We start from the raw sequence: 144,179 nt of genomic DNA on the forward strand, positions 1-144,179 counted from the left end.
ATTTGTCCCGGGTGGTAGAACCGGGACAAAATGTCCCTCGCGCTAAAAAATCTTTGCGCCCTGCGGGATTCGAACCCAAGACCTATTGCCTAGCACATGGCTTCCTTGCCAACTCACCTAAGTAGTATATGTGACTCAGTAAAGAATAACTCCATTTTGAACTATCACGTGGAGGGGTCTTTTGTCCGGGTTGGTAACACCAACCGGGACAAAAGGGTCCTTTTGTCCGGGTTGATGCCACCAACCGGGATAAAAAGGGTCACCCTTTTGTCCGGGTTAGTGTTACCAACCGGGATAAAAGAGTTGGGCCTTTTTTGTCCCGGGTGGAGCCACCAACCGGGACAAAAGGGGGACCTTTTGTCCGGGTTGGTACCTCCTACCGGGACAAAAGTCCCCTGTCCCCCCCGCTGGCCCGGCTAACCTTTGGACCCGGGACAAAAGCCACCTATTGTCCCGGGCCCAAAGGCAACCGGGACAAATGGCCTGAAACAAAGGTCTATTCTGTAGTAGTGTAAGCATTTGGTTGCCAAGCTTCGAACCCCTATATAGCCTCCCAGTCCCCTCGCATAATCTCCTACACCATTCCATCTATTTGTTACTGACAACAAGTAGGGAGTTTAGTTGCAGAGGCCGACCTAGCGGTGAGGCGGGTGAGTCTGAAGGCCCCTTACCACTGCTCTGACATTGGAGCTCCCCTAAGCCCCTCCATGAGTTTTTAGGAAGAAGAAAGAAGAAGAGAAGGGAGGGAACAAGAAGGAGCCACTCCTTAACTCACAGGATACATCTGCCGATGTTAAGTTGGGATTCAAAACACCTAAAAAATTTTAAAGTATCATTCAAAAGATAAAACATACTCCCTCTCTTCCAAATTGTAGGTCGTTTTAGTTTCAGTGAATGGATATTACAATACTCCAAACCCTAGGAGGGTTGGTTTAGATAGAGTACATGGGCCCTAAATGGGCTTGATACATGGGCCATACTCCAACACCCCCCCCCCCCCGCAGTCTGAACTTCCGGCGCAGCGGAGTTTGAGACTGGCCAAGAAAGAAAACACGCACAGGGCTCGTAACCCCCCCCCCCCCCCCCCCCCCGCAGTCACAACACTAGCCATGGCTGATGTTGAGGCTGGAACGGAACTCAGAGAAGGTCGATAAGGGGAGGCCCTTGGTGAAGATGTCAGCGAACTGAGAGATTGTCGGGACGTGGAGAACCCGAACAACACCAATGGCGATGCGGTCGCGGACGAAGTGTAAGTCGATCTCCACTTGCTTGGTCCGCTGGTGTTAAACCGGGTTGGTGGAGAGGTACACTGCACTGATGCTGTCGTAGTAGACGAGAGTACTCCTGGCGAGGGGGCTGTGAAGCTCAGCCAAGAGCTGTCAAAGCCAAGAGGCCTCCGCCACGCCGTTGGCGACGGCCCGGTACTCAGCCTCGGCACTAGAGCGGGAGACCACCGGCTGCCGCTTGGATGACTAGGAGACGAGGTTGCCGCCCAGGAAGACGGCGTAGCCAGACGTGGACCGGCGAGTGTCCGGGCAGCCAGCCCAGTCATCGTCGGTGTAGACAATGAGGTCAGCGGAGGAAGACCAGTGGAGGAGCAGACCGAAGTCGACCGTGCCACGGAGGTAGTGGAGGAGCCGCTTCAGAGCAGTGAGATGTGGCTCCCGGGGATCATGCATGTGGAGACAGACCTGCTGAATGGCGTAGGTGATGTCCGGCCTGGTGAAGGTAAGGTACTGCAATGCACCAGTTAGACTCCTGTAGGCTGTAGAATCACCAACCGGGGGGCCCTTATCCTCAGACAGCTTGCCCTGGGTGTCAACAGGGGTGGAACAGGGGTTGCAGTCAGTCATCCCTGCTCGCTCCAGGATATCAAGAGTATACTGCCGCTGGTGGAGGAAAAATAGAGAGGTGTCTGATTTGGCCTCAGTGAAACCCAAGGACACCAGGAAAGTAGTAAACCGAGAGTACCACGCCCGAGGAGTCTGCTTCAAGCCATAGAGAGACTTGTTGAGCCGGCAGACCAGCTCAGGGCGAGCAGGATCCACAAACCCCGCCGACTGACTGCAGTAGACTGTCTCAGTCAAGGTGCCGTGAAGAAACACATTCTTCACATCCAGCTGGTGCACAGGCCAGGAACGGGAGAGAGCCAGCAAGAGGACTGTGCGCACTATAGCAGGCTTCACCACTGGGCTGAAAGTCTCATCATAGTCCACGCCGGGGCACTGTGTGAAGTCTCGGAGAACCCAGCGAGCCTTGTAGAGATCCAGAGTGCCATCAGCCCGCCGCTTATGTGTCCAGATCCACTTGCCAGTGACCACATTGCCACCCGACGGACGCGGCACTAGATCCCAGGTCTTGTTAGCAAGAAGAGCCGCGTACTCCTCTTCCAACGCACGGCGCCAGTAAGGGTCCGACTGGGCCGCGCGGACGGAAGAAGGCACAGGAGAGATCCCCGGCTCCGCAGCAGCAGCGGAGAGAGCCGGGGACTAAGGACACCCGCCGCCTACCGCGTCACCATGGGATGGACGTGACGAGGATCCCGATGGAGGACGGGCGGGTGGTACACCGCCGGTGCCACACGAGGGCGGGTCGGGGCACGGTGAGGCGGCGCCGGCAGAGGAGGCACCGGTGCAGAGGGCGGCACCAAGTGGGGCACCAAAGGCGGTGCCGGCTCCGGAGACACCACCGATCAGCGCTGGTACACCCGCACAGGCTGGGCGTAGCGCGTGGGGGCGCCGGAGCCGTACGTGGCACGGCAAGAGGCGGCGGTGCCGCGCGTGGCACAGCAGGAGACTCCGGGGCTGCGCGAGGCGCGGGAGAAGCCGCGGGAAATGGCGTCGGTGTCTCAGGGAGACACGCCGGCGGAGAAACTATAGACAAGGGTGGCTGGACAGGCTGGGCGTAGCACGTGGGGGGCGTCGGAGCCGCACATAGCATGGCAGGAGGCGGCGGTGCCGCGCGTGGCACAGCAGGAGACTCCGGGGCCGTGCGAGGCACGGGAGAAGCCGCGGGAAGCGGCGTCGGCGTATCAGGGAGACACGCCGGTGGAGAACCTGCAGACAAGGGTGGCTGGACCACCGGGTCAGTCGGAAACAGAGACTCGCACTCGAGGTCGGAGGTGGGGGTGGAAGCGGTGGAGAAAGGGAAATCCGACTCGTCAAACATGACGTGCTGGGAGATAAGGATCCGGCGAGAAGTGAGGTCAAAGCAACGGTACTCCTTATGGTCAGGTGAGTAACCGAGAAACACACACCGGGTCGAATGGGGCGCCAGCTTATGGGGAGCAGTGGCGGAGGTGTTAGGGTAACTCACACACCCGAAGACACGGAGGTGGTCGTACCGAGGAGGGGTACCGAAGAGAGCGTGGTGTGGAGTGGGAGCGGGGGAAGCTGTGGAAGGTAGGCGGTTAAGTAAGTAGGTGGCAGTGTGGAGACTCTCAGCCCAGAAGCGAGCAGGAAGGGAGGCCTGGAACAGAAGGGTGCGCATGACATTGTTGGTAGTGTGAATCATGCGCTCAGCCTTGCCATTCTGAGCGGAAGTGTATGGACAAGACATGCACAACTGAACACCGCGAGATAGGAAGAAAGAATGGGGGGTGTTGTTATCAAACTCACGCCCGTTGTCGCACTGGACGGCCTTAATGGTGAGGCCAAACTGAGTGGACACCTAGGCAAAGAAATGGGAGATCGTGGGAAACGCCTCAGACTTAGCGCGCAAAGGAAAAGTCCAAGAATAATGAGAGAAATCATCAACCACCACCAGATAGTAGTTATATCCGGAGATACTAAGTACAGGAGAAGTCCACAGATCACAGTGAACAAAGTCAAAAATCCGAGCCGTATGTGACACAGAAGAGGAAAAAGGAAGTCTAACATGACGGCCCAACTGGCATGCATGACAAAGATGCTCATCAGCAGTTCGAGTACAAGTGATATCTTCACTACAACTATGCCGAGCCAAACTGTCGCGGCTGGGGTGACCCAGACGGTGGTGCCAGGTAGTGGAAGTAGTGGTGGTGGCAAAAGCAGCTGACGAAGAAGCAGAAGACGATGCAGTGGAAGAAGGAAGCCGAAGAGTGTAAAGGGGCCCCGCGCTGTCACATCGGAGAAGTGGACGCCGGGAAACCGAATCCTTCATAGTAAGACCACAGGAATTGTCAGCTATAAATTTGCGAATGGAAAAAAGGTTGTGAACCATATTGGGGGCAACAAGAACATTGGGAAGACGAAAAGAACCATGGGTGCCCGCATCACCCACAGAAGTGACAGGAAGACAAGAACCATCTCCGACCATGATGGAAGAAAGGCAGGAAGGATGGGGAGGTCGAAGAGAAGAAAGAATACCAGTGTCCGGCGTGGTGTGGTAGGAGGCGCCGGAGTCAGCGATCCAGTCAGTACTGCTTGGCGGTGTCAGCGCCATGGTGCTGAACGACTGCGCCAAAGCGGCCTGGTCCCACCCAAGAGGCCAGGGCGGAGGAGGACAATGCTGGACAGGAGGAGCCCAGACTGGCGCAGTGGGGTGCACTGCCAACAGAGAGGGGGCAGTAGCAGCGAACATGACAGCCGGCTGCTGTGGAGGACTAGGGCCCCCTCTTGCTCATGGACTGGAACGGCCACATCGAGATGCGCCCGGACCATGGGTTGTTGAAGGATGGCCAGGGCGCATCCCCAGCAGGAGCAGCAGCGGTGGGAGGTGGAGTCGCCGTGCTCCCGCGACCACCACCGGCCCGCCCCCCGTGACGACGATGTCCACCGCGGCCCCCTCCACCACCGCTTGGACCAGGGGGAGGAGCACCGAGGAGCGAGGCAGCCGGGGGGACGGTGGGGCTCGGTAGAGGAGGTCGAGTGGACCCCGCTGCGACGAGGGCCGTAGTAGAGGATGACCCGGACAGGTGGCCCTTGGTGATCTCCTCCAGGACAAGGTCGTCTCGAACCTGGAGGAAGGTGGGGAAGGACCGCTGCCGAGTGATCCAGGTCCGCAGGTGGCCGTAGTTGTCGTTGAGGCCTTAGAGGACGTTGAGGACCAGGATCCGGTCCTCCACCAGCCAGCCGAGGTCGCGAAGAGTATCGGCCATGCCCTTCATCCGCCGGCAGTACTCGCCAACGGAGAGGTCACCCTGCTCGAAGTGGAGGAATGTCGCATCGAGCTGGAGAGCCCGAGCCTCGGCGTTCCCAAGGAACTTCCCCTCAAGCGCCAGCCAGACCTGACGTGCAGTGCCGCCGGGAACCCGGACGATGTCCTGGAGCTCGAGGGAGAGGGTCCCCAGGAGCCAGGACTGGGCAACGCTGTCGAGATGCTGCCAAGCCGGGGTTCGATCGTCGACCGCCGTGTCGAGGAGGACGTGGTCGTCCAGGGTGTAGCGGCGAAGGGTGAGGAGGGACAAGTCACGCCAGCGCCCGTAGGAGGAGGACGTATTGTCGAGGACGACCGGGACCAGGGCCCTGATGTTCTGGACACCAGCGGCCTGGAGGTGGAGCTGGATGACCATCGGATCAGCCGGATCCGGCCGGGAGACCGGCGAAGGGGACGGGACTGTAACAGCCCGGGTGTTTAAAATACTAAACATAAGATATTAGACCTAGCATCATGCATAATCATCAAGATTTAATTAAATAATGCATTTCTTGTATGTATACAAATGCATGTGTATGTATGTTTGTGTGCAAAGTGTGTAAAATAGAGTGCTCATGTACCTTTCACACTCACCATGAAATGACAAACAAATTGAATCACTATACACTCTAAGTGATGTTTATAATTTTGCACGAAGAATCAAATTCAAAGAAAAGGTGGACACTTGGAATAAGGAATAAACTCAAATTAAAGAAAACATGATTTGAAAATAACTTTTAAATTCTTGATCAAATCAACTTTTGCCCAAAACAAGAGTTGTAGAGTTTTAAATGCGAAACAACTTTCATGTTCAAAGTTTTTCAAGCTGCTACACAAAAACGTAAGAAAATTTTGAATTTGGATTCAAATAGAGCAATAATGCACATTTGTCAAGAATTTAAATTTAACTCTTTAACTAGGCTTCAAATGAGTTTGTGCCTGAAATGAAAGTTGTAGGATTTTGAATTTTGAACAACTTTCGTATTCAAACTTTTTCGAGCTTCCATTGAAAATTTTGAGAAAAATCAAAGTCAACTCTCTCTCTCTCTCTCTCCCTCCTCTGCTCTGCTTCCCTGCTTCCCGAGAGCAGAGCCCATCATGCCACAGCCCTACACACTACCACGGCCAGGCAGCGCAGCCATGCTGCGTCGTCTCTGCTGCCACCACCGCTGCGTTGCTGACGCCCCGCTCCAACTGAGCATGCCGCACCCCGACGCCCGCAACGCGACGCGCGCTCACCGCCGCTGCCTGACCGTCTTGCTGCGACGCCGCCCGGCCATAAGTGCCTCCCTACGCCACGCCTGCAAACCCCCAGGCCCCCTCCCCTCGAGTCAGAACGCTCGCTTCCCTCCCCTCTCCACTCCTCTCGCCCAAAAACCAAGCCTCAGCCTCCCCTGTGCCCAGAAAAGCTCACGGCCGCCACCATTACCGCCGCCGAACTCGCCCTCCACGCTGAGCCGCCATCCGGGCTCGCCCCGACCTACTACGACCACCCAGACACGTTCGTTCGTCGCCTTCCACTCCATCTACCCGAGCCGCCACTCAGCCGCTCCCACCACTGCCCTCACCGGAACGCGAGCGCCACCACCGGTGCCCGCCATTGCCGCCGCCATGCCCGACCTCGCAGCGGAGCCCCCATCTCTAGCCTCCCTCCGCCCCAATGGAGCCTGGGAACGGGATCTCCACCTCCCACCGGTGCTCGACGACCCGACCTCCACCGCCCAAAGCCGTCGGAGCGCTGCCGCCGCCACGTCCGCCCGCCGCCCACCCCTACTCACCGTGGCCGGCGCGCCACAGGCCGCCTCCGCGTACACCGAGACCACCTACGGGTTCTCCTTGAGCCCCTGGTGCTAATCCCCCACTTCCCCCTCGCCGCCGGCGAGCGACCTCGCCGGATTTCGGCCCCCAAGGTCCGCCCCTCCCCTTTTAAGTCCGGCGAGGACCTATTTGCAAGTCCCCAAAACATTCCAGGGGTATATATGCGAGAGTCGGTTTTGTTTTTCTTTTTGTTTCCAAAAACAGCGAACTTGTAAAATCGATATAAATTTGTAGAAAAATCAGAAAAATGCAAAATCAACTGTTATGGAATACTTGTGACTAGATCCACAACTTTTGTTATATGAACTTTTTATTTTGCTTAACATTTTTTGCTCTATTTAAAATACAAAGAAAATATAGCTTTTATTGTATCTCAAGTTGTATCCACTGAATGTCTACCATTTTTGGTCAGTATGTTGCATGTTAGAAGGTTAGACTTGTGTAAAAGTTTGGTGGCCAGTTGACACTCCTAGATATAGGTTTTAGTTAGGACTTGATGTATGCCTAGGATAAATAGTTTTATTTATACAAGTTGTTATGATATGATTCATGGGTTCAAACTTTTACAGTACCTTTATTTTGGTTCCCATATTCTACATAAAAAGTTTGAGAATTTTTAGTTAAACCCAACTGGACCAAATGATTTTTGGTAAGGAGAAATACATTAAATCAAGGAATATAGTTCCTATGCCTGTAAAAACATGATATTTTGACCATAGGTCTATTATGTTCACCTAATAACTCTGCAAAAATTTGAGGCTCAGTATTTCAGTATAATCGTTAGTATAAATTAATCTTGATCTATGCCACTATATATTGCTTTATTTTTCATGCCTTGTATGTTTTTCTTTTAAAGCTGAAAAATTTATAGTAGGTTCATAATCAGATCCTCAACACTTAGTTAAAGTTGCATTACGAGTACTCGCATGGTTTCGCATGTACAATTTAATCTTGATTCTAGTAGTAGCAGCTTACGCTATTTTTTAGTGATTAATCTTCTTGACGAAAATATCTAAAATTTTTTACAGTAGGTTTGTGTTTCAGCAAAGTAATCTGTATAAAAATCTCAGCACTGGAAACTATCTTTAACAATAGTTAGGAATAATTCGTGTTTGTTCATGAAAATAGCTTTTATAAAAAGGCAAAACCCTCACTTACTTAATGTGAAATAGTTAATCTAGTTAATATTCTATAAACGATTGCCCAAGTAGATATAAATGAAATATTTTACAACTTTATAGTGAAGTAATAAAAAATTGTTACGGTCACACAACTCATGCATGCGCATTTCATATAGATACGCCTACTCTCGCTGACGGTACGTACGAGCTGGTGCCGGAGTCTGAGAGTGACCAGCGTGAAGCCCAAGCTAATCTAACTGAAGCCGCCGAAGACCCGAACAAAAGTTCGGAAGAGCCCAAGGCTAACTTTGCTTAGCAAGGCAAGCCCCGGAGCATGTCCTATATATTTTAAATTTATGCAACTTATTATTGTTTCTATCTACTTGCGCATTTAAGTTTACAGGAGTTGCTTGGAACCTTAGCTGCATAATCCTAGGTACCTATACTTGAACACTAGTATGTGTAGGTCGCTAGTTGGCTAGGCTAATGGTTCGGTAGAAGTCGAGTGATTTCCTGCAGACCAATGGAGTTGAATGTTTACTCCATACTGCAACTATAAGGTTCACGGGCGGGTTGTGGTACTTGTGATACCCCGTCTGTTTCGTGAAAATGGATAAGGCCGCAGTGTGTGGTAGTGGTGGTTAAGCTTTTGAACATACTAACCACATGCCGAGAAATATGGTAATCGGTAAGCTTAAGTACTGGATTGCACCGAGGCCGGAACATACTCCCCACCGTCTTTGAACGTTGTTCTCATGCGGCCACATGCGGGTGCAAGAAGGCTCACGACCCGGCGTCGTACCGTGGCGGGGATTCTTGTAGTCAAGGGCGGTGGGCCTGTTCCGTGCAGCGGGAATTGAAGGGAAAAGTCGCGTGGGCGAAGCGAGACGTCGATTCCCATGCGTGTGTGTTAGGTCTGCCTGGCCAGGTTAACAAATTTGATTCGAATCATCCGTTTCTCACGGTTTGGGACTGCTTAACCCTTTTGCCACATAGAGTAAGAAGTGAAAGATGATGATGATGATGAATATGGTTGTTTGGATGATGAAATATAATTGTTTCCCACCATGTATGCTATTGGATAGATGCTCACCTAGAATGGTTAATTGAACTAGAATTTGGAAGCTAAAATCTGAAATTAAGGATCTACTCTTTACTACTTTTCGGCAAAACAAACCCCTCAGACCAAAAGTCTTGCATGTCTAGTTTAAGGGCTAAATATACCCTTAGTCGGGTAAGCCTTGCTGAGTATTAGTATATTCAGCCTTGCTTGTGGTTTTGTTTTTTAGGTGGTACATCGGAGGTTACGGTAGACGTCATGTACGGGCTTCATCATGACGTCTGGTTTCGACGCTAGACTATCGTTCGTTTTTCGTCAAACTTGAACTCTATTGTACTTTTATATATTCAAACTCGGTTGGTAATAATAACAATCAGTTTTCATACTCTGTACTGTAAAATTTGTGGAATGTTGCATTCTCCGGACTGCTTTGTCGATCCTGTTTCAAGTGGTTTAATCGGGATTTTATCTGACAGCACTGCCGGATTACTCCGTTTTAAGTGCGTGTTAACCCTAGTTACCATTTCGGTGATGGTTAGCGCACTTAAGCTGGATTAATTTAGACGGGACTGCCATAGGGACCTGGTGAGAGGAGGCCCCAGCGTCAATGTAGTCAAGGTAGGGCGGTGGCGGGTGGAGACAGAGAGGTAGTGCTCCGCCTCAGCGACCTGGCGAGTGAGCGCATCAGCCGCTGTGCGCTAACGCTCCCAGAGAAGAGCAGCTGAGCGAGCCCGCTCCAGAGCCGCCGCGGCCGTACTCCTGGCGGCGAGGAGGGCCTGAGCGAGAGCAGCCGTGGCGTCGCAAGTAGGAGGAGGAGGCCCGACGACGGGAGCAGCGGCGGCGGCGCGGATGGCAACCGCAGCGGCCGCGGCGGCCACAAGAGCGGTCGGGGCGGCTCTGGGGGCAGGTGGAGGAGGAGCTGCGGCGGCCACAAGGGAGGGCGGCACACCAGCAGCCGTGCTGGCGGCGGCAGGAGCCGCGGAGGCGTTGGGAACGCCTGGAGGAGGAGGTGGGAGCTCGGCGAGCGCAAGGGCGGCGGGCGGCGCGCCGGCGAGCAAAAGGCCGGGCGGCCGGTCGGCCGGCCCACGGCCCGCTCGCGAGCGCAGCCGCGGCCGCGGCAGCGCTGGTGGCAGAGCCGCCCGACGCAGAAGAGGAGGGGGGAGGGAAGGAAGAAGGGGAGGGGGCGGGTGCAAGCCGACCATGGCGCGCGGCAGCGGGCCGGCGGCGGCGCGCGACCAGGAGGAGCAAAGCATAGGAGCAGGCGCGACCGGGCGGCGGCGGCGCTGGCAGCTATCGGGAGAGCAGAGGAGGCGCTTGGTTCTGGTACCAAGTTTCAGTGAATGGATATTACATTACTCCAAACCCTAGGAGGGTTGGTTTAGATAGAGTACATAGGCCCTAAATGGGCTTGATACATGGGCCATACTCCAAAAGTTTTGACATTTCAAGGTTCACAATTTTTATTATAGATATATATTTATGTCTAGATACATAATAACAACTATGAATATAGATTTGTCAAAAAAAATGTACAATTTGAAACGGGAGGAGTATATAATAAGAAAAAACACAATAATTCTTGCCCCGCCAAGTCTCAGTCGTTGCTCTATCCGCTTTATGCTGTACGAGCAGTATGTTTTCGAGGAAGAAGACAATCTTAAAGAGCTATTGTTGTCAAAAAATAAAACCTTAAAGAGCTATTTTTAATTATTCCCTTTTAGATATTTTAATATTAAATACCTTGGTTTTTTAATATACTACTTTCGTATTAAGATATTTGCTGTTGTTGGTTTCAATCACAAAATTTGATCACTCGTCTTATTAAAAAATATATATATACATTATTTATTTTGTTTGTGGTTCACTTTGTCATCAAAGGTATTTTAGCAATGATTAAAATTTTCATATGTTTGCAATAAATTTTTGAATAGATGTGTTGACATTTTTTCTGACCAACACACGAAAGCACTAGAGCGTGCGGGTCGCGAACAGACCGAAGAGCAAAGATGCCGCACAGACCGGTCAGGCAACCCGGTCAAACCGGTGTCCTAGGGTTGGCTCGTGTCAATCGTTCGGAAGGATAACTGCCACACTTACGTGATGGAGGACGACTAGATTTATGAGCAAACCAGCAAAGAGATAACCAATGTACTTACGTGGCGAAGAACGACTAGTTTACGAGCAAACTAGCAAAAGACCGTTGAAGCTCTCGCCCGCGAGGGACCCCGTAAGGGCATGGACATCGCCGGCGTGCCCTAGGTTGACCAGCGAGCCTTAGGGCACCATCTCTGGTCGTGGAGATCAGCGGATGAACAACATGGATGTTTAAGAGTATTAGTGTTTAGAGGATAAAAAGTAAATGCATAGTTTGTTTCATTCGATTGTGATGCCCTCAATCGGCCGTGACCCTTCATAAATATAGGGTGGAGAGGTCTTGCCCCAGTAGGAGTCAAAGCCTATACAAATTCCGTGTCAAAATACAACTCTTAACTCGGATTTGACTGGGCGCACCGGTCAGACCGTTCATCCCTACCGGTCAGACCAGTCACATAGAGATGAGTCTGGCTAGAGTCATAACTCTCTCATCTGGACTCCGAATTGGACGTTCCACATATGCATTTTGATCGTCTTGATGAAATCTATGCAATGGTGTAGTCTAATTTGCATTTTGAGCACTTTGGTCAAACCGGTCTGACCGGTTGAGGTGACAGGTCTGACCGGTCAGCACTACTGAATCGGCCACAGGGCCAATAACTGATTAGATCAGTTGGCCTCGTCATATCAGCCAGATCAGCCACTTTTGACTTGATTATATGATTTAAATGTCTATCTTGGTCATCTTGGCAAAGGTTTCATCTTGGTAATTTGAACTCATGACTTGACCTCATATTAGCGTTGCTCCAAGTGCTTCTTTGTCCCTTCAAATGAAATCACATCCAGAATATTCAAGATGAACCCCTTGTCCTGTAAAATGCATATCCAAGTCAAACTTGCAAAACATCAAGAGTTAATACTAAATTGGCAATTTTAGCATTAACCTCACATATCTTGCACCGTGCTATTTTTGCGTGCGAACAAGATGAATGGTCAAACGTTATGAGAAAAAATTAACAGCCACAAATATTTGGATACATAGAGAGTATATTAGGATATCGTTAAAAAAAAAGATAGACTTCACAATTGACCACTTGAGCATGGTAAAAAATAAAAAAGGCCATCGCTGTACATGGTGTGCAAAATGAAATATTTTTGAAAATGTATGGTGAAATTGATGTATTTTGGTAAAGTTCGTTGAAAGCGCACCAGGCACCAAGTTGGGCACTAAAACATGTGGTTCGAAATGAATTATGGCCTTGTAAAAATTTTAATTTTCAAATCCAGTCCTCCCAACTAGGCACCTACTTGACAACCGCATACTCTCCATTGGAAAAAAAAAAGAGAGGCAAACGGCAAAAAGAAAAAGAAAAGGTGGTGAGGCGGGGGGTGGGAGTGAGGTGGCGGCGGGCGGCGGCGGTGGCGGAGAGGGTTTAGGGGTGGCGACGGCGCAGGGGCGGGCCCAGGATTTCAAACCTGGGTATTCAAAATCTTGAAGAGCAATTTTTCTACATCCTAAATTCTAGTTTTTTTTGCGAAAAAGGATACAACCATGTATTAGATGAAAGTAAGCATAGTACACCTCTTTCTTGTGGAAAGGACCCTGATGAAACACAAAATTACAACAAGGCCCAACCAACTGCTACTGTTCTTCTTCTTCGTCGAAACTGGGAGCAGTCGGTCTTCCGAACGCAGCGAAGCGCACCACAGCAACCAACCACCATCCGCAGCCATCCAGAACGAGGAACGGACACCAAATAAAAGACTGCAAGATATCCTCGATAGTAGCCCATCAACCGTCGGAACCATCGAACTGGAGCAACCCCTCGCCTCCTCGTGCCCAGTCGCCGCAGACCGCCGCACCAGCAACACAGAAGTGCCCGAAAGCAAACCCAACAAAGACAAAGACAGAAGAACCAAAACCACCACCGACAATGGCTAGTGGTGAACTCCTGTACAAGGCGAACTCCCAGACCCGACGCCAGCACCAGAGCACACACCGATGAAGGAGAGAGAAGTCTGGAGTACCTTATTCCACAGAAGCGACGCCAGCTCCCTTATCCAAGCGCCGCCGGGAAACACTAGCTCCGCCACCATCGCCGGTGACGAGCGAACCCTAGGACTAGAAACTAGCTATCCTATACTAGTCTGCACGTCGATTCCCCCGTCCCCCTTCCTCTCCGACGGCGTAAGCCACCGGAGAGGAGGAGGGACGGCGGAACCGCGCCGGAAGAAGCTCCGCCTCGCGCTTCGCCTTTGTCGCCCGCACAACACTGTTGGGGAGATAAGGACGGACGCGAGAGGAATGCTGCCCTCATTGGTAACCTAAATTCTAGTTTTTAGCATGTCAAATTGATTATAGCATAGCTTATGCAACTGACATACAAGTTAGGTTAAGAAGCATAACTAAATTTTTGAACAACCACAAACTCAGAGCATCTCTCCAGCAGTCCCCCAATAATCCTTTCCCGATAACTGGTATCGGGAGATGTCCCTATACAAGTTTTAAGATTATTGAGGGACTTGTTTTTGCAGTCTCCCAATAACTTTCTCCCAATCCAACTATTTTATTGGGAGAGTCACAACTCTCTCTTTATTTAGGGAGAGTTGGGGTGAATTATTGAGTTGTTCCAATAATTATTGGAAAAAGAGAAAGATTTTGGGAGACTGCTGGAGAACTATTTTCTTATCTAGTCTCCTAATATGGTAGTTGGATTGAGGATTGAAAGACTACTGGAGATGCTATTAGAAAAAGAAGGAAGAAGAGCAAACCACTGGCTGATGCCCTGTCGTTGTGCGCTTGTCGATGAGCTGCTGCTCACCGCCGCAGAGGCGCAGCGCCCCTGCAGGCCCTCGCCCTGCACGCTGCACGCACACGTGCTGGCGCGCTCAGCCGCCACCGGACATTGTGGAGGCACGGCGCACATGCAGGCCCAACGTGTGCACGCGCGGCTACCGCCGGCCGCCGCGGAGGCGGACTTGGCCTCCGCTGGCTGCCATTCACTGCTCGGTAATGCCCGCCGCCGCCGTGTATTCAACGATGCGAGCTGGGGGCAGGGGCATGGCCGCATGGGGAGCAGCTAGGCTCTTGGTGGACCTGGTGCAAAATTGGGCCATTCTGGGCAGTTGTGTAGGAGAGGAGGGAGATGGAGACAGTACTATTTTAGGGCCGGAAGAGAGGAGGTTGACAATCTGTTATGTATCTTTTTCATATTTTGAATACCTAGAAAGGTATATACTATCTATATATAAAAAATTGCTCAAAATAAAGGGTATTCAACTGAATACCCTTGAATTAAGGTAGGCCCGCCCCTGCGACGGCGGGTGAGAAAAGGGCGGTGCTGGCGGGGATTTCAAGGCACCCTTTTCGCTGCAGCGCGAGCAGGAGGCGGTGGTCGCCGACTCGCCTACGGCGGCGGCGGCCGGGCAGCGCTTGCTGCAGCGCGGATGGAGAATCGAGCCGGGCGGGATGGCCGGCGCGCAAGGCGTAGCGGTGAGCCGACCCACCGTGGAGGCACCAGAGGTCATGGAGGAAGGCCACACGACTGCGGCGAGCCCCGCGTTGGAGACCCAGCTGGCGACCCGCCAGGAGCGCCGCCGCTCAACGGCTAGGAAAGGAACGGTCGCGGAGGAAAGCACAACGGCTGCGCTGAGCAAAGCTCCCCCCTTGTAGGCGCAGCTGACAAGGAAGGACTGACCGCCAGTGGCGGCGACCCACCCGGCGAACTGCAAGTGCCGCCGCACCCACGTGACGGCAAGAAAGGGAACGCCGGCGGCTGCGGAGATAGAATGGAGAAACACTATACACCCAAAGTGGGGGTGACCTCTCTATATATACCATGTATACAAGTACATATCTAATATAACCTCAAGTATACAAGGCAAGGCTATTTCTATACATATCTAATACATACCAAATTGAGTTTTCATCTATCGCCACTTAGGATCTACTTGTTGTCATGAATGCGCTGTTTCATGAAATATCCTATCAACCATGAATTAGTTCCTTATATAGCAAGTACATGTGACTTTTTTTTTTTGTAGATGTGATGAAACCCACTGGGAAGGTCAAAATCTGTATTGTGTGCTTATCCAAGGATGATTGTAATGCAGTTGGGAACCTGTTAAGTTTCAAAAATGAAATACATGATAGGATTCATCTGGAAGTCAAATCCATTGACAACTTACAAGAAGAATCTTTTGATGTGATAATTCTATCATTGTTAGTTGAAGATGATACTGAGCTTAAGCGTGTAAAGGATAACAATTTAAATGTTGCCCTTACAAGTTCAAGGTATGTATCTGTACATCTTTTTTATCATGAATTTTGCTCCTGTTAATTATATGTCTATAACAATTTTATTTTTCCTCTAGACATTGTCTCTGGATGGTTGGAGAGCATGATATATTAGTCGGTAGTGGAGGTATATGGAGAAATTTGGTTTCTGATGCAGAGAGGCATGTCTGTATTCAAAAGGTGGATACGAACAAACTTACTGATGTCATTAAACAACTTGAAATGAATGATGAGCATCACTGCTCTGATTCTAATTCTGCGATTTCGAGGAAAATAAGGCACATGGTAAGTTTAAATATAAATATGAGATATTACTTGACGTAACCTTGACTTTGGACTCATTCTTTTTTCTTGTGAATTTAAAGATGACAAACTAAAAAAAAAAGATCTTTCTTTTTATGACGTGTCTAAAATTTTTAAGTACCACCCTTTGATGATTTATTGCTGAACAATAAGAAAAAGTGTTTATGATCTGCATGAAGTTATGATGGAGGAAATTTTCTGAGCGCATTTGCTCTCTCAGTGCACTTATATTTTAGTACTGTTATGTCTGTTCATTGTTAATAGATAGAACAGTGAATAAGTGATGTCAAAATTCTGCAGCCAGGGCAGGAGTTTACTTGGGCTGGAAGACCCTACAGGACTAAAAAGATTTTAGCTGATGTCCGGAACCAACAAGGCCAACCCGGTATGTTAAACTTTATCCATTGCAATTGCTATGTCAGCACTTTGTAAATTTTCTGGTGGAAGCATGTATTGTTAAGTTTTTTTTTAAAAAACTTACCTTCATTTATTTTTCTTGTATGCAAACACATGCTCTTTTCAGTCAATCTCGGGAGCAGTGGAGTCCTTGTTCAAAATTCGGAATGCTGAATTGGTTCCTTCACAGGAGTTCAAGTGGAAATTTGTATTGGATGACTGGGAATTTCAGTACCCAACTATTGCATCTAATCCCTTTGGATCAGAGGATGAGACTGACAGAGGGGAAAAGCGAATCCAAACTTCATTTGGCCTGTTCAAAACTAATGGTGTTATGGCCAGTGATGAATATGGGGGCAAGGTGTGATCTTATTTAATTAGTTCATTAGTTTGCTATGGAAAGTTCTGGTTAGCCAATGATTTGTTGCATAGTTATGGTTTTGATTCTGCAAATAACATCTAGCATTGTCTTACACTTTCTTTCTATCATTTCACTATTGATGAATTTAGGTTGGTAGGTCCATTTTGGGTAAAAACTGTTCCTTCATATATATGTTATTGCTTTAGATTACCTATATTCTGAAGTTTTTTTCTGTTCAGTTGGTCAATTTTTCAATAATTATTGTTGATCATCCTGGGTGGTGATCGGAAGGGAGCTTCATGCTTTTAAGGCTTTAGCACTGTTGAACTGCTGCAAGTCAATACGTTTTTTTTTCTCATTTCTAGTTCCATACTGTGATTTCTGATTATATAGATGATTAAGAAGCGAATGGGTACTATATTAGTGGTCGGGACTGTCCACAAAATGGTCGTAAATGAACCGCATGTCACAAAGCTCTACTATTGATTATTGAGCTGCTTAATCTGTGACATGAATTTGCCTGTTATCAATCTTCCATGCCATTGACAGGCTTAGCCAATACGTAGAAGAAAGCTTGCAGAATCTGACTTTCTTCAATCTTGTCAAGTTAGCATGCTGATTTTTTTTATTATTATACAGAACATTGCGTGTTCTCTTATGTTGTATGTTCATATACTAAATTTTTTATGTAGCTAATAGTTTTTGTTTGTGGCACACACACAGTTCCGGCGCTTCAAAATCAAAGCATACGGGAGCATGAACAAGGACGATACAGAGGCTGTCAAGGCGCATCTGGAGAAGGGAGGTATAATGGTAGGCAGCTTCAGAATATCCCACAACTACTTCAGCCTAAGTCCTGGGCAAGTGTACGTCTACGACACTGACAAGGCAATCACGCACGACAAGTCGGGCCTGCCGGCGTCGCACGTGGCGATGATGATTGGCATCGGCCACCGGCTGACAGCGTCCAATCGCTTCAGCCGGCACATGGTGATGCAGAACAGTGAGGGCAAGCTGTTCGGGACCAACGGCATTGGTAGGATTGGGAAGAGGCAGACGCTCAGGAAACTCTACTGGATCGAGGTTGAGGGGGTGGAGCCGAGAGCAGCGCCTACCACCACCCCACGCAAGCTCCGACGCCACCGCTGCTACTACCGCCGCCGGGCAAGGAAGGAGAGTGATGCGCAGAGCGAAGCATCGTCTGCTGGTATCTGTGATGTGATGCAGTGGGCGTAGAGACGCCGATGGAGAGACTTGTTAGCTGTGCTGCTGACATTTGCAGTAGCATAGTTTTTGTAGAGCATGCTGTGTAGAGATTGTTGCTGCGTTTTGGCCTTTTGGGAGTTGGTGAGAGAGAGAAATGCTGCAGCGCTCGCAGACATAGTCGCAGAACAAAACTCTCGGCTTCAGCCATGTTGGTGCAGGTTATTCATTTCTGAACATGATAGATGTCCAAAACGCCTTTAACTCTTCTTTTTTTTCCCCTGGTGAGATGAGCAGCAAAGACATTGATAGAGCATTTACATATTTAGTTGCCAACTTTTGAGGCGCCATCTTTGAGAAAATGTTCATGATGATGATTATGGGTACTATGAGTACGTATATTTTGTTGTTTTTTTATCTGTGTTGATGTTTGATATCTATGTTTAATAGTAAGAAGCTTGACCTGCCTTGACTGATGTGGTGCATGATTGAAGGATTGTTGACAGGCAACAAGTAATGCTAGGATCAGGATTACATAAGCCATGAGACAAGAATCAACAACTAATGCAGATTTTTTTTTGAGAACCAACATCTAATGCAGATGGACGAACCCTGAGCAGCAGACAGAGCGAGCCGTCGTAGTACCTGCTGAAGGCCCAAGCAGGCTCCAAATTAGGCCCAGTACACGAAGGATATTTAGACGCCGCGGCATCGGTTTGAACTGATGATTTCCCGCCAGCACCATCAAAGAGGTGAGGGGATTAAAAAAAGGTTTTTTTTGCGTTTTTGCCCTCAGTTTCAAATGATTTTACCCTCCTTTTTCAACTTTGTGATTTTACCCTTACTTTTTGAAATTGAAGCTCAAGTTTACCCCAATTCTGTTAAGTGTACCTCACGGTGTCAAATGTACTATAAGATGACGAATATACCTTTTTAGAGTTGCCTCTACTTTTGACGTATAAGCATCTTCAAAAGATGGGGCTTAGAACACCAAGTTCAAGCCTAAAATCACCATTAGACTTCACGGTAGGGGCAAAATCATCGATCTCCCTACAATTAACTGAACTGACAATGCGGTTTTTTTAGAACAGAGTGATCGTTCCGTAGAGTAATAATACAGTTTTATGCAGCATTGGATTATTAGCTAACGAACACACAGGGAATGATCAGACCGCGAAATTAACGAGTTCACAGCATCATCATTGCTCATCTTGCTCTCCACTGGTTCAAGGCAGATTGTATTGGAACACATAAATATATTTTTTTAACAAAGGAGTTAAAGAGAAATTAATGTGACAAATTTCAGGCACCCCATGCATGTGCTGTATCCGTGATAACACATAAATAGGAGTATACGTGACTGACTGCATGCTTGCCAGACCGGACGCGGCACCGTCTTTTGGCTGTAGTACAGGGTAGTGCCATACCATCAACTTTTGCACAGGATACACAAGACTAGAGAGGATAGGGATGTAGGCATGCAGCTGAATAGAGCTAGCTGATCTGTGCACCGAGTTAACGATCATCTCGATGAGGCCAATTACATCTAATAATAACTTAATTATTGGGACACAAACTATACGAAAATAATGATAAAATCCGTAATGTCTTTTTTAATGTAAATTATGGTGTCCACTGTCACCGTGCAAAATTGAAATGTGACCAGGGAGAAATCATTTTTAGAGACGGCTTTTGACCGTTGATGTGTGGTTTGGCTGCCCATGTGACACTGACCACTCATCGCATACTCGCATCATTCTTAGCATGTTAACAAAATTAAATAATAAAGAAAGAAGAATGAGAACGGAATGAACAGTATAGCTAGGATTATTTACTGTAGGTAGGGTAGCCCATATCTTCATGGGTTGGGCCGTGTTTAGTTGCGCTTCATAAAGTTTTTGAAAAGGCATCTTTCTACATTTAAAGTACTAAACATAGACTAATCACAAAAATAATTACAGAACTCGTCTGTAAATCGCAAGACGAATCTAATGAGCATAATTAATCCGCCATTAGAGATTATTTACTGTAGCATTACTGTAGCAATTAAGCGTCTGATTACAGCCTAATTAGGTTCATTAGATTCGTCTCGCGATTTACAGGCAGCAGTCGCAATGCGTTTTTTATTTCGTCTAGATTTAAGTCTCCATGCAGGTGCCGGAAATGTTTTTTGGAATTTTGATTTTTGCATCTAAACACGGGCTTGGTGTGGAGCAAGAATCACTTGCTCAGAGTAGCTTGCTACTAGTAGGGATGCAGGAGCTGTAAAGCCTAGAGAGACAGATATGACCAGCTATGCAATTTGCTTGCAGCCTTGGCACCTTTGCATTTCCTTTTTGCTTTCGACCAGCATTGGTAGAGAGAGAAGAGATGGAAATATGCAGAGCTCGCTTTCGACCAGCAGGAGACAGGTGTACTCTCTCCGTCTCAAAATAAGTGTCATTCTCACTTCCCGAGAAGTCAAACAATTTTAACTTTGACCAATTATAGATAAGAAAATATTAATATTTATAGTACATAATTAATATCATTGGATAGATTGTTGAATCTATTTTTATAATAAACTTATTTAGAGATACAAATATTACTAATATTTTCTACAAATGTAGTCAAAGTTGAGAATGTTTGACCGGCACGAATATCATAGTGACACTTATTTTGAGACGGAGAGAGTACATCACTACTCCTACTCCTGTAGACGATGTGTGATAGAGAGAGAAGTTTTGAAAAACAAGGCGAACCAAGCTACAGGTGGTGTAATGTACCAAACTTAAATCACAGCTGATTGCCATTTCTTTAAGTGATTTCTGCTCATGCATGAATATGAATATATGATGCATGTTTCAAACGCATTAGGAGACGGATCATCGCGCTCTGAAGAATGCAGAAGAGTTAGCTAGCTGGTTTGCTGAAGACCGCTCGAGTAGAAAGAATACACTACTTAATTTTATTTCGAAAGAAAGAGTAGACAATAAGTACATACTGCAAAAGAGACGGACGGTCACATGCATGCACCGAGAGTGACCACGCAATATCCAATGGATCTACCTATCGAGGGTTCAAGGCAAAGGCTCATCATAGTGGGCTTGTATTCCCCGGATGGATGGAAAGGGCAGTTGCTTTTTAACGGTTGACTACCTGTTTTGTTGGATGAGAAGTGGTGAAATTTTTGCATTGGGTCACGTGCACAGAGAGAAGAAATGAACTGACACGATTCTCTAGGTGAAAACTTTTGGTGAAACTTTTGGAACTAAACAGGGGAAAGGCCACGGACAGCGCTACACGTTGTGCTCGAGGAGATACTGTGGCCCTGTTTGGCAGGGCTTCGGCAGCGGCTCCAGAACCAGCTCCACCCGGAGCCTTGCCAAACGGGTGCAAATGAAGCAGCTCCATCCCAGGAGCCGCACCTGAAGCCCATTTCGGCTTCCACAGAGGAGGCAGAGCCACGAAAACGTGGCTCCATCCGGCTCCGCCTCACCCTTTACTGCCTTGCCCCCGGCGGCAGGCGAGGCATGCAGGGGCGGTCGGGCGCCCTGCTCTCCGGTGGTGCGAGGCAGAGAGGACCGGCGCCTCCCTCTCCGGCCGATCTTTCCACTTCGACTGCCCCCTCCTCCGATGGCCGCCCTCTCTCCCAACCTCCGCCCGTTCCTCTCCCCGCCGGCGGAGATCTCTATCGCCGGCCGCCGCTCGGCCCTCCGTCTCCCAACCTCCGGTTCTTCCGGATCTCGCAGCGTCTCCCTCCGATGCCTCTCGTGGTGGCAGTCAGATCCGAGGCGAGGAGCTGCGGCGGCGGCGGTCGGATCCGGCGCCAGCGAGCCCCCAGCCCGGCCGCGAGGATCAGCGACTGAGCGTCCGTCGGTGCGGAGTGAAGCAGCGGGTCCGGAGACGGCGCCGACCGGCCACGGCAGGAGGCCAGGAGCCCGAGCGAGGCGCGCTTGGGTAGGGCGGGAGGAGCTCGAAGCTCGGGCGGCATGGGGAGAAGGCCCGGTCGGGGGTGCCGGCGGCGTGGGGAGGATGCGCGGTTGGGGCCCGTTGGCCTGGAAAGGAAAAAAATAAGAGGAGAAAAAGAAAAAAGAAAAGGAATAAAGGAAGGGCAGTATAGTCATTTTACTTTTTTTTATCCATTTTCAACGTCAAGGAGAAACCGTTTTGCCAAACGTTTTTCTAACCAGAGAAGTCGGAGCTGGAAAAGCCGCTCCACCGAAGGAGCCAGAGCCGGAGCCCTGTCAAACAGGCCCTGTATGTTTTATAGAGAGAGAGACCAAATTAAGTCGTTAACTTAGTTGCCCTAAAAAAGTCGTTAACTTAGTGCAGTTTATTCGGTGAGCTGTGCTCTACTACGAATCTATTTATATTTGTATCAAATGTTTAGGCCCCGAACTTAAAAATTTATTTTCTGTCACATTGAATGGTTAGATACTAAATAGAAGTATATTAAATATATGTTAAAATATAAAACTAGTTGCATAAAGGAGGGATAATTTCCAAGACAAATCTATTAAGTTTAATAATTAGTTCATGATTTGACATTATGATGCAACAATAACCATGTACTAATTAGGCTTAATAGATTATCTCGAGAATAGACGCAATTTCTGTAAAAACTTTTACAATTAGCTCATGTATGTTTAGTTCTCATTACTATACGAACATCCGATGTGACAAGTACTAAACTTTAGTCAAAGGATCTAAACATCTCTTTAATCTTTGAGGAATCCTGAGATAACTCGGGTAAAAGAGAAACATCCAAACAATTTTGGTTGAGCTCTTGCGAAGTTTTTTAATGTAAAAAATGGTCTGTTGCGACTCAAAGCATAGTGTCCCCCCAAAAAAAAAGACTCAAAGCATAGCAGGGACTAAAGTATATTACGATCTAAAATAGCCATAATTTGCTCCAAGTTGTAATCCGGCGTACTGTATATTTGACCGGTGAATAGGAACGAGATCCTCTGCCGTGGTGAATAGGAACGAGATCCTCTGCCGTTGGGTTCTCAGCGGCAGAGAGACGTTCGGCTGATCTGGAACGTGGGATGCGCATCCAATGGCAAGAATCACGCAGCAGAAATAGAATGGACTTGTTGGCCCATGAGGACGATGCAGCCCAGTCCAGATGCCATGGGGAGGAGGAAAAACAGTGCCGCCGCCGGCGAGCTGCGGCCGCCAGAGCTGCCCTTGGACCGCTCGAGTTCCACTCCCGGTCCTGATGCACGTCAGATCGCGCGTTCGCGCCCCCGCCGCCCACGCCACTGCCGACTGCGCTCGTCAGTACCATCGCCGAGGATGCCGCGTGCGAGCTCGTGGACTGCGGAGTCGCCGCCACGTCTGGGAGCTCCTTCTCCTTCGCATCCGCGACCACGTCGCAGCTTATCATGGAACATTGGAACGGATCCTCGCGCAAGTCTTATTTTGACCTCTTGTTCATCCTCCCTCCTCTCGATCTTGTTGTTCTTTCCGCCTCCAAATCGCTCTTCGTTTTGAAAAAAAAAATTGAATCTTTTTTCAATCACTACCAGGGATCTCCCTTCTGTTCTTGATAAAATCCGGACACCTCTTGTGCAGTTGTCGCTCATCCTCTGCGGTGGTTCATGCTTGGCAGCACCGGTGCCCTCCCCATGGTGGTGCGCCCCTTGCCCCTCAATGGCGGCGACCAGCACAGCCCGATCAGAACCACTCCGCGATGACCGAGGTGATGGGATTGAGGACGAGCACGGCATAGCATCCCGACGTCGATGGGCAGTGAAGAGCGAGGCGAGGCACCCGGCGGTGCTGGACGGCGATGAGAGAGCTGCAGGACCTGGCGACGCGTTGGCGGCGGCGACGAGATGCCTGCTGCCGACGGTCCCTTTTTCCGCGGCCAGAAGAAGGAATTGCGTTCGGTCCTCGTGAGTGCAGGCAATTGGGCTGTTTAGTTGCTCATAATGGTCTGATATATGGGCCGTATAGTCAGGAACTTACTTAGTGTTTGTGTGCATCGTCGGATGCTCATCCCGCGTTCCAGATCAGCCGAATGTCTGTCTGCCGCTGAGAACCCAAAGGCTGAGGATCTCGTTCCAGTGAGTGATGGGAATCAAGGTAGAGTAACACTAGTGGTTCCAAAAATGGCGGCAATGACGCAAGTATCCACGGCAGAGTTTTTTTTAAGTCGGTATCAGTGGAGTTTCATGAAGATGAAGAGTTCATGACATTAAATTTATTGACATGACGAAGAAAGAGAATATGAGAGTTTTATGGGATGTGAGGAGAGTTTCATCCCCATGAAACTCCACTGGCACAGTTATTTAGTTTTCAGTCTAGGTAACTGTGCCCATGAAACTTGCACTGAGTCAAAAAGCTTCCTCTGTCCCACAAAGACCGTTCGTTTAGAAAAATTTAAGACATGTTAGTAGTTGTAAACAAATGACCTTGTTGCCCCTAATTAATCATACATTGAAACTTGAAAAGAGACATCAAATAAACATTTCATTGGCTCTATGCGCTTCTCAATGCAATATTTCCTTGGTATTCGGTGTTAGTTTAAAGAGAAGAACATTTACTACAAGCTAAATGAACACTCTTTGTGGGACAAATTTTGAAAGCTAAATGAACAGTCTTTGTTTAGGTGTCGAATGTTGCACTGCAAATCCATCACATCAAACTATTCACTCATCACATCGAGTCACATCTCCTCTCATAGCACGTGCTCCAATGCACACTTTTTACACAAGTTTACATCCTAATGCACTTGCCCTGTTTGGATAGTCTAATTGTGCTAGAGGTTAGAGTTAGTTTCTAACTCATGACTAACTCTAAACTAACTCTAGCTAAAGAAATGTTTGGATGACAGGGTTAGATTGATATTAAATGCACTTTCTCAATCATTTGTTTCATTTAAATCATCTTTCCAGCAGGATTTGGTGTGGCCGGCTTTTGTGTGGCCGGCGCCAACATGGAACGCGGTGTTGGTGCGCGGGCTACGATGACCGAGTGCCGCGGCGGCTGAGTTCGCGCGCTGCAGAACGCCGCCGCCTGCTCCTGACGATGAGCCACCGAGCAACACGCCACCGTTTCCTCCTCCGCGACCGGTAGCCGCCAACGAGGAGCCTCCGAAGTTCAGTTGCCAGGCGTAGGGTTGCGCCAGAGTCGCCCTTCCATCTTCAGCTCCGGCACGTGGTAGGTGATAGGGAGGAAGCCCGGAGCCCCTGACGCGGCCAGGGAGGGAGCGACTGTGGGAGGCCGTGGTGGTGGAGTGTCTACGGCGAGCGGATAGGGGCGGAGGGCGAGAGACTGGGGACTGAGGGCGAGCATCGAAGGACACGCCTGGGGGCCAACAGCGGGGAGGAGTCCCGCCTCGATCCGTTTCGCGATGGGAACGGGAGGAGTCGCCTTGCGCGATCAGTTTGCGATGGGGAACGGGAGGAAGGGATCCCGTGCGGGTGAATGGAGAGAGAAAATCACTTTTTCAGTAGGCCCCACGAGAACTAGCTCCAATTAGCACCTCTTGGGTGGAATGGTTTTTTTGGGTGAATTAGATGCAACTAACTCCAATCTAACCCTCCTATTTGGATACTTTAAAGCTAGTTAGAACCAATTAGCTCAAACTAAATCTAACCAACGGATTCAAACAGAACCGCTATTCATTCGTGCAAATTTACGTGTCGTCTAAACAATGTTGGGAATAAACCCATCGCCGTGACATGATCATGGCGACAGGGTGTGCGTGTGTTTGTGACTGGCAGCGTGTGTGCACACCAGGGCGTGGTGTGTGTGCGCCGAGCGCGTGGATTGTGCGCGCGGGCGTCGTGTGTGTCCAGTGCGTGTGCGTGCGTCGAGCACGGAGGGCTGTGCACGAGCCAGTCCGTGGCGCGCGTGTGATCGCGGGTGAGCACGTGTGTGCGCGTGAACTGTGGTGGAGCTGATCGTTAGGCGATCGGGCGGCGGCGTGATCGGGAGCCGATCACGTGGATCGTTGAAGACCAGGTCGTGCGGGCGATCAGGATGGTGGAAGATGGCGGCCGTTGAAGACCCGCATTGGGCGCGGCATCTCCTGTTCGTGGGCGTGCGCGTTGGAGCGCGTCGGACGCGGTCATGGCGGAGCCAGTGCGCCCGTGCCGGTGTTCTAGGCTAGGTGGTGGGTCGTGGGTGCGTCCATTGGGCTATAAATGCCCGTTGTACTCTGGTGATGAAGCTTGCGAGTTGAATTGGAGAGCGGTGTGCGGCACCGTGCGTTAGAGCGCAAAATTCCTCTCGCGTCACTGTTCATCTTCTTCCTCCCGCCACTCAAATTCCGTCGCGTCCGTGCGTTGTTTCGTGGAGTGCGCTGTGCGGTGAGCTCGCGGGTGGGGAGGTGTACCTGGTGCGCGCCAAGTTCTCGGGTGAAAGCAGTCGGAGGGGTGACTTCACCGTCGCCCCCCCCCCCGGCGGCGCTCCTGCCGTCCTCGCCCCAAAACGTTGCCGTCCTCGCGCCAAAACGTTTCTGCCGCGCGCGATTCTCCTGGCCGCCGTCCCTGGAAGCCGGTACACAAAGCAAGTATAGCGGTATTTTTTTTAAGCTCCATGCAGCGACCCTCCCAGGTGAAGACCGCCGCTTGGGCATGAGGAGATCAACTCGATGGGCGTGCGGAGATCAACTCGCGGATTGGAAAAAAGATTGCAGATCAACTCGCAGGTGAAGACCGGCAAAACGAAGCGGTGTCGTCGATGCTGTGGCGCGCGCGGGAAGGGACTGGCGGCGCACTGCAAAATCGCGATGCGGAGCGCGGCGGCGGAGCTGGAAAATCGCGACGATGCGGAGTCCGGGACCGCGCGCATATATCTGCGTGGGGGGAAGGATTTTGCGAAGTTGCCAAAGATGGGGAGGAGAGATCCAAAACTTTTGGATAGTGTTTTTTATGAATTTGCCAAAAAAATCAGAATGGGGAGGAGAGATACCAAACTGTTCGAGTTGCTCTAATCGTAATTGAACTCGTAGAAGTAATTTCAGATACACTACGCGTTTAATTTTGTGTGGGGTCAGTACTATGCGTGTGCATCCTTTTTACCGATATACACGCGTACTCCGATCGAACTGGTACTACTTTTATTTGTGTCTCCATCGGGGTCGCCCTCTGAGTTTCCAGCGGAGCAATTTGCATCCACCAATTGCTGCGATCGAGCTTGTGCTCGGAGGACGACCACGACGACGACGCGTCTCGCCGCCGCTGTCGAACCGATGGGCCGTACATCAGAATCCAACGACCCACGGTAAGCAGGCTGGATCATCAGCTGCCTTTTAATTTTTATGGTTTTATTTGAATATATATGTGTGTTCTCTTTTTATCTAGATTTGCATTGTTATTTTATTCGCCAAAAAAAGAAAGATTGGTGTTGTTATTTTCCCCAGAACATACATGAATCGATCAGTATTTATAAAATTCAGTAGAAATAGAAAACGGATGTATCATCGCAAATCTAGTTTACCCATGTTTTTCTCTCTTACTTAATAATACCACCAAGGCTTAATTTGCATGCTTGGCCCTGTAATTTGTTCTGAGCTCGAGCTAGCATAGCCAAGCTCTTAAAGATATTACAAGAGTAGTGCTGCTTAATTAATTTTTGTGAGCTGATGTTGAGTTTCCACAAACTCATTGTAAAAATTTGGACATTATATTAGGTTCATTTTAGGGAAAACAATATATATACTCGTCGAAAGTATGTTTAATGTCGAAAGTATATATATCTGAAAGTACTTTATATTCGTCGAACTATCGGGGTTGGGCAGCTTGATTTGGCTAGAGAGCCAATTTAGGCAAAGATTCTTAGGGCCTATTTGTTTACCTCCTTGATTATATAAGTTTGATGACAATTACGTGTGCCCTGTTCGGTTGGCTGGTGGTTGTTGCTGATTTGATATGGGAGAAAATACCGTACTGCTGTCTGGTGGATGATAATCCAGTCGAACATGACGATCGTCACGGAACCATTACGGGCTCACAAAATAATCTAAAATAAGTTAAGAGTCCATTGGAATGATAGACCTACTTGTCTTACCATTGTTCTACTGGAATAATTTTTAGCCTCAATCCAATCTAGACCAATCGAACCAGATTGTTTCTCATTCGTGGTCCCAGTGTGATCCTACAATGTTCTTTTGTCACAGTGCTCATAAAACCATAATGCAATTTATTGATTATAATCTCAAACAAACGACGTTTGCTTGGATAATGCTATTTGTCCAAATAAAAACTTGACCTGCGGGGGGTGAGACCGCCCCCACGGCATTGTTTGAGAGGTAGAATGACATTCTCACAGCAGGCCAAGAAAACCCCCGAACCCTTGCCCCACCCGTACACGGGGGCCGTCGCCTTGTGAGTTAGGCCGGGCTCCACAGTGCTTTGGACGTGGGACAAGCGAGGGAGTTTTTTTAACCTCAGAGCTGAAATTCGCCCACGAGGGAGATCGAACCCAGGACCTCTGGGGAGTGCCTCCAGCGATGCTACCACTACGATAGCAGGCCTCTGGGGAGGACCTCTGGTTAAAGTATTTGTCCAAATACTTTCTAAGCATTATTGTCTCTCCTCTCGTGAAGGCTCTGTTTAGATCAACCCAACTAAAAATTAGTTAGCTAAAGTTTAGAAACTTTTTTAGCTAGCTAAAGTTTAAGTAGCTAAAATTTACCTAGGGTATTTGGATCTTCTAGCTAAACATGCCCATCCCTTATTCACACTTTAAATACCTTTTTGGAGAAGGTGGATGGTAATTTAGTCTTTTATCACTTTATCTGGTTTAATTGGGTTCAACTAGCTAAATGAATCTTTAACCAGCTAAAATGTAGCAGGGTCATGTTTAGATTATTCATAGCAGTTAAATTTAACCAACTAAAGTTGGTCCGCTATGTGTAACAAAAATGTAGGATATATTGCAAAATGGCAAAATCTACATAGAATTAATTTTTTTTGAAAATCGATGTGGTCGTCGGTTCGTCATCAAAAAATATAGGATATATTGCAAAATGGCAAAATCTACATGTAATTAAATAAAATATTTTTAATTTAAAAATCGATGTGGTCGTCGGTTTGGCGCCCTACCGTATAGTACCATCAGCGCACTGTCTTGCAGGGGCAATAACATAATAATCCATGCAAGAGACAGAGTGAGAGCGAGAGAGGGAGGGAGGGGAAAGTTGAGCAGTCGGTAGCTGTTCACAAAAAAAAAACAGTCGGTAGCTTGTGAGCGACGCCACCACACCCAAACCCACCACCGTAAGCTGCAGCCATGGAGGAGTCGGGGGACGGCAACCGCCGCCGCCGGCCGCCCACACCCATGGAGGAGGCTCCTGTGCGGCGGGGCCCGATCACCCAAGACGAATCCCATTTTGGGGCCGGTGAGAGCGGCCTCAGCCGCCGCCGCCGCCGGCGGCGGCGGCGGCCTCGGCGATCAGGGACCCACTCCGAGTCCCAGGCATCCTCCTCCGTTGCGCCGCCGGTGGACGGCGGTGCCGCCGATCCGGACTCTCCTACCGGTCCTCGTGTTGTTTTTAGCGACGGGAGGATCCACGGTGTGTACACCAGGGAGTTCCTCAAGGAGTACCTCAGCAGCCAAAGTCGTCAGCGGCCTGAAACCCGCTCTCAGGCGCCATCCTCCTCGTCTGCACCCCGCTCCGAGTGAGTTTGTTTCTTCCAATTCCGTTGCCCTAGGCCATCTCGTCTGAATCTACCAAGAACAATGTAGAATTTCTTGTAATTTCACAACAAATCGGTGCTGCAATGGAGATTACAAATTGAGCAGGGACGCTGGATGCAAATCACCATTTCTTGCCACACAGATATCTCCTAGACTGTAAAATTGCCTGAGCATTTAGGTTCCCTTGCCCAGTTATGATGTTGGAAAATATCCTGCTAGATTTTGTTACCAAAAAGATCACTTTTTTTTTTGTTGATGAGCGGATTGTTCCTCTTTGTAATCGGTTTCTGTTACAAGAAGTAGAGAACCATTTCACACTCTAATTCAAAAACTAGCAGATTGGCTCGAACTGCAAGAAACAGCATGTATTGTGCACTGTACTACAACAAACACATAACATAGCAAATACAACGCATATCTTTTTTTGAGAAGAAATACAACGCATATCTATTCTCCTTATGTCTGCGCACGTGACAACCTTTCCCTAGAACCTTAAAACTTGCTAAACAGCAGCCTGGGAATTTTTAGAGGATTAAAATGCTTCATGTCTCTTTTTGAGGGATTCTAGGACTTTTCTGTGTGGTGTAAGGTTCATAATTGCTGGCAAATGTTGTGCAATGAGCGTCTTTCTGTCTTAATTGTGAGGAACAGAGGAAGTGTTGGTTTCTTGAAGTGTTTGGTTGGAAAGCTTTTTGTTGTCCCCTTCAAATTAATGCTTTATCTTTGAAAAAAACTGAACAGACAATAATGAGCATTCCATGGACAATGATCAACATGGTTTGTTGTTGTTAGTAATCTTAACAAAAAGTGCCAATTCCTACATGAACAGTCATCCTGGAGCTGAAGGGGGAACCCGTGTTCGACAGAGTGTTCTCTATTCAGACCGGCCAAGGCGGTCTCGACCCAGAAGACAGACGCCGTAAGGGTCATAATTATTATTCTTTTACCTTTATTTATTTATTTATTTATTATCTGGCTTTTATAATTATTTTTGTAGAATCCTTTCTTCTGCCTATTCTTTTGGCTGAGCAGTTTTGTTTTGTAAAATGATTTGCTCAGGGCTGAAGAGCATCCTGGCATCGTGAGTAGCAGTGAGCTTGGCAGGCTAGTTACAGATTCACCAACATTTGAGGCGTTGTCGTTGATTGACTCACCACCATTAACCCCTCAAACAACTGATGCTGAAGAGTCTGATAATGATGAAGCGTATGTATAATTGTTGTATTTGTTTACCTCCACTGATATTTGTTATCTAAATTTAATGATAAGAAGTTACAAAGTCTCGAAGATGACCTTTACATGTAGATGCTCTAATTAATAGTTTGAAAAAATAATAGACCAACATATGGTTAGTGCGACACCATAAAATCAAGAACTGGACCTCACATGATTTTTTCTGTAATTTATTTTGCTAATGTCTTGAGACAAATGTTTAGTCCTTTTGTTGTATTACAGATTTTATCACAAAAATGTGAACAAAGGATTGTGTCTTATCTTTAAAGAAAATAGATTGGAAAATAGATGAGATTAGTACATTGCACCTAAACATCTTGTCATGTTTATAGGCCCCCTGAACATGTAAGATCTGGATTTGGATTTCGAACATGTTCAGCCCGTCCACCCCGCCCGAAGTGGTCCGGAGGTGTACGCGGGCAGGGAAAGTGGTCCGGAGGTGTACGCGGGCAGGGAATGTAACTGTTCAGACTTATTTCCCCTTTTTTTAATAAAGTTTTTGCTTGTATTGTAGTAACTAGTTATTTTATTTATGTTGTCATAATGTGGTAATATATTTTGATCAGGCTTGAGAAGCATGCCGGTGATGCAAACAATAGCGAGCTTGTTCAATCGATTACTGATTTGTCAAGATCTGAGGCACTGTCATTGACTGTCTCATCTTTTTCAACATCTGAGAAGCCCACAGAAGATTCAGATGACGAGTAAGTACCATCTTTAATGCTTTGAAGTTGTATACTACTATTTTGTTATTTGTTTTTTGAAGTTTTAAATGTAGTATTACTAGCAAGAAGCCTTCAAGAACTAGAATTTAACCAAACATGCATGCGCTGCATAACATAAAAAACAATTAGGTGGCATGCGATTACTGTAGCATAAAAAGTTCAAGCAGTGTAAATCATTTGGCATTAAAATTTGTATACCAAATGGTATTACTAAGTGTATCTGGTTAGAACCAAGTTCAAAACATTTTCTAGTGTAATACTAGAAGGCATATAGCATTGAAGTAGTAGAGTAGTTTTACTGCTAATCAGGGTGCATAATAACACAAGGGGCTATAATAGCAAACATTATCACATTGTCAGGTCACTGTTCACTCCTCTCTATCTACTAGTGTATAATATGTAACTCTCCTGAGTATTCAAGAACAAAAATTAAAGCACCCATGTCTTCTTTTGCTTTCATGAAATTAGAAATGAATTCACTTGCTTCATTTCTTCACTTGATAGTTTCATAACTTTTTGGTCTAATTTTTTAACACTAATATTTTGCTTACTTGTAACCTTATGAGCATGTTTTTCTTCAGTACGGAAGAGGAGTTGCGCTTGCTTGAGGAATACTTTGATGCGCATCCTCCTACCAGCATCAGTCAAGCTTTTGATGAACTTGAAGCTGCAAATCATGCTGCGCTTACTTCCCTAGCTGCCGAGTGGGGTATTGAGCCACCACCGCCATTATCACCACCAAGGAGGCAATTCCTAGCTGATCAAGAACAACAAAAGATGTCTACTGCAGTTGCTCATCATAACCCCCAATGCTTTCTCGTGCTTATAGTTGGTAACTTGGTATTAATTTGATTTGATCTAAGCATTTTCATTTTTATTGTTAAAGTTTTAATATAATGGTTTATTGATATATCTACAGGCTAACACCTGCAGGGGTACTAAAGCCTGTGGTTTTACTTTGTTTTGTCAGTTGGAAGTATAATGTTTGGGAGGGAAACAGGATATGTGTAGGGCTGTAAACTGTCCAAAAACCCCTTATGGTACACATTGATATATTGTACCCTATATTTTTCTTGGGAATTATTGAGATGATGCTGATAGTATCAATACATAGGTGTCATTTGCTCTACACCCATGGGGTCCCCCCCCCAGTGCCTCTTTCTATGATGATGAAATGTATTGCAAGACTTGCCAAATGGTAGTTTTTAATGGAGTTGTATATTTGCCAACATTTGAACTTCACTGTGCAATGGGTGTACTTAGTGTTTTCAAACATCACATTGATTTTTTTCATACGTCCAGTGCAGCTTACTGATTTGTACGCTGTTACAAACATTTTTTGGTTGACAAAATATTTATTTTTGTATACATCTTATCATGATATGTCTTGTAAGGAAATGTCGATCACAAATTTGTTGTGAAATTCAGGCAGGAAGCTTCAGATGAAGAAATTGTTGAGAACGCAAAGAAATGGATGCGTGACGAGGTAGCACTGGTTTTCGAAGACTACATTGGAAGAAGAGACGATCTCAAGGTACACATTGCTATAAATAATCTGATTCTTTTCCAAACTGCAAGAAGTATGTTCTGCTAACTATATATTGATTTGTTTCAGATAGTTGACTACCACCTCGACGAACTTTGCTACCAGTGTGTCAGTGTTGAGGATTACCATAACATTTTCCACCACTATAACTTTACGGTGAAGTTGAAGAAGGTTAACTCAGATGATTGGGTCGGTGCATTGTACTTTGCAGAAGTGAAGCAGATGTTTGGGAGAAAATCCTATTTCTGTTGCCGGTTGGAGCCGAATGAAAATGGTGTGTATGCAGAAACAATTAGGAAGCAAAATGTGATTAAATTGTTATAATACATTTTACTTATGGTGTTCTAATACAATTTGTTGGTTATTGTTCTCACCAGGTCATTGCAATGCATGTCAAAATCAAGGAGTGAATGACCTGAGGCACCCAGCTACTCGTGGCTTTACTGGTGTTGGGTACGGTTTATGGTATCCAGATGAATTTTGACAAAGCTGGAAGCTGTTTAGCCAGACGGTTTCAGATGTTATCTGTTAGCTTGTTGGAATTTGTATGTTGCAATCGTCAAGGCTGTACATTTATGGTCCTTTTTTTATTTTTGTTCATAACCAGTATTTGATGCCTATAGTAGGCAATCGTTTCCTTTTGGGTTAGTTATATGCATGCCATTGTAAGTGGTTAGATTGGGTGAAATACCACTACTATGTCCACCTATTTGCAACCATACTGGTATAATTCTATCTTTATTTGAGATGTCATTTTGTACGCTGCGGTGTTGGTCCCACTATTATTTACCTACAAATTTCTCAACCACTTTTCAATCTCGCTTCAACTCACTACCGGAATTGGCTATTTTGCCGTGTGCACCAAGCACATGGCAAAGGCTTAGTAGGCACACGGTGAAGTTTTCGCCGTCGGTGGCCGACGGCGAACCCCCGACGGCAGCGCTAGACATGGCAAATGCCTAGTTTGCCGTGTGCCATTTCGCCGTGTGTATCCAAGGGTACACGGTAAAAAAGGCATTGACGTCGCGAGGACGGCCTAACGGCGTGATAGAAGACTTCACCGTGTGCCAGGAAGTAGGCACACGGCGAACTTGGTCAGGCGGGGCCCAGCAGCACAGCTCTTCGCCGTGTGCCTAGAGCTTTGGCACACGGCAAAGTGTTTAGGTTCGTCGTGTGCCTCTTCCCTGGCACACGGCGAACAATGGTCAGTTCGCCGTGTGCCAAGACCGGGCACACGGCGAACTTGTTGTTCATGGCTGCCTAGTCCCTAGCACACGGCAAAGTGACCAAACAAATCCTAGTTTTTTTGGTTTTTCACGTATAAAGGACCCCATATCACAACATATATATCACAGGCATTACATATCACATATATATCACAACAAACATCACAGGCACTATGTATCACAACTAGCCTCAAATAACTTCAAACACATCCAAACGTACAATGCAAAGTCCTACAAGTTCACAACATAGCCAGAAGTTCATAAATCCATATCCATAAGTTCACAAGTCCATAAATATTGAAATAAACAAGTTTATGGCTGCGATGGGCCATCGAACGGTGGTGGGCCGCCGAACTGAGGTGGGAACAACTGCTGTGGGAGCGTCGGTGAGATGGCCGGCGACAAGTCTGGCGTATTCGATGCCGCCGATAGATTCTGCAAAAAATGTAAGACAGTAAATTGCAGGTAAGACAAAAACCAAGTTCTCAAGTTATAATCTAAACAAGTCTAAATATGTAGGTCCCCTAAATCGTAAAGTGAGTAATATAAGTCACAATCTCTAAGTCTAAAGTTCTCTAAGTATCTAATACTTATAAAGAAACTAAAGGGTTTTCAAGATACTCACCGGAGGAGTAGTAGGAGCAGGAGCCACAGGGAAGGCGGGGATGGGATTACCCATTTGGACAGAAAGACTTTGAATGTAGTTGTACATCTGGGCCATCTCGGCCGCCTGCTTCTGCTCGTTCTCTTGTCGTATCCTCCTCTCTTCGGCCAACGCCGCCTCGTACACCGCCTGTTGCGCTTGCATTTGGTGCTACAATAGTTCATGGCAATGTTACAATGCAAAGCAAATATATGTACAAAACGAAAGAACTATGAATAAATAAGAAATAACCTGAAGTTCCTGCACTTGGAGCTGCGACGCGGACAGCCGTGGGCGTATGGCCGGGCTATTGGCCGTGCTCCTCGCTCAAATCTGGGAGAGGGTGGGAGTGCTGGCCGTGTCTACAAGGCCATCGCTAATGTAGTAGCGCCCATGTTTCTTGCCTCCTCCCACCCTCATAATGACTTCTCCATCAAGGGGCTGCGAGATCGGATCCCAGTCTGGCCCATGGACCTGTCTTCCCATCTCTATGTACGCCTGGATACGACTGTGGACGGACGGATTGCTGTACGCCGAGGGCGGGTCGTCAGGGTTGTAGGTGACGTTGGATGTCGCCTTGCCCTTGCGGGCCAGAGCCCATCCCACGAACGGGTTGCACTCCTGGCCTTCATGTGAGGACGACTGCGAAAAAGGAAGAAGTTGATTACAAATTATGCTGAATTGAACATTAGATTAGAGAAATGAGTCTATGTAGTGTGTACTCATCTGGCCCTATACTCGTCGTTGTTGAGGCTGCCTTGATGGTGCGCTGGACCTGGCATCAGCAATCGCCGCTGCCGGCCAGCGTCGTGCAAAGCCTGCCACTCGGGGGGTCGAACCACTTGTCCACTATGCGCTCCCAGCACACGGTGTCATTACGACACCACCACGCAGGAACCTACACGTGATCAAATGCTTAACATGTAAGAAGAGAGACATTTAACGATGTTTTTCATCTTACAATAAATTTGAACTTACCTGTAAATATTGCTCTCGGGTCAGCCTCAAATCCCTCGCCTCAGTCTTCCCGATCTTCTGCTTTAGGAAATGTGCACAATAGTTAATGACACACTGGACTTGCGCCTCATAATGCATGTCCTTCACGAGTTTAACGCATTGATTGTGAGCCACAATCGCTGCCCGCTCCTCGTATCCCTCGTCACACCTGTAAAAATCCTGCATATAAAGATGATGGATCATGTCATTATTAACAATATGTTCAATGAATGTGATGTATTGACCATTTTTTGCCGGGGTAAACTTATCCAGAGCTCGGCCTTTACCCGCTCTGCCTTGTTCTCAAAGACTCTGCCGCTCCGATCGAACTGATCGTTGTTGGCGGCGATGTAGTGGTCCCATGGCCAGGCCGGCTCGTACCGTCCTTGATAGTGGACCAGTCCTGGGAAGTGGTCCCTGCACAAAAGACCCAAAATGCCGTTGACCTTGCGTTTGTGAGCACCGCCACTGAGGACAGTCCAACTCCTGCAAAAGTCATTAAGAGAAAATATTAGTTTGTACCGTGATTTTCGAGTTAGGAAATGAAAAAGTAGTAAAAACATGTCAAATTACTTACATATCCCCGCTCGGTCGAATCAGCGGGCGCAAGGCAACAGGTATCGGCCTATCTGGGAGTCGCGAAAAGGACCTCGCAACCAGACAGCCGGCGTAGAGGTATCCTCGGCCGTGTCCTCCTCAGACGACTCCCCCTCCTCCTCCTACGCGTCCGCCTGCCACTCCTCCTCCTCCCGCTCCTGCTCCTGGTCCTGGGCAGGCTCCTCCTCCTCCTAAGACGGCGGTACAGGCGAAGGCTCTCGACGCCTCCTGCCTCCACCCTTCCCTCGACCCCTCTTGGGTCCACCCTTCCCTTGACCCTTGCCTCGCCCCAACCCGGAACTCCTATCGGAGCCCTCACCAGCATCCGAGTGTGGCTTCATTCTTCTGTACAGTGAGGCGACTGATCGTTGAAGTCCGCCGCCCGACATCTTTCTTCAATCACCTGCAATTAAAAATAGTAAACCAATCAGCACATATATACAAAATGATCTTATAAAGAGAAAGAAAATAAATGCGACATAATTAGAAAGTAACATTAATAAATCAATTAGTACGGATCATACATGTATTAGAAATAATAATCTTCATCGGGATTAGCTGGATCATATGTCTCATCATCACTATCACGCAAGTCGAGAAGTTCAAGCCTGTGCTCTAACGGTGGAATTTCATCCTCATTGTCATTGCCTAATTGTAATCGCTCAAGTAATTCTAGGTCCTTCGCATTACGAACCTCCTCACCAGTGTCCTCGTCATCAACCATTTCATCATCGTGTACTTTCATTTCAATCACTCCGGTTAAGTCTATCTCAAAATGTCCTTCAAGCCCATCTTCTTGAAAGAATTCCCCGTCATATGTGTTTGGGTCTATGTTGTAATCCTCATTATTTGAAATAGGTACTTTACCGTGTGGTGATACCTTGTACACAATGTCCCAACCCATAAGGCGATTGTCAGTTTTGCACGGATATGAGAGATAATAAACTTGCATGGCTTGTGGAGCCACAATATACACATCGTCTCCTGGATACACTGATGACTGGCGAATTTCGACTAGGCCGAGATGAGGGGTCCGTCGCACTTCGTTAGGATCAAACCAATGGCATTTGAATATGACAGGCTTAAGAGGTTTGCAACCATGAAATGTGAGTTCATAGATTTCTTCAATTATGCCATAATACTCGACCCCATCAAGGGCTGTCGTACAAACTCCGGAATTTGTTGTTCTTCGATTGGGACGACTCTGCTCGTGGCTTCTTGTGTGAAAGCGATATCCATTAATGTCATAACCGGAATATGACAAGACCCTATAGGCACAACCGTTGGCAACCTGTCTCAATTCGGGACACATAGACCCGTCATTTTGGGCCTGCAGGTAGAAGCATGATGATTTGTCATACTATTCGCACGGATAAGAAACTTCAAATGTCTAACAAGCATGATGGTTTGTTATACCTTGTGCTTGAACCAAGAAATGAAATCGGGGGCCCTTTGTCCTGCACCAAATTTAAGAAGGACGTCAACTTCCTGCGGGGTTGGATCTCTTCGGTGACGCCAGAATTGTTGAGTAAATTTCCTATATAAACGAGAGGTAAAAGGGGTTGGATGCCGAATAGTTAATACTCGAGGAAATAGTTTGTTGAGAACTTACTGTATGTACGGCTTGACTTCCACTAGGTTCGTCAACACATACATCATGATAGTGTGCAACTCTTCATTGAGCAAGGCCTTAGGAGTCGCACCACTTGCACTTCCAAGTTGCCCTTTGAATAGGCCAAGGTTCGTTTCATTTTCAGCTTCATTGTAACGAGTGAGTGGATTGTGCACGCTTGGAAGGGTTTCACTATAGTATTTTGTTGTGTAGTTCGAGACCTCATCCAGAATGTATGCTTCTGCAATGGAAGCTTCTATTTTGCATTTATTTTTGCATTTGGTTCGAAGGATTTTTTGTTGTCTCTCAATCGAGTAGCACCAACGTCCCTGAACAGCCCCCCCCCATCCGTGCCTCATACGGGAGGTGCAAAATCATATGCTGCATCGGATTGAAGAAGCTGGGTGGAAAGATTTTCTCCAACATACAAAGCAACACAGGGGCCAATTTTTCCATTTGTTCAACTACAGCCCGAGACAACTCCTTAGCACATAGCTGGCGGAAGAAATTGCTTAACTCCGCCAGCACTTGCCAGACATGGTCAGGGAGATAGCCTCGAACCATCACCGGAAGAAGCCACTCAATCCATATGTGGTAGTCATGACTCTTCAGCCCATTGATTCGCATAGTAGATAAGTTCACCCCTCTCCTTAGATTCGCTGCATACCCATCGGGGAACATTAAAGTCTGGAACCATTCTAGTACTTCTTTCCTTTGGTGCTTCTTCAGGACGAATTCAGCTGCAGGCTTTTTCCATTTCTTACCATCTTTGGGTGGCAGAATATTCAGTTTTGGTCTATCGCATAAACTAGCTTGATCCACTCGGGCCTTAACATTGTCCTTTGTTTTATCAATAATGTCCATGATTGTACCCCAGAGTGCCTCAACAATATTTTTTTTTTCCGAGTGCATCATATCAATGTTATGAGGAAGAAGAAGATCATCAATGTAGGAGAGCCACCACAGGCCCGACTTCTGAGTCCAGGCATGTTCTTCGCCATAACCCACAAAACCACCACCTTCTTTAACCCTCAGCGACTGTAACCATTCACGGACCGCGACACCTGACATCATCTGCGGTGGAGGTTCATCAACCACGACACCTTTCGTAAAGTTCTTGATGTCATGTCGGAATGGATGGTCAATAGGGAGGAATTGTCGGTGCTTGTCGAACGAAGAATACTTGCCACCCTTCGCCAACCAGATGAACCTCATAGCTGCCTTGCATACTGGGCAAGGGAACTTCTCGTGCACACACCAGCCGCAGAATATCGCATACGCTGGCAAGTCATGCAGGGAGTACATGTACCACACTCGCATTTTGAAGTTTGTCTTTGTAGCTCGGTCATATGTCCATACACCTTCCTCCCAAGCATGGAGCAAATCATCAATAAGAGGCTCCATATACACACTCATATTATCCCCCGGATATCCAAGAATTATCAACGACAAGAATATGTTCTGCCGTTGAAAGATAACTCCAGGGGGGAGGTTGAGGGGGTTAACAAACACGGGCCAACAACTGTACGGGGCAGCCGTCATTCCATAAGGATTGAATCCATCCGTTGCCAACTCAACACGTACATTTCGAGCCTCCAGAGCTTTCATTGTGTGACGCCTGTCAAAATGTTTCCATGCTTCACCATCGGATAGATGTATCATCTTCTCAGGACGGTAGCGTTTGCCGTTTTTGTGCCATCTCATCTGTTGTGCTGAATCCTCTGTCATGAACAGACGTTGGATTCTCGGTATGAATGGAAGGTACTGTACGATTTTCACAGGGATTTTGAGCTGTTTCTTTTGACCATCACCAGAATCTACCTCCAGCCACCGAGATGATTTACATTTTGTACAGTAATTTGCGTCTGCATGTTCTTTCCTAGACAATATGCATCCCTTCGGACAAGCATGTATCTTCTCATATGGCATCTTAAGACTACGAAGAAGTTTTTGTGCCTCGTACAAGCTCTTTGGAAGAATGTGTCCTTCCGGAAGCAGACTACCAAAAACCGTCAACATTTTGTCGAAGCCATCTCAACTAATGCCACACTCAGACTTTAGGGCCAGTACGCGTGCAATAGCATCGAACTGAGAAACATTGGTATGCTGGTGAAATAGTTTCTGTGCCGCAGACAACATGTCGTAATACTGCTTTGCCGTAGGCTCTGGCGGTTCCTCTCTAGGTCCTTCTTCGAAGTGTGCTTCATGAAAGTATGCTAACATGTCTGCGCAACCGGCATCAGCATCATAATCATCGATGCATTGTCTGACTACCTCTTCTCTCACACGATGGGCTTCACCATGGCAGATCCACCGGGTATAGTTTTCCACAAACCCATTTTTGATAATATGTTTACCCATAGTGAGTTGTGATTGATGTATCCTATTTTGACACTTGGTGTATGGACACGGCATTCTACTCTGTCCTCTATCAAATGCCTTTTCCAAAAAGTCATTGACCTTTAGAGCAAACTCAATATACTCTTGTTTGCTCTGCCAGCCCTTGTACATCCACTCACGGTCATCCATCCTTTAACATACGAGCGAGAAATTTAAAAATCGATTTCATATACACGATATCTAACAAACTCTAATAGGTGAAGATAGGTCCTAATCCCACCCGATGATGCATAGATATGGTTGGTTTCCATGATCCACTCCTAGCTGAGACAGAAATTCGGCAGCACCTCCCTGCTGCTCTCCAAATACACGTCCTGTCAAGGAGATTGTGTATCCGGAGAACAACAGGGAGGTGATGCCGAAACTCTGGCACGGATCGGAGTTGACCATGAAAACTAACCATATCTACACACCCTTGGCTGTCCAAATGACGTGGACAATTCGAAACACATACGGTTCCATATATGCAAAGAGCTGCATATTTCGAACCGTATCTCTTTCGAACGGGAGACGTCTAGGTTACGTGAAGCACAAACAAGATAAGTAAATGAAAGTCTGTGATGACTCACCTAACTGTCCTGCAAAGTGACGAGTCAAGAACGGTGACACAACCTCTCCTAACAAAAAACAACTACATAGTATCAATAATTGAACATTTCAGTTTCAAATTCTGCAAAAATAAAACAGAACAGTGGTCGACAACCAACAAACATGCCTCAGATATGTTCCCATTCATTTGACCTTGAACTTGAAGCATAAGAAACCTAAAAGAAATTCATGACCGCCATTAAACCATGTGACACATCCAGCCCAATCTTAACATCATCGCATCCAAGTTGTTGCTTGGGCATGGATGTGTCACATGGTTTCATGACAACCATGATAAGCATATCCATAGAACAGAAATAACACACTTCGACTAACACTCATGCTCAAGGTCAATATATATAGCATATATCATCACAGGCAATACAATTTTCTATCCAAAATACTCTCCAACGGTGGCGAGAGCAGCAAAGTGAGATACAACTACCTACCAACCTACCAGCGGGCGGGGGTCCGGCGGCGTGCGGACCAGGCGGCGCAGGGGCGTGGGCGGGCGAGCGCGGGGTGGGCCCTTGCGTCGGGGTGGGCGCCTAGCGGGCGGGGGTCCTACGGCGTGCCAACCTTGCGGCGCAGGGGCGTGGGCGGGCGAGCGTGGGGTGGGCCGCGGCGTCGGGGTGGGCGCGGCGCGGGCGGGGGTCCGGCGGCGGCGTGGGCGGGAGTCCGACGGCGTGCGGACCAGGCGGCGCAGGGGCGTGGGCGGGCGAGCGCGGGGTGGGCTGCGGCGTCGGGGTGGGCGCGGCGCGGGCGGGGGTCCGGCGGCGTGCGGACCGGGCGGCGCAGGGGCGTGGGCGGGCGAGCGCGGGGTGGGCCGCGGCGTCGGGGTGGGCGCGGCGCGGGCGGGGGTCCGGCGGCGGCGTGGGCGGGGGTCCGGCGGCGTGCGGACCGGGCGGCGCAGGGGCGTGGGCGCGGGTCGGGAGTGGGTGAGGAGTGAGGAGTGGATGCGGGAGAGGGAGTTCAAAATGGTGAGGGAGTGGGTGGTTCGCCGTGTGCCAGATCCAGGGCACACGGCGAAGTAATGAGTTCGCCGTGTGCCAGATGCCAGGCACACGGCGAACACAGCATTTCTATATTTCATGTAAATGAAACTTGTATTTTTTTAAATTTTTCAATATCATTTTCGAAATTTGTTTTGAAATTGAAAACAAGACCTTAAAGTTCACTAAAGAACATGAATATAATTTTTTCACTCATGTTAAATCATTATTTCATGTACTAATAGTTCAAATTCAATTTATATCAATTAAAGTTGTATAAATACAGTTAATATGTTAAAATTATCAAACGGATCAAAAAAAATGCAAAAAATTAACATGAAGTCATTTTTGTTCTCTATTGCCTATATAAAAAGTGTAGAAACCAAATTCAAATTTGAACGTGTTTGCCCCAACTAACTTAACCGCGTCTTTCACCGTTACCCAGATCTTCTTCGGGAATGTTTGAGTTTATAAGCAGCGTACGTGACAAACACGTGCGGAACTCCCTCAATTTTTTACCATAGATTCTATGTATGATAGCATAAGAAATCGACAAATCTCATAATTTTCAGACTTCGTTTGAATTTTTTAAAATTTTACAACTATTCGATTCTACATTCACGAGAACTTTTTGTGAACACCATTTTCGAAATGACAATGTCAACTACGACGTGAGGTCTTACTGTGCACTCAGAAACACGAATATCATTTTTCCAAAAAATTTCTTCTATTATTTTATGTACTTGCAGTTCAAAATTTGACTCATCCGAAAAATTCGTTTAACAGATACACAATTTTTATATATAGTGAACATTACGACAAAAATACCAAACTTTAATACAGAGTACCAAGCAATGTCTCTGCAGTGTAGAAAAAGTTTCGAGTTTGAAAATTCAAAATTTTCAAACTGTTTGCTGTGTGCCAAAAAAACCCACACGGCGAAGTGTCTTGTTTGTCGTGTGCCAAGCTGTAGCACACGGCGAAGTGTCTTGTTGGCCGTGTGCCAAGCTGTAGCACACGGCGAAGTGGCCTGTTTGCCGTGTGCCCCATGCGGCACACGGCAAAGTTGAGCGCTGTCAAACTCCGTCGCCCGTCCGTCCACCTCCGTTCGCCACCTCCGCACGTGAGTGGCACATGCACGAGGTTTGCAGTGTGTTTTGAGGGCGGCATACGGCAAAGATAGTAATATGCCGTGTGTTTGGTTTTTGCCGTGTGTTCCTGGGGCGCCGGCAAAGTGGCAATTTTGCCGTGTGCATGGTGTTTGCCGTGTGTTTTATTTTGGGCACACGGCAAAGTGGCTGTTTGCCGTGTGCCCGTCTTTTAGCACACGACAAACTATTTGGCACACGTCATATTAGCCGTTTCTGGTAGTGACTCCATTATCCAGAGCTTTAAATCACATGCAAAATTTCAACTTCATTTCATACAAATGCTGCTTCGTCTCACGTATCTGTAGCTTCATCTTACCACTGTTAGTCACCAACCTGCTCATCCATCTCACGGTCTCACTTATCTGAACACAACTGAATTGCATGCGCTGCTTCATTTTGCATTGAAAGTTGTGGATGCTACAAACCTATATATTTATCATATTCATCTTCCAACTAAAAATATCCACAAGTCTTGTCATTTTTGCAGCATGACCCACCAAATCACCCCAATGCAATCCTCAAATAAAGCAACAAACTTGAAGCAATCCAACTAACCTTTAAGTTGTCAGGTCACTTGTAAAAGAGATCACATAGAGTGATAGGGACTTCGATCGCATGCTCTAGAAGCTTGACCACATAGAGACCACATCTCAAACAATCAATCCGAGAGCTACCTCTACGCATGACATCGGCATGCTGCTCCCCGAAGTGGTGCGTCAATCACCAAGTGCCATTGGAGAAGTTGAGAAGGTAGGGGTGGCGGTCCTAGGCGAAAGAGAATAGCAGCGATTGAAGAAGAAAGAGAGAGCCAACACTTTGAGTCCTATTGTAAAAATGGAAAAGTTTAGGCAACACGAAAGTGCATAGGCTAGCACATGAGCCTGCCGACATGGGTGTAAGAAAGTGCTCTATCTCAAATAAAGAGTGAAATTGTAGCATTATGGTTGAAAAAAATAGATGAATCAGCATATTATTCTTTGAATCTAGCCAACTATAATAACATGAACCAAATTATATCTTATTAAACATCTCATTCATTGGATGCAGAAAAATTATTTCTAAAAATTGAACCTTTTCAAAAGCAGTTTTCAAAGAAAAAAATGGTTTATCGTAAAAAATGGTTTAGAAAAGGGCCATATGCAAAAACACACACCCCCGCTGTCCGCTGCGACATTACTAGTTCGCGTCTCCCGCACCGCCGCCGCGTCTCCCTGCCCCCAAGCAGCCTTGCGCTGGTGGTTGCGGGACGAGAGCACGCCGGTGGTTGCTGGGCAGCTCTACCTGCAGCCTAGCAATGGAGAATCGAGAAGGTCCGAATGGTCGTCGGGGCGGAGAGTGCCACGGCGAGGCGGCCCGCGGTGGAGGTCGAGGCGGTCGTCGTGTGGGACCGAAACCGGCGACCAGAGGGGGGTGAATGAGAGCCGATCAAAATTTCTTCGAAATTCGAATCGTCGGCCTATGTCCCAAAATCGCCCAAGCCCTCAAGCGTTCTGACCAAATTTTGGAGTAGCTATTGAAAAGCTAACCCAACACAAAAGACCTTGAGCGAGCGAGCGAAACCACGAAGCAAAACGGAAGCGAATCGGAAAAACTACAGAACTGATCTGCCTGGACCGGTCTGACCGGTGCGCTGGACCGGTCTTACCGGTCTTGCCTACCGGTCTGACCGGTGGCACCCAGAAAACCCCCGAAAACTTAGATTCAAACGGTGAATCTCGACCAAACGACCACGAAAAACGATGAAACTTAGGGGATTGCTTCGCCCCTACCCCGTGAACATATCCCCAAAAGATCTCGTCCTAAAGATCAACGAATCGTGAGAATTATGGGGGAGATCAAAAGGGATTGGGGTTTTCTCAAGAACTAAAGAACATCAATTCGAGCGCACTCGCGATTCCAGGGGATTTAGCACTTGGCTAGAGAGATCAGAATCGCCACAAAGAGTCCAGCAAACCACGAATCAAAGAACTTGTCTCCTCCAAACACTAAACACACCAAAAGAGGAGAATTCAAGTACAAAGCGCGAAAGAGGAGGGGGAGGACGAGAACTCAGCACACAAGAGTGAACTCATCGGAATCAAAAGCCCTGAGGGCACGAGTAGGATAGGGCCTCCTTTCCCAAACAAATCCAATCCAAGATCTCAACAAACCATGATCAAAACCTACTCTAAAGAGAGGAACAGAGGGAGGGAGACACAGGGGCGGCGGCCTGGAGAGTAAATGAGTCCACGAACAGAATACAAAAGCCGCAATTAACCTAACACAAGTGAAGGGGTATTTATACCCGCGGGGCCGGTCAGACCGGTACGCTGGACCGGTCAGACCGGTTGATTAGACCGGTCAGACCGGTGCTAGGGACCGGTCAGACCGGTTGGCCTGCAGCACCCCCTGTACACGATTTCATCCGACGGCCGAGGTTCTTTCTTCGGAATGAAGTCTTCTCCACGATGCCGCCGTCTTGATGAAGATCCAGTCCGCGGTTTTGGAGGGTCCGCGAAACCTTGGTAGTTGGCCGGTTTTGAGAAAACCGCCAAAACCTCACGCGCGGGAAGATTCCCGACTCCACGCCGTGGCCCTAGACGCCGTTCCCGCCTCGGCTTCCTGACGGCCCTAGACGCCGCCCGACTCCCGTCACCTCCTCGCCCGCAGCGAGGCCCTAGACGCCGTCGACGTCCGTCGCCTCCGTCAGTCCCGAGACCGACGCCCGTGCCTCCACGACTTGGCGTCTTCAACCGCCGTCCGCCTCCTTGGTTTTGTGGCGCAAACCAAGAAACCCGCCTTCCGTCGCCGCTTGCGCCCTCGATCCAGGAGTGGACGCCACAGCTGCCGCCCGGTCCGAGCTCCGGTCCCGGCTGTGCTTCACCGCCGTCCACCGCACGGTCCATCGGCCACAGCACCTCCACGGCAGCTCCCCGTCGACACTCGACGCCCGTGTAACTGCAATCCAAAGACCAAGCGCACGATCACACCGCACGATTGACATTTCACTCATCACAAGTAGTATAGAGTACTCAACATTCCTCACGCCGAGGAGGCAAGCACAACTACGAGCAAGAAAGGGGGCCCGGGTCGTGCCGCAGCCGGCGACCCGCAAGGAAGGCCTCGCAACGGCGAGGAAGGCTGGGGCGGTGGCCGAGGGAGGCACAACGGCGACGAAAGCCCCCGCCTTGGGGTCACAGCTGGCGAGGGAGACGGCGATGAAGGCTGGGGCGGTGGCCGAGGGACGCATAACGGCGTCGAAAGCCCCCGCCTTGGGGTCCCAGCTGGCGAGGGAGACGGCGAGGAAGCAAATGCCAGCGGCGGTGGAAGCGCTGGAGGCAACGCCGAGCAAGCAAGACTCCGCCTTGGAGGCCCGGGCAATCAGTCCGTGTAGCAAGCGACGAGCCGCCAGCGGGATGGTGCCGCAGGGGATGATGCAGGCTTTCCCCAGCAGGATGGAGTCAGGCCGACGGCCGACGGCCGGTGGCAAGTCAGGCCGGACTGCAAGGAAGGAAATGCCAGCGCTGGAGTAGACCTGGGCGGCGCGTCGGCGGCAAGAAAGCATCCAGCCGCCTGCTCGACAGTGGAGTCTGGGGAGAAGAAACGGGCGCTGCCGCCGCCTACCTCTGCACCGTTGCTGCCATTGAGCAATTTTTTATCAGAGGCTTTGCTTTCGTGGACAATCAACGATCTGCTCAACGATGATCTCTACATTGGCAAGGTACTCCTGTCTTTGCTTTTCTTTTTGAACTAAGAGCAGGAACACTGCTAATTTCGTTTGAGAGGAGGAAGCAATTCAGAGTTACAGACTTATAGTAGATTGCGATTACATATAAATTGATATCACTCAAGCATACCGAGCTGACCGGAAAGCCTGATAGCAAGCAGTTTAGAAATGATCTTTGCGATGCTGCTAGTCAGGCTGATCGGTCTGAAATCCGACAAACTCTTAGCTACCGGTGATTTGGGTATTAGGACAATATTTGTTGAATTGAACAGATTGAAATGCTGGCCATTTGGTTGTAGAAAAATTGGAATGCAAGCATGAGATCCTCCTTGATGATCTGCCAGCGAGATTTCAAAAAACTTCCCAATTAACCCATCCGGCCCTGGTGCCTTTCTGGTTGTATATCCATGAACACCTCTCTAACTTCCTCCTCTAATAACTTGTCTTCCAGACTGTCAAGGTCGTGCCTCTGAATATGCAGATTATCCCAATTCAGAGTTACTTCTCGGCTCCTTGTATTACCTAGCAATGGTCTGGAATGTTAATGCACTGCCCTCTAGTCCTCTTGTAGATGCATCGTGCCATGTTCAGTTTCAAGACTCTGAATGAAGTTCTTTCTTCTGATTCCATTTACACCCAGGAAGGAAAACTTGAAATTTACATCCCCAGCCTTAATGTAAGAGATTGTAGATTGATGTCTTGCTTGCAGTTTTTCAATGGCAGTCATAGCGAGGAATCTGTTCTTGAGTTCCCTCTTAATTAAGATGAGTCTCTTCTGGGCTTAACTGTCTGCACTCTTGCACAACGTCAAATATCCAGATCAATTACTTCACAGCTGTCAGCAGAAACCTTGTTGTTACCAACAGCTGCTGGAGCTATGTTAAGGCCAACCTGGGCCATAGCGGTGCAATGCTTATACTGCTAGTATATATGCAAGATCTAATATGCCTAATGTCAATTCTTTTGTCGATTCTTCTCCAGACCTTGACATGTTTGCAGTGATTGCTTTTTCACTCTAGTTATATAAAAGCTACATAGCACGAGTGAAATTTTATTTTTTAGCTTTATATAATATTTCACTTGTGCTATGTAGCTCTTATATTAGGATGAAATTGGCCCCTGGCTTTAATCCTAGCTCTGCCACCTGTTACTGATCAAAGATTTTGCCCAAATTCATAGTCACTCTGCTGTACCATGAAGCTTTGTGTGCAATCTTAAGAATGGGTTATGTAGGGACACCGGGTGGTTCCAAGTTTTGCTCACCACGTTCTGAAAACCCTGAATTTGCAGCCAAACGGTTCAAATCTAAACCCCTTGTAGCTAGCAGTATCACCCACTAAGAGCAACAGGCAGTGATCTGACACAAGAGATGATTAAGCCTGGAGCATACAATTAGATAATATAACTTTGTTGCTGTTAGTCAGTAATTTTCTAGAGGAACTACTGAACTCCAATTATAGCCCCTACGGGATGTAAAATATAGCAGAATTTGTTCTTTTTGCATGAGAAATTAACTGAATTGTTTTCTCTTATTAGGTGAATCATATTCCTTCCAAATTTGATTCGCCCAATCACTTCGTTGATGTGTATTCTGGGATCTTAATTGAAGAAACAAGATCGGCAACATGTGCAGCAATACAAAATCTTGCAGTAAGTCAATACTGTCAGCTGCTCTCAATTGGAGAATGCAATTCTCCATCTCTTTTCTATCTCGATGTGGACCTTCCAATGACAAGATCAGATGAAATTCAGTGCCATCACATGGCCAGAGATTTTGATGTATGCCTGCTAAGTTCTAGATGTCCCAGAGATTCTAATATTGACATCATGTCCTGTTCTATAGGACTAGTAGTAGGAATAGGTAGAGATGAAGATGCATCATTCCAGAAAAGTTTTCGAGTGTTAGTTCCACATTCTGAAATGCTCCAGCTAGATAAAATAAAATTTGTTATCTTTTTGACGAACATCAAATATAACATGGAGATAGTCAACATTCTCTCTCTTCAAGACAAGGGGAATCAAATTGCCATTCAAGCGCTTCTTGAGTTATCCAATAATGTATGTATTCATTCTCATCATTTGTTTGAATTCTATTATTAGAATGTGCTTTCCAGCCACCTTAACATTGTTTGCAATATAGGTTGAAAAAAGGTGTAAGATTTGTGTAGAATCACACAACTACAAAGATGATATGCTCTCAATGAACAAGAAACAGGGAGATGATGTGATTTCAAATCTTACATCAAGTGTAAAATGCATACATGAATGCCATACTGAGGTAGTCTGGGCTCCACCACGGAGTATGAAAGGATGCATTTCTACCCTCATGAAAAATTTCTTGAATTTGAGTTCAAGAGTGCTAATTTGTCTGCAACGCCGCGCAATGTTCTAGTCAGACATAAAAACAGCTCTTTCCCACTTCCATATAATAATTCACACCACAATCAGGGTACATCAAGTTAGCATCAACAATAGAACGTATACAACAGAAGTCATCAGCAACACAAGTTCACCAGGACTACACTTCAGTTGAGAGGAGGATAAAACTGTCTGAAATTTATCAAGCTTTGGATCAGAGTATGCATGCCATTTGTGCTCTTCTTCAAAGCTTCAAGCTCTTCTGTTTGAGACTTCAATGTTGTCTCTTGTTCTTCAGCCTTCAATCTCAGTTCGCTCATCTCGGCCTCCTGTTCAACAATCTTCTGGAGCAGTTGTGCCCCCCCCCCCCCCCCCCCCCCTTGCTTCTCATTGTCAAGTCCAGCTCGTATTTCCTGAACCTGAAGTGCAGTAGCAACCGTCCTTTTCTTGGAGGGCAGGCAAATGCCAGCAACCTCCCGAAAAGTCCTAGATTGGACAACTTCTGCCACTGCTTCAGCAGCAGTCTTTGCTGGTTGGTCGCCTTGAGGTTCGGCGACAATTTGTTCCATGCGAGCCTAAAAAAAGAAATAAAATGAATGGTTTCAAAAATAATACTCACAAATATTTCTAGTGTTGTTGCAAAGAAGAATGCAAAAGCAGACAAGTACTTACAATGGCTGCCTGTACTGGAGCGGTGAAGCCATTCTTGCTACAGTGGAAGGACTTGAAATAATCAAGTGGAGTTAGCTCTTCTTCTTGAGCATGCTTCTGCCTCTATAAATATGTTTGGAAAATAGGCATAATTAAACTGCTAGCATTGAAAAATGGTTCATGAAATGAACTACAGAGCAAAATCATGACTTGTTCAGCTGCTTACCACAAGATGAGCTTGTACAACGTAGCTTCGAGATCCTGTGCACTGATGATACTTAGACCTTTTCTCGATTACCGGTGTTTATAGTACACCTCGCCTTTACAATAATAAGAACACGTGTAAGAAACATGAATAAGAGGAACATATCAGTCACAGTCCATGGAAATGTGGTAGTGGCAAGTTGAAGTTCTATCATACCCTGTACTCAGGGGTACACCACATGTTAACCAGTGCCTTCCATTGTGCGCCAGTCACATTGGTCGCAGGAGATTTGGTTAGGACTGCATTTGCTGGAACATCATTGAAGTACTTTTGCTTCAGCCAATACCTCGCCTGTCTCGGTATCGACTTCAGCATGTCCCTGCATGCCGCCATGACAGGTTCACTGGTGGTGTCATTGTCAAATTGCCCCTAGCACAACACAATTATGTAGTCAGAAAAAGAGATGACAAGAATGGATGCAAAGAACTATGGTAGTAGATGAGTGGATATATGCACACCGCTAGTTTGCCCATGTAGTTCTTGAGATGGTCTTCAGTCCTTTCACCATCATGTTGATTCTTCTTCGGCTTGTAGTCCTTTCAGGAAGTAAGGATCGGTACGTGCCCACGCACTATGATCCCACCTTCTGATGCAAACTTTGCAGCTTGCATTGGTACCTCTGGGCATTTGAGCCCTTCTTGAATGTGTATTGGGATCTTGCCATTTAAGCCTCCGCTAATCCGGTCCAGATCTCTGCCCAATCTTCTTGAATCCCGTGGCTGCCGTTGTGCTCTGGAAGGGCGTGAATCGCCTAACAAGTTTGTTATAGTCATACAAGTTAATAATTATTCAGTTGGGAATTAAGACATTCCAAAATGAGATCAAATGACTTGCCTTCTGGTATATAATAGGCTGAGCTTCGCCAAATTTTAAACGGGAAGCCAACCGTGACCGAGGACGATCTAGTCCAGATGAAGTACCTGAAGCTTATTGTCAAGGAGACGCTAAGACTACACCCACCTGGGCCACTCTTTCTCCCCAGGGAGTCCACAGCATCGTGCAAGATCCTTGGGAACGATGTGCCGAAGGGCTCCATAGTGCTCGTGAACGCATGGGCCATTGGCAGGGATCCAAAATACTGGGAGGACGACGCTGAAGCATTCAGGCCGGAGCGGTTCGAGTGCAGCGCCATTGATTTCAAGGGGAGCAACTTCGAGTACATACCATTTGGTGCAGGGACGCTTGCCCAACGGAACGTGGAACTCACACTTGCCGCGCGCTTCTCTACAACTTTGATTGGAAGCTGCCAAACTTGATGAAGGCAAGTGAGTTGGACATGACAGACGAGATGGGCCTCACCATACGGAGGAAGAACGACCTGAAGTTGCATGCTGTTATTTGTGTGCCACACCAATCCGCAAAATATATACTGTAGCGATCAGTATATTACATCATGCGTTTGTTTGGTTGGCTGGTGGCCGGTGGCCGGTGCTGATTTGTTGTGAGAGAAAAATATTATTGGCTGTTTGATGACTGTTGGCTTGAATCTTTCGTCCGGCTTATAAAAAAATTTGTAATTGTAATTGTTTTATGATTTAAATATGGGAAATATTCAAGGTAAATATTGACTACATTTGATTGGCAGGCATCTCTATATATATGCACGTACGTATATCTAGTTTGTCTGTTAGTTGTATTAGCTAAATATCCTATAACGATAGATTCTTTTATGATTTAAATATTCGAGGGAGATTAAGAGCAATAGATTAGTTGCGTTACACATGACCGGTAGGACAGGATAGTTGGACTATTTTTTTATTTTATTTAAAGCAAAAATATTTATGTTTAGATTTATTTTTAGTGGCATTTGTGGGTAATTTAGACATAAATATAGGGGGTTATTTTTTAATTCTTCATAATGACATAGGTGGATAATTTTAGAAAGAAATTTGATTTTTTTTAGAATTTTTAGAATCTCTCTCTTTTTAGAGTGTCCACCTAGGATTCCTAGATGGCTTCATGTGGAGGTTTCCATGAGTTTTCTCTCTTGTTAGAGCGTCTATCTAGAATTCTTCGGTGGCTTCATGTAGAGGCTTCAAAAGGAGCCTCCAATTAGTCATAGGCTCCCTTTGGTTAGGCTTTTTTTGGTTGTGGCTTTTCCAAAAAGCTAAAAACCCAACCAAAAAGGTACCACATCGTAGCCCGTAGCTGCTCCTCGCGCGCGGGGGTGGAGGATGGTGGCGGCGCCACTAGCCTAACGAGAGGAGGACGACGAGTAACGGGGAAACAGATAAGGAAGACCGGAAGATAGATGATGCGAGAAAGAGAGAAATAATGGGAAGGAAAAAAAAGGAAAAAGAGCAAAATAAAAGAAGAATGAGAGAGAGAAAAGAAAAAGATATTTTTTCTTTTCTATAATTGTATTTATGTGTGGACCATATGTTAATGGTGAATGGAAATTTTAAAATAAAATTAAGATTTCCTTCCAAAAATTGATAATTTGCATACAAATTAGTGAACAAAACAATATTTTGCAATCAATTTGAATATAAACGGTCTCTCAACACTTCAGGGGTTATTACAGACATTTCCCAACAAAAAGCAGCTTTTTTTTCACAGCTCACAGCTATTCCAGCCAAACGGCTTTAAGCTTTCTCACAACTCACATTTCATTGCAGCTTTTTTCACATCCACAGCCCAACCAAACACACCCGATATGATGACATCGTATGATGTGTAACTAGATGGCAAACTATGTAATTTAATACTCTATTTAGTCTCAAGTCGTGTACTCCCTTCATCCCTAAAAGGAAGTCATTGTTTATTTCAAAATTTGTCTCACAATTCTTGTCATTGTTACCCCTTTGATCGAGTACATGCATATGCATGCCACCATCAATCAGCTTCAAATACAGCTAATAAATAGAGGCAAACAAGGTCCGTAAATACTTTTGTTTGCTAATGTAAGGAGTTTTTTCTAGAGTTACTTTGTAATATGGAAGGAGTAACCAGTTGGATTGTCCAAAGTCTGCACATGCAACTTCTGATCCGATTGATTCTAACTTAAATATGATTAAGCATGTGGTGGCATTGATCTTTGTTTCAGACTGAAATTAATAAAAAACTCGATCATGGGAGGAGACTCCCCGGGCTTTGTTCTAAGAAGGTACCGTGCTTTGTTCTTATGAGTTTTATCGACTCCCGGAGTTCAATGCTCTTACTTGTCCACCACGAGAAGCTTGTGTAAAGATCACCGGGGTGTCCGATCCTAGAGGAGGAGGGGGTGAATAGGGTCGCTAATCGCTTTCTATCCTAGGGCTCAATCTATTTGCATAAGATAAACCTAACACATCCTACACATGCTAGTTATGACTAAAGTTTATCTATGCTACTCTCTACTTACCCCAAAAGACTTGCAACCTATAGCCAATCCTAATCAAACTAACTAGGAAAGTAAATGCACGCAAGATAGAGTAAATACGGAAACATAATACGGTAAGTAAAGAGGTAAGGGAGAGAATATGCAAACTCCCGTGAAGACACCAAGACACACGATTTAACGTGGTTCGGTTAGGACACCAAGTCCCTCCCTACGTCCACGGCCACTTGTCCAACACGAACAATTGTGATGCCGAGTCTCTCCGCTTGATCACCGCGTTCGCCACCAAGGCTCTCGGCAAGCAAAGGCTAAGTGACCCCAAGTCACCAAGACAAGGCCACCGCCACCGTCTCTCTCGAAGCGTCACCCACGGCACCGTCTTCACTATCGGAGTTTCTCACCAAGAGGGGTCTCCTTCCCCACACAAAGTGTCGTTGCCGCTCCACACCAAGTCGGAGGGTCACACGACGAGTACACAAGTTGCTTGCCGCAGCAAGACTTTCACTCAAGCTAGTTCTCTCAAGAACTAAGCCTAATCAAGCACTAAGTACTCTCACAAGTGTGCTTAAGCCTATATAATGTACAATGAAGTTCTAAGATGGTTGGAGATGATCTTTAACTCTCTTATGCTTTCATAGTCTCCAGCAACCTCAAATGACCCGGCCTTGGGGGTATATATAGGCAGCCCAAGCAAATATAGTCGTTGGAGAAAAGCTGCCAGAAAAACACTTAACGCCGGTTAATCCGACGCACCTCCAAAAGCCATCGTCGGTTCAACCGGTGATACTAAACTGCCCGCCTCAAAAACTAGCCGTTACGTGTACGGGCAATCAACCGATGCTGCGTCGGTTTAACCGGTGAGTGTAGTTGTTCTGTGAACTCTGAAAAACCAACTCTCTGGACAACTGCACCGACGTTCACCAGGACCCTATCTTCGGTTCATCCGGTGTATAGAACTTGCCTCAGCTTCTGGGTCCATTGCACCGATGTATTCAATTTCTCTAATGTCGGTTCAACCGGTGAAACCAAAATTCCTGGTGTCCTCCAAGTCAATGCACCGACGTATATAATTTTCTCAGCGTCGGTTTAACCGATGATACTAAAGTATCTCTGTCTTGATTTCTTTGACTTGGTTTTCTTCACGGTCTCTTCGATTCTTGTCCTTTAGTAGGGGCGGCCCTTCGGGCCTAGCTACGCCTATCTTCTCTTTGTCATCACTTGAAACTAAATGCCTGAGAATGATCATCTTAACAATCATATTAGTCCAAGTGTTGTGTGTGTCATCAATCGCCAAAACATTATATTGAAATATGGCATGAGAGGCCATTTTCGCTACAGCTTGGCAGATTGAAATAAATTTGTCGGCAAAGCTATGTAGGCAAACATATAAATGCTTTCTCAACTTGATAACAAAACAACCCCGCATTATTAATTGCATTTTCCCTAATATTTTTGCAGTTGTGTGTGTGTAGAGAGAGAGACTCATCTTTAACCTTTATTCCAAGACCCATGCATATCAGTAGTCTTGGTGCACTGTTGGTTCAGCATCTTGAAAAACACCAATATGAGAAAAAACTAAAAAGCTTGCTTGTAATCTTGTGACATTGCCGTGCTTAGTTTATCTGTCCTTTTGCATATATTTATGCTCGATAGTTTTGCATTGGACAACTTGCTTTGCTGGAGTACTCCATCAAGGATGGCAACGGCCAACGGATCGAGTGACTTATTGTGACACCCTAGGTGTTCAAAAGTTCAATTAAGTAATTTTGGAAAACAAAAATCAAATAATTAGAGTTAAGGGAAAATTTTATAAAGGCCAAATAAGAAATAAAGAATTATTTGAATTCAAAATATAGCTAAAAATGTACAAAATTAAGTAAAACAAGTTAGAAGTTTAAGTTTGGTTTCAAAAACAACCCACAAAAATAATTTGAGCTGAAAAAGGGAACCATTAGTGACATGTGCTCAATTGATAGTGGGACTTTGTATTTCAGCCCAAACTAGAAATAAAACAAACCTTTTTAGATCAAGTTTAAATTTTAAATGTAGTTCAAAAACTAAAGCTCAAATGAAAAAGTGCCTGAAACAAAAGTTGTAGATCTTGCGAAACTGAACAAAATTGGTATTCAAAAGTTTTTCATTTGAGTCCAGGAAGAGGGAGTAAATTTTAGTTTTTAGTTTAGTCCCTAGAAATTCAGAAATCACGAAATGACCCTCGACTTCGTCTCTCTCCTTCCACTCACTCGCTCTCTCTGCGCCGTACGCCGCCGGCACGGCAAACCACCCTGGATCGCCAAATCCCGCCCCTGGTTAAGCCCTTGAGCACCCCCGCTGGCCTCCCGTGCGCAAGCCACGTCCCCAGGACCACTTGGCTGCTTGCCACACCGCCCGCATTATGCCAGCGCCGCACGACGCCGTCGCCGCTCGCCGTCGACGCGCTGACATGCACCCCGGTCAAATATACCTCCCCCAGGAGCTCGTTCCCTTCGCCATTAAGCTTCCTCGCCTGTAAATAGAGCCCGGGTGAGCCGAGCTCGCGCGACCCAGATTTCCCTTCCGCCCCCGCCATTGACCGGTGAGCACTGCTCCGCCGTGGAACTGCCCCTGCACAAGTACATTGCCCCATCTGAGCACGCCTCTAGCTTCCACTCCACCCAGCGGTGCTCACACACTTGAGAATCGACACCCCGAACCCCTGGAACACCCTCACCGCCGCTGTCCTTCCGCCGGTGACCTAGCGCTCACGGTGAGCCACCCTCTGCAGCCCTACATTGTATTTTCCGACCCTCTAATCATCTTCCTCGTGTCCTGGTGGTACTCAGGAGCCCAAGAACCAACATTCCGCGCCACCCGAACATCCTCGTCGGCGAGCACCGAGCCCGAGCTCCGCCCTTCACCGCCGACGAGCCCTTTTCCGGCCACCCCGAGTCCAACTCCGAGCACCCCTAGGTTCGCACTGACCCCCTGAACGTTTTCCCTCACTTATCCCCGCGCCGCCGAGGCCGGTCTTCGCCGGAATAGCTCGCCGTAGTTGAGCTCTGTTCTTTTCCGACCGGCGAAGGACCCATTCGTAAAACAAAACAATGATTCCAGGGGCTAAAGTATAAAAACGACATGAACCTTAGTTTTCAAAATCTGTGAACTTTAAAAATGTGTAGAAAATCATAGAAAAATCATAAAAATGCAAATCCAATTGTTCTGGAATACTTGGAATAAAATATACAAGTTTTGTTACATAAACATTTTCAGTTTCTGCATACTTTTTAATATACCAAAAAGAATAGAATAAATGGATTATAATGTTTCAAGGAGTTCTACTCAGTAACTTAATCTTATTTTTGGATATATACTAACTTGTGCTATGTATAGTCTTGTGTAAAATTTTGAGCCCCAGTTCACATCTTTAACTAGGTGAAATTATTAACATTGCTAAATCTAGTATAGAACTTCACTTTTAAGTTCAGGATGTTTTACTATAGTACTGGACATCAAATGTTTTCTAGGAGTTGAACTTAGTAAATAAGGTTCAATCCACGAGTTTGGAGATTTATGGATCTGTTTAGCTATATATGTGTTTTAATCCACTTTAAACAACCACAAATCATGGAATATAGTTAGATTTGCTGAAAAAATGTGAAACTTTTACTGAAACATGTTTTTGAGTAACCAACCATGAATACAAAGTTTGGGAACCAGATCTTGACTAGAACAGAAGATATGATTTAACCATGAAATTCCATGTTTAACTTGTTGATTTTGTCCTGATATTTATGAAGTGTATTTATCTCTGAAAATCACACACATTACTGTTAGTATTACACAAATGCTACAGAAAAAGTTTTAACAGATTTACTTAACAAAATATACACTGGAAAAATATTGCATGATTAAAATGAAGTAAATGCAAAACTAAATATTCTGGTGAAGAAAAATGCTAATATTTTTACTGAAGCACTATAGTACCAATAATAGGTTACATAAAAATTTTGAGAACCAAAAACCTTATATAACTCTCTGAAAAATTTAACCAAATTATTTATATTGAAAGTTTATCAAAATTATTACCATTAATTTATCTGTAGAAAAAATCTGAAAAATTTATGGTACACTTTTAATAAAGAGTAGAACTCTCCCTAAAATTTTCAGCACCAGAAAGTAAACATAACTCATTGAACAAAAAGAACAAGCTTTCATTATGAATAAGGAAGTAAAAGAAAAACCCAACCCAACTCTTTTATGGAAATGAGTTAAATTAAAAACTACTCTATAAATGATTGTCCAGTAAATTTAAAATAAAAGAAACTCACCAAATAAACTCTAAGTTTAAATTACAACTCAATAGCGAAGGAAAGCTATACTCAAACCAAATAATAATACGAATCTTTTGCATTCATATAGAAACCACCTCTTTAGTGGACGGAACGTACGAATTGGTACCGAGATGTGATATCCCGGCCCAGGGCTTAATAGGATTAATAGGATACTCATACCAACAAGTTGCAACTTCTTTTCCGGAAGCTGATCTCTAAAAAACTCTAAGATTAAACGTGCTTAGCCTGGAGCAATTTGGGGATGGGTGACCGACTGGGAAGTCCTTCCGGGTGCGCACGAGTGAGGACAAAGTGTGAAAAAAGACTTGTGTTGGTCTGTGAGGGCAGTCTATGTCCTATATAAGCTGACAGATGTAAGCCAGCCCGGCCTCTGGGAGGCGGGACGTTACAAAATGGTATCAGAGCCGACTCTCGCGGTTTCACAGGCGCGTGCGGATCAGGGGCACGGGCATGGTGCACAGGCGCGTGGCGGGTTAGTGCGCGGGCATCTGGGATGCGCCGTTGGCACTGGACGCACGGACGTGGTATATGCGGCGTTGGCACTGGACACACGGACGTGGCCAAGAGATGACGTTCCTGGCTTGGGGTTAACCGACGAGGACGTCGGTCTCTTAAGGGGGTGAGGATGTGATATGCCGGTCCAGAACTTAATAGGATTAATAGGATATTCATACCAACAAGTTGTAACTTCTTTTCCGAAAGCTGATCTCCAAAGAAATATAAAGTTAAGCGTGCTTAGCCTGGAGCAATTTGGGGATGGGTGACCGATTGGGAAATCCTTCCGGGTGCGCACGAGTGAGGACAAAGTATGTAGAAAAAACTTGTGTTGGTCTGTGAGGGCAGTCTATGTCCTATATAAGCTGCCAGATGTAAGGAGCCCGGTCTCGGGGAGGCTGGACGTTACACTTATCAAGATAGCATAGTGACTTATCTGATGGAGTACGTGATGGAGAAGTGTAAAGACCAAAGAAATATCATGAAGTTTTGTTTGACACGCAAGATTAGATGCATGGTCTCATGCTTTTGGGAGCAAATTAAATTCATGCAGTGCAGTTCGACAGTTTCGCCTTCCGATCGAATGGTCAATACCAGCTCGTGTTTTGAATAATCCGCAGAGTTGTTAGATGCCCCCCCCCCCCCCACCCACCCCCCATTCACCAAACAGCAGTAAATACATCAAGCAATATCCTATTTCACTTAAACTTTTTGAGGTTTTTTTACTTGGTCGACGTGACTTCACAGGTGTCTGAAACCAAGCAGCCGGCCGGTCCTCAGCAGTAGCTCATTTTTCTGTGTAGCAGCTGGTCAGACCTCTGGGGAGTCACTAGCTACTCATCAGGTTCGGTTTCATCTGTTTGGTCTGTGCTCTCCTTGTACGTGTGCTCTGTATCATTTTGCATCTGCAATGCTTTGACGGATTCCTGCTGTTCTTAGGTCACCACAACACTGTTTTTGTTTTATCTGCAATCCTAACAATCAAATAAGAGTCGTGTCAGGTTGTAATTGGGATAAGAATTAATTCCCTCTCGAGGAAATTTTGTTGGCTCCTATTCAACCACCTCTGATAGTCTCCAGTGCTTCGTATTAATGATGAGTTTACTGCAGAACAAGACTCACTACAGTAGCCCCAAGCCCCCAACACATGAAAGATGGGCATAGTTGTACACCCCAAAGGCTAGCTCTCTGGCCTTGTGGGAGGAAAAGTCCAGCATGAACAAAAAGTTTTGTATAACAATAAAGTTATACTCTTTAGACCAAAACATAAACACAAAGTTTTAGGAATTTTTTTGGAAGAAAAATCTTCAAAAATTAACAAGAAGAAGTCGTCAGAAACTTTAGAAACAAAAAAGTTGATAACAAGAAAAAATTGGAGAACTATTTTTTTAAAACGCGCCAAACGATGGCCATCGTCCTCCCGCTGCTGCCAGTAGGGATCAATCTCTATGGGACAGAGCACGAGGCAGCGGAGGCTTTTTCGCTCAGGAAACAGTCTAAATTTGTGATACCATATAAAAATGATAGATTATAATAAAATAATAGATGGCTTAATTGTATTAAAACCTGATGGTATACATGAGAGTTACAAGACTTTTGGAGGCAAGACAGTACAAGGGGCAGATCTATCCCTATCACATCCTATTTAATCCTGTAGGTGATGTCAGGTGTGACAAATTAAGTAGGGACGAGAACTAAACACTCCAGCACAGAGTGTCACAGTGATGAGCACGTACGTACAGGGCTCAAGTCAAGGTCGTCGGGTACCACGAGCCCATGTGCGTTGGTTTGTTCCCACCTAAGCGAATTATCGGGGGCTCGGGGCCATAGTACGCACGGCGCCAACCTATACCGTACCCCATGGCGTCTGTGCTTTTCTCAGCAGAATTTAGGGTGCTTGATCCTTGGGCTAAAAAGTTTAGGTCTCGTCACATCGAATGTTCAGATGCTAATTAGGAGAATTAAAAATGAGCTAATTACTTGAGCTAATTATAAAACTAATTGCATAAGTCTTGGGCTAATTCACGAGACGAATATATTAAGTCTAATTAATTCATCATTAGCAAATGGGTAATGTAGCATCACATTGTCAAATAATGAGCTAATTAGACTTAATAGATTTATCTTGTGAATTAACCTACATCTATGCAATTAGTTTTATAATTAGTCTATATTTAATACTTCTAATTAGTATCAAACACCCGATGTGACGGGGGCTAAAGTTTAGCTCGTGGTATCTAAACACCCTCATGTGACATGAGGACCAGGCTACATAGATTGTTTCACGACACAAATAAACTACTTCTATCTCTCTTATCATCTTCTCATAGAACCTATAAGAATGCTGACTTGTAACGATAAACTTACCCTTACTCGGCTTCGTCATCGCGCCAATGAACCACGTCCAGATTTTAGGATCAAACTGTACATTGATCAAGCAACAAGTTCACTGCCTACTCTAGCTCACATATACTTACAAACCAGCATCCCCTTAGTACGGCACCGAGCATTTCCAACGCAACTGTTTTCTTCGTTCCAAATTGTAGGTCATTTCACCTTTCTTGAAAAGTCAAAACATTCTATGTTTGACAAAACTAGCCAGATTGGCACGCTATTCGTGCCTGCATCAAAAAGATTAACCTAAAGTAATAATGAAAAAAATATTATCTTCTATTATGCTCAAAACAACATCATCATGATGTATTGAATCAATCCAAAAGCTACATTAAACCGGTATAGTCGTAGCTCAAAATATGAGAACGCACCAATCCTAGTTATTTTGGTACGGGTCGGTACAGATAACTTTTTTGTGTAGGAACTTACTACCTTTTGGGTGTTAGTAGATTTATAGATGATGAATTGGTTTACATTGATTATTGGTTTTGGTAGGGGTAAAAGGTAAAATTAGCAATGAATAAATAATTCAATCATAATTTGTGAGTTTATGAAGTAAAAATAGTGCATAGGAAATATATTTTATGCTTTGAAATAATACAGAAAACATAAGTTTTTTCCAGATCACGAGACCCACTTAATAGAACCGTTTGACCTACCAACCAATTTGTGTGGATCCCACTTGAATATTATGTGAGTCCCACGTGAGTTCCACCTGAATAGTACATGGGTCCCACGGATTCCACATAACAATATGTGTGTCCCATGTGGGACCAACATTCACGAGAGAGCTCCAAAGCTAGCCATTTAGTATATCTACTTATAGATTATAGAGAAAATTACAAAGATTTATAACACCAAATATGTATACTATAAAATATATTTTAGTGAAGAATCTAATAGTATTTATTCGGCATAAAAAATTTAAGTACTTTATTGTATAAATTTGATCAAACTTGAGATATTTGACTTGCCAATAAACTTAGAATAACCTACTCCCTCCGTCCCGCAAAGAGTGTCCACTTTGCTTTCTTCTCAGTCAAACTGTTTGAAGTTTTGAAAGGACCTTGATGTCGTCTAAAGGGGGGTGAATAGGCGAGACGACCAATTTAAACTTTTTCTCCCCAAAAACTTGAACTGCCAGGCACCATCGGTGAGACCGGTGGCAGTGACCGGTCTGACCGGTCTTGGCTTACTGTGCAGAGGGCACCGGTCAGACTGGTGTAGCACAGAGAACACAACAAATGCAGCTCAAGCTCCTCTTGACTTCTAGCACGAATCAAATTTGTAGAGTGCCTTTGATAGATGATCATAAGCAGGGTAATGATCACTACATTCAAAGACAAGCACACCAAAGTAGATCGAAGAGGAAGCAAAGTAAGTGTGCTAGAAAACCACAAGTGAGGCAAACCACAAATGAGACACAAGGATTTGTTTCCCGAAGTTCAGATTCACACCCAAGTGAATCCTACGTCTCCGTTGAGGAGCTTGCTTGAGATACGAGTCTCTTTCAACTCCCTCTCAACAAGTCTGGTCTCGTTCAACCACTTTCCTCCTTCCACTAAGGCGATCTTTTCCACGAAGAGGCAAGATCACAGCCCTCACAAACTTGCCGCTGCTCACCACAACTTGGGAGCTAGCCGGCGACGCCTAGCCGTCTAGGAGGCAAACCTCCAAGAATAACAAATGCTTCAAATGCTTGTAGACGTGAATCACAAGTGCTCAAGCTATGTGATGCTCTTGTTAGCTCACAAAGGCTCACACAAGATCACTCTCTCAACCCAACTCAAGGATATGGCTTGAAACACACAAATCTCACAAAGAGAGGTTGGGGAGAGCCACAAAGGCTTTGGCTTGTCAAAGAATGGCTTGGAAGCTCAGTAGTATCACCAGGAATAGCAGCTCTAACCTGAGGAGGACGTGGGGTATAAATACCCCACTCCAAGAAAACTAGCCGTTAGAGCACGGGGCACACCGGTCAGACCGGTGCCCCACACCGGTCAGACCGGTGTTTGAAAAACTAGCCGTTACAGAGCTGAAACACGGTTCTCAGAACTTCCTACCTGAGGCCGGAACTTCCGATAAAGAAGTTAGAGCTAGACAGAGAGGCCTTTATCGGAACTTCTGACCCAGGGCCGGAACTTCCGAGGCAGTGCGAGCAGAGACAGAGAACCCCTTATCGGAACTTCCGTCCTAGGGTCAGAACTTCCGACAAAAGCTGTATTTTTCCCAAAAATACAGGATGTGTACGTCTAAGGAGTGTGTCTCTCTCAGGGGTTGTTAGCAACTCAAAGTCTCTCAAGGCTATTTCTCACCTAGGTTTTCTAAGAGCACTTTTGACTTGGTCATAAGCTAATGTTGCATCCCTCTTGATAGTACGGCATTCCTATACTCAAGGATAAATAAAAATACCAAGTTGATCTCTTGAGTTTGAATATCTTCAATCTTGCCATACTTGAACATTTTCCACTTGAGGGCTTCCAACATTGCTAATGTCTTGAGCACATCCATACTTGAGCTAGTGACTTAAGATCTTTTAATCTAGCATAGGAATGTACACTTGGATCCTTAAGCCACTCCATATTGCCAATCATAACATATAGATGAGTTGCATTGCTTCCCTCGGTTAAGGCTTGGATATGATACTTCGAGACCCCACGGATACTAGTTACTTCACCTGAGCAAAACACCACAGATGCTTAGTACCTCGCTCTAGTCATCTCGGTTGATATCTTCATCACTTACCCAATCCACGTTGAGTTTGGCTTTGCTTCATCAACTTTTAATCTTCATTTGAAAACCTCTTCAAATGCTTGTTCTAGATTGACAAAGAATATCCGTGCAAGCTTCCAATTATAAGACCATCACTTTGGAAATAACCTTATGTCCTTTTATGATAACCACATGAAGCCTTGCACAATTCTATAGTGAAAATCTTTATACGACCCCTTATATATATGACACACCCTTCTCATGTATTGGAGACCTTGTAATCAATCTTGAATCATACCCCAATATTATTTTTACATAAGCTTGTCATTCTTCAAAGTTTGCAACATGGGATCACACACTTGCTTGCTTTCTTTGATGTGAGCCAACTTTATTCATACAAATGTGAGAAACATTAATATACCATGAATAATACAATAAAAACCTGCTCACAATCTTTAGCAACCAAGTTAGTCCTTTAATCGCTTTGTCATACAATTCACCAAAATCCACTTGGGGGCCTAGATTCACTTTCAAGTTTGACCAAACTTATAATAAAAAATATTAATGTTTATAACACTAAATATATATGCTATAAAAAATATATTTCATAATGAATCTAATGAAACTTGTTAGACATAAAAAACAATGATATATTTTTATATAAACTTGGTCAAACATAAAACGGTTTGACTAAAGACAAGACCAAACGGACACTCTTTACGGGACGGAGGGAGTATAATTTTGGAACGGAGAGAGTACTTTTTTATCCCTTTGTTGTAAGATTAAACTCAATCATGACACTCAGAGCTATAAAATTCAATCACGGCAAGAATTCATTGTTCATTTATTACATAGTACGATGCCACCAAACTTTGGGTGTTCGTTATAAACTGGTGCAGCAACCAAGTATCTCTATGCGTCTTATTCCTCTCCAGTTTACCAAGGGCTAGCTAGTTTATTGCGATCTTCGGCGCGAAATCGTCACGATCCAGCGCGGTACGTGCTTTGGTCTCAGACTCTCAGGCTTGAACTTTCAGCATACATATTAAACAAGCTCCATGGATCGTCCCCTGATGTAGTTCTCCTGTTGCTCGAATGTCCATATGCATGGTGTAGAATTCCTGGTCTTCTGCTTAATTTATCAAGGAGCTCTGATTCGTGACACAAGCTTGAAGTAGATGATGAGCTGGTAATGCAGATTTGATGTCTAGTGTGCCCACATGCATGTAGAAGATTGGGATGTTTTGTTCCGGACGAAATAATAATAGAAAGGATATAAAATATAAGTCTTATTTTCTTTGACCTTGTAAGAGTATTGATTGGCCTTGTAATGTCATACTTCTGTTCCAGTACGTCATTTTTGTTTGGTACGCTCCAGCTCTAGTTAGATCAGTGGGTCCAGACTCTGATGGTAGCACTTATTCTGTTTATTGTTTTTTTTCGCTCATTCTGTTCAGATTTGCCCTACATCACAAGTTCACAACCATGTAAAGTTGACATGTTTTTGTTATATCCTTCTTGTTCTACCAACTTTTGCATTCTTTTGTTGCAGGTTTTGATTGTACTGGAACTCTTTTTTGTTTTTGTTTTTTTTTTGCCACCTACAGGTTGAGCAGGTTGAGATTCCTGCAGGTACGTGACCGATCTATACATTTATATTTTATTGTTGCATCTTTATCTAGTTTTACGGCTGGTGAACCTGCAGGCCTTTCTACGGGTTTGCTGCAAGCATTTCGCAAAGGCAATCTAGTTGAATTGAACCAAGTTGGCTAGAGCCATTGAAGTACTAGTTGATTCAGATACGGAAAAGCTTCAAAGCACACAATCTTTGTAATGTGATAGTTACGCTACTAATAATCAAAATGCTTACAAGGATATAACTAATTTGCACAGTAGAAATCCCAAGCATTTTCTTGTCGCTGTTGACTCTTGTTTCAATTGACTGACACTGAAATGAAAATACATGCACCAACCACTTTCTTAGTTTATTCTTGGTCATCCCTGCTTCAATTGACAGCTTGAACTAATGTAGCCTTATCCTTTTACCTTTGTTACATATTTCCAATCAACAGTGCAGAGACTAGACCACATATCTGAAGATTTTTTCCTTTTTTACAATGATCTGCCATTTTGTCTTTTATGATTTATTATTCCATTATCTCATATTTTATCATTTTGTCCTTTATGATTTCTTCCACCATCTCATATCTTATCCTAACTGCTTGAACTAATGTAGCCTTATTATTTTTCCTTTTTGAAGGGCGCCTTTTAAATATAATTAAAAATGGATTCAGAAGCTACTATGAAAAAAACATTCTGGAGTGTCTGCTGCTCGATAAAACTCTTCGTCCGATCGGACTGGTACCTGCCATCCTCACTTCTAAACGACATCACAAATGATTTCTCAGATGATCTGGTAATTGGTAGAGGTGGGTTTGCAGTGGTTTATAAGGTATGATTTTGTAACTACAAACTACATACCATGTCTTGATTGAAATTGACAAGAAACTCAACTTCACATAGTTAATTGAGACAATGTCCGGGCTTGCAGGGAATGCTTAGAAATGGGACAATCGCAGTAAAAAAGCTGAATAATTCACTCGAAATGCATGAAGATAATTTCAAACAGGAAGTAACCTGTTTGGTGGGTGTAAATCACAAAAATATAGTGCGATTTTTGGGTTATTGTTCTGACACACAAGGAAAAATGTTGGACTATAAGGGGAAGCTTGTCATGGCTGATGAACGACAAAGGATGCTCTGCTTTGAATATCTACCAAAAGGGTGTCTTCATAATTATATCACCGGTAATGTTTCTTTCCATATTTCTGATCTTTGCTGAAGATTAATGTACATGTGGAAACATATGGCAAAATGAATATGAGGTTCCTTGCATTCATATTTACAAATTTCAAATATTACAGAACTACACAATTTTATTTTCTTGCCATTACAGACGCATCTTGTGTACTAGAGTGGAGGGCGCGGTATCAAATAATCAAGGGAGTTTGTGAAGGCTTGCATTATCTTCACCAAAATGATATTGTTCACTTAGATCTGAAACCTGCCAATATACTTCTAGATGATAACATGGTACCAAAAATTGCTGAGTTTGGTCTCTCAAGGTGCTTTGATGAAAACCAAACCCATGCTACGATTTTAAAAGCTTATGGAACAATGTAAGCTAACTTGGAATCTTACTAAATACACACATGTTCAATAAATGGAAGGTGTGAGTTACAATGCAATTCTATTGCACATTAATGTACACATTTTCATGCAGTGGCTATATGGCACTAGAAGCGCCTAATAGAAAAATCAGGCGCGAGCTAGACATTTATAGCCTTGGTGTAGTAATCGCAGAGATATTAACAAGGCAGAAGGGTTATCCGGCAGTTGAGAATGTAAGAACATTTCGAGACCACACCATGATGAAGGTTTTTCAATTTTTTTTGCAGAAATTATTATTTAAATATATGTACTACCCAGATATACTCCCACCCCTATGATGCAGTATCATGTAATGGACATGACATAAAGCAAATTTTATGTTTTTAGGAGACAATTTTCCTACTCACATGTGTACGTCGTTACACTGTGAGTGTAAACCTGATAATCATTTGGCATTAAAATATTTATAGTATAGTGGATATAATTTTTTCTTGACACATTTCTTTTAGTATCTATGCTATAAATTATTGAGAAATTTTAGAGTGAATGAAAAATAGGAAAAATTCCAAATTACTCCCTTCAAGTATAGAGAAAGCCCATATAACCCGTTAAACTCTGTTTTGGTTCAATTTACCCTATATACTATGCTATTTGGTTCAAGTTACCCCATAATGCAATTTGTCATTTTTGTTACTCCATACACAAGTTGAATTTTAATTTGATACTTTACATGGTGTGGTAGTGGACAACATCATCTATATTACAAAAATATTTAATGCATTTATCATCATTAATTTTTGTATAATTATGTACTTTAAAAGCACCGTAAAAAAACCTTCTTTTGTATCCATGAATCCTAACTGCATGTTCAATTTTTTAGGTTCTAGAAACCTGGAAGACCAGGATGGGAACATCAGCGGGCATACTGTTGGAACAAGTGAGGGTATGTACCGACATTGCCATAGATTGCATGAGTTGTGACCCAAGAAAGAGACCACATGTACAGCATATAATTGATATGCTTAGTGGGATGGAAAGTATGAATGTGTGTTGTACAGGTCGAGTGTGTTCAAAAATGCATGTAAGTTTACTATGGTATATAGCATTCTTCCACTAACCACATTTTGTTTGGGAATCACGTACGTTTTCATTTTTCACCTTTTTTGCCATCGATTTGTATGAGGTGACGAACTCATTGATTTTTTCAATATAGTCAGAAATCATGGCTAGGGAGCTACATCATACTGAGCATGAGGTACCACCAGACTCAAGATTTAAGGTGTGTTCTTCCCCAAATATGCATGTACTTTCAGAATTCATGTCCCATAACATGCATCTGGAGTGTGTTCTCAAAATGTCAGTTGCAGTGCCTATAGAGTCGTGGTATTAGTTAGGCCAGTCTCAATGCATAACTAATTGTGCATGTTGAGTGTCATGGGGATGAAACCTGTGTCTCAGTGTCAAAGTTTAGATGTGTTAGATGTAAGAATGGAACGGGCAGGGACACTTTGAGGACATCTCCAATAATTATATGTATTCGCTAGCTTTAAAGATTATGTGCCACTTCCACACATCTCTACAAAATCTAGTTTAAATGATCATTTCTCCAACTATCTAGTTTTATGCACCGTTCAAAGAGCTAACACGGATCCCAACACAAAGAGAAATGATTAGTGGAGATAAAGATGCTGGGCCCAAACATTGAATGGTGTGTGCTAGAGATTTTCTTTTTACTGTATTTATCAAAAGCTAGCTTTTTTTCTCTCCCTCTCGCACTGTCTCCTTCACATAGGCAGAAAAGTATTTATGTAGATTCTTAGAGGTGACTTATGTGTCATTTTTTGAGACACTACTGTAGCTGATGATGGTATCTTTCAATAGGAAATCATTATTTTTTTAACACTATGGATTATTTATTATTTAAATGGAGAAATGAACACCTTGTTTCATGGTTTGTTGTAATGATAACACTATATACTATATCATATGTCAGATAAAACACCTTATAGGCTACCTCAGTCTGTTGAAACTAGCAAATTAGGATTTGCAAACAATCGTTCGACATTCGGGCTGCCACAATCTTTATTGGAAAACTCCAAAAAAGCTGCAGCTAGAAGTCAAAACGAAATGGTATGCAAATCCTCTTCAAGGATCATTAGCTATATGATTCTTGTAGTTTGTTAACACTAATTTTCCGTATAAATATTTATTGCACTCCTTTCTGTTCAAGCCTATTCGATACAACATTTCAAATATAAGGTGTTATTTGGTGCGTGACATTGACTATAAACTTATATTTTTGACCCATGATTTGTCTTAAACTCCAATTTTGGTAAAGGAAAAATCACAACCATATTTAAGCCTGTAAAATCAAATTATACCATCTTAAGGCACATCCAACAATGCCAAGTTAACTTTCGAATAAGGTGACAAATCATTAGTTTGTCCTATATATGAGGCGGCGAGAATAAAATGAAGAGAGAGAACACAACTAGCAACTAGCTAGTCGGTAGATTTACTAGACATATTTCAGTGTGCATGGAGCATTTACAATCAAATGACATGTTGATCCAGACCATTTTGAAGAACGTTATGCAGCTAGAGTAATGGAGAAGTTAATTACTATACAGTTTATTGGTGACATGGATAACCCTACCGCAAGCATAATTAGAGACACTCTTATATAATAACATGTATCTTGTAAATTGGTTAAATTTACAAGGTTCGAATCTTAAAATGCATGAACTCATAAAAACAGAAATGCTGGGAGCACATTATCGCGAGAAGTATTTTGAACACCAGGTTTTTTTAGATAATGGAATAAGCATTGAACACATTAACAAATTAAGAAGCTTGCTCAAGGAACCTATCATCGATGTCGTGACATCCTCCTTCAACAAAACCATCCATTTTTTGCATAAGAATAGTGACTTTGTAAAAGACATCAAATATTCTATTTTCTTCTCTTGATTAATGGAAAGAGTTGTTTTCTTACTTTACCATTACTGTATGTGTTAATCTCAGAATGTGGATCTACAATTCCATGTTCAATTAATGAACTTATTCTTCTATCCTTAATTTATCAGAAAACGGTCGTCCTCTACACTACGACCCTCGGAGGCATAATGAAGACATTTGAAAACTGTAATAAGGTACGCACAGCACTCCAGTTACTACGACACATCGATTTTGTTGAAAAGAATTTGTTGGACAGGTCTGATTACTTGAAAGAGCTAAGGGCGCTGGCAAATTACCAGTCGTACACATTACCAGTTCTCTCCATCAATGGCAAATATATTTGTGACGCGCCAACACTTCTGAAGCTCATTGACCAAGGGGAGCTGGCTATGTTATTCCACTGAGCTAGGCAGACAGCAGCAGGTTATCCGTACACTCGCATCTCGCTCTATGTTTGTTAGCATGCAGATATCCTGGCCCCTCCCATGAACATCCCAGTAATTTCTTGTGTCAATAAGCGTGTATTAATCTTCGTTGCCTTCGTAATCAACTGCGTGGCATTGAACATGGTTTGGTCATCACATAATGTATCATAGCAATCATGACTACTGTTTGATTCATCAGTGGAATCTAATCTACGTTGATTCTCTGAGTCCAAACTTAATATCTCTAATAAAGGAGATCAGATATATTGTATCTGCTGATGGAACTTCATTATTAGTGTTTGGCAAGCAAGCAAGTATAATTAAGGTGGTTGATGGAAGAATATAATGCACAAGAAGCAGTTGAAGGCTGACTATAGCATTGCTGAAAGAGAGGCTTGCTCTGTAGAAGAACCTGAAGTTCAATTTTCTATACGATGATGTAGGTCGTATGCATGTTAAAATCTGTAGCTAATGGCTTTATTGAGGACAATATCGACGATGAAGAGAGCGAGGAGGAAGGAGAGAAGGATGTTTAGAGTTAGATATAGTCTTTGGTTTTATATCTAGTGTACATTTGAACTTATGGTTGCACGATAAGGTTGGTCCTACTAGTAGTCATGCCTCACCACTAGAGAACCATCTATTAGGTAGTACACGGGTTGGAACCCCCTTTAGATTTGGTTTCCAACCGGTACAATGAAACTGAAACTAAAAGTACTAAGTTTTAGTATCGGGTTGCTGATTCCGAGCCATGACTACTAATAATATTCTTTTAGTATAAAATGGGAATATATATTACTAATATTGTTTTAATGCTAGGGCCCACAAGTAGACCACACATCCTCAGTGAACTTGTGCTCAATGCCATCATGCCACAGTTTTGAGAGTTTGGATTTCTCCGAATAATGAAGATACAAGGAGCGAAAGGATGTCTAGTTTAGTACGCTCTTACAAATCCTAGCTTTCCTTTCGAGGAAAAAATCTACTACGTTGGAGTCACATTTATGTGAGCTTTATATGTACCCGAGCCTGGAAAAAAATAGCTTGGATTATCAAATTGGGAAATTTTAGAGTGTTTGAAATTAACGAGAGTCATCCATCTGACGAAATCTAACAGTGGAAGTAGTAAGAAGTACCTAAAGAGAAGTGCCAGGAAGTATAAAAAAATTAATGAGAAATTATTATGATACATTTTTTAATTATGTGCAAATTTATTGACTTTTTTTATAAGAAGGATAAGAAAGGAAAGTAACTGCATGTAGCACAAGTATTTCCAAGTATATTCCGGTACTTTACCATAACAAAGCTCAAATATTTGTCGAAATATAGATTTATGGATTTAAAATATTTCAAGAAATTAGTTAATAGTGAATCTAAAATTGTTGTATGCATGTGGGGGTGATCAGTATATACTGTAGCGATCAGTATATTACATCATGCGTTTGTTTGGTTGGCTGGTGGCTGGTGCTAATTTGTTTTGAGAGAAAAATATTGTTGGCTGCATGGTGACTGGTGGCTTGAATCTTTCGCCTGGCTTATAAAAGAATTTGTAATTGTAATTGTTTTATGATTTAAATATGGGAAATATTCAAGGTAAATATTGACTACATTTGATTGGCAGGCATCTCTATATATATGCACGTACGTATATCTAGTTTGTCTGTTAGTTGTATTAACTAAATATCCTATAACGATAGATTCTTTTATGATTTAAATATTCGAGGGAGATTAAGAGCAAGAGATTAGTTGCGTTACACATGACCGGCAGGACAGGATAGTTGGACCATTTTTTTATTTTATTTGAAGCAAAAATATTTATGTTTAGATTTAATTTTTTAGTGGCATTTGTGGGTAATTTAGACATAAATATAAGGGGTTATTTTTTAATTCTTCATAATGGCATAGGTGGATAATTTTAGAAAGAAATTTGATTTTTTTAGAATTTTTAGTATCTCTTTTTTTACAGTGTCCACCTAGAATTCCTATGTGGCTTGATGTGGAGGTTTCCATGAGTTTTCTCTCTTGTTAGAGCGTCTATCTAGGATTCATCGGTGGCTTCATGTAGAGGCTTCAAAAGGAGCCTCCAATTAGTCATAGGCTTTTTTTTGGCTGTGGCTTTTCCAAAAAGCCAAAAGCCCAACCAAAAAGGTACCACTCCTCAACTGGCTTTTTGTGAAAGCTGATTTTGCTTAGTGCAATCTCCACAACCACTCGGACCCTGCTTTTTTTAGCTGTGGCTGCCGATCCCCTCCCCGCGATAGCAACCCGAGGCCGCGCATGCTCCCACGGCAGCGGCGCCTCCTCCTCTCCCGGCCGTGCGGCGCCCCTCCTCCTCATCTTCCGGTAGGTGGCAGGTGACCTCCAGCCGCGGGCTCCACCTCCCTTTCCAGCAGCTCTCCTCACCCCTGTCCGTGGTGGGTGACCTCGGCCGCGGACCTCCCCCTCCTCCCTAGTCAGCGGCTCTCTCTCCACCACGCGTAGCCACCACTCGCTCCACCACCGCCGCCGCTGCTCCCTCCACCACGTGCAGCCGCCGCTCCCCCCACCACCGCCGCCGCCGCCACACACCGCTTCTTACTACTTCCTCACGCGCCCGCTGGCTGCCGCTGCTGAAAGCATCTAGGCCCCTAATTCGAGTTTTGGTAATTAATGACAACGGTTTGTGGATTAACGACTTCATTCGAGATAATGAGAATAGGTTGATTCGCGGAAGAAAGGGATTTGGTTGTGAACATGTGAAGTTTGAAGATGATATGCAAAGCTCGGGCTCAAGGCAAAGGTATAAAATAGGGGTTTTGTATTTTACCGGTCACAAGGTGTTTAGTGGATGAAAAGTGACCGGATTTGTTGGATAGATAGCCATACTATCAAGAGGGGTTGTGTACTCGTGCTTGACGGGTCTTTAGTGCCATTTTGCTCAAAATGTCTAGGTGCATGCATAAGGGCTAACGTCGTTTTGAAAAGATTTAAAAAAGATCAAGTTTGAGAGCTGACTGCACAAGCGCGGACAGTCCGCTCCATGGAGCGCAGATGGTCCGCACACGTACCAGAGAGCATGTTTGGCTATGGTGGAAATTAGGTGTGACTGGCGGACAGTCCGGCTCCGGTGGGCGGACGGTCCGCAGCTCTAACTCAAATTGTACCAGAGAGGATGTTCGTCTCTGGTTGGGCTTATGATCTGTGCGGCGGACGGTCCGCCGGCTATTTGACAGTTTGTACCAGAGACATTGTTGTCTCTGGTGGATTTCAAGGATGAACGGCGGACGGTCCGTCCCTCGGGCGCGGACGGTCCGCCGGGCTTTTTCAAATTGTTCCAGAGACGATGTTCGTCTTTGGTGGTGTGGAACTCATAACTGCGGACGGTCCGCTCCTAGGGAGCGGACGGTCCGCCAAAGCTGCAACGGCTAGTTCTGACACGCATTAAATGCACTCTGACACACTGGTTTACAATGGCGGACGGTCCGGTTTTTGAACCGCGGACGGTCCGCGACTTCGCAGAAAAGAGTGTAACGGCTAGTTTTTGAAGGGATGTCTATATATACCCAATGCCCGGTCATTGGGTGTCTCTCTTGGCCATTTGGACTGCATACTTGATACTATAGAGCTAAGGCATCCCTCTCTCACACACACTTGCTTAGAGATTGCATTATTGAGAGTGTGAGAGCTTTCTAGTGCATTGCATCAATAGTTTGAGCTTTGTGGCACTAGGGAAACTTCAAGCAAGCGCCATCGACTTGTTACTCTTGGGAGTTGCCGCTCCCTAGACGGCTTGGAGAAGAGGATTTCATGGAGCTCCTCCAAGGAGATTGTTGAGGAGCCTCGATTTCGGTTGTGAGAAGTCTTGTGCTCACCTCACCGGAGTGGTGAAGAGCAACTCTAGTGGAATCGAGGTGTGGAGCAGTTCTTTGATTCAATCCAGCTCAAGATCAAGAGGTTCTTGATAGAGGAGCGGTTGATTCTTGGAATCCACCTCAACGTGGATTAGGGGTGACCGGCAAGTCATCGACACCACGGGATAAATTCTTGTGTCAAGCTTGGTTACTTCCCTTGCTCACTTTAATTCTTGTTTTTACTTTGAGCAATTTACTTGACTAGAGCTTGATTTGTATCTTGTCACCCTAGGTTGCAAACCCATCTAGAGATAGTAGTAGCTTGACATAGTGCTTTCCGTTGTTACTAATTAAATTTCTCTAGTGTTGTTGGTTTTAAGATTTTAAACCACCTATTCACCCCCCCTCTAGTTGGTGTTCTTGATCCTACAAGTGGTACTAGAGCTAAGTACTCCATTAATTGCGGATTTAACTATCTTGGAATAGAACAATGACTAGTGATCATGAGATTCATGTTGGGAAGCCACCGTTCTTTGATGGGAAATATTCAAGGTAAATATTGACTACATACATTTGATTGGCAGGCATCGCTATATATATGCACGTACGTATATCTAGTTTGTCTGTTAGTTGTATTAACTAAATATCCTATAACGATAGATTCTTTTATGATTTAAATATTCGAGGGAGATTAAGAGCAAGAGATTAGTTGCGTTACACATGACCGGCAGGACAGGATAGTTGGACCATTTTTTTATTTTATTTGAAGCAAAAATATTTATGTTTAGATTTAATTTTTTAGTGGCATTTGTGGGTAATTTAGACATAAATATAGGGGGATATTTTTTAATTCTTCATAATGGCATAGGTGGATAATTTTAGAAAGAAATTTGATTTTTTTAGAATTTTTAGAATCTCTCTTTTTAGAGTGTCCACCTAGGATTCTTAGGTGGCTTGATGTGGAGGTTTCCATGAGTTTTCTCTCTTGTTAGAGCGTCTATCTAGGATTCCTCGGGGGCTTCATGTAGAGGCTTCAAAAGAAGCCTCCAATTAGTCAGAGGGTCCCTTTGGTTAGGCTTTTTTTGGCTATGGCTTTTCCAAAAAGCCAAAAGCCCAACCAAAAAGGTACCACTCCACAACTGGCTTTTTGTGAAAGCTGATTTTGCTTAGTGCAATCTCCACAACCACTCGGACCCTGCTTTTTTTAGCTGTGGCTGCCGATCCCCTCCCCGCGATAAAAACCCGAGGCCGCGCATGCTCCCACGGCAGTGGCGCCTCCTCCTCTCGCGGCCGTGCGGCGCCCCTCCTCCTCATCTTCCGGCAGGTGGCAGGTGACCTCCAGCCGCGGGCTCTACCTCCCTAGCCAGCAGCTCTCCTCGCCCCTGTCCGCGGCGGGTGACCTCGGCCACGGACCTCCCCCTACTCCCTGGTCAGCAACCCTCTATATCCACCACGCGCAGCCATCACTCGCTCCACCACCGCCGCCGCTCCCTCCACCACGCGCAGCCGCCCCCCCCCCCACACGCCACCGCTCCCTCCACCACACACCGTTTCTTACTACTTCCTCACGCGCCCGCTGGCTGCCGCCGCTCCCCGCGCCGCAACTACGTCGTAGCCCGCAGCTGCTCCTCGCACGCGGGGGTGGAGGACAGTGGCGGTGCCGCTAGCCTAACGAGAGGAGGACGACGAGTAACAGGGAAACAGATAAGGAAGACGGGAAGATAGATGATGTGAGAAAGAGAGAAATAATGGGAAGGAAAAAAGGAAAAAGAGCAAAATAAAAGAAGAATGAGAGAGAGAAAAGAAAAAGATAATTTTTTCTTTTCTATAATTGTATTCATGTGTGGACCATATGTTAATGGTGAATGGAAATTTTAAAATAAAATTAAGATTTCCTTCCAAAAATTGATAATTTGCATACAAATTAGTGAATAAAACAATATTTTGCAATCAATTTGAATATAAACGGTCTCTCAACACTTCAGGGGTTATTACAGACATTTCCCAACAAAAAGCAGTTTTTTTTCACAGCTCACAGCTATTCCAGCCAAACGGCTTTCAGCTTTCTCACAACTCACATTTCATAGCAGCTTTTTTCACATCCACAGCTGTAACACCCGAAATTCCATCACTAATAAATCATAGCAACATGATGTTTTAGATTTAATTTTCTAAGGATTTAATTAAATTATCAAATAAATTTGGCCTTTAAATATTTAAATATCATTTCTATAATTTTAGAAGCAACAAGTGCTTGTGCATCATATTTTCAGTTGCATGGTTTTGTTTGATGTTGTGTGGTTTTCAAAATTCATAAAAGTTTAAACCAAAACCCAAACCCCTTTCTCTCCCTCTCTTTCTTTCTTTCCAGCCCAGCAGGCCCCTTTCCTCTTTCTTTTCTCTCGGCCCAGGTCGCAGCTCGGCCTACCGGCCCGCTCGCGCGCAGCAGCAGGCCGTCGGCCCAGCCAGTTTAGATCCTCCGGCATAGAAAGATCCTTGCAGATAGGTCCTGTTTTCTTCGTTTAGGCCCCTGAGTTCTCTGGTTTCTTCCTGTTAAGTCCCTGGAAGCCTAGTTTCTTCACGGTTAAGCCCCTAAACCTTTTTTTGATCATATCTTTACCGTTATAGATCCGTTTTAAGCGTTCTTGGTGTCTGTGCGATCGTCTCATCGAGCCCGTTTGTTTTATCAGTGTGTTTATAGCTTTTAGAACTGTTTGGTGTATTGTTTTATTTATTGTATATTTTCTTGTGTGCTCGTAGATATCGTGCCTATCTCAGTTGAGCAGCTGTTGGCGCTCCTTAAGTATCCGTTTTATCCCTTGTTTATCCTTGATAATGGCATGAATTCAATATCAAAATCACTAACCGTCCTAACCCCGGCCTAATTTTTGGTCATTTTCACATATGCACATATATTTTGGAGGAACTTCGTTTTTGCAGGTTTTTGGCCTATTTTGGAGCATGAAATGACGAGGCCCGTGATCGAGCGCTAACACGGAGAAAGACGAAGGCCAAAGCCCAAAGGAAGGACCAAAGCCCATGTTGATTCGAAGCACATTCATGCACATCCATCCTCCAAGAGAGCCCAAAGGACCAAGCCCACGAAGATGAGATCAAGATACTTCGGGATTAAGCAAAGCAAATGAAGATTTAAGGAAGGATTCCCTATCCTATCCTTTCCTCGAAGATATCTCCAAGTTAACAACGTCCAAAGGGGTGCAATCGTGAAGGACAGAAACTCTAGAAGATGCGAGGAGTCTACACGCCAAAAATGAGACCGAGGCGAGCCCGAAAAGGGGTAGGCTGGCCGGCCTAGGCCCATGGGGCCGGCCGGCCCAGCCCTTTTATGAGGCGGTTTGCCTTCCCCTTCGACAGGTGGCTTCCTCGGCTTATAAATAGCTCGCACCTTATTCAACTCGAAGTATCCATCCAACCAGAACTCGACGAAAACCTAGGGCCAAGACCGGAGGGAGACGACGGCCGCCACAAGTCTTCGAAGTTGTCTAGGAGATGGCTTAGGCCATCCCTAGCCGCCATGGCCTCCCTGCGTGGTTGTGTCATGGTGGAGTTCATGAGCTAGTTGGAGTCGTCAATGGTGTATACGCGGTGGTGGCGATCCAAACGAATCTATTATGTGAGTAATGTCTTCATGTCATCCGATCTATTTAGCGATCATGTCTCTCCTCTTTCGATTTCGTTCTTGCTTTGGGTGCGCTTATTCCTAGATCTATTCTCGAGATAGATTGCATGGGGTGTTCTTGTAGCTATGGTGGCTAGGAGTTCATACCGGATCTACCCAAAGGGGGTTCGACTTGCTTCAGGGTATCCCGTTGAAAGGGGTGGCGTCGTGACAGGCCGTTGCCACTAAGTAGTTTGGGTATCGAGGGATCGGATTGGAGGTTTTGATTTAAAGAGGCTTTGGATGAGATGCATGTTGATCTTACTCGTTTAGCTAGAACTACAACTAGAATGCGTGTGATAGGTTTAGTCATGCCTTCGGTCATGCTTTATCCTTACCGATGTTCATGGATGAGATCAACCTTCGTACATCACTCATATCTATCAAAGGTTCACCTTTTATATGCAATTAATGCTTCATGTTAGGATAGATCCGTTAGATTAAATGGAAAACCCTAGTAAGTTCATTGTCGATCCACGGATTGATAAACCTTGGGGGAATACTCTAAGGGAAAAGCTACCACGAACCGTGCGCTTGCGGTATACAAATCGGGGGCGTTAGTGAACGTCAACAAGCTTTTCTGGCGCCGTTGCCGGGGATCGGCAACTCGAACCCTAGGGCGATCTATCTTGTTTTTTGGACTAACCCTAATTTTTATTATTGCATATACTCTTGTTTTCTTGTTTGTGTCCTTGAAAGCAGGTGGAAAAAGCTAGACACCAAACTTGGATTTCGAGAAGTCCACAACCCGCTCCAACAAACTTCGACAATCGACGACAAGACGATCGAGGAGTTCTCGACATCAACATCGAAAACCCTAGATCCACTTCGACAAGATGTGAATAACATCAAGTTTCGCTCTTTAGTGGTAGGTGCTAACTTTTGTTAGTGGCCCAGCATCCACTATCGAGTCCCCACTCCCTGAAGCAAAAGATGATAAATAAGGTACGCCACCGTGTCAATTGATTTTAAAGACTAATGTTTTTGGGAAGATTTGTTTGCTCAAGCAATAGGTATGAAGCATGTCCGAAAAGAAAATCGTGTGATTGGATCATCATCATCTATGAAGTGTCGCTGTTGTGATGAGTTTTTCGTCCAAGATCAGATATGTACCATTAGGAAATAATAGATTATTATGAAGTTCCATCAAGTCTTCTTTCCAACGCATCAAAAATCATTAATTTTTGAGATCGGTGTGAAGAGTTATGGAAAGATCTTTCAACGCTGCGCGTTCTGAAATCTCTCGGGATGAAGCGTAGCGCCGGAGTAAAACAAGCATAACATTTTCATCCGAGGTCCAATTTGGGTAAATGACCACTTGTTGGAAACATGATTTGATACACCTCACAATGAGCTTGGAGTTTGGTACATGTTCTGCGCTGGACAAAGGAGCAATTCAATGAAGAAAGGTGCAACAGCAAACAACGGAGAAAGTGATGACGATGTCAAAGGATGATTGGAAGGACGAGTGCACAAAAGATGATGATTTGAAGTTGACCAAAGCTGGAGGCAACAAGATTAGAAGAATCATGACACCACCTATCTTCTCCAGTGGGATGCTCGATATACTTCTAGTCGAGTGATGCTATCAAGGAAGAAAACCGCTCAGATCATCAACACGAAGCACGGGAGCCTCCACTAATCCCGATACCTTGGGTAAAGCAAGAATCATGGAGAAGACACATCATTGAAGCCATGCTATGTGCTGGTAAATCAATGGTGATGACCTTGAAGCCAAGGACGCACGACAAGACGCTCCAAAGACCACATGATTGAGATCATTGACATCTTCGGATGAATTCACAAGAAGATACTATTCTCATCAATATTCTGCTCGACCTCAGAAGAAAATTGCAGTATATTTTTGGATATTCAAAAGCTCCACGAAGTTCCGATTCCAACGAATCAAGAATGAAGTCAATCGAAGTTTCTCACAAGAAGTTATAACCAAAACATCAAAAGTCGTGTACTCTGAAATTTTCTGGACAGCACGCAGCGCTAAAATAAAATGGTCATTACTCTCTCGTTTGGACTCCGTTTAAAGCGAGTGACCACTCGTTGGAAAGGTAATTTCATTAAATTTTCAATAGATCTATATTTTGGTATATGTTCTGTTGAGTGTACAGGAGAAATTCTACGAAGAAGAGGCAGGAGCAACGCGATGAGAACAAGATAGAAAAGATGACGATTCTACAATGAAGAGGAGCTTGGGCGATGTTTTCATCAAGCGTACATGATAAAATTCAGAGGCTTGGAGCAGAGGAAGAACCCCAATGACATTGGCAAATGAAGGCACAAGCGGTCGACCTTAGACAAATGAAGATGTTGCAAACAAACCACGTCGGATTACAAGAGTGCAACATTCAACACATGGAGACGTGAGAAGCAAATCACGACGGACCACGAAGAGTGCATCAAGATGACATCTCGCACAAAGCACCACGACTCCAATGAGTATGAAAAAGCTCCGAGGCTAAGGTATACAGTGAATTCTCAAGCTTCTATTGGTTTTGTTGATAATCTTTAAAAATCTCATGCTCGAACCAATAGTCGGGATGAAAGTTTAAATTCTATGCCTTGTTCTTTTCATGATGACTGGCTAGAGTTTCTTGAGAAGGTTGATTTCATGCTTAAAGAACCTTTGCCTAATAATGAGCTCTGTGCTATGCAAGAAACACATGCTGCATTTAATTACACCATGTCTTGTTGATGAAAATTAATTGAGGATGTGATTATGTTGCATATGTTTACAAATAATTGCAAATCTCGATCTTGCTTTGCGCTTGGTCAAGCTCATGAACATAAAAGAGCACATGTCGGGAGAAGCCCCGAATTTCACTAACCATGCAGGACAAGAAACTCAAATGATGAGGAGGGAAACTGTGCCCAAAATTTTGAACACCATCATCAACATCTTCAAGTTTCAAGAACGGAGGCGCTAAGCCTCATCAATTTTGTGCACGAGTCCAGAGATTTGCAATGCAAGAAAGTTGAATATTTAGGATCTCCATCAAGTCCTCGGTTCAACGCATCCATGATCGATACAATTGAAAACCCACGGGAGGAGCTATGTCTCAAACATCGGAGATGCACGTGCTGAAATCAGCACGAGGCAGATTGCAGTAACGGGGAAAAAGGGGCATAACTCCCTCAATTGGAATGTGTTTTGGGTAAATGAAGACTTGTTGGAAAGAAGATTTCGTGCACCTTGCATTGGATCAATTGGTTGGTGCAACTTCTAATCTGGACAGAGAGGAAAATTCATGAAAATAAAGGTAGCGACGAAGGACAGCAAAGAAGGAGGTGACGATGATGTGAGAGACGATTGGGCAAGTTTTCCATTAAGCGTGATTGATCATGTCCAACATGGGAAGTGGAATAAGAGCTACATGGAACACCTTCACCTCTTGCATGAAGGACCATGGCTTCGCATCAATGAGAAGGTATGTAAGAAAGTCGAGCTCTATGACTTTAAATGAAGTGCTTTGCGGGAGGCAACCCGATCTTTTATTTTATATATTAATATGACCGTCTACATTGCAATCTTTAATCGGAATATCAAGTAACATTGTACCATCGCTCTAATAAGAACCACAACTTCATGTTGTTCATTCTAAATGTTATTGAGGGAGCACTTTATTATTTGATCTTGGGAAACTTGTAGACCTTTTTGTGTGCCTATTAGTGTTTAGAGTCTTTTTCTTTGTGTCCCTTTTAGAGAGATTTATGAAGCATTGCACCACCCTTTGATTCTAAACTTATGGCTAATTAACTTAGGCTAACTTTTTGTTTTGTTTTAGACCACCTCATCATGTCATATCATTTTATTCACCCACCACGTGTTGCATTGCATATCATGTTGTTCGTTTCACCCTTGTATTGCATTGCATGTTGCATTTAAAAAAAACATTTTCTAAAAACATTGACTAGCCTCGCTTTTGAGATCCTAAAACCCTTAGGAAAATCACTCATAGAGCAATCCTAAAACCATAGGGTATGTTTTTCATTCAAAAAAAAATCTAACTTTTGTTTCTCTCTAGTTTTTTTTGAAACCACCTTAGATAGAATTTCTATACCCAACACTCTCTCTCTTCAAAATTTTTGTTTTAAGCCAAAAATATAGGAAACCCATAAACCTACTTCTAAAACCTTGTTAGCTCGGTTGCTTGATCCTTTTTCGATAAATAACCTTTTCATTGACAAAAGCCTCACTTCTTATGAAGTGCCGCGAAGGCTTTTTGTCACTCTTAGCAATTGTTTTTGAATAAGCTAGTTGCGGAACAACATCGAAAGGTCCTTTCAACCCTGCTAACACTTGTTTTTGCTAACTTTGCATTTGCACTTTGCGTCCATTCCATTGTTCATGCACTCATTTTGCTAGCTTGGTCTCAACTTTATTGATGAAAGCTTTCATATCCACGTTAATGCTTCACGTGAGCATTTTCCTTTTTGCAATCTTGTGTAAACATGGCGTTTAGACATGATTGAAGACCATCATCATTTAGTTACCAAGCTATGAGGTTGCATTTGGTTGGTTTATAAGCTTTGCAATGCGCTTTATTTTTTTTTCTTGTGCTATGAAGGCCTATTGATCTTGGGATAGACATGGTGTTTTGACCTTTGTTAAATAAGTCTTTGTGGCTATGGAGAAGTTCGGCAACCTAGTTGTAAACATGGTGTTTAGAACTAGGTGTAAACATTGTCTTTGTTTATATACCTTCCTCTCATTTGCATTTACACTAGCACACACGTACACTCACTAGTTTCGCTAAGCTAACTTTGCCACAAATTGAGATCATAGGAATGGTAGGTTTGTTGGCATTTGTTTCTACTCCCGACCGTCACCCCGGGGGTAGTGTGTGTTTAAAATGTTTTGCAGGTATGAAGAAGCGCTCCCATGAGTTCAAGACCAAAAGAATTTCAATCAAGATCGTCAACATCGTCGAAACCCGGGAAGGACGCAGCTGTTTTCACCAATTTGAGAACATGTTCAGAGCTGTACAAGAAGCAAAAAGTTGATATTCAGAAGCTCCATCAAATTCCCATTCCAACGCATTCAAGATCAATGAATTTGAAGACCCGTACAAGGAGATATGGCAAGAACATTGGATGTTGCGCGTTCTGAAATTCGTCGGGACAGATTGCAGCGCTTGGATAAAATGAACATAACTCTCTTGTTCGGAATCAATTTTGGGCGAATAAGGACTCGTTGGAAAGAAAAATTCGTGCACTTCGCAATGGAGCAATGTTTTAGTACAGGTTCTGTTCTGGAAATTGAAAGAAAAATTTGTGAAGATGCAGCAGCAATGAGACAACAAGGAATTGAAGGTGGAGACGATGACGTGAAGCAATGATTGGGACCATGACTTAGTACAAGAAGAAGTTGAAGGAAATTGAGGCAACAAAGGTGAAGACACATTGAAGATGATATTCATACACATGAGGGAAGGACTTCAAGAATTTCAAGATGGTCCATCTTCTCCTTCCACGCCTAGCATCATGCTAAGCATGGGGGAGGATTTCGTGGACAAGGAAGAAAGATCTCATGGAGTAAGATAATCACAGTTGCCACAAGATGCTCATGATTCTTCTTCCATGCTTAGCACAATGCTTAAGTATGGGGGAGGCCGCGCTACACTTCATTACGAGCATCGAGAAGGACGGTAATTCTTCCTCAACTCTCTCTTTTTCTAAATGCTTGTACATATATGCCTTCAACCAAAGATACAACCTTTGTATATCTCTCCCTATAATAACATGGCTTCTAGGAGGACAACCTAGTTTTGTTTTTATTTTCAATAAGTGTAGGATCACCATCACTTTGTGCTCACCACATTGATACATTTTGGCAATGCCTTATGCTTATGGAAAAATGATGAAAGTTGCTGCTTTGTTTTACCTACGCTATGTTGTATATGACTTGACCATTTGCTCTCAATTAAATGGAATTAAAATGATTAAATAAGGCTCTTTTATTTGTGGAGGTTAAATGACTAAATTCTAAACCCACATATTCTATGTTGCTCTTTGATTTAAGTCTACCGATGACCTTACACCTTTTGTTGTTTAATTTGAAAACTTAATTCCTATGCTATCTACATTTGTGAATCTCTTGCAAAGTTCTACCTACCAAAGCCTATACATTCATATTATTTTATGATGAAACCTTTAGATTGCAAACTTATATTTTGATGAGTTGGATTAAGATAGATTTCTTTGGTATGAGACTAAGAAGCTGGTCATTCCATTTTTTTGTGTAAGCTTCTTTCTGCTAGACTATCTATCCATGCATTGTGAGTTTCCACTTCGAGAATTTTGCAAATCTCGCTGGATATCCACCCTAAACCAAAAATATCTTTTTGTGATTACCTCCTTGACCACAACCCAATTTGAGTATGGATTATCATTTTGAAGGAATCAAAAGAATCAAGGGCACCATATAAAGAAAAGTTTTGGGAGACAAGGCTCCCCGGAGATACTTTGATGCCTAATAGAATCGCGACTTGGCTTTGGGTTTGCTTTGCTCTTGCATGGTTTACCTAGAGTACATCAACTATCGTGTTCTTGTTGTTCGTTACCGATTATCCTCGTGTAGTGACAGTATGCGGGAGGGAAAGGTTTTGATCCTGGAACACACCTTCAAGCGGTTTTACGAAGAAGGTGAATTTGAGATACTTACCCTAGCTAGTTGGTTCTCCCACTATTCATACTCGAGGACGAGCATTCGTTCAAGCATGGGAGGATGGCTGGGTAAGTATTCTATGTTATCAAAAGTTCTAAGGAGCAAAAAGAAAGAAAGAAAAAAAAAGAAAAATGAAAAAAAGAGAAGAATAAAATGCTCCTTAGTTCTTTTTGGTTTCATTAATTTTCCAAGTTACTTTGAAGAATTATTCCATACTCAAATCTTCCAACCATGTGCAATCCGATAACGAGAACTTCATTTGTGTCTCGGGATCATCCATTTGCCACTTGCATATGTCCACCTATCTAAATGTGTGTGTTTCATCTTTCCCCCTCTCCAACATTATTTTCCAATGGCCTTTTTGACTAGTCTCGGTAATCCCATTAGATCTCTCTCTTAGTTTGACAATATTTCAGATATAATGTTTTGCTAGGATTGTTTTTACCTACCAAGCTCCACATAAGCCTTCCACTTTTATATATGAGTAGAATAGGTTGAAAAGAATCTAATGTAGGCTTGAGCGACTTGATGAGATGAGTATTTCCATGATCTTTTGCAAGAAAACCTCACTTATGTTTGATATGCATTCTTTTGAAAACTCTTCACGATGAAACAAGGTAAAGGTTTGAAGTTCGCTTAAGTTTGAGAGCATTGCATTTATTTATTATTGTGGCTTGTTCTTTAATTGCTAGTCTATCTTCCATAATGAAGAAGTAGCCGGTCACAACATGAACTTAAATGCTAAATACTTGAGAGAGCAATATGTCTTGTTATGTATGACTAAGTGCAGCGAGGACATTGAGGGGCAATGCTGATTTCTTTATAAGCAAAGCTCCTGGACTTACTCGAGGACGAGCAAGGTTTAAGCATGGGGGGAATGTTGGCGCTCCTTAAGTACCCATTTTATCCCTTGTTTATCCTTGATAATGGCATGAATTCAATATAAAAATCACTAACCGTCCTAACCCCGGCCAAATTTTTGGTTATTTTCACATATGCACATATATTTTGGAGGAACTTCGTTTTTGCAGGTTTTTGGCCTATTTTGGAGCATGAAATGATGAGGCCCGTGATCGAGCGCTAACACGGAGAAAGACGAAGGCCAAAGCCCAAAGGAAGGACCAAAGCCCATGTTGATTCGAAGCACATTCATGCACATCCATCCTCCAAGAGAGCCCAAAGGACCAAGCCCACGAAGATGAGATCAAGATACTTCGGGATTAAGTAAAGCAAATGAAGATTTAAGGAAGGATTCCCTATCCTATCCTTTCCTCGAAGATATCTCCAAGATAACAACGTCCAAAGGGGTGCAATCGTGAAGGACAGAAACTCTAGAAGATGCGAGGAGTCTACACGCCAAAAATGAGACCGAGGCGAGCCCGAAAAGGGGTAGGCCGGCCTAGGCCCATGGGGCCAGCCGGCCCAGCCCTTTTCTGAGGCGGTTTGCCTTCCCCTTCGACCGGTGGCTTCCTCGGCTTATAAATAGCTCGCACCTTATTCAACTCGAAGTATCCATCCAACCAGAACTCGACGAAAACCTAGGGCCAAGACCGGAGGGAGACGACGGCCGCCACAAGTCTTCGAAGTTGTCTAGGAGATGGCTTAGGCCATCCCTAGCCGCCATGGCCTCCCTGCGTGGTTGTGTCATGGTGGAGTTCATGAGCTAGTTGGAGTCGTCAATGGTGTATACGCGGTGGTGGCGATCCAAACGAATCTATTATGTGAGTAATGTCTTCATGTCATCCGATCTATTTAGCGATCATGTCTCTCCTCTTTCGATTTCGTTCTTGCTTTGGGTGCGCTTATTCCTAGATCTATTCTCGAGATAGATTGCATGGGGTGTTCTTGTAGCTATGGTGGCTAGGAGTTCATACCGGATCTACCCAAAGGGGGTTCGACTTGCTTCAGGGTATCCCGTTGAAAGGGGTGGCGTCGTGACAGGCCGTTGCCACTAAGTAGGTTGGGTATCGAGGGATCGGATTGGAGGTTTTGATTTAAAGAGGCTTTGGATGAGATGCATGTTGATCTTACTCGTTTAGCTAGAACTACAACTAGAATGCGTGTGATAGGTTTAGTCATGCCTTCGGTCATGCTTTATCCTTACTGATGTTCATGGATGAGATCAACCTTCGTACATCACTCATATCTATCAAAGGTTCACCTTTTATATGCAATTAATGCTTCATGTTAGGATAGATCCGTTAGATTAAATGGAAAACCCTAGTAAGTTCATTGTCGATCCACGGATTGATAAACCTTGGAGGAATACTCTAAGGGAAAAGCTACCACGAACCGTGCGCTTGCGGTATACAAATCGGGGGCGTTAGTGAACATCAACAGCAGCCGATCGAAGTTGATCAAGAGCAGTTGCTTGAGAAAGAGGAATCTCAGTTTTTAGGCAAGCAAGGCAAGTGGTCTTCTCCTTCTGCATGTTCTACTTCATCCTATTTAACTCCATGATAATTAATTTTACTTTTATTGTTGTATTGCATAAATTTGATGGGAATGCCTATTAAGGACTTGCCTAGTCTTTTTACAATGAATCCCTTAGAACAACCTAGTTTAAATAAATCTTTTGGGTAGATTATGCTTAGTTGCTTAGCTTGGGTTGGATAAAGTGATTTTTCTTGACAAAGGCTTTATGCTTAAATGATGATGGTTTTGGATAATGCAAGAACACTTTATTTTTAATTGGAACATGGAGAACCACCTAAGAAAACAGTGCAACCACAATGTCATATGGCTCTGACCTTAGCCGATTAATTAGGCGTGTGAATGTTCTGATAACCTTATCCGAAAGGAGCAGAAGGGGTTCGGAGTTGCAGGGGCATAGCCCAGTCCTCCTGGGGTAGCAGCCTTAGCTAAGGTGCTGATCATTAGGGAGGGTTATGGTCCGCACTGAACTGTAACTCTTGCGGGTTGTTGGTCTTTTGCATGTCTTTGTAAAGGCTACGAAGTGGACCCCAAGCCACCCAACTCGGAAGTGTTTAAGGGTCTAGCTAACCCGGGCAACATGGGGGACACGAGCTGTGGGTAAAGTGTATAAACTCTGCAGAGTAAAAACTGATCGATTAGCCGTGCTCACGGTTAAGAGCGGCTTGGACCCTCACATGATAATCAAACTTAAAGATGGAAATAAATCGTTGTTTCTTATGGTTTTGAGATGAGATGTTTTTCTAAAAAGTTAATTGGGTTGGCATGAACTTATATCTAGTAACTAGGTGCTTGCTAATAAAATTTGACCAACATTAAAAAGCTAACCGCTGTAATCCTTAGCCTATCCTTGATAGCCTTGCTTCTTCCCCCACTTGCTGAGTACCAACCATAAGTGTACTCACCCTTGCTTACCCGCTGTTCAGAGGAGAACAATGGGGAGGAGTACTTCAGTGGCTATGATGAGTTTTAGGGAAGTGATCCCCCAGTCAAGTGCCTATGGAAGTTGAAGACGGAGATGCTTCGTCTAGTTATCGTTTGTTCAAGTTAAAGACCTTCGAGTCTACCATCTGAGTGTAATAAAAATATTGTAATAAAGTTACTAAACCTTGTACATTTTGAATACTGTTGTGGATATTTCACTCATGACGTCTATCATATGTGTGTAAACTGATTCTGGCGCACATATGAGATGCACTTGGTTTCTCTTCGGAAATCAGGTGTGACAGAGTGGTATCAGAGCAGTGTTGACTGTAGGACGCAGCCTTAAGCTAGAAATGGTCGAAATTAAGGATTCATGTTCTAAAAAGCCATGTCATCTTTCAAAATTGTCTTATTTATGCATAAAAAACTAATTTATTTTTTTTCTTTGTTAAAAGTTTGTCTATTTGTTTTATTCTAAACTAAGTTTGGTTCTTGTTCTGTCACCTCGATCCACCACCGGTCTCTTCTAGATTAAGTTCTTAGAATGCCTACCTATCGGTGGAAATCACCAGCCGGGTGGCGTAATGCACCCACCTAACCCAGAGGAAGTATGAACTCGGGGGGCGCTAGAGGATTAGCCTGATCTAATGCATGAACCCAAGAACACTCAGGGGAGAGTGAATGGAGAGCTTTTTTCTTTGTATTATGTTTGCTCTACCCTTTTATAGTCCAAGGGTGGCAAGTACAAGGCTGGGTCCCGACAGGTGGCCCCAGTGAGATAGTCTGGAATAGCATATTCCCTGTTCCTATAGCACTACGGTCGTCGGAGATCTTATTCCGGGATTCTGTCTTGCCTGCGTGGGCGTTCAAACCGGCATCGATCCCCTGCCCGTTGCCTAATCGCCCCGTCTTGTCGGAGCGGCACCTGTGAGATAGGTTGCGGCGAAGATGGCACAGCCTGATACGTAGACTGCGTGCTGACGGCGTAGGCGTCATGATGGGGAGACGAGCTGTCACCTCTGGTTATCGTGGAGGCGTGGGCGGTGCCTGCGGCTCCACTATTTTACCTCGGTAACTCGCGACCTACAGTGCAGCCTGTCGAGATCTGTCACGCCTCTGCGGTGGCAGAGCACGCCTCCACTACCCGCATTAAATGCGGGTGGGTGAGGGAGCTTCTAGCGGAAGACTTATGCCCAGGCCCGCGTCTGCGAGACACGTGGCGGGGATGCTTCCTGCGGAAGGCTTGCGCCCGCGCCCAGGTTTGTGGGACACGTGGCGGCTCCGGACCGGACCCCTCCCGAGCGGAGCGCTGAGCCGTGGCTCGCGGGGTCCGAGAGGACACGTGGCGAACCCAGACGCGGCTGGGGGTCTGGATGAGCACGTGAAGGTCCCGAACCCGGCTGGGGGCTCGGATCCATGGCTCAAAGGCCCCGAGCATCTCCACCTCTGGGACGCGAGGCATCACCGGACCCATCCTTGCGGTGGAGTGGATCCGTGGTCGTTGGCCCGGTGAGATGGAGGCAGACCACAGGGGTCTGGCTGCTCAAGTCCCTTGGGCGTAGTTACGAATAACTATGCATGTGTTTTAGTCTTGGCACAGTAGAGGTGGGTACCCCTGTCGCGGGGTACCGATAGAGGCCCCTGACCCCGCCTCGGGAGAGGCTACGAACCCGCAGGTGGGGCCACTACTGTGATCTTGCACCGAGCAACTTGGTTGCTTCCAGCACTCTGTTGTGTGTACTGCAGGAGTTTATCCTTCGGATTATGCGCCACAGATTGCAGACCAGTGGTTTACTAACCTCCGGAGCAGTTCTCGAAGGGACTTTGATTTGACCGCGCTTTGGGTGGCGTGCGACGGTCCAGATTCCGCCAGGCAGGCTTAATGAGTGCGTGACAGTTTAGATCCCGCCTTTTCACACCTTGGCTTGCCACCCTCCTTTCATGATAGGTGGGCCCAGGCCCCCTTTGTCATGGTTTGGGCGGCTAGTACCCAGTGTAAGCGTTGCTGGGCGTCTTGCGCGACAGTTCGGGGCGAGTGGGCGAGATAGGCATTTATAGGGCGCTCCGCCTCAGATTACGGCCATGCTTCCGCATTTGCCTTCTCCTCCCAAGCCCTTGCGCCCCTTCACCTTCGCGCAATCTCCCCCTTGCATCTGGCTCCACTGCAGCAATGGCTCCCCTTGGCCATCCTCGTCGCTTCGAGACCTAGAGGAAAGTGGGAGTGGGAGTTCTGGCATTACGAATGGGTAATCGCCAGGATCGATGTCAGCGAGCGCCTCGTCCTGCCAACTGCCGAGCCACCCTCCGTTCGCAAGAACATGAGGACCAAGCCGTCCTTGCCATCGGAATTCAACCCGGTGCTGGGCAAGATCAGGGAGCTAGCCACCTCGATGCACACGCTTGGGAATTTCCTCGAGTGCCAGATCGCTCCCCTACAGCAGAGGTCGTGGATGGACTGGAGCTGGCCGAGTGTGTGGTTCCCAGTCTTGTCGGTGTAGGCCTTGTTGCAGCGCCTGATGAGCGTGTTCTTCCCCATGAGCACCACGGAGTCGGCCGGCGTGTTCTTCCCCATGAGCACCACGGAGTCGAGCGGATCGCCCGGGAAGGCGTGCAAGAGGTCGTCAAGATCGTTGTCGATGCTGAAGAGGAGAGCCTGCAAGAAGACGGAGCCCTCCCGGCCATCACAGCAGTAGATTTTTGTTTTGCTTTTTATGTAAAAAACAATGTATTTTTCATGAAGTTGAGGAATGGAACTTTAGACTTAGCTGTCTGTTGTTCATCTGCTTTTTGATCTTGTCGTATGTAGCATCGCAACGCCCCTCGGCTTCTGGCCCCCTGGTAGATAGGCTCAAGTGTTGAGGCTGACTACCACCAAGTCAGGGCGTTGGCCTACATATGACTCGAGATAGATGCTTAGTAGCATTCCCACGGGTCCCGCCCTGTCGCGCTCGAACCCCTTGAGATATGCAACCGGACCCGGTGGACGGTGCTCTAGGAAGCCGACCTTTAAACTGTATGAGGTCCGGACCTTCAGAAACAACAGGTCCAGGTACTAGGGTGCTCGTTGCAGAGTGGTGGAGTATGTAGGATTAGGGTACAGGACCAGGCTAAGTGGCTACACGACTCCGGGCCACCCCAGGAAACAAGAACCTTTCTCCGGACTAGGTCCCTGAGAATCCGGAGCCCTCAGAAAAGGGGTCCGAGCTAAGTCACCGGCCGAGTCAACTCAGTCTGGGTCTTAACGTGGCAACAAGGGCAGGGAACCACATGGGGGTTAGAAGAAAATAAATTGCAAGACGATAAGAAGCCGAGGAATAAAATTGACGCAAAGATAGGACTGGGGGTAAATCTTTCCTTATACATGATACATATGGCTTGTGTGGTGAACAGAGGCCGGGTTTACGAGGGCGGACCTCTACCGCTCTGGGCCACTCGTAGGCGCTACCAGTCTGTGCGATGGATGCCAGAGGACGGGTTTATGAGAGCGGACTTCTACCGCTCTGGGCCGCACGTTGCTACTACCATATTACAAAGGAAGAAATTCCCCATCCTACCTAAGGGTAAAACTTACGGAGGTGCTCAATGTTCCATGGATTGGGTAGAGGCACTCCTTCTTCTGTGGCAAGGCGAATGTATCCGGGCCGGCATACTTCTGTTACCTTGAAGGGTCCTTCCCAGCTAGGGCAAAGTTTATGGAGCCCTTCTCGGTTCAGGATTCACCTCAGGACCAGGTCCCCAGCCCGGAGCTCCCTACTATGCTCGAACCGTTGGTAATAACACCAGAGCGCTTGGTTGTAGCGTGCGTTTCGGATTGCAGCTCACCATCTTCGCTCGTCGACGAGGTCCACGTCTTAACGGCGTAGCTGTTCCTGCACAGATTCATCAAAAGTTTGGACTCGCGGAGAGTCCAAGAGAATTTCTGGGGGAAGACAGGCTTCTGCCCCATAGACCAGAAAGAACGGGGTCTCCCCAGTTGCTCGGCTAGGTGTGGTCTGGTTGCCCCACAGCTCGCTCGGAGGCTCGCTGATCCACTTCGCTCCATGCTTCTTTAAGCAGTTGCAAGTGTGAGTTTTGAGCCCCCTGAGGATCTCCGCATTTGCCCTCTCAACTTGACCCTTGCTTCGGGGGTGTGCCACGGACGCAAAGCATAGCTGGATGCCGATGTCCTCGCAGTACCCCTGAAAGAGTCGGCTTCTGAACTGGGTCCCGTTATCTGCAATGATGCGATTCGGGACACCAAACCTGAACACAATGGACTTGAGGAAGGCAACTGCTGACCCTTGGGTGACGCTTATCACAGGAGTAGCTTCCGGCCACTTGGTGAACTTGTCGATGGCGACATAAAGGAACCAATACCTGCCGACGGCCCTGGGAAATGGTCCTAGGATATCCACCCCCCATACGGCGAACGGCCAGGAGGGCGGAATCATTTGCAGAGACTGAGCCGGTGTGTGTATTTGCTTTGCATGGAACTGGCATGCTTTGCAGGACCTTACCAGCTCAGCTGCATCCTAGAGTGCGTTTGGCCAGTAAAATCCATGCCGAAAGGCTTTACCGACCAGTGTGCGGGATAAAGAATGACTTCCACACTCGCCTCCATGGATCTCCATGAGCAACTCACGACCCTCTTCCCAGGTAATGCACCACATGAGGATGCCATTGGCGCCACAGCGATAGAGATCCCCTTCTACCACCATGTAGCGTTTAGCCAATCGCACTATGCGCTCAGCGGACACATGTTCTTCAGGAAGGATGTTGTCTTTCAGGTAGTCCCGGATCTCGGAGATCCATGCATCGGGACCCCCCTAAGAATTTGGAAGTGGCACTTCGAGGTCCTCGGGATCCTCAGTAGTGCACACAATCCTTGGCGGTCTCTAGAGATGGAGGATCGCCGGGACCGCTAGCTTCGAGGTGCTAGTCTGACCCCCTTCGCCCAGTTCGGCAGGCTGGGCGGTAGGCCTCAGCAGCCATCTTTCAAAGACGCCCTCAGGCACGGATGCCCGGGTGGATGCCCTCGCAGAGAGTTCATTCGCTGCCTTGTTGAGGTCGCGTGGAACATGTTGCAGTTCCAAGGCATCGAAGTCCTTCTCGAGCTTCCTCACATGGATGAGGTAAGCCGCGAACTGGGGGTTGTTGCAGCCGCACTCCCCCCGGACCTGCTTGATGATGAGTTGAGAGTCTCCCTTCACCAGGAGCTACTGGATCCCCAGAGACAGGGCGGCGGTTAAACCAAAGATCAGAGCTTCATATTCCGCTATGTTGTTGGTGGCCTTGAACTCAAGGCGCACCATGTACTTCACTTGATCTCCGCCTGGGTCAGTAAGGAACACCCCAGCTCTAGCTAAATCCTCGCGGGCGGATCCGTCGAAGAAGAGCGTCCAGTGTGGCTTGGTGAAGACTGGCGCCTTGGCTTCCGGCTGTGGGGGTCCGGAATCGAGGTCCGGACCCCCGGATGAGCTTGGTAAAGGAGTCCACTCTATGATGAAGTCTGCTAGGACCTGGCTCTTGATCGCGTGACGGGGCTGGAAGTCCAGTGGAACTCAGCCAGCTCCGCAGCCCACTTGGCGAAGTTGCCAGTGGCGTTAGAGTTGTGGAGGATAGCTCTCAATGGGTAAGAGGTCACCACTACAACCTTGTGAGCCTGAAAATAGTGGCACAGTTTCCTGGACGCAATAAGAACAACATAAATGAGCTTATGCGCCTCGAGGTACCTGGCCTTTGGCTCATGGAGGACTTCGCTGACGTAGTAGACTGGCTTCTGGATGGTCCGGACCCTAACAGATGGGCCCGGCTCGTCCTCCTTTACCACATCAGCTTCCTGTGCTGCGGGCCCCCGGGCCCCAGCGCTTCTGGCTCCTCTCCTGGCTGGGGTCAGGCCAGACCTCCAGACACAGGAACGCTTGCTGATTCCTCGATGGTCGGACCATCATCTTCTGCTGACGGAACCTCGGCATCCCCTTGGGGGATCTGCTCCGTCCTTTCAGCGACCAGCACCATGCTGACCACTTCTGCAGTTGCGGCAAGATACAAAAACAGCGTCTCCCCTGGCTCCGGGGCTACTAGTACAGGTATAGGTGAGATGCTGCTTCAGCTCCTAGAAGGCTTGCTCAGCCTCTTCGGTCCAAGAAAATGGACCGGACCCCCTCAACAGCTTGAAGAAGGGAAGCGCCCTCTCAGCCAGCCTCGAAATGAAGCGGCTAAGGGCAGCTAGCGAACCCGTCAGCTTCTGTACGTCCTTGATGTGGCAGGGAGGCCTCATGACTTCGATAACTTTGATCTTGTCTGGGTTTGCTTCAATGCCCCGGTGTGAAACCAGGAACCCCAGCAACTTCCCTGCCGAGACTCCAAAGACACACTTCTCTGGGTTTAACTTCGTGCGCGTGGTACACAGCTTGTCAAAGACCAGGGTCAAGTCTTCCACGAGGGTCGACCCTTTCTTAGTCTTGACCACGATGTCATTGACGTACACCTCTACTATGTCCCTAATCAGTTCACAAAAAGTTTTGCCCATGGCTCGCACAAACGTAGGTAAGGCATTTCTTAAACCATAGGGCATAACTACATAAGAATAGAGCCCATCCACTGTTACAAAAGCAGTGTGTTTTCTATCTTCCCTAGACATATGGATCTGGTGGAATCCAGAGTAAGCATCTAAGAACGACAGAAGGTCACATCCGGAGGTGGAGTCCATGATCTGGTCGATACGTGGGAGTGGATAGGTATCTCTAGGACATGCCTTATTGAGGCTGGTGTAGTCGATGCACATTCGAAGCTTCCTGTTTGCCTTGGGAACGATGACCGGGTTGGCCAACCACTCGGGGTGGTGGACCTCCTCGATGAAGCCAGCATGCAGCAGCTTGTGGACCTCTTCACGGATGAAGTTGTGCCGCTCTATGGACTGCTTCCGAGGCTTTTGACGCACCGGCTTGGCGTCGGGGTTGATCTTCAGATGGTGCTCGATCACCTCCCTAGGGATCCCGGGCATTTGTGATGGTTCCCATGCGAACACGTCCACATTTTCTCGGAGAAAGGTGACGAGCGCGCTTTCCTATTTCTCCCCCAGGTTCCCCGCGATGCGGGTAGTCTGGGAGGAGTCCGCTCCGACCTGCAGGCGTCTTGGCACGCGAGGGAGAGGGATCCCCTCCTCAAGGCGTGCGGTTTTTGCTGCGAGGGCATGCAGCTTCTCGACCGCTGCAAGGGCAGCAGTTCGGTCCCCCCGCACGGTGAGGACGCCAGCAGGGGACGGCACCTTCAGGACCAAATACCCATAGTGGGCAATGGCCATGAATCGGTAGAGGGCCGGCCTGCCAATGATGCCATTGAACGGGAGGTTAACTTCCGCGACGTCGAACTGAACGTTCTCCATGTGGAAGTTCTCCTCGGTCCCAAACGTGACCGGCAGAGTGATGCTCCCCAGAGGCAACACCGGCTGTGGGCCCACTCCGGAGAATGGGTGAGAGGGAGTCAGCTTGGACTCTGGGATCTGCAGCTGCTTGAAGGCTGCATAGCTGATGACGTTGAGGCCCACCCCTCCGTCGATCAGGATGTGGTAGAGCCTCACGTTGGCCATGACAGGGGCGGCGATGAGCAGAAGCAAGCCGGCCGCCGCCATGTTCTCCGGGCAGTCGTCGGGGCTGAAGGTGATGACGGTGTTCTTCCACCGCTGGTGGGGCACTGCCTTTGGCACCCCAGGCTTCACCGAGAGGACTTCTCGGCGACGGGTCTTCACGTCGCGCCGGGAGACAAGCTCCCAGCTTCCGCCATACATCATGTACAGCTTCTTTCGATGCTCGTCGTCGCCGCCGGAGTCGGAGTCGGGCTGGCTGATGAGGCTCTTCAGCTCCCTGTTGGGGGATTGATACCCCAGCTCCCTGTCTCCGGCGGAGGCTTCGCCGTCGGCGGCCCTCTCCTTGCCAGGTCACTGGCGCGGGGGAGAGCCATCCTTGGCGGCTTGCTCGCGTCGCTCGTTGATGCGCTTCGCGAGCTTCTAGATCTCGCGGTACTCGGAGGCGCTATGGCGACTGGTGGGGTGGACAGGGCAAGAGCCACTGTCGCTACCCTGCAGGCGCAGGCGCTTGCCACGCGCGCTTTGCCCTCCTGCCGCTGCAGCAGCGACCGCAGCACCAGCATGTGGCCCCCCGCCACCGCGGTTTTTCTTCTAATTCTTCTTCTTGCCGCTGTTCTGGGCAGCGGCCCCAGAGCCACCCTCCTGGGCGGCCCCATCTTGAGGGGCTGAGTGCCATGCACAGCCCTCAACGGCCCTGGCGCACTTGTCGGCCAGGGAGAATAGCGTGGTGACACTCTCCACATCACGCGTCGCGAGCTTCTCGAGCATCTTCTCATCACGTACCCCCTGACGGAAAGGAGTAATGATAGATGCATCGGAAATACGAGGAATAGTCCCCCGTACCTTGGTGAAGCGCAAGATGAATGTCCGGAGCGTCTCTCCGGGTTTCTGCCTCACAGCGTGGAGGTGTGCTTCCACGCCGTGATGCTGATAAGCACTGGCGAAGTTCGCGGAGAAACTCGCGCAGAGCTCTTCCCAGGTCTGGATCGACCCAGGGGTGAGGTTCCTGAGCCATGTCCGGGCTGGCCCGGTCAGAGCTACATGAAAGTAGCTCGCCATGACGGCGTCATTCCCGCCAGCTGCCGTGATGGCAGTGATGTAGACCTGCAGGAATTCCGACGGGTTAGTCGTACTGTCGTACTTCTCCGGCAGGTGTGGGCGGAACTTGGATGGCCAGGCCGCCACGCGGAGGTGATCTGCCACCGCGGCGTAGCCCACCGCAGCCACCGGGGCACCCGTCTGAGTCCGGACATTCCTCAGAAGCTAACTGCTGTAAGCCTTTAGCCTATCCTTGATAGCCTTGCTTCTTCCCCCACTTGCTGAGTACCAACCATAAGTGTACTCACTCTTACTTACCCGCTGTTCATAGGAGAACAATGGGGAGGAGTACTTCAGTGGCTATGATGAGTTTTGAGGAAGCGATCCCCAGTCAAGTGCCTGTGGAAGTTGAAGACGGAGATGCTTCGTATAGTTATCGTTTGTTCAAGTTAAAGACCTTCGAGTCTACCGTCTGAGTGTAATAAAAATATTGTAATAAAGTTACTAAACCTTGTACGTTTTGAATACTGTTATGGATATTTCACTCATGACGTCTATCATATGTGTGTAAACTGATCCTGGCGCACATATGAGATGCACTTAGTTTCTCTTCGGAAATCAGGTGTGACAGAGTGGTATGAGAGCAGTGTTGACTGTAGAACGCAGCCTTAAGCTAGAAATGGTCGAAATTAAGGATTCATGTTCTAGAAAGCCATGTCATCTTTCAAAATTGTCTTATTTACGCATAAAAAACTAATTTTTTTTTCTTTGTTAAAAGTTTGTCTATTTGTTTTATTCTAAACTGAGTTTGGTTCTTGTTCTGTCACCTCGATCCACCACCGGTCTCTTCTAGACTAAGTTCTTAGAATGCCTACCTATCGGTGGAAATCACCAGCCGGGTGGCGTAATGCACCCGCCTAACCCAGAGGAAGTATGAACTCAGGGGGGCGCTAGAGGATTAGCCTGATCTAATGCATGAATACAAGAACACTCAAGGATTTAGAGTGGTTCGGGCCGCCGGAGCGTAATACCCTACGTCCATTGTGTGTTTGTATTGCTTGAGTGTGGATGAGTCTCAGGGGAGAGTGAATGGAGAGCTTTTTTCTTTGTACTACGTTTGTTCTACCCTTTTATAGTCCAAGGGTGGCAAGTACAAGGCTGGGTCCCGACAGGTGGCCCCAGTGAGATAGACTGGAATAGCATAGATCCCTATTCCTGTAGCACTACGATCGTCGGAGATCTTATTCTGGGATTCTGTCTTGCCTGCGTGGGCGTTCAGACCGGCATCGATCCCCTGCCCGTTGCCTGATCGCCCCGTCTTGTCGGAGCGGCGCATGTGAGATAGGTTGCGGCGTAGATGGCACAGCCTGATACGTAGACTGCGTGCTGACGGCGCAGGCGTCATGATGGAGAGACGAGCTATTGCCTCTGGTTATCGTGGAGGCGTGGGCGGCGCCTGCAGCTCCACTATTTTACCTCGGTAACTCGCGACCTACAGTGCAGCCTGTCGAGATCTGTCATGCCTCTGCGGCGGCAGAGCACGCCTCCACTACCCGTATTAAATGCGGGTGGGTGAGGGAGCTTCCAGCGGAAGGCTTATGCCCAGGCCCGCGTCTGCGAGACACGTGGCGGGGATGCTTCCTGCGGAAGGCTTGCGCCCGCGCCCAGGTTTGTGGGACACGTGGCGGCTCCGGACCCCTCCCGAGCGGAGCGCTGAGCCATGGCTCGCGGGGTCCGGGAGGACACGTGGCGAACCCAGAGCCAGCTAGGGGTCCGGTCATGCACATGGGAGTCTCGATCCCAGACCCGGCTGGGGACCTGGATCCACGGCTCGAAGGCCCCGAGCATCTCCACCTCTGGGACGCGTGGCGTCACCGGACCCATCCTTGTGGTGGAGTGGATCCGTGGCCATTGGCCCGGTGAGATGGAGTCAGACCACAGGGGTCTGGCTACTCAAGTCCCTTGGGCGTAGTTACGGATAACTACGCATGTGTTTTAGTCTTGGCACAGTAGAGGTGGGTACCCCTGTCGCGGGGTACCGACACTACCCCTTTACCAGTTTTGTTTCGATAGAACGTTCCTGCGAGGACGATCGTTGTATTAATGCTTGATGCTTGAACACATGTTTGATTTGGAGTTTTGTTTGTGTGAGTTGTATTGTGGAGTGATGGCCACAAATGCAACAAGAAATCGTTAAGTTAATAAAGTTAGTTTGGGTCTAAATCTGAGCTATCCTCTGCTTTATCTATCATGCAAGCTTGGTTGGTACAAAATCTGTTCGCGCAGCTCTCTGACACAACAGCACTGTTTTAATTTTATCTCGAGCTACAGAACTCCGTTTGATGCAAAACCAGTTGGGTCAGTTCACAAATTTCGTGGATGATTTTCTGTCAAAAATTCAATACCATGAGGTATATATTCAGGAAGATATGTACAAAATAATGGAGCTATCAGAATCTGTAAAACCCTGCTGACACAGCTGCGTTGTTTAATTTATACCTTGAGTTCTAGACCTCCGATTGAGGTGATTCCAGTTGGGTTGGTTTTGTAATTTCACATTACATATGCTTGAGAAATTTCATAATTTTTGGACAGAACTACTGAGAATTACATATGATTTATTGAGACCAACAGAATCTGTCTTAGTTTGGAAGTTCATGCTGCTTTATCTTTCTGAGATTATCTTTCAATATTCTTATCTGAAATACATTTATCTAACAATCAGATGGTAAACACCAGGTCAGGAGGAGGTCAAGACATTCAACCTGTTGTTCGTGCTCATATTGCTAATCAACAAAACCAAACACCCCCTCCACCGTTCAATTCAGCAATGGATCCAGCAATGCAGCAGTTCCTAGCAGCCCAGATGCAGTTGTTGCAGAACCACACCGCCACTGTCCAAAACATGCAAGCCCAGCAGAACCAGCCACCACCAGTAGCACCTCAGCCACCTAGAGATAAGCATAAGGAATTCATGAGCCATCGCCCTCCCATATACTCCTATTCAACCGATCCTTTGGATGCTGATGATTGGTTGAAGGTCATTACTAAGAAACTGGAGATGACTCAATGCAATGATCGTGAGATGGTGTTGTACGCTGCAGGCTGCATGGAGGGTCCAGCAGCTGATTGGTGGGATGCGTATACTGTCGCGCATGCTGCTCCCAATACCATTACTTGGCAGGAATTCAGGGATAGTTTCCGTGCACACCACATTCCATCTGGTGTGATGAAGCTTAAACAGAGAGAGTTTCTTGCTCTTAAGCAAGGCAGCATGTCTGTTAATGAGTATCTGGATAAATTCACTCAGCTGTCACGCTATGCACCTGACGAGGTCAATACAGATGCAAAAAGGCAAGAGTGGTTTCTGGATGGTTTGATAGGGCCACTCAACTATCAGCTACAGAGTCACATATTCCCTGACTTCCAGACACCACTGAATAAGGCCATAGGCCTCGAAAACAAACGTGCAGAACTTGGTGAACATAAGCGTAAGTTTCAGTCTCATGGACAGTCTAGCAGCAACACTCGCCCCCGTTACCGCACTCCACAAGGTTCTTCATTTCGCTCTGGTGGACAAAGTGGAAGTTATCAACAGAATCAGCAGTTTCAACGCTCGTTTCAACAACCCCAGCATATCAACCAACAGACACCACATGTTCCAAGTCCGCATCAGAATCGCTCAGGTGCCCCAGTGAGAAACAATAGCCCAGTTCGACCCAATGGTTGTTTCAATTGTGGAGAATTGGGACATTATGCCAACATTTATCCTAAGCGCAACATGCAGACTCCTTAGAAAGGCAATGGCCAGAGGCCCGGACAACCATTATCTCAGGGTCGCATCGGGAACTCAACTCCTCAAGGTAACAGAGGCCAACAGAACTACGTGCGTGGTAGAGTGAACCACGTGACAGCTGAACAAGCTCAAGATGCTTCAGGTGTTGTGCTGGGTACGTTCCTTGTCAACTCTAAACCTGCAACAGTTTTATTTGATTCTGGAGCATCACATTCATTTATTACTGAATAATTCGTGGCAAAGCATGATATACCTATGAGTTCTATGAAGACACATTTGCTGGTTGGTTCCCTGAACTGTGAAATGAAAGCCACCCATGTATGCCCTCGGGTCAATCTTAAAATCAGGGGAATAGATTTTCAAGCTGACTTAGTAGTTCTAATGTCTAGTGGAATAGATGTGATACTTGGAATGGATTGGTTAGGCGGATGTGATGGAATAATTCTGTGTGCCAAGAAGTCAGTGCTCTTAACCAGCCCGCATGGAGATAGGATTGAGTTTGTCGCTACTACCCCATCCAAAGAGGAAGGAAAAGTGAATCAAGTTAAAGGAAAATAGATGGAGGAGCAATGACCGTTGGAAGAACTCAATGTGCAAGAGAATTTTTTTTAACCTTTTTTAATAATATTTTAAGTTTAACCCGTATTGGTTTTTATTTGCAGGGCGTAGCCCGTTTGGTCGTGCCAGGCCGCATGGCGCAACAGATAGCCTCTGTCGCGCCATTGCATGTGTAGCGACAGTGTGGCCATGCTGGCGGCCCGAGCCAGCGCAGCACCGCGACGGCGATGACGTGGCCCTCCCTGTCGCGCCATGCGGGCTGGCGCGACAAGGCCAATGTCCAGGGCCCGCGCCGGCCTCCTCTCCCCCACCCTCCCTTTCTTTCGCTTACTCCTCCTCGCCCAGAGGTCGTCCAGGGGTCACCGCCGGCCACCGCCCCCCCCCCCAGATCCCCCCAAATCCGGCCTTTTTGGGGGGGGGAGTTGGGGAAAACATTCCCCACCCTTCCCCGAAGGTATTGCCCCTTATATCTCATTGTTTAACCGTGTGCATTTGTAGTTATTGGTGGTTTTTTTTATTAGGGTTAGGTTCTTGATATGAGAAATGGTGGTGTTGTTGATAGTTTTATTATGATTAGGATTTTAGATGATACTTAGATGGTACTCTGCTCCTGATTTGGACGTGAGGTAGTACGTGCATGCATCGATTAATATGATTTCTAGGATTGAGTGGTGGGGATGTTAATATGAGTTACATGTAATTTTATTCCATAGTTTTAGGAATGTACATATTATATTTTGAGTGCTGGTATATTGTGCTTAATTAGTATATACTTTGTTTACATAATTATTTTGTTTTTGTTTCCATAAGTTTTTTTTATTTCACATGGCAATTGAATTTATGTATCTGCAGTGCACATGGCAATGAGCGATGCCCGGTACAAGCTGCTTGGTGGTGGACAGTACCCATCCGAGTGTGATGAGGATGCCCCAGTCCCTCCTGCCCTTCCAGTTCCATTCTGTCATTGTGAACCGGGCAATCAGCTGGCAAAGGTGAAGCAATCGAGGCATCCCAAGACGGCCGGTAGAGCATTCTACATATGCAAGTCGAATGATTCATTGAATCCTTGCCACTGCTTTTTCTTTCAGTGGATCGATGGTCCGGATAAGTTCGATCCTAGAATTCGGCTGTTCCCTTATTATCGGTCAGAGTCGTGGGCGTACAATGAGTTTACACGATGGGTCCCTCCCCCCACCAAATCCACCACCTATGACAGAGGAAGAGAAGCAAGAAGCTGCTATATATCGTGTGAACAATCCTCCCAAATGTCATTGCGGTGTTCGTGCCAAACTTCAAAGGCCTAATATTGGTGTCCCTGCAAAGTTCACTCCCTTTTTTAGATGCTCGCTAAAGACTAGAGTAAGTGTCATGTAGCGTAGCATTGATTCTTTAATTTTGCAGGAGTAGATGCTCTCTAATGTTATGTGTCATGCAGGATGGATGGCCAGCGACTTCAATGAGTATATTTATGGTCCTAGATCTCATTGGCCGACAGAAGAGGAAGTGCGAGAATTTGAGAGTGCGAAGAAGCCATGGCCATGTACAACTACTCCTAGTCTTCGATGCAAGTGTGGTATTCTGGCCACAAAAGGCGTAGTTCCTTCTGAGCTTGGCTATGGATATTACTGTGGCAATAGCTACGGAGAGTATTGGGTTCGTATATTAACCACAAAGTTGAAACTCCTTATGATTCTATCATTGTGCTAGTATTTGGTATCCAAACATTTCTGAATGTTTGGCTCTCAATAATTTTTCAGGAGGGAAGGACATGTGATTGGGAGTGATTCGAAGGCCGGTATGAGCTAATGTTGCAATTGGGCAGAACAAAAGAGCCTTGGAAATCTCGAGACACTTTAAATAGAAAACTGAAGATAAGGAAGGATTGCCAAGTTACTTTGCCCCTTGAGTCATTTCTGTCAGGGCCTGTACTCCAAGACCTACGGCGTGAGTATGGAAAGAAGGCAGCAGAAAAGGCGACTCTTGAGGATTGCATTGTTTATTGGAGGAGGAACCGAAGCAAGTACCCACGGCCCCTCACAGATAGGGAGCTTTTGGCAAATTATGAGAAGAAGAAGGAGAAGGAGGAGGAGATGGAGAGGCAGAGGTTGAGGGAGGAAAGAGCAAAGAAAGGTTTTACTGTTGATCCGGAAGCTAAATACCGAAAGGGTTCATGGGAAGAATATTTTCAGAAACAAGAGGATGGAAGAAATGGAAAAGATGGAGGATTTAGCTCAGGAGGCTCAGATGGAGGCAATGCAGGCCCTAGTTGCCGATCTGCCACACAAGGTGCCCAACGTTGAGAATGATGTGTCATCCGCGAGCACGGAGGTTTTGGGTGTTAGAGCTACTCAAATGGAGGCAATGAAGGCACTTGTAGGAGACTTACCTGGCCAGGATCACCCGTCTGACAGGAAAGTAATTGTGAATATGTAAGAAAACTGAAGAGAGTGACAAAAATAATTGTGAGACAGTGTATTTATTTTTAATACAAATTTTGTAGTATGAATGAATTATTTTGACACTCTATGATGTACATCAAAGAATAAACAAAGCCGCCACGTGGCTGGCCGGCCTCACTCTATTTTTTTGGAGTTAGAAATATTTTATACCATGAATATATAAATGATCTCTTTGATTCTACAATTTCCTTATACTCTTTTGTATTTTTTCATATATTCTGTTGTTCATAGCTTCCAATGGCGGCCAAGCCTACTGAAGAATGGCGCAACTCGAGTCCTGTTCAAATTGATGATGCTCAAATATCACATATATCACACAAATGTCTCAAATATCACATATACCACCAAACAAGTACACATATCACACATATAGTACACAGATATCATCACAACTCCACAAATCAAACCAAGTCCACCACTAAGCTCACAAGTATCACCAAACAAGTCCATAACAAATCACATACTCTGTAGCACGCAAACAGATACTCTAGATGTACATGCATACAGATCAGGCAACAGAAATCTATCTCACAAGACCTTTCCAGCAATTACATCGATATAAGATCCGGCAAAGCATCTTGTTGGCTACCGCGACCTTGGCTTCCTCCTTCCAGCTGGCTACCGTGACCACTACTTTCTCCTTCCCTTGGAGTATTGCCATAGTAGTTGATGGTGACAACGGGGTTGTCGTGGTTGGTGCTGGAGAAGCAGATGACATGGGTCGCACAGTTGCTACAGGGCAGACACCCACCTAACCAGCGAATCATCTTGGAGAACTTCTTCCGTAATGTCATAGGATTTGGTGAGAACTTTGATATTTGAATGGCTCCACCAAAGCAAACACAGATAAATTTCACGTGTGGATCTCGGTTTGCTGATGTTGTCGTAGGCCGCATACCAGAATAACTGGTCAGACAAGGATAACTGAGTCCCAAGCACAAAATAACTGAGTTGGGAGAATAACTGGCACAAATTAATTATTGGAGTTGTGTGCACTAATCATGAGAAAACTATAAACTACGACATTATTTTTCAAATCAAGAACCATTACTCAATCCTAGAATTCATATTAATCATCCGAAGCCCTAATCATGAGAAAGCCCTAATCATGAGAAAACTATAAACTACAACATTATTTCTGAAATCAAGAACCACTACTCAATCCTAGAAATCATATTAATCATCCGAAGCCCTAATCATGAGAAAGCCCTAATCATGAGAAAACTATAAACTACGACATTATTTTTCAAATGAAGAACCAAACCCTAATCACCAAGAATCTCTAATATCTACAAATGTGCACGGTTAAAGGATGAAAAAATGGGAGCAATACCTTCGGGGAAGGGTGGGGAACGTTTCCCCCAACTTCAAAGGCAGCCCAAGAATCATCGCCACATCTTGCAAAGTGATGCTGACCTCCCCGCAAGGTAAATGAAAAGAATGTGTCTCCGGCCTCCAACGGTCCACAAAAGTAGTTAGCAGAGGTGCATCCATCACTGGGAGGCCCGCACACACCACTCGAGCAAGAGGAAGCATCCCAGCCCGGCGAAGGTACGACACATACCGCTCATCCCACCGAAGGGGGGAGTGGGTACGTGCGCGGAGGGGCGCCAACACCTAATATGGGAACAAATGAGTCGTTACAGGGAGCTTCCAGCGGAAGGCTTGCGTCCGCTCCTGTGTCTGCGTGACACGTGGCGGCTCCGGACCCCTCCCGAGCAGCTAGCTGAGCCGAGAGCTCACAGGGGTCCGGATAGGCACGTGGAGGTCCTGGACCCATCTGCGGGAGTCCGGATGGCACGTGGAGGTCCCGGACCCACCTGCGGGGGTCCGAGTCCGCGGCCACAGGTACTGAGCATTTCCACCTCTGGGACATGTGGTGACACCGGACCCGTCCCCGAGCAGGAAGCGGGTCCGGGACCGTTGGTCCGGTGAGATGGAGTCAGACCCCAATTGTCCGGCTGCTCAGCTCCTTAGGACATAGTTATGGATAACTACGCGACTCTTGGCACAGTAGGAGTGAGTACCCCAGTTGCAGGGTACCGACATAGGCCCCCGGGCCCGCCTCGGGAGAGGCAACGAACCCGCAGGTGGGGCCACTACTGTGAGCAACTTGGCTGCTTCTGGCGCCCAGCGGTGCGCGCCGCAAGGGTCTTATCCTGCGTCGTCCATCCTTTGGGTCACCTGCTGCATCATCACATTTGGACCTGCACATGACTCAAGGTAGATACTTAGTAGCGTGCCCTCGGGTCCCAAATCCTGTTGGCTGTGATCCTTTGAGATAGACAACTAGGCTCAGTGAACGGAGCTCAAGGGGGCGACCTTTACGTTAAGAGAAAGTCCAGACCTCCAGGTTCCCAGTCCTAGGTACTACGGCACTCATTCACAGGAGGTGGTGCATGCAGGCTTAGGGTACGGAACCAGGCTAAGCGGCTACACGGCTCTGGACCTCCCCGGAGAATGAGTGTGCTTCCCTGAACCTGCAGGTTCCCAGGGGTCCGAACCCCTCTCTTTCATGAGGGGTCTCGAGCTAAGTCACTAGCTAGCCAACTTAATTCGGACCACAATCACCGCAAAAGAGTAAGAAGCCATGTGGGAGTTAGCGCAAACAGAATGCGTAGATTGAAATTAGAATGTAACATCCTTAAAGGTGAACTGAGAATAAACTTTTCCTTTATAACTAGATGTACATGAGATGTGCGATGTAAGCCAGAATATGGGTTTATGAGGCCGGAGCTGTCCGGACCTCCGGGCCCCCAGTCTTAGGTACTACGGTACTCGCCCTAGGGAGGTAGAGCATGCAGGCTTAGGGTACAGAACCAGGCTAAGTGGCTACACGTCTCCGGACCTACTCGGAGGGTGAGTACGCTTCCCTGAACCTAGTTAGCAGAGGTCCGGACCCCTCCACGGGGGAGGCTCACCGGACTGGACCACACGGAAGTACTACCTAGTTACAAAGGAAAAGATTTTATTCCCTACTGGGCCTCTAAGGGTATGACTTACAGAGATGTAGAGTCGGGGGTGCGACCGGAGTCGGCTTAACATCGGAAAGAGCCACCAGAGTCGGCTTAGTGCGACCGGTGTGGGCTTTCCGCCGGAGCGGGCTTGGTGCGACCGGAGTCGGCTTCCCGCCGGAGCAGGCTTCCTCGCATGAGTCAGGTATGCTGCGAGCTAGGATTTGTTGAAGCTGTGCTTCCCCCAGACCTGCTTGATGACGAGCTGGGAGAGCATGACCCGCTGTCGCCATCCTACTGACGCGGGCTCTTGCAGCGCGAGTTCTGGCCCCCGGGCACTCGCCACCTGAAACATGGTGATGCCGAGCCGATGATCAAGCGAAAGCCAAGCTGCCCCTACCTGGGGTGCCAAATGTCGTGGGGAGGCAAACCCACAGCCAGGTGGCATAGTGCACCCACCTAATCCTAAGTGTAGGATGTGCTTGGGGGCAGTCAAGGAGTGCTCGATCTAGAGGCGTAAGAACGCGATGAACGCAGCAGGTTTAGAGTGGTTCGGGCCGCCGGAGCGTAATACCCTATGTCCACTATGAGTTGTATTGCTTGTGCTCTCAAGAGGTTGAGAGCAGGGTTGTTCGGAGTGAAACCGAGCTTGTGTTGTGAGAGTCTTGGCATGTCTGTGTGAACCTGTGTTCTAGCGGGTGTGCTCTCCCTTTTATATGTCCAAGGGGAGCATGTACACTGAGCGGGGCCCCGACAGGTGGGCCCGGCGATGTATTATAAACTACACTTTGGCCTTCAATGCATCAGATCCGGAGATCTTGTCGCATGTGGGTGAGGGAGCTTCCAGCGGAAGTCTTGCGTCCGCGCCTACGTCTGCGTGACATGTGGCGGCTCCGGACCCCTCCCGAGCAGCTAGCTGAGTCGCGAGCTCACGGAGGTCCGGATAGGCACGTGGAGGTCCCGGACCCATCTACGGGAGTCCGGGTGGCATGTGGAGGTCCCGGACCCACCTGCGGGGGTCCGGGTCCGCGGTCACAGGTACTGAGCATTTCCACCTCTGGGACATGTGGTGACACCGGACCCGTCCCCGAGCGGGAAGCGGATCCGGGACCGTTGGTTCGGTGAGATGGAGTCGGACCCCAGGGGTCCGGCTGCTCAGCTCCTTAGGGCGTAGTTACGGATAACTACGCGAGTCTTGGCACAGTAGGAGTGGGTACCCTAGTTGCAGGGTACCGACAATGCTTATTCACCATTTGCTCTTCCAACCACTGTTTTGCTTCCGGATTTATCATTTCTTTTAGTTTCTCTAGTCTAATGTTAAATGTCCTCTCCGCTTTTGCTGCACATACTAATTTTAGCTGCTTTCTCACTTTCTTGTTGCTCTGCCTATGCCATATGTTCGCTGCAAAGTGTCGCATGCACCACCGACTCACGATAGGTTGGTACCCTTCCATATAATCCTCAACCGCACTTAGTATTCCTTGGTGGCGGTCCGAAACTATGCACACCTTCCTTAGACGTCCCACAACTTCCCGACGGACCAAATGAAAGAACCAGGACCAGCTTTCATTATTCTCACTTTCAACTAAGGCAAATGCAAGGGGTAGCAATCTATCGTCACCATCAACCCCAGTGGCGATCAACAAAACACCCCTATACTTTCTAGTTAGGAATGTGCCATCAACACTTATCACCGGCTTGCAATGCTTGAAGGCCTCTACACATTGGGGGAAGCACCAATACACCCGCTCCATAACTGGCTTCATTACACCTTTGTGAAGCTCCTCCTTTCCCGTTGTATAAGTGCACCACTTCGTACCCGGGTTGAAGTGTGTTATTGCTTGTAGGATTTTTGGCACCCTACCGTAAGCATCCTGCCAATCACCCCACAGCATGGATATTGCATGCCAACAATCCGTCTCACAATGTAACGAGCCGTGCATTGAGAATGTTCTAGTGCCACTTCCGACGTCCCACATGTATGAGGTTGGACAACTCTTGTGATTCTCCATTTTTTCCTATCATCAGGAAGTGAACGCGCCCACACCTTCCAATCACAACGTTGTTGGCAAGCAACCGTGTACTTCATTTTGGCCGATGAATGAATCACATCATATGGCCTATGGTGCCGCACCGAGTAATCCCTTAAGAAAAACTTTAATTCTTCCAATTTATCGAATAGCATTCCCTTCTCTATAAACACCTGACCACTGTCGGGATCAACTTTGGTCAGGCGTAACCCAGAATCACAATATGCCTTCCTTGGAACCGAATGGAAAACAGAAACTTCAGGTACATCAACATGTACAGCTTCCAATCGCCTGAACTCTGTTGGAGTGAATTCCAGCACTCGAAATCCAGAAAGAGTATACACCGATCCTCTACAAACTGGAGTTTGTTGGCTAACTTGAGGTGGTTGGCTAACATGAGCAGGTTCTTATTCTTCTTCGGAGCTCACAGATATATCATCCTCATTCTCTTCCTCATCCTCCTCGTAATTGTCAAAATTATTATTCAACCTACATCTATCATAGCCGTCATCACCATCTGAATCATGACAAGATTCATCATCATCACCACCCTCTTCATCATCCTTTTCCTCTTCTACCTCATTGTGTGGTACCATATCTTCTTGAGTTAAATGTTCCATGGGCTCATCACTATGTGGAGACATAACCCGAGAGCAAACATCAACAACTAACTCGGCACAACGAACTTGAGATTCTTTCACACAATCTTTGTAAAATAACCAATCATCACTACATGCAATAGGCATCATCACATAGTGACTTCTTTTATCACCGGAATCAAATCTTCCATGAATCCTTATTTCCTCATCCTCATTTCCAACTTTGAACAAAGAATTCACTCGGATTTTAATATCTTCAAATGTTGGAGGACTATCAAATCTTGCTACTTATTGCCTCATGCTTGCAAACTCCCCATTGTCATCAACCGTGCCACCAGAAAAAATACGAACTAAATGTTCCATCTACACACAACCACAAATTAAAATTGATTACACCAACCACGAGTTTTCCCTATTAAATCCTACCATGCAAGAGAAACTACATGATAAAAAGGGGTTTACATCGGTCACTTGCACGATACACTACACTTAATCATACTTGATTCGTACTCAATCAACCTATCCAACTCTAGTCATACACAAAACCTAACCACCTCATATCCAATGAAAACAATGGAATCCATGAAAACTAAATGGTTAGAGTGGAGGAGTTACCTTCCTGGAGCAATTTCCCACCGTTTTCCCTTCAAAAAAGGTGACAAATTGAGTAGATTTAGAGGGGGAGGGATGGGGGCGGCGCCATGGGAGGGGAAGACCTCGGGTTAGGTCTGGGAGCAGAGTGGGGAAATGGGGGAGGAAGAAAGAAGGGGGCCGGCGGGCCCAGCGTATATCAAGTGAGTCACGCCATGGCGCCTGGCGCGACTTAGTCACGCCAGAGCATTTGGCGTGACTCACTTGGCCACGTCGTGGCCAGCGCGGCCCGCCCGCGCGCGCGAAGCCGACGTGGCGGGCCAGTCGCGCCAGATGCTATGGCGCGACTCATTAAGGAGTCGTGCCAGGCGGCCTGGCGCGACGAAAAGGGCTACTCCCTCAAAATTTAGTTCAGGAGGGGTTATTTTTAAAATATTAGATTAAAAAAGGTTAAAATAAAAAAATCCATCGTCCTCCCGGTGCTGCCAGTAGGGATCAATCTCTATGGGACGGAGCATGAGGCAGCGGAGGCTTTTTCGCTCAGGAAACAGTCTAAATTTGAAATACCATATAGAAATGATAGATTATAATAGAATAATAGATGGCTTAATTGTATTAAAACCTGATGGTATACATGAGAGTTACAAGACTTTTGGAGGCAAGATAGTACAAGGGGCAGATCAATCCCTATCACATCCTAGTTAATCCTGTAGGCAGGGGCGGATCCAGGATTCGGCCATGCCCCTGGCCCGGCGCGCCGCCGCACGTCGCTCGCCCCTGCCCTAGCGCCCTGACCGCCGGGCGCCGGGCCACGCCCCGGGCCATGGCCCGGCTAGCCCGGGGCCTAAATCCGCCCCTGGAACGACACAGGGGCGGATCCAGGATTCGGCCACGTCCCGGAGCCGGCGCGCCGCCGCACGCCGCTTGCCCCTACCCTAGCGCCCTGGCCGCCGGGCCATGGCCCGGGTGGCCCGGGGCCTAAATCCGCCCCTGCCTGTAGGTGATATCAGGTGTGACAAATTAAGTAGGGACGAGAACTAAACACTACAGCACAGAGTGTCACAGTGATGAGCACGTACGTACAGGGCTCAAGTCAAGGTCGTCGGGTACCACGAGCCCATGTGCGTTGGTTTGTTCCCACCTAAGCGAATTATCAGGGGCTCGGGGCCATAGTACGCACAGCGCCAACCTATACCGTACCACATGGCGTCTGTGCTTTTCTCAGCAGAATTTAGGGTGCTTGATCCTTGGGCTAAAAAGTTTAGGTCTCATCACATCGAATGTTCAGATGCTAATTAGGAGAATTAAACATGAGCTAATTATAAAACTAATTGCATAAGTCTTGGGCTAATTCACGAGACGAATATATTAAGTCTAGTTAATCCATCATTAGCAAATGGGTAATGTAGCATAACATTGTCAAATAATGAGCTAATTAGACTTAATAGATTTATCTTGCGAATTAACCCACATCTATGCAATTAGTTTTATAATTAGCCTATATTTAATACTTCTAATTAGTATCAAACACCCGATGTGACGGGGGCTAAAGTTTAGCTCGTGGTATCTAAACACCCTCATGTGACATGAGGGACCAGGCTACATAGATTGTTTCACGACACAAATAAACTACTTCTATCTCTCTTATCATCTTCACATAGAACCTATAAGAATGCTGACTTGTAACGATAAACTTACCCTTACTCGGCTTCGTCATCGCGCCAATGAACCACGTCCAGATTTTAGGATCAAACTGTACATTGATCAAGCAACAAGTTCACTGCCTACTCTAGCTCACATATACTTACAAACCAGCATCCCCTTAGTACGGCACCGAGCATTTCCAACACAACTTTTTTCTTCGTTCCAAATTGTAGGTCATTTCACCTTTCTTGAAAAGTCAAAACATTCTATGTTTGACAAAACTAGCCAGATTGGCACGCTATTCGTGCCTGCACCAAAAAGATTAACCTAAAGTAATAATGAAAAAAATATTATCCTCTATTATGCTCAAAACAACATCATCATGATGTATTGAATCAATCCAAAAGCTACATTAAATCGGTATAGTCGTAGCTCAAAATGTGAGAACGCACCAATACTAGTTATTTTGGTACAGGTCGGTACAGATAACTTTTTGTGTAGGAACTTACTACCTTTTGGGTTTTAGTAGATTTATAGATGATGGATTGGTTTACATTGATTATTGGTTTTGGTAGGGGTAAAAGGTAAAATTAGCAATGAATAAATAATTCAATCATAATTTGCGAGTTTATGAAGCAAAAATAGTGCATAGGAAATATATTTTATGCTTTGAAATAATACAAAAAACATAAGTTTTTTCCCAATCACGAGACCCACTCAATAGAACCGTTTGTCCTACCAACCAATTTGTGTGGATCTCATTTGAATATTATGTGAGTTCCACCTGAATAGTACGTGAGTCCCACGGATTCCACATAACAATATGTGTGTCCCATGTGGGACCAAGATTCACGAGAGAGCTCCAAAGCTAGCCATTTAGTATATCTACTTATAGATTATAGAGAAAATTACAAATATTTATAACACCAAATATGTATACTATAAAATATATTTTAGTGAAGAATCTAATAGTATTTATTCGGCATAAAAAATGTAAGTACTTTATTGTATAAATTTGATCAAACCTGAGATATTTGACTTTCCAATAAAGTTAGAATGACCTACTCCCTCCGTCCCGCAAAGAGTGTCCACTTTGCATTCTTCTCAGTCAAACTGTTTGAAGTTTTGAAAGGACCTTGATGTCGTCTAGAGGGGGGGTGAATAGGCAAGACGACCAATTTAAACTTTTTTCTCCCCAAAAACTTGAACTACCAGGCACCACCGGTTAGACCGGTGGCAGTGATCGGTCAGACCGGTCCTGGCTTACTGTGCAGAAGGCATCGGTCAGACCGGTCCTCTACACCGGTCAGACCGGTGTAGCACAGAGAACACAGCAAATGCAGCTCAAGCTCCTCTTGACTTCTAGCACGAACCAAATTTGTAGAGTGCCTTTGATAGATGATCACAAGCAGGGTAATGATCCCTGCATTCAAAGACAAGCATACCAAAGTAGATCGAAGCGAAAGCAAAGTAAATGTGCTAAAAAACCACAAGTGAGGCAAACCACAAAGGAGACACAAGGATTTGTTCCCCGAAGTTCAGATTCACACCCAAGTGAATCCTACGTCTCCGTTGAGGAGCTTGCTTGAGATATGAGTCTCTTTCAACTCCCCCTCAACAAGCCGGGTCTCTTTCAACCACTTTGCTCCTTCCACTAAGGTGATATTTTCCACGAAGAGGCAAGATCACAGCCCTCACAAACTTGCCGCTGCTCACCACAACTTGGGAGCTAGCCGGAGACGCCTAGCCATCTAGGAGGCAAACCTCCAAGAGTAACAAATGCTTCAAATGCGTGTAGACGCGAATCACAAGTGCTCAAGCTATGGGATGCTCTTGTTAGCTCACAAAGGCTCACACAAGATCACTCTCTCAACCCAACTCAAGGATATGGCTTGAAACACACAAATCTCACAAAGAGAGGTTGGGGAGAGCCACAAAGGCTTTGGCTTGTCAAAGAATGGCTTGGAAGCTCAGTAGTATCACCAGGAATAGCAGCTCTAACCTGAGAAGGACGTGGGGTATAAATACCCCACTCCAAGAAAACTAGCCGTTAGAGGACGGGGCACACCGGTCAGACCGGTGTTTGAAAAACTAGCCATTACAGAGCTGAAACACAGTTCTCAGAACTTCCGACCTGAGGCCGGAACTTCCGATAAAGAAGTTAGAGCCAGACAGAGAGGCCTTTATCGGAAGTTCCGACCCAGGGCCGGAACTTCCAAGGCAGTGCGAGCAGAGACAGAGAACCCCTTATCGGAACTTCCGTCCTAGGGTCGGAACTTCCGACAAAAGCTGTATTTTTCCCAAAAATACAGGATGTGTACGTCTAAGGAGTGTGTCTCTCTCAGGGGTTGTTAGCAACTTAAAGTCTCTCAAGGCTATTTCTCACATAGGTTTTCTAAGAGCACTTTTGACTTGGTCATAAGCTAATGTTGCATCCCTCTTGATATTACGGCATTCCTATACTCAAGGATAAATAAAAATACCAAGTTGATCTCTTGAGCTTGAATATCTTCAATCTTGCCATACTTGAACATTTTCCACTTGAGGGCTTCCAACATTGCTAATGTCTTGAGCACATCCATACTTGAGCTAGTGACTTAAGATCTTTCAATCTAGCATAGGAATGTAAACTTGGATCCTTAAGCCACTCCATATTGCCAATCATAACATATAGATGAGTTGCATTGCTTCCCTCGGTTAAGGCTTGGATATGATACTTCGAGACCCCACGGATACTAGTTACTTCACCTTAGCAAAACACCACAGATGCTTAGTACCTCGCTCTAGTCATCTCGGTTGATCTCTTCATCACTTACCCAATCCATGTTGAGTTTGGCTTTGCTTCATCAACTTTTAATCTTCATTTGAAAACCTCTTCAAATGCTTGTTCTAGATTGACAAAGAATAACCGTGCAAGCTTCCAATTATAAGACCATCACTTTGGAAATAACCTTATGTCCTTTTATGATAACCACATGAAGCCTTGCACAATTCTATAGTGAAAATCTTTATACGATCCCTTATATATATGACACACCCTTCTCATGTATTGGATACCTTGTAATCAATCTTGAATCATACCCCAATATTATTTTTACATAAGCTTGTCATTCTTCAAAGTTTGCAACATGGGATCACACACTTGCTTGCTTTCTTTGATGTGAGCCAACTTTATTCATACAAATGTGAGAAACATTAATATACCATGAATAATACAATAAAAACCTGCTCACAATCTTTAGCAACCAAGTTAGTCCTTTAATCACTTTGTCATACAATTCACCAAAATCTACTTGGGGGCCTAGATGCACTTTCAAGTTTGACCAAACTTATAATAAAAAATATTAATGTTTATAACACTAAATATATATGCTATAAAAAATATATTTCATAATGAATCTAATGAAACTTGTTAGACATAAAAAATAATGATATATTTTTATATAAACTTGGTCAAACATAAAACGGTTTGACTAAAGACAAGACCAAACGGACACTCTTTACGGGACGGAGGGAGTATAATTTTGGAACGGAGAGAGTACTTTTTTATCCCTTTGTTGTAAGATTAAACTCAATCATGACACTCAGAGCTATAAAATTCAATCACGGCAAGAATTCATTGTTCATTTATTACATAGTACGATGCCACCAAACTTTGGGTGTTCGTTATAAACTGGTGCAGCAACCAAGTATCTCTATGCGTCTTATTCCTCTCTAGTCAACCAAGGGCTAGCTAGTTTATTGCGATCTTCTGCGCGCGGTATCTCTTCTAGCTAATTAAGGTCGGCCCGTCTCACTCCGGTCAAGGATCCACATGAAGCTGCCGAAATCGTCTCGATCCAGCGCAGTACGTGCTTTGGTCTCAGACTCTCAGGCTTGAACTTTCAGCATACATATTAAACAAGCTCCATGGATCGTCCCCTGATGTAGTTCTCCTGTTGCTCGAATGTCCATATGCATGGTGTAGAATTCCTGGTCTTCTGCTTAATTTATCAAGGAGCTCTGATTCGTGACACAAGCTTGAAGTAGATGATGAGCTGGTAATGCAGATTTGATGTCTAGTGTGCCCACAAGCATGTAGAAGATTGGGATGTTTTGTTCCGGACGAAATAATAATAGAAAGGATATAAAATATAAGTCTTATTTTCTTTGACCTTGTAAGAGTATTGATTGGCCTTGTAATGTCATACTTCTGTTCCCAGTACGTTATTTTTGTTTGGTACGCTCCAGCTCTAGTTAGATCAGTGGGTCCAGACTCTGATGGTAGCACTTATTCTGTTTATTGTTTTTTTTCGCTCATTCTGTTCAGATTTGCCCTACATCACAAGTTCCCAACCATGTAAAGTTGACATGTTTTTGTTATATCCTTCTTGTTCTACCAACTTTTGCATTCTTTTGTTGCAGGTTTTGATTGTACTGGAACTCTTTTTTTTTTTTTGCCACCTACAGGTTGAGCAGGTTGAGATTCCTGCAGGTACGTGACCGATCTATACATTTATATTTTATTGTTGCATCTTTATCTAGTTTTACCGCTGGTGAACCTGCAGGCCTTTCTACGGGTTTGCTGCAAGCATTTCGCAAAGGCAATCTAGTTGAATTGAACCAAGTTGGCTAGAGCCATTGAAGTACTAGTTGATTCAGATACGGAAAAGCTTCAAAGCACACAATCTTTGTAATGTGATAGTTACGCTACTAATAATCAAAATGCTTACAAGGATATAACTAATTTGCACAGGAGAAATCCCAAGCATTTTCTTGTCGCTGTTGACTCTTGTTTCAACTGACTGACACTGAAATGAAAATACATGCACCAACCACTTTCTTAGTATATTCTTGGTCATCCCTGCTTCAATTGACAGCTTGAACTAATGTAGCCTTATCCTTTTACCTTTGTTACATATTTCCAATCAACAGTGCAGAGACTAGACCACATATCTGAAGATTTTTTCCTTTTTTACAATGATCTGCCATTTTGTCTTTTATGATTTATTATTCCATTATCTCATATTTTATCATTTTGTCCTTTATGATTTCTTCCACCATCTCATATCTTATCCTAACTGCTTGAACTAATGTAGCCTTATTATTTTTCCTTTTTGAAGGGCGCCTTTTAAATATAATTAAAAATGGATTCAGAAGCTACTACGAAAAAAACATTCTGGAGTGTCTGCTGCTCGATAAAACTCTTCGTCCGATCGGACTGGTACCTGCCATCCTCACTTCTAAAAGACATCACAAATGATTTCTCAGATGATCTGGTAATTGGTAGAGGTGGGTTTGCAGTGGTTTATAAGGTATGATTTTGTAACTACAAACTACATACCATGTCTTGATTGAAATTGACAAGAAACTCAACTTCACATAGTTAATTGAGACAATGTCCGGGCTTGCAGGGAATGCTTAGAAATGGGACAATCGCAGTAAAAAAGCTGAATAATTCACTCGAAATGCATGAAGATAATTTCAAACAGGAAGTAACCTATTTGGTGGGTGTAAATCACAAAAATATAGTGCGATTTTTGGGTTATTGTTCTGACACACAAGGAAAAATGTCGGACTATAAGGGGAAGCTTGTCATGGCTGATGAATGACAAAGGATGCTCTGCTTTGAATATCTACCAAAAGGGTGTCTTCATAATTATATCACCGGTAGTAATGTTTCTTTCCATATTTCTGATCTTTGCTGAAGATTAATGTACATGTGGAACCATATGGCAAAATGAATATGAGGTTCCTTGCATTCATATTTACAAATTTCAAATATTTCAGAACTACACAATTTTATTTTCTTGCCATTACATACGCATCTTGTGGACTAGAGTGGAGGGCGCGCTATCAAATAATCAAGGGAGTTTGTGAAGGCTTGCATTATCTTCACCAAAATGATATTGTTCACTTAGATCTGAAACCTGCCAATATACTTCTAGATGATAACATGGTACCAAAAATTGCTGATTTTGGTCTCTCAAGGTGCTTTGATGAAAACCAAACCCATGCTACGATTTCAAAAGCTTATGGAACAATGTAAGCTAACTTGGAATCTTACTAAATACACGCATGTTCAATAAATGGAAGGTGTGAGTTACAATGCAATTCTATTGCACATTAATGTACACATTTTCATGCAGTGGCTATATGGCACCAGAAGCGCCTAATAGAAAAATCAGGCGCGAGCTAGACATTTATAGCCTTGGTGTAGTAATCGCAGAGATATTAACAGGGCAGAAGGGTTATCCGGCAGTTGAGAATGTAAGAACATTTCGAGACCACACCATGATGAAGGTTTCTCAATTTTTTTTGCAGAAATTATGATTTAAATATATGTACTACCCAGATATACTCCCACCCCTATGATGCAGTATCATGTAATGGACAGGACATAAAGCAAATTTTATGTTTTTAGGAGACAATTTTCCTACTCACATGTGTACGTCGTTACACTGTGTACGGGAGTGTAAACCTGATAATCATTTGGCATTAAAATATTTATAGTATAGTGGATATAATTTTTTCTTGACACACTTCTTTTAGTATCTATGCTATAAATTATTGAGAAATTTTAGAGTGAATGAAAAATAGGAAAATTTCCAAATTACTCCCTTCAAGTATAGAGAAAGCCCATATAACACGTTAAACTCTGTTTTGGTTCAATTTACCCTATATACTATGCTATTTGGTTCAAGTTACCCCATAATGTAATTTGTCATTTTTGTTACTCCATACACAAGTTGAATTTTAATTTGATACTTTACATGGTGTGGTAGTGGACAACATCATCTATATTACAAAAATATTTAATGCATTTATCATCATTAATTTTTGTATAATTATGTACTTTAAAAGCACTGTAAAAAAAACCTTCTTTTGTATCCATGAATCCTAACTGCATGTTCAATTTTTTAGGTTCTAGAAACCTGGAAGACCAGGATGGGAACATCAGCGGGCATACTGTTGGAACAAGTGAGGGTATGTACCGACATTGCCATAGATTGCATGAGTTGTGACCCAAGAAAGAGACCACATGTACAGCATATAATTGATATGCTTAGTGGGATGGAAAGTATGAATGTGTGTTGTACAGGTCGAGTGTGTGTTTCAAAAATGCATGTAAGTTTACTATGGTATATAGCATTATCCCACTAACCACATTTTGTTTGGGAATCACGTACGTTTTCATTTTACACCTTTTTTGCCATCGATTTGTATGAGGTGACGAACTCATTGATTTTTTCAATATAGTCAGAAATCATGGCTAGGGAGCTACATCATACTGAGCGTGAGGTACCACCAGACTCAAGATTTAAGGTGTCTTCTTCCCCAAATATGTATGTACTTTCAGAATTCATGTCCCATAACATGCATCTGGAGTGTGTTCTCAAAATGCCAGTTGCAGTGCCTATAGAGTCGTGGTACTAGTTAGGCCAGTCTCAATGCATAACTAATTGTGCATGTTGAGTGTCATGGGGATGAAACCCGTGTCTCAGTGTCAAAGTTCAGATGTGTTAGATGTAAGAATGGAACGGCCAGGGACACTTTGAGGACATCTCCAATAATTATATGTATTCGCTAGCTTTAAAGATTATGTGCCACTTCCACACATCTCTACAAAATCTAGTTTAAATGATCATTTCTCCAACTATCTAGTTTTATGCACCGTTCAAAGAGCTAACACAGATCCCAACACAAAGAGCAATGATTAGTGGAGATAAAGATGCTGGGCCACCAAAGATTGAATGGTGTATGCTAGAGATTTTCTTTTTACTGTATTTATCAAAAGCTAGCTTTTTTTCTCTCCCTCTCGCACTGTCTCCTTCACATAGGCAGAAAAGAATTTATGTAGATTCTTAGAGGTGACTTATGTGTCATTTTTTGAGACACTACTGTAGCTGATGATGGTATCTTTCAATAGGAAATTATTATTTTTTTAACACTATGGATTATTTATTATTTAAATGGAGAAATGAACACCTTGTTTCATGGTTTGTTGTAATGATAACACTATATACTATATCATATGTCAGATAAAACACCTTATAGGCTACCTCAGTCTGTTGAAACTAGCAAATTAGGATTTGCAAACAATCGTTCGACATTCGGGCAGCCACAATCTTTATGGGAAAACTCCAAAAAAGCTGCAGCTAGAAGTCAAAACGAAATGGTATGCAAATCCCCTTCAAGGATCATTAGCTATATGATTCTTGTAGTTTGTTAACACTAACTTTCTGTATAAATATTTATGGCACTCCTTTCTGTTCAAGCCTATTCGATACAACATTTCAAATATAAGGTGTTATTTGGTGCGTGACATTGACTATAAACTTATATTTTTGACCCATGATTTGTCTTAAACTCCAATTTTGGTAAAGGAAAAATCACAACCATATTTAAGCTTGTAAAATCAAATTATACCATCTTAAGGCACATCCAACAATGCCAAGTTAACTTTAGAATAAGGTGACAAATCATTAGTTTGTCCTATATATGTGGCGGCGAGAATAAAATGAAGAGAGAGAACACAACTAGCAACTAGCTAGTCGGTAGATTTACTAGACATATTTCAGTGTGCATGGAGCATTTACAATCAAATGACATGTTGATCCAGACCATTTTGAAGAACATTATGCAGCTAGAGTAATGGAGAAGTTAATTACTATACAGTTTATTGGTGACATGGATAACCCTACCGCAAGCATAATTAGAGACACTCTTATATAATAACATGTATCTTGTAAATTGGTTAAATTTACAAGGTTCGAATCTTAAAATGCATGAACTCATAAAAACAGAAATGCTGGGAGCACATTATCGCGAGAAGTATTTTGAACACCAGGTTTTTTTAGATAATGGAATAAGCATTGAACAAATTAACAAATTAAGAAGCTTGCTCAAGGAACCTATCATCGATGTCATGACATCCTCCTTCAACAAAACCATCCATTTTTTGCATAAGAATAGTGACTTTGTAAAAGACATCAAATATTCTATTTTCTTCTCTTGATTAATGGAAAGAGTTGTTTTCTTACTTTACCGTTACTGTATGTGTTAATCTCAGAATGTGGATCTACAATTCCAAGTTGATGGAACTTCATTATTAGTGTTTGGCAAGCAAGCAAGTATAATTAAGGTGGTTGATGGAAGAATATAATGCACAAGAAGCAGTTGAAGGCTGACTATAGCATTGCTGAAAGAGAGGCTTGCTTTGTAGAAGAACCTGAAGTTCAATTTTCTATACGATGATGTAGGTCGTATGCATGTTAAAATCTGTAGCTAATGGCTTTATTGAGGACGATATCGATGAAGAAGAGAGCGAGGAGGAGGAAGGAGAGAAGGATGTTTAGAGTTTGATATAGTCTTTGGTTTTATATCTAGTGTACATTTGAACTTGTGGTTGCACGATAAGGTTGGTCCTACTAGTAGTCATGCCTCACTACTAGAGAACCATCTATTAGGTAGTACACGGGTTGGAACCCCCTTTAGATTTGGTTTCCAACCGGTACAATGAAACTGAAACTAAAAGTACCAAGTTTTAGTATCGGGTTGCTGATTCGGTGATGTTACCTTTAGTACCAGTTGGTTGTGCCTCCAAAATATTATACATTGAAACAATTCATTAGATAATGTTCAGTTGCTTGTGCCTCCATAATATTATTGAAACAATATTTTTAATCATCATAAACGACACATGTGTATATCGCAGATCACAAACCACGCGATTTTTTTCATGCGTGCAAAGTATATAGGATTCCGAGCCATGACTACTAATAATATTCTTTTAGTATAAAATGGGAATATATATTACTAATATTGTTTTAATGCTAGGGCCCACCAGTAGACCACACATCCTCAGTGAACTTGTGCTCAATGCCATCATGCCACAGTTTTGAGAGTTTGGATTTCTCTGAATAATGAAGATACAAGGAGCGAAAGGATGTCTAGTTTAGTACGCTCTCACAAATCCTAGCTTTCCTTTCGAGGGAAAAATCTACTACGTTGGAGCCACATTTATGTGAGCTTTATATGTACCCGAGCCTGGAAAAAAATAGCTTGGATTATCAAATTGGGAAATTTTAGAGTGTTTGAAATTAACGAGAGTCATCCATTCGACGAAATCTAACGGTGGAAGTAGCAAAAAGTACCTAAAGAGAAGTGCCAGGAAGTATAAAAAAAATTAATGAGAAATTATTATGATACCTTTTTTAATTATGTGCAAATTTATTGACTTTTTTTATAAGAAGGATAAGAAAGGAAAGTAACTGCATGTAGCACAAGTATTTCCAAGTATATTCCGGTACTTTACCATAACAAAGCTCAAATATTTGTCGAAATATAGATTTATGGATTTAAAATATTTCAAGAAATTTGTTAATAGTAAATCTAAAATTGTTGTATGCATGTGGGGGAGAATCCACGAATTAGGATTTGGAGCTCTCAACACAGATACGAGTTATGCCATAATCAGTGTTGATCTTATTTAGAGTACTGACCCAGTTTTGCATTGTTGGACTGTTGGGCTGGTTCCGCTGATAGGCTTAGCATTGAGGCTCATAAGTTGAGCAATTCTCTGCCCGGCCCGTCGTGCTTGTATGCTGGCGGGAGCCCCCTGCTATTCTGGATTGGGCCCCTGGATGGAGCCGACTCCGACTCGCAACCCGACCGACGAAAATACAGGTTTCCGTAGACTATAAACCGCAGCAGCACCGCTGCTGGTTCCTTCCCATCAACAACAATCCGCATCCATCCAGGCACACTGTTGGAGAATGGTACATTGGTACCAGCACGTTAGTGCCGGTCCAACAGGAGCCGGCACTAACGTGCATGAACCGTACAAAGCGGGCACGTTAGTGCCGGCTAGAAACTCCAGCCGGCACTAACGTGCCAGCCCCCAACGGTTAGCCCGTCTGCCACAACGGTCAAAAGACACGTTAGTGCCGGCTGGGAATTTTAGCCGGCACTAACTTGGTCAATTGCATATTAGTGCCGGCTGGTAGTTCTAGCCGGCACTAAACGTACACACTTAGTGCCGGCTAAAGCCACCAATCGGCACTAACTTGCCCCGCATAAGCCAGGCACTCCTTCTTCCCCAGCCCGACCATTTCATTTGACCGAGCTCCTCCTCTCTCTCATGGCGTGTTAGAGGGGAGGTGCTGCCCATTTTCCTCCAAATTTGTGAGGATTTCACCCATCCAAGTGCACCAAAAGTTAGTAGCTTCTTTCACTCTTCTTTCACGGTGTTTATTTTTTGTTTCATGCTTTCTAGATAAAGAAAATAGTGATTTTAGGGTTGAGGAAAAATGAGCATAATTTTCCGATTTGTTCATTAATTTGAACAAAATAGAATCAATTTGTTACTTTTTAGAGAAGGTTTTCTAGATAGTTTGACTATGACACATTTAGAATGATTTTTTTGAATTATTTCACGGGGACATATATATATATATATATATATATATATATATATATATATATATATATATATATATATATATATGTTATTATGCAAAATTTTAAGGATTTTAAGGATGAGGGAAAATGGGCATGATTTATTAATTTGTTCATTAATTTGAGCAAGGTAGAATTGATTTGTTGCTTTTTAGAGAATGATTACTATATAGTTTGACTATCACACATTTAGAATGTTTTTTTGAATTATTTCATGGTGACATGTGTATATGTTATTGTGCCAATTTATTTTGCTATTTAGTTTAAATTTACTAGATAGGTGGACTATGACACATTTACATTTTTTTTGAATTACTTCATAGTAACCTGTTTTTACTTTTTAGGGATAATGAGCATGATTTTTTTTGTAATTTGTACAGATGGACCGGCAATGGATGCACGGAAGCCGGAGCACCTCGGCGTGGATTCAGGGTTTAGATTCTTTTCTCAAGGCGGCAATGGCAAATAGGTCGCCAAAGGGTTTAATGTGTTGTCCATGCAGTATTTGCGAAAATAAAAAAGAATTCCGAAAAAGAGATACTCTATGGAATCACCTGGCCTTGAATGGTTTCATGAGTAACTATAGCCTTTGGACTAAACACGGCAAAGTTGGAGTTATGATGGAAGATAATGAAGAAGATGACGATGGTGATAACAATCTTCCAGATTGGGCATGGGTTCATGAAGCAGGTGGCTTTCAAGATGAACCAATGGACGAGGGTGAAGCAAATGTTGCACAAGAGGAGCCACCTGACGAGCTAGGTCAGGCGTTGCTTGATGCACAGAAAGACAGTGAAACTGTGAAGGAGGCATTAAAGTTCGAGAAGATGTTGGAGGATCACAAAAGGCCGTTGTTCCCTAATTGCAAACCGGAGCAAAAGAAGTTGGGTACCACGCTGGAGATGCTGAAATGGAAGGCAACTAATGGTGTAACCGATAAGGGATTTTGTGAGCTATTAAAGATTGTAAAGAACATGCTCCTGGTCAAATTAAGACAACATTTGTAAATCAATTGGGATATCTTGTTAGGGAATCCGTCCCATAAAGTATAAGCTTTGGAAGAGAAATAAAGTCTCTGATCGACCTGAAGATATCGTGCCAGATTCAGAGAAAGATTTGTTATGGAAAGAGGTGTCGTTGCACTTCAACTTTCCCCCAGGCAAAGCTGACGAAATAAAGGGATGGGCATTTAAGAAGATGGCAATTCAGTTCGCCTCGTTCAAGAAAAAAATTGGTGGCAAACTTTGTCAACAAGGGCCTCACACCAGATTTTGATAAAGTCTGGAAGAAGCAACGAGAGTGGTGGAATGAATTCGTGAATTATAAGCACAGTGCTGACAGCATGGCAGCCTCGATTCAAGGCAAAGTGAATGCTAGCAAAAAGAAAAACTTCCATAGACTTGGGCCCGGAGGTTATAAGGTTGCCATTCCGAAATGGGAAAAGATGGAAAATAATTTAATTGTAAAAGGAATCGTACCGCAAACCTTGAGTTGGCCCAAACGAGCAAGGTATTACTTCTATGCTCATGGAGGCACACTAGACCCCGACACTGGAATGTTTGTGACTAGCGACGTACTAAGAGAGGCTGCCCAAAGACTCGAGGACGCAATGAGGCGTACCGAAGAAGGAACCTTCCAGCCCAACAGAGAGAATGACGAGCTGACTTACGCTCTTGGGAATGCGGAACACACTGGACGGACCCGAGGTGTGGGCGTAGTTCCATGGAAATATGGCTTTTTCGGAGATCTCGAAACCTACCGAAGCCGATGCAGAAGCAAGGCAGTAGTGGCTGAGAAGATTCATAGCCTAGAAAACCGGATAATGTCACTTGAGGCAGCAGTTGGGCAACGCTCGGACCAACCAGCTGCCAATGTGGAGATCAGCCCCTCTTCTCAGCGTCGTAGCAGTGTTGCTTCCACGGAGCACCCTAATTTGGGTGCCGACAGGCCGAGGGACCCCATTGACGACATCACCGTTAGGACCCAATGTGAGCTTCTGGTTCTTTATGGGAAAAAACTTAAAGTTTGTGCTGAGGGTTATGCGGAAGTCCAAGAACAGGGCGGGACAATACATTGCCAGCCAATTCCTGAAGGATTCGCCAGAGTCTTTGTTGACCGAATTACTGAAGAACGCTGGGAAGACATGGACCTCCCGATCCCTATAAGTCCTGAAGAAACAGAACTACAACATGCCGTACACACATGGATCGCGTGGCCAAAGCGCGACATAAGATTGGTGCAAGCAGACACAGATTCCGCTCGGTGCTCAAGGCAAAGATCACCAACGCCAGCTGACAGGAATCCTAGTGTTGGCCCACCTTCTCCACCGCCTGCACGGGACCCCAGCATGGATCCGCCATCACCAGCCGCACAAAGTGAGCCAATTCCGGCATCATCACAGGCCGCACAACAGAATCAGAGTCAGCGACAGAAGGCATACACGGTACCTTCGGTCCAGCCATCTCAAAAGCAGCAAAGAAAGAAGAAAAAGAAGGCTCCAGAAGAGGAAGAGGCAGAAGAATCGTTTCAAACCTTCTTGCTGAAGCGCAAGCTACTGAGGGAGGCTGCGAACAAGAAGCCAGAAATAGATCCGGTTGCAAAGGCACACTTTGTTAAACACTTCATTAAAGATCCCACCAAGGAGAAAGAAAGAGAGTCGGATTATGATCGGCAGATCAGAAAGTGCTACAGCAACCCCAAGAATCGCCTGATTAATGCAAAGACCGTTCCCCAGCTCGGAGAGCAGTCCAAACAATCGATCCCTCCGTTGATAGTGCCGCATGAAGACTGTCCCAATGAATCAAGAGATCCGTTGACCATGGCTGGGATGATATTGCAAACTGATCTAACAAGGGCTCAATTGCTTGGGGAGGTCCTACAGAATGCCCGCGGCAGGAAAAAATTTGTACTTGGTGAACCTTTGATATGGCCAGAGTTGCTACCATTCCTACCAACGAGAATGGCCGAGTTACACAAATGGTATGCCATGCAATCTAAAGCTAGTAAATTAGAGATGTTCCCAGCTCGGATTAAAGATGAGCATTTCTGGCGGGGGGGGCAGATGATGTATATATCGAGTTTGCATCACTCTACGATTTATACCATCAAGATGCCCTTCACAAGTCCCTCGTCAGTGTATGGTGCATGTAAGTATTGTCTCTCGTTTCATTATTTTAGCCTTGTGTGTTGACTGATCCCCGTTTTTCTTGTGTCTCGTAGGTCAAAAATTCAAATTTGCCGAAAGAAGAACTTCCATAACGTCGGGTTCTTCGACCCCGATATTATACACGAGAAATCGCTAGCGCTAAATCCTGGAGACATAGTCAATGTTATATACAGGGGGTTGCGTAAAAATAGCATGTGTCCCTTCATTCTCTTGCCATACAACCATCAGTGAGTCGTTCTTTGTTAGACTTTTTTTTTCAATCCCTTCGTATTAATAATACTATTTAATAACTATTATAATCAACATTAATTGGTTATGCGTATGTATATGCACAGCTTTCATTGGATATTGCTTTGTATTCGGATTGAGGAGCACAAGGTCTTGGTGTATGACTCGTTAAGGCAAGATAAATCAAAGTACCAAGATATCATCGAGGTGGTAAATACTGCATGGGGTCGCTACCTCCACAAACACATAGGCTTGCCCATAGGTGAAATCGAGCCTCTTCATTGGGTGACTGATTTTCCGGTATGAATATACTCTCGCTACTAATGTCATTCGCAATAAACATCAGAAAAATTCTATATCGTAACCCACGTTTGTCCATAGTGTTGGAGACAGGGCCAAGGAAACAACTTATGTGGATACTACGTATGCGAGTGGATCAACTCTTTTGCAAGTGAAAAAGGGCAAATGACAGTGGAGGCATTCAATGTACGTGAGCACAATCACATCTGCTCATTATTTTAATTCATTATTTTTTATTCTCATGTTTTTATCGAAAAATGTGACAGCGTTGGCGGATGAAAGAAGAACTCATTGAAATCGCTCGGATCAGGGCAATTCAAGAAGCTATATGCGGATTTCTACTCGATGAAGTCATAAATCCTAAGGGCGAATTTTATGGCGATCTCCGTCTAAGCGTCGCCCAAGAAGATCCGACGACGAGGAAGCTGATACGTTATTATAGTTGATGTGCGCAATAATTTGTAATATCTCATGTACTTTTGAATTCCTAAGTGTTCCATACATGACAAATATATATATATAAATATATAATGTTAGTGTAATATTCTGTTCTAATAATACTGTGCAATGCAAAGAGTACGACTATGTAGTCACATACGCTAGAAATACGCATAGCCATATGTATAAAAACGAAAAGAAAAGAAACAAAAAGAAGAAAAAACATTTAGTGCCGGCTAGTAATATCAGCCGGTACTAACCTTGCTGTCAGGAGTCGGGCGGGGGCGGGCACGTTAGTGCCGGCTGGTATTACGAACCGGCACTAACACACGCACGTTAGTGCCGGTCAGAGTAGCCGGCACTAACGTCTGTCACGTTAGTGCCGGCCATTTAGTGCCGGCCACAGGGACCGGCACTAAGCCGTCCTGTGACCGGCGCTAATGTGCCGTTCTCCAACAGTGGCAGACTCGTTGTCGATCTCCGGCGGCCGAGAGAAGGAAAGGAATCTCGAGGTGTCCAATGACCGGGCAGTGCTCACCACCGGAGGCGGCTGCGGCTGGTGAGGAGGGGCGGTGCTCTACCGAAGGGAAGACGATGGCGTCGCCGCCGGTGGCCAGTGAGGAGGGTCCTGCTAACATGGTGGACGCTGCCGCTGGTGGCGATGGCCAAGGTGGCTTGGTTGTCAGGCGGCCAGAGGACAAGGCCAAGGTGGTTTACGCGCAGGAGGACCTCGAGTTCCGGCCTTCCGGCAACTCTCCCGCAGTGGGTGCTGGACTTGATCGACGCGGAGATCGATGTCCCCGGTCTGGAGATCAGCAACCGCTGCTCCGATTTCTACGAGGACGACGAGGAAGACGACGAGACCGACGAGGAGGATAATACCATGATGATGAAGGTGGAAGAGCTGGCTGCCGGCTGCTCGAATAATGGTGAGGAGCGGCCTGCTGATTCGGTGGTGGCTTCCGTCGGTGGTGACGGTGAAACGGTGGACGCCGTTGGTGGACATAGCCAAGGGGCAGGGACTCCGGCCGTTGCTGAGGCAGGATCGGACAAGGCCAGGGGGGTTTATGCCCAGGAGGACCTTGAGTTCCGGGCCACTCTCCCGCAGTGGGTGCTGGACTTGATCGACGCTGAGATCGATGTCCCCGGTCTGGAGATCAGCAACCGCAGCTCCGATTTCTACGAGGACGAGGAGAAGGATGAGAGCGACGAGGAGGAAGGAGAGCTGGCTGCCATTGCAATATGATTATTGTATTACAAACTGTCACTTCTTTTCTCAACGATTGATAAGGATACAGTGCTAGAGCCAATGATCTTTGTGCACGAGGAACGCATATGCATGCATATATATATATATATATATATATATATATATATCCACATCCTTTTGAATTTTTAATAAGTTTACATAGACATGTCTCTAATTCATGAAATAGGTGCTCCGGTGGTCTTTTTCATAAAATTAGCACTAATTTTAAAGCAGACACGTCATTAATTATCATTTAATCCCACCCGAGTCCCGTTTGGGCCCGACCCTACCCGTGCCCTAATGTTGCACAGGGCCAATCAATCCAAACGTCCAGTCACTACTCACTACTTGGGAAAGAGGCATCCGTACCGGGTCCAGAAGGCCATTAGTACTGGATGCGCAACCGGTACTGCCAGGCGGTACCAGTTTTTTTTTTTATCAAGTCAAGGCTCTTTATTGATTATTCACATGAAACATACAAGAGCCTAAAGTTTCCCCAAGACTAGGTACAGAGCAAATGCAAGAGCTCACAGGGACTGTTATGAAAACAGTTAGAGCATCTTGTAAAAACCTGCTGCTGAAAGGATTGCCTAGCTTTCCTAGCCAGTTTATGAGCTTCAACATTCAAAGTTCTCTTGATTTTGGAAAAAGAGACTTGATGCCCTTGAACCTGATTTTGAATGGTAGATAAAGTAGGTTTGAGTCTCCACGGAGGAGGTTTTGCCTTCCCTGATCCTGGATTCAAAGCTTCAACCAAGATTTGAGAATCTGTGAAAATAGAATAGGATTGCAAACCCATGATAGTTGTGATTTTTGTAGCTAGTTCCATTGCCAGACCTTCAGCCATCAAAGGGTTAACTCCATCCTGTATTTGTGCTTGTATCTTTATGTTAAGTCTTGTTGCTTGATCATCCCCTGTGATATAGATTCCTATCCCTGCTGGCGTTGTTCCTACAATTAAATGTTTAGGTGGAATAGCAGCATCAACATAGCAAGAAATATTGTTAGTGTTTGAAGAAGTAGTTGTATCCTGTTGTTCCCCATGTGGACTTCCTTCTCCTGTATCATCCTGGTTGGACAAGTGGTTGTGGTCATCATTCATTGAGGACTTTTCTGAAAGACTGTTAGTGATCACAGAGATTTCAGCTTGAATATTAAAGTGGACTTGTTGGACTGTCCAAGTTATATTATTAAAACGATTATCATTTCTGGCTCTCCAAATGTACCACAAGGTTGTGATGACACTGATCAAGTGACTGTCATCTGTATGAGGAGGAAAAATATAGGGTAAAATATCCTGCAACCCATGTTCAATATTTGGAAGAAGATCAGCTCTTAAGGAGGGGTTAGCAGAAAACCAAACTGCTCTAGGCAGAGAACAATGAAAGAAAAGATGCATGTCATTTTCCTTTTGGCCACAGTAATTGCAAAGATTGTTTATATTTGTAGAGTATCTTGAGGCTCTTTCAGCTGTAGCAACAGCATTTCTGATAAGTCTCCACATAAAAGCTTTGAGTTTTGGTTGTACCTTTTTATTCTTCCATATTCTATTGATAAGGTCTAGAGCTGGAGCAGAAATGCTTCTTGACCCTTGATCCGGCAATTGATGATTGTTCAATCTTGAAATGAAGTTGTAGGCTTCCTTGGAAGAGCATATACCTATTCTTGCTGGCTTCCATATAAGTTTATCAGTTTCGTGTAGGTGTACTATGGGTGTTTGGAAAATAAATTCCTGAAAATTCAGATCAAACAATTCTTGAACCAAAGGTATATTCCAGTCCCTGGTGCTTGGATACCAAAGATCTTTAACCTGATTAGGAATAGGATTAACAGAAACAGGGAGTTGTATGTGGCTATGAATGTTGTCCCATCCTTGACAGCAAGGTTCTGTCCAAATGTTAATATTTCCTTGATGAATCTGAAAAATAGAATTCTGAAAAAGGAATTGCCTAACATTTTGAATAGAACTCCAGAAAACAGATTTTGACCCATGTTTAGAACATTTCCAGAAAGTTGAGTTGGGGAAATATTTAGCCTTTAAAACTGAAGAAAGGAAAGGATCTTTACCTGAAACTACCATCCAAGCTGAATGGAGAACTAAACTCTTGTTAACTGTATGAATCTTTCGTATTCCAAGCCCTCCAAGCTTTTTAGGCCTGCATATATCATCCCAAGATCTGAAGGCAATAGGATTAGTACCATCATTTTCCTCTTTGTGACCAGCCCACCAAAAATTTCTCATAATGGCCTCAATCCTGTCAAGAAAATTCTCAGGAAAAAGGATGTTTGTTAAATAATAGATTGGAATTGAAGACAGGACAGAGTTTATATAAACAAGTCTGCCAGCATGATTAATTTTATTGGCCTTAAGAGTAGATAATTTGGCTCTGAACTTATTAAGAATGAAAGAGTAAGCATTGGATCTATTTTTATATGAGAAAAGCAAAGGATGACCTAGATGCATAGTGTTGGCATTCATCTCTTGAACAGGGAAAATGTCCTGAACCTTTTGTCTGTCATGAATGGTACAGTTTTTACTGAAATGAACAGAAGACTTACTCCAATTTGGTGTTTGACCAGATAAGTTGCAAAAAATTTGAATGATAATTCTTAGCGTCTGAGGTTCGTAATCATTGACCTGACCACAAATTAGTAAGTCATCTGCAAAAAGAAGAGAGTGAATGGGAGGGCAAGATGGTCCTAGAGATATTCCTTGAATGTTACCTTCTACCATGGCCACCTGCAACCTTTTGGACAGATCATTAATAGCTAGAACAAAAAGATAAGGAGAAAGAGGGCATCTGTCTGATACCTCTTTGGGAGTTGAAGTAGTTTGAAGGCTGACTATTAACCAGAATGGAAAAAACAGGGGCAGTGATGCAGGCTTGAATAAGATTAGTAAAATGATCATTAAAACCTCTTTGCTTGAGAGCATTGATAATAAAATTCCATTGTATTCTATCAAAGGCTTTTGCCAGATCAATCTTCAACATGAAAGTTTTTTCATTCCAAGTGGCCAGGGAGAAAGAATGAACAATTTCCTGAGCAACTATTATGTTGGAAGTGATATGCCTACCAGGTATAAAAGCAGATTGAGAAGAGTGAATATAATTAGGCAAATGCAACTTGATCCTCTCAGCTAAAGATTTAGTGATGATTTTGTAAATGACATTACAAAGACTTATAGGTCTGAACTGATGTGGAGTATGAGCAGCATTGGTCTTTGGAATAAGAGCTATGTAAGTAGAGTTAATACCTTGAGGAAGTTCAGCTGAATTATAGAACTGTTGGACCAGGTGAACTACATCATCAGCAATCCATGGCCAAGCCACTTTATAGAAACCTGCATTCAAACCATCTGGGCCTGGACTTGCATCTGATCTCATATTTTTAACAATGTTCCAAATTTCTTGTTTGTCTGGAACAGAGGTTGTATATTCATCCTGTATTGGTGGTGCTTCCTCAACATTGTGCTGCTGTGGTACCTGGAAAGTAGTGCTCTGAGAAGAGAACAATTTGTTGAAGTAATTGTAAAACACAGAAGCTATTTGATCTTGAGTTGTGACAGGAGAACCATCTTCTTGTGTCAGATAAGCTATTCTATTTTTGGTTGCTCTCCTTATAATTGCCCTGTGGAAAAAATTAGTATTAGTATCACCTTTAATAGCCCAAACCTTTTTGACTCTCTGTCTATGAAATTCAGCTTGTTTTAAGAGGATTTGATGATGCTGATGAATAAGATCTTTTTGAAGATTGTGATTTTGAAGAGGAATAGGTTTTAGTTGATCCTGAAAAATAGCATTTTCAATTGTAAGAAGCTGATCATTAATATGAGGCTTTTTCTTTCTCCAGACTTTAAGATCAGAGGCCAAATATTTAGTTTTAAGATGAAAAGGTCTCTGGGCAGATTTATTCCAACTTTGAGCAGCCACATGATGAAAATCAGGTTCGAGAGCCCACCAGTTTTCAAACCTAAAAGGTTTTTTGGTTTTAGGTCTGTTAGTTTGAAGCATAATCAAAATAGGGACATGGTCACTATACATCATAGGCAGATGAAAAACAATAGTAGAAGGGAAAATAGAACACCACTCAGCATTAGCTAAACATCTATCAAGTCTTTCAAAAGTTGGAGTAGAAGCAAACCTCTTGTTGGACCAAGTGTAAGCAGGACCATTGAAACCTAAATCAAATAAAGAACATTGTTTGATCCAATGACAGAAGTTAGAAACTCTTCTAGCATTAACAGGATTTGGACCAAGCTTCTCATTAGCATTCATAATATTGTTCATATCACCCATACATAACACAGGCACATCAGGATTATTTACAACAAAATTGAAGATAGCCTGCCAGATAGCATCAGTTCTGACATGATGCGGGTCACCATACACACAGATAAGGCTAAAGTTCAGGGCATAAGGCCTATATACAGCATTAGCTAAGATAAGATTATCAGAAGCTTGGACGACATCTAGACTGAAGTCTCCTTTCCACAGCAACCAGAGACCACCTGAAAGACCTACTGCAGGGACTACACAAGCATCATCAAAGCAAAACTTATTAAGCAGATTAGCTTTATTAACTGACTATTTTCTAGTTTCAGAAATGAAAAGTACCTGAGCTTTTGTAGACACAGCAAGGCGGGAAAGGTGCCCCATTTTAGGACTGCCGAGATTCCCGCCTGATCCTCGGCAGTTCCAAGCTAGAAGACTCATGGCTCTCGTGGCGCCTCTGGGCATGGCACCAAAGCCCGTTGAGGCATTTCCAGAACAACTCCGCTGATTTGGCCAGAAGTACTAGGTAGAAGAATATGAGCACGGACATCCTGACCTTGAACTGCATTGACTGCCTGGCCTGAGGGAGCAGAAGGCATATGGACAGGATCCACACCCATCCCCCTGATAGAAATGTGTGAAGGACCAAGTTGTCCACTATCAGCCATAAGCGCTTGCCTCTTGATATCTCTCCCCATTGCTGACCCTGAATGCTGTTTAGTTGCAGAAGAGAGGCAAATATTGGCCTGAACAGCTGGACCTTAAGCATCTTCTTCAGCATGATTGTTGAAGCCTGCCTCCACATCACTGCCAGCAGGAAAGCCAGGAACAGAGCAATATTGACCTGGATGGGCTTGAGTAGAAGCTCCTCCACTGGGATAGCAGCCAGTACCTGAAGAGGAGTTCCTGTGAGCGGGATTGAGTTTTCCACCGAGGACAGGAGGGCCCTCATCCCAGCCGCTAGGCCTATTGCGCAGTCTGCCTCTGCCGGAGTTGGTACGAACTTCTCCTCCTCCTTTGGGAGCACTGGGACCAGCTACGTGTCGTGGCGACTGGAATCTGTCTGAGTCTTGCACCGAAGGAGACCTAGGCCGGCGACGGCCCGAAACTTTAGCTTGAACATTGCTCAGAGACTGAATCTTGCAAGTTCTTGAGCTTCCTTTAGATTTGGAGCTGAAGCTCCTAGGTTGAGGTCTTGCATTGGCCTGTGCAGTGGTGGTGCCGACATGGAACGATCCATCAAGCACATTTGGAGGTGATGAGCCAGCTGCAAAATGAGCAGGCGAGAGGGGCGGGTAGTGATGATGCTGGGCGTGGCCTGTGTCAGGCGGGTTGCTAGTTGGCATAGAAGAAGCATTTGTATGAGGAAATTGAGCTGGGATTTCAGACAAAATAGGAGATCCATGAAGTATTGCTGTAGGGGCAACACTGGTGTTGAAGACCTTCTCTGCGGGCAGCTCTCTATTTTGGACAGAGCTCTGCTATGGTGGAATGGAGGTGTGAGCTTGAGGGAGAGGATGACCCTGAAGAATGGCTTGCATAGAAGAATGAGGAACAAGAAGATTTGGCTTTATAATATTTGGCATAGTGTGGAAATATTCCTGTAGAGATGGGCCCTGTATGTCATTGTCTGCACTATAAGATGGAACAGGAATAAAGGATTGTGTGCTGAAAATAGGGGGTTGTTTGGCATTAGCAGCATCTTGGTGGGTGAGAGGGGAAAGAAGAGCCAAGTTGCCTGGATTGTCCTCCTGTTGCTTTTGCATGTACTCTTGCTGCTGATTCCCCTGCACCTGCTGTCCTTGGTGGTTCAAAATTCCACCCTGCGTCATGGCCGTTCCCGTTTGAAACTGGTTAGGCTGGTAGCCCTTGGCTATGTTGCTTTGACCTTGATTTCCATGAGGGGCTGTAATTGATTGTAAGTCTAGAGTTTTCCCTTTTGCTGGCTGCCTCTCTTCCATTAGAGTATCATTATGAACATGTTTGGATTGCTGGATTTGGTTAGCTTGTTCCAACTGAAATCCCTAATTAGGCATCTGTCGGTCTTGCATAGACTGATTGATAAGCAAAGGAGTTGTGTTCAGTATTTGCTGAGACTCCATGATCTGCTGAGAGTTGTACTTCAGTTGCATTCTCCTAATGAGAGGAGTAATCATTTGGGACTCACTTAACTGTTGTTCTATGATATCTCTTGGTAGCTTATCATAATCAGTCATCCATCGACCATAAATCTCAAAAGGCAACTCATCCAACTTATCTTGCATGCGTAGCTGAAATCTCATGTCCTCTCTTTTTGGACAGGCTGTGGAGTTATGGAAAAAATCTGCATAGAAGGTACATATTTTGAAAATCTTCTCGTAGTGGACAAAAGCAGTTAAGTCCCCCTGTCCTTGCCTCTTGACCGTGATGCGGTCTACTCCCTTGGAGTTTATATTTAGCTTGACCTTCACTGCAAAGAAGAGGTCCTGACTCTTGACGGCTCTATAGTTGATAGGCTCCAGATCAGACCTGGTACCCACCGTATCTATGAACTCGTGGACCAGAGCATTAGTACGCAAAGCCGGCGGTATACCAAAGAACTTTACATTTGCATAGAAAGTGTCAAAAGTGAACCTCTGAGACGCCAACGAACAATCAAAAGTGAACCTCAGTAGAGGAGGAACAGCATTACGCCAACGAACACGGAGCATTAAACGAACACTATTGACTGCTGTTGGGTGGTGGTGGAAAGAGGTCGGGATTCTGCTGGCCCGCCTTTTGATTGTTTTGTTTTAGGCGGTACCAGTTGTAGATGAGACCTGGTACTAACGTGCCCTCCGTCCAAAGTTTTTAATAGCCGGCTATAGCTTCCGCTATAGATTGCTATAGTTTCTGCTATGGATTGCTATAGCTTCTAGAAAGAGCAGCAGCTATGGTATTTAGCCCACTAAAATCAGCTATAGTCCGCTAAATACTGGCTATAGCCCGCTAAACGCCGTAATGGCAACCCTGTCGCTAAACATCTTAGCCGCCGATTTAAAACCTTTCCTCCGTCTCCGTCGGCCCCTCCCATCCGTCATTTTTTTCTTTTCTTTTCTTTTTCTTTTTCCTTTTTTTTCATCTCATCTCATCTCATCTCTCACAATCACAATTTCAGAAACTTATAAGAATCACAGTCACATTTTATCAACATACATATTACAAGAATCATATCAATACATTTGATCTCACAACCACAATCTCACAATTTCACATACACATATACCACACACAATTTCAGTCTCACACATACACTTCAGAAAGGCCAAAATTTGATACCGGATACATACACTTCGACCTGGACAGTATACCCCTACCCTTTGGATCATCACGATCTTTGTAAGAAAAATAAGAAGGGGAAAAAGAGGAAGAAAATCGATCTGGATGGATCTGCAAGAAGCCACACCACTACGGGGACTTCATGGGCACGGAGTCAGGGAAGCAGCGTGTTGCAGCTTTCTCACCGGGACCGCAAGCACCGCCACCCAGCAGATGTTCCATCTGTGTGCCGCTCGCCTACCGCGACGCTGCCCGTTGCAGCCCGCCTGCCTGTGCTCGGATGCTTCCTGCCCCACCCGGAGCTCGACCACGCGCTGCCAGGAGGGGCCTCTGCCGGAGCTCCGCGAGCCCAGCCCCGAGAGCCGGCGGCGCCCAGCCCCGTGCGCGCCCGCGGCGCCGCGCCTCCGCGCACCGCTGGCTGGCCGCGCCCGCCCGCCCGGCCGTGCCCCGCCGCTCTCTCAGTCCCTGCACAGATCGAGAAGAGAGAGATGAGAGAGAGAGGGAGGGAGAAAGAGACAGATGGAGAGTGTGTGGATGAGGATGGATGCGTTGCTGCGGGAGTTAAAGAGAAGGGAGAGAGAATTAAGAGAGGGGATCAGATAAAAAAAAGAGAAGGGGCCACGTCGTGCACGGCAGGGACGGGAGGAGGCATTTGGTTAGGATGGATCCGGATGGCGGAACATTCGAATTATTCGTATTTGTATTTGTTTAAAATGTAAATATAGATATTCGTATTCGTATTCGTATTCGATTTTAATATCGATGTCGTATGGATGCATCCGAATTTGAGAACTTTTCTCTATCCGATTCCATATTCGTATTCGAGGAATATCTGTATCCGTCCGTATCCGCAAAGAAAAAGTGACTAGTGAGACAATGTTAAACTTATCTTTATACATAATTACTTAATGATGTACACTATTTAAATTATTTAGAAACCTAGATAACTAATAATATATTTATTAAAATTAGTTATGATATAAAAATTGACTTTAACTATTTAATATATTTATTTCATGATTAAAATTATTTATAGAGTCAAATTAATTATTTATTTAATGATAAAATCTTTTTTATATATCTTAATTATTAAGTATTTAAATATTTATTTATTTTATCTTCAAAATTAGTATTATATATTTAATATAAAAGTTATACATAGATAATTATATTTTTTTTATTAGCTATCTTCTAATCCTTTACTCCCTACTTGTATAATGATTTTGATCTACTATAAAATTGTTGACACAATAAACTGACACTCGTGACAGCTCTATATTTCAAATCGAGAAGGTATCCGGATTCGAACTATCCGTTTTGTATTCGTATCCGATGAGATCCACATTCGCATTCGTATCCGAATTAAAATGTGGTAAAAGGTGACATTCGGATCCGATTTCATCCGTATCCGATCCGAATCCATCCTTAGGCATTGGTACCGGAGGTTTTTACCGCTCGGTACTAATGCGTAATTTTTTTACCAGGGCATCCTTTTCATCTGGTACTAATGTTACCAACACCCTGTACTAATTTGGGTCACGGGGGACGCTCGGGGTCCTGCATTCCTAGTCGGTACTGATGCCTACATTAGTACTGGGTGTAAAAATACCCGGTACTAATGTTGAGGACCAAAAGTCGATTCCCTAGTAGTGAGTCCAAATGCTCAGAAGCCCTTTTTACCCCTCACCGGTTTCCTGCGTCTCATTTTCTCGCTCTCCTCTCATCATTTGCTCTCCATCGGTGGGAGGGTTGCTGGATGGGCGGCGGCACTTTCGTTGCTAGTCATCTCTGACCAGGGATTTTGGTGGAGCAGAGCTCTCCCAGACAGGCCCAAATCGGCAACGAAAGCAGCTCTTCCTCTTTCTCTCTCAATTTGCCCCAAGCGAGCCGTGATCCGATGTCGTCGGGCAGCGGTGGCGACTGGCGGCATCCCGATCCAATTTCGGCGACGGTGGGCACCTCTCCGTGATCCGGCAGTGCTATGCACTAGGATTAAATAATTATGCAGAGAAGGAGCACTGCAATTAGGAGTGCTGCTAACATTTGTTTTACACATGATTAGACTAAACAACAAGATTCGATTTCATTGAGAAATCAGTGATCCTATCTCGCATTGAAAAATATAGCGTTAACTCATGAAAGGAAATCTAGATGGCTCCCCATTGGGCTGAGGCATCTTTCCCAAATTAACTCTGATTTGCTTGCTTAAAACTGATACTAACTGAGTCATTTTATGATGGGACCATTATTGGAGCAAAACTCTTGATTGTTAGGATAGCAGAAAAAACAAAAACAGTGTCGTGATGACTTAAGAACAGCATCAAAACAGAGCCGCACGTACAAGGGGAGAGCACAGACCAAACAGATGAAACAGAACCTGAAAGATGAGCTACTGCTGAGGACACCGGCTGGCCGCTTGATTTCAGACACCTGTACATGAAGTCACGTCGACCAAGCAGCATTGCTTGAAAGATTTATTTACTGTCTGGTGCATGGGGCATCTCACAAATCTGCGGATTATTAAAAACACGAGCTGCTATTGACCATTCGATCAGAAGGCGAAACTGTCGAGCTGCACTCCCAAAAGCATGAGACCCACTAATTTCCTAATCTAGCTAATCGTTGCGTGTCAAACAAAACTTCATGAATTTGCTTTGGTCTTTACACTTCTCCATCAGATTAGGAAATTAAAGACCAACAACTTCACGGTATAGTATGCAACTATGCTATCTTGATAAGTCAGTCGATTGATAGAGTACTCCAGCAAGCAATGCAAGCTGTCCATGCAAAACTATCGAGCATAATAAATACAAAAGGACAGATAGGCACAGCAATTTCACAAGATTACGAGCAAGATTTTTAGTTTTTTCTCATATTGGTGTTTTTCAAGATGCTGAGTCGACAATGCATCAAGACTGATATGCATGTGTCTTGGATCTCGTACTCCATCCACCCGCTGCGTCTGGTGATATTGTTGAGAGGTGTAGGGTGGATCACATTATAATATTTGTGTTGAATAATAAATGTCTTTATCTTTAGAAACTACTATTACAAACTCTGCATTGGAGACCATGATTTCTTGTGATAGAGTCTTCAAGGTATAGACTCCATGGGTAGAGTCTGCACTGTGAGTGCCCTTAAAGATGAGTATATATCTTACTCCCAACTACACAATTATTAGGGAAAATGCAATTAATAATGCAGGGTTGTTTTGTTATCAAATTGAGAAAACATATGTATGCCTACAATAGCTTTGACGACAAATTTATTTAAATCTGCCAACCTTCTCGCGGTGAACTCTGGGAGTCGATGAAACTCATATGAACAAAGCACGGCACCTTCTTATCAGAGCAAAGCCCATGGAGTTTCCTCCCATGATCTAGTTTTTTTATTTCAACCTGAAACAAAGATCAATGCCACCGTACCACATGATTAATTATACTCCCTCCGTTCTTAAATATATGACGCTGTTGACTTTTTACTCCAACTTTGACCATCAATATATATTGAACGAGTTAGTTAACTAAAGTAAAATATATATCATTATGTTTATTGTCAAATGTACTTTAGATTTAACTTGTAGATTTATCGATTTGCAAAAATATTTGCAGAAAAGACGAATAGTCAAACAAATGGAAAAAGTCAATGGTGTTGTATATTTAAGAACGGATGTAGTATTTAAATTAGAATTACTCGATCAAACTGGTTACTCGATCAGCAGTTGCATGTGTAGACTTTGGACAATCCAACTACTCCCTCCATATCCAGATTAGAAAGTAACTCCAGAAAAAACTCGGACTCATTAAGAAAAAGCATGGACGGACCTTATTTGCCCTATTTATTAGCCGTATTTGAAGTTGATTGATGGTCGCATGTACATGCATGTACTCGATCAAAGGGGTAACAATGACAAGAATTGTGAGACAAATTTTGAATCAAACAATATAATGACTTCCTTTTAGGGACGAAGGGAGTACACGACTTGAGTCTAAATAGAGTATTAAATTACATAGTTTGCCATCTAGTTACACATCATACTTGCCATCATGCATATAGAAGATAATTCAGTATGAATTCATGAGCAATTACAAATTCATTAACACGCATGAACCGACCTTGTTGTATTTGAAGTTGATTGATGGTCGCATGCACATGCATGTACTCGATCAAAGGGGTAACAATAACAAGAATTGTGAGACAAATTTTGAATCAACAATATAATGACTTCCTTTTAGGGACGAAGGGAGTACACGACTTGAGTCTAAATAGAGTATTAAATTACATAGTTTGCCATCTAGTTACACATCATACTTGCCATCATGCATATAGAAGATAATTCAGTATGAATTCATGAGAAATTACAAATTCATTAACACGCATGATATGTAATATCCTGAACGCTACAATATCTATTTTGCCGATTGGAGTGGCACACAACTAATAGCATGCAACTTCAGGTCGTTCTTCCTCCGTATGGTGAGGCCCATCTCCTCTGTCATGTCCAACTCACTTGGCTTCAGCAAGTTTGGCAGCTTCCAATCAAAGTGGTAGAGAAGCGCAGCAAGTGCGAGTTCCACGTTCCGTTGTGCAAACGTCACCCCTGGGCATACTCTTTTCCCAGCACCAAATGGTATGTACTCGAAGTTGCTCCCCTTGAAATCAATGGTGTTGCACTCAAACCGCTCGGGCCTCAACGTTTCAGCATCGTCCTCCCAGTATTTTGGATCCCTGCCAATGGCCCACGCGTTCACGAGCACTGTGGAGCCCTTTGGCACATCGTACCCGAGGATCTTGCACGATGCTCTGGACTCCCTGGCGAGAAGAAGTGGTCCAGGTGGGTGTAGTCTTAGAGTCTCCTTGACGATGAGCTCCGGGTACTTCATCTGGACTAGATCGTCCTCAGTCACTGTTGGCTTCACGTTTAGAATTTGACGAAGCTCAGCTTGAGCTTTGGTCATCACATTAGGGTTCCTCATGACCTCTGACATGGCCCATTGCAGTGTTGTGATTGTTGTCCCACTTCCCCCGACAAACAGGTCCTACATACATATTGCATAATGCTATATTGGTAAATGAAATTTATGAAAATAATAAGATTTACGATAATGCTAAGAACAGGATGTTCAGAGATCGGAATCGAAAAAACATCAGACACTCCGACATGTATTTCAATAGTTGATCTTCGATGTTGCAGCTATTGTTTTTGCATATTTCACGGTTTAAGCCACATATGAAACATAGTCTTCATGTTGCGGTGGAAAGTTTCTATCCTAGAGTCCAGCTCCTTAATTAGTTTTTCACATATATTTCAATGTTGCACCTAAAAATTTCCGATGTTGCAAACACTTTGTTTTGATGGTGCAACGGAGCAAAAAACATGAAGGACTGAACTTACAAGGAATAAGAGCTTTAACAGTTCCCATAGAAAGAGGCACGTCTTCAAGGCCACCGTCCTTGTGTACTCTCAAGAGCACGTCCACTATGCTCTCTTCCCCCACATCGTCGTTTCCTACCCTTCCTTCACTCCTCCGCTCCTCGTGCTCCTCGATGGCTCAATCCATGAGCTCACCATTCCTCCGGTGATTCGCCTTCGCTCGCCGTGTCGCGCCGCTAACCAAGTTCACGAGCCGTGACGACGGGAATAGGTCGCTGTGGCTGAAAGCCGAACCAGCACCAAGCCCTTCCCTCGGCATCCCCAAGAACTCCTCCTGCCTCTCGATCCTGTCCCGACCATAGCGCGCACCACGGAGTTGGTGACCAGCGCGGCGATGCGCTCGCACACGTTCACGAGCTCCTCCAGCGCTGTCACGGCGATGGTGGAGACGAGGCCGGCGACCTCGTCCTCCCGGACGCGGCGGAACGACCCGACACGGCTGGTTGGTTGGGTTGGACCGGTTGCTTTGAATAGCACTGCCGTGTGTGTCTATATTTGTATTTACATTCTATACTCTTGGGTATGGAATACCCGAGATAGCTTCCGACTCCGACCTCCCACGCGCCATACAGCTCTCCGCACCCCGCCTGTTTTTTTTCGTTTTTCCTTTCCCCGGTTTCCCCACGTCGCCCTTTCCTCTGAGCATCATGGGTCCTAGAAAACCATTCGTCCCGGATCCGTTTCCCCACTGCCGCTGGCCATGCCCCTCGTCCTCCTGCGCCCCGTTCCGCCACCGCCACCACCCACGCCCCACCCGCCTACCACCCCGTCGCATCGCCGCCCTCGGCCCCCCCTCTCGCTCGCGAACCCGTTCCTCGCTGCTGCCCCAGTCCTCTGCACGCCTGGAACTCCTTCTGTCGCCACCGCCCCCGGTCCCACGCCCGCCTCCGCCTCCGCCAGCTCGGATCGGGGGACGAATGTCAACCGGTTCGTCGCCCTCGGTCTCCGGCTCCTCCAGCTCGACTCTAACCTCACCGCCAGGTATTTGCACGCATTTGGACAGAAACTCTAAATTTTGCATCTGGTGAGCTCCGGTGAACATCATAAGGTAGTAGTATGTTAATTTCATCTCTTCCTCCCATTTTTCTGTTTCATAACTATAATTGTGGTTCCTCGCAGGTTTGATAAGCAGAGATTGAAGGTCAACAATTAGCCCACGGCGCTTGGTTGTTGCAGGTGCAAGTTTCTATCTTGCTGCCGTCTGCCCGATTCACCATCCCGTCGTCAAGGGCATCACCAGCCATCCTCGGATTTGCTCGCCAGTTGTTTCAGTCGGCTTGCTGTTGTTTCAGCCTTCCTACTCACTAATGGAGTCTTCTGGTGAGCCAGTTTATCCATGTTAAAAGCTTATTTCCTTTCCATAGCTGGTAAATCATTCCGAGTTATATTTGTAATTGTTGTATGTGTAGATCCAGTGCCCTCCCATTCAGATGATGTTCATTGATCTTCAGCTCTGGAGTGCTCAACTACCAGGTCACATGTGCAGCAACGTTGTTGCCCGCTTTAATATGTTCTTGATTGTTAATTGAGTAGTGTATTGCATTTTAAAACTTAATTTCCTTACTTGGCACTTTAGTTATAACTTGTATGCAACGTTTTAGTATGCACTACGGGAAATCGCCTCTTTGCCGAGAGTTGGGGGGTTTGCCGAGAGCCTCTCCTTGGGCTCTCGGCAAAGAAGGTGTTTGCCGAGAGTCCAAAAAAAAAAACTCTCGGCAAAGACACAACACTCGGCAAATCGGCATGTTTGCCGTGAGCCAGCCGGCTAGCTCTCGGCAAACATTTATCTGCCGAGTGCATTTCGTCGGCTCACGGCAAAAAATTGTTAAAAACATCACTTTCTCAGCTCCAAACTTTTTATCATCAACATACACTTATACAAAACTTATGTTCAAATTTGGCACAATTTTAGCTCTGTTTGCTATATTTAACAATTTTACTTCAATCTAGGTAATTTTTTCATATACGTCCGATATGAACTGCAAGTGCATGAAATCATAGAGTAAAGTTGGTGAAAAAATGATATTCATGTTGATGAGACACCTCTAAGACCATATACATGAAATGAAGCTAATTTTCAAGTATTTTGTTCTCTGATCATGATGAAGATCGTGAGGTAGAAATGTTTTAAAATTGTATAAAATTCAAATGAAGTTTGAAAATCATGAAATTTATTAACTGCTCATGATATCATATGTGGAGGTTGTGGTAAAAAATTGAGAATGTTTTGAACACTTCGACACGTACGCTGTTTAGAAAACAGAACATCTCGCGAGAAGTTTCTAAGAATTTGAACTAATGTCATTAGGTTTGGAGTCTTAGAGAAATTCAAATTTGAGTTTGACTACAAAAACTTTTCTATAAGTAATATACAACATAACTGGTGTCATGTTAAGTGTTGGAAAATTTTCACATCTATTTGCTATTTTTAATAATTAAAATGATTAAAACTGACTTTGCCGTGAGCTTGGCTCTCGGCAAACTTGAGAGTTTGCCGTGAGCAAGAGGGCAGGCTCACGGCAAACTTCGGAGGGGGGCCCGCTTCGGCCCACCACAGCCCACCTCCTTCCCCTTAAAGCACCGGCACCCCCCCGTAACCCTATCTCCCCTCCCCTCCCCTCCTACAGCACCTCCCCTCCTCCTCCGGCTCCCCTCCCTCTCCTGCCGCACCATCTCCCCTCCTCCTCCTCCGACTCCCCTCCTCCTCCTGCCGCACCACCTCCCCTCCTCCTCCGTCTCCCCTCCCGCGCCACCTCACCTCCTCCTCCGGCGGCCTCCTTCCTCTCCTCCTCTCCCCTGACGTCGGCGCCCCCCTCCTCTGCCTCCCCTCCCCTCCCCCCTCTGCTCGCCCCTCACCGGCGGTGAGGAGCAGCGGCGGGGTGAGGTGTGGCGGCGGCGCATCTCGAGGAGCAGGCGACGGCGCATCTCGAGGAGTGGTGCGGCGGCCTCCCGCGGACGACGCCCCTGCTTCCTCCCCGGTGACGAGATCCGGTGGCAACGGCGAGATCTTCACCGGCGGCGGCAAGATCTGGAGGCTCGCGGCGGCGGGCATGACCTCCTTCCCCTCGGTGGCCGGGCGCGACCTCCTTCCTCGCGGCGGCGGCGGCAAGATCTGGAGGTTCTCCCTCCCTCCCTCCCTCTCTCCCTCTCTCTCTCATCTCCCTGGTGGTGGCGTGCGGCGGCGGCCGGGTGGTGGCGTCGGCCTGGTGGTGGCATGCGGCGGCGGCTCTGGTGGTGGTGGTGGCGTCGGCGAGCTCCGTTTTCTGGATCCGGCCATGGGGGGTGGGGGTGGTGGTGGTGGTGGTGGTGGTTGTGGTGGTGCTAGTGGCGGCGGCGGTGATGACCTGGTGGCGGCGGCGGCGGCGGCGGCCACGGAGGTCCGGTGGCCGGCCGGTGGGCCCGCGGTGCCCTGCCGGTGGACTTGTTTTTTTTTTCAAAATTCTTTGCCGAGAGCCGTAGAGCACTGACGGCAGACGTGTGCCGTGGGGCCGGGGGGCGGCTCTCGGCAAAGAGCTGTTTGCCGGCCAAATTTTGCCGAGAGCGCTTTGCCGAGTGCTTCCTCTTGGCAAACTCTATGCCGAGAGGAAATGGGCCTTTGCCATGAGCACCTGGCTCACGGCAAAGACGCGGATTCCGGTAGTGATGTATACACTTGAATCTCGTACAATCCT

The 144,179-nt window shown here is 45.3% G+C and overlaps 4 protein-coding genes, 2 long non-coding RNA genes and 1 pseudogene across 10 annotated transcripts; 6 read left to right on the plus strand and 1 right to left on the minus strand.

Moving 5' to 3' along the window:
* Positions 1–16,166: 16,166 nt before the first annotated feature.
* Positions 16,167–18,101, plus strand: LOC120680929. The gene is made up of 3 exons (XM_039962503.1): positions 16,167–16,193; positions 16,332–16,565; positions 17,289–18,101. The coding sequence occupies exons 1-3, from the start codon at positions 16,167–16,169 to the stop codon at positions 17,799–17,801; spliced, it is 774 nt and encodes a 257-aa protein (XP_039818437.1). The 3' UTR covers positions 17,802–18,101.
* Positions 18,102–28,884: 10,783 nt separating this feature from the next.
* Positions 28,885–33,669, plus strand: LOC120680930. The gene is made up of 10 exons (XM_039962504.1): positions 28,885–29,386; positions 30,235–30,324; positions 30,465–30,611; positions 30,971–31,096; positions 31,205–31,342; positions 31,945–32,203; positions 32,375–32,403; positions 32,792–32,897; positions 32,979–33,183; positions 33,287–33,669. The coding sequence occupies exons 1-10, from the start codon at positions 28,998–29,000 to the stop codon at positions 33,391–33,393; spliced, it is 1,596 nt and encodes a 531-aa protein (XP_039818438.1). The 5' UTR covers positions 28,885–28,997; the 3' UTR covers positions 33,394–33,669.
* Positions 33,670–46,510: 12,841 nt separating this feature from the next.
* Positions 46,511–49,170, plus strand: LOC120683906. Its single transcript, XR_005678977.1, has 3 exons — positions 46,511–46,814; positions 48,357–48,878; positions 48,961–49,170. It is a non-coding gene; the product is annotated as an uncharacterized LOC120683906 (long non-coding RNA).
* Positions 49,171–64,257: 15,087 nt separating this feature from the next.
* Positions 64,258–70,123, plus strand: LOC120682414 (cysteine-rich receptor-like protein kinase 7). Of its 4 annotated transcripts, XM_039964325.1 has the most exons (9): positions 64,258–64,341; positions 64,953–64,977; positions 65,606–65,797; positions 65,897–66,152; positions 66,302–66,524; positions 66,629–66,782; positions 67,397–67,597; positions 67,730–67,795; positions 69,603–70,123. In XM_039964325.1, exons 3-9 carry the CDS (start codon positions 65,630–65,632, stop codon positions 69,876–69,878), a joined length of 1,344 nt encoding a protein of 447 aa, XP_039820259.1. In that variant the 5' UTR covers positions 64,258–64,341; positions 64,953–64,977; positions 65,606–65,629; the 3' UTR covers positions 69,879–70,123. The 4 variants fall into 4 exon arrangements, with proteins under 4 accessions (XP_039820259.1, XP_039820258.1, XP_039820261.1 ...); XM_039964324.1 differs by lacking the exon at positions 64,258–64,341 and having other exon boundaries at positions 64,835–64,977; positions 69,603–70,121; XM_039964327.1 differs by lacking the exon at positions 64,258–64,341 and having other exon boundaries at positions 64,966–65,797; positions 69,603–69,668; positions 69,731–69,865.
* A 30,680-nt stretch (positions 70,124–100,803) lies between these two features.
* LOC120682416 lies at positions 100,804–101,710 on the plus strand. The gene is made up of 2 exons (XR_005678444.1): positions 100,804–100,860; positions 101,259–101,710. It is a non-coding gene; the product is annotated as an uncharacterized LOC120682416 (long non-coding RNA).
* Positions 101,711–114,332: 12,622 nt separating this feature from the next.
* Positions 114,333–118,278, plus strand: LOC120682415 (cysteine-rich receptor-like protein kinase 27). Of its 2 annotated transcripts, XM_039964329.1 has the most exons (7): positions 114,333–114,530; positions 115,088–115,157; positions 115,231–115,977; positions 116,077–116,707; positions 116,812–116,932; positions 117,587–117,790; positions 117,923–118,278. In XM_039964329.1, exons 4-7 carry the CDS (start codon positions 116,403–116,405, stop codon positions 118,097–118,099), a joined length of 807 nt encoding a protein of 268 aa, XP_039820263.1. In that variant the 5' UTR covers positions 114,333–114,530; positions 115,088–115,157; positions 115,231–115,977; positions 116,077–116,402; the 3' UTR covers positions 118,100–118,278. The 2 variants fall into 2 exon arrangements, with proteins under 2 accessions (XP_039820263.1, XP_039820262.1); XM_039964328.1 differs by lacking the exons at positions 114,333–114,530; positions 115,088–115,157 and having other exon boundaries at positions 115,165–115,977; positions 116,812–116,965.
* A 21,120-nt stretch (positions 118,279–139,398) lies between these two features.
* On the minus strand, positions 139,399–143,560 carry LOC120680931 (annotated as a pseudogene).
* Positions 143,561–144,179: the final 619 nt, after the last annotated feature.

This window comes from Panicum virgatum, chromosome 7N (assembly GCF_016808335.1).
Source record: "Panicum virgatum strain AP13 chromosome 7N, P.virgatum_v5, whole genome shotgun sequence".
In the NCBI taxonomy this organism is placed as follows: Eukaryota; Viridiplantae; Streptophyta; class Magnoliopsida; order Poales; family Poaceae; genus Panicum; species Panicum virgatum.

Bases quoted from the DNA above. Each gene is read 5' to 3' on its own strand.
- LOC120680929 (XM_039962503.1), top strand. From the start codon at position 16,167: ATGTCCGGAACCAACAAGGCCAACCCG. The intron at 16,194-16,331 runs GTATGTTAAACT...TGCTCTTTTCAG, and splicing joins GAACCAACAAGGCCAACCCG to TCAATCTCGGGAGCAGTGGA. The intron at 16,566-17,288 runs GTGTGATCTTAT...GCACACACACAG, and splicing joins GTGATGAATATGGGGGCAAG to TTCCGGCGCTTCAAAATCAA.
- LOC120682415 (XM_039964328.1), top strand. From the start codon at position 116,403: ATGAATATGAGGTTCCTTGCATTCATATTTACAAATTTCAAATATTTC. The intron at 116,966-117,586 runs GTTTCTCAATTT...TCAATTTTTTAG, and splicing joins GAGACCACACCATGATGAAG to GTTCTAGAAACCTGGAAGAC. The intron at 117,791-117,922 runs GTAAGTTTACTA...TTTTCAATATAG, and splicing joins TGTGTGTTTCAAAAATGCAT to TCAGAAATCATGGCTAGGGA.
- LOC120682414 (XM_039964325.1), top strand. From the start codon at position 65,630: ATGGATTCAGAAGCTACTATGAAAAAAACATTCTGGAGTGTCTGCTGC. The intron at 66,783-67,396 runs GTTTTTCAATTT...TCAATTTTTTAG, and splicing joins GAGACCACACCATGATGAAG to GTTCTAGAAACCTGGAAGAC. The intron at 67,796-69,602 runs GTGTGTTCTTCC...TTAATTTATCAG, and splicing joins CACCAGACTCAAGATTTAAG to AAAACGGTCGTCCTCTACAC.
- LOC120680930 (XM_039962504.1), top strand. From the start codon at position 28,998: ATGGAGGAGTCGGGGGACGGCAACCGCCGCCGCCGGCCGCCCACACCC. The intron at 31,343-31,944 runs GTAAGTACCATC...GTTTTTCTTCAG, and splicing joins ACAGAAGATTCAGATGACGA to TACGGAAGAGGAGTTGCGCT. The intron at 32,404-32,791 runs GTACACATTGAT...TGTGAAATTCAG, and splicing joins CTGTCCAAAAACCCCTTATG to GCAGGAAGCTTCAGATGAAG.